Below are 143,260 nucleotides of genomic sequence, written 5' to 3'. Positions count from 1 at the left end.
CAAATGCGCAGGTACTAGTGCACGGAACGCCTTTGTTACGTGATTATCAGCACCAACAGAATGTGCCGCACAGAGAGGTAGGGAATCTGTTATTATGACAGCTGATGTAATTGCTGTATCTAACTTGCGTAAGGCGAGCACTACTGCCAGAAACTTGGCCACAAAAACGGGTATATAAAATCGGGTAGTCGGAGGGAATAAATCCAATTTAAAATCGGGCTGAAAATACCAACCCCTGACTTTTCGTCGTATTGCGATGCGTCTGTAGCAATAATAACGTTCGTTGTAATACGGCGCAGGTGATCTTGTAGTTAACCATCCAAAATATTATGGGAAAGTAATTTGGCATTATTAGGAAAAATGTCGTCGAATTGAATTTCCACCGGGGCTGAATTATCACGACTCCGCATGATGTCGCATATACGTACGTTTAGAGGCTCCAGTAAATTTTGCACAAATATAATTTGTGGCGTGGGAAATCGCGGCCATCTAGCAGCAAAAAATGATTCCGGGGTGGAAATAAAGGTTGTTTCTGAATGTCGTAATGGTGATTCATAAATTCTTAAGAATGTATCAACCGTCAGAAGGCGAATTCTACAAGAAAGCGGAGGGACCCTCGATTCGAAATACAACACATTGTTGGCAACTGTTTTGGGAAGGCCAAGGCATAAGCGCAAAGCTTCTCTTTCTAGAAGAATTAGAGGCCGCAACATGTAAGCTAGAACCCCAGAGAAAAGTACACAACCAAAGTCCAAAATGGGACGAACGTACATGCGATATATCATTAATAATGTATCTCTTCTCGTACCTATGCGGTAGTTGCTTAGCTTACGTAATATGCCAATGGCCCGCACACCTTTTCCGGCGATATAATCGATATGATGTCACCCGTTAAGCGATGTGTGATAAATTACTCCAAGGTATTTAACAGATTCCACCTGTGGTATATCCTCATGATGGTAAGACAGAGAGATGTTCACAGGGTATTGCAGCGGGAAAACAAGGAGGGCACATTTACTTGGATTAAGTAAAAAGCGGTTGCCATCGAGCCAGCACTCCAATATATTAAGGTAAGTCTGCAGCCGTTCATATAAGGTCTGAATGTTATCTGCCATTGCAAAAAATGCGATATCGTCTGCATAAACATGAACTGTTATATCCTGTTTACGTGGAATGGTGCTCATTAGTAAATTAAATAGCACCGGGGAAAGCACCGAGCCTTGCGGTACTCCCCTCGTTTGGGTATGAGTAGGTGATGAAAACCCATCTTTAAAACAATAAAATTTCCTGTCTGCAAGAAAATTGTGAACCCACGCTACTATGTATGATGGAAAAATCAAGGTATTCTAATCGATCTATCAAAATACAGTGCTCCACAGTATCATATGCTTTAGCGATGTCTAAGGTAACTAAAGCTGCATATTTTTATGTAGCCGAGCTGATTGAAGTCGACTCTCTAAATCAACATGGGCATCCCAAATTGAACAACCAGCCCTGAATACAATTTGACAGAGATTTAGAATTGACCTCATGGTAATAAGTTCATTAATTTGTATATTGATGATTCTCTCAACCAATTTCACTAAGTTTGATGTCGGTGCGATCGGCCTTATGTTATCCAACGTGTATGCATCATTTTCATTTTTTAGCAACAATACAATTTTGGCAAGTTTCCATTCTGGAGGTATCCATGCGTTCCTATAACGAATAATTCACTAGTTCTAGCAAAAGATTAGGCGATTTCTGGAGTAAACATTTCAACATAGAGTTCGTAATCCCATCTTGTCCAGGAGCCGTCCTCGGTAAGCATAATACTGTCTGACTCAATTCAGCTAAAGAAACTTCTGGAAATTCATGCAAGTTTACCAGAACGGACTGGATAGCCAAACAATTAGCAGCGAAGCGGCGTTCTAAACCTTGTGCTATGTCTTCTAGGGAGGTGTTCATTTCTTGTGGTGTCAAGACACATGACTGCAACGTTAAAGGTGCTGGCAGTACTTTTCTTGTCCGAAGATAAGCGAACAAAGCACGCTTATTTTTTTTATTTAGAAAGATAATCAAAATGTCTACTGTCGTATTCTTCTTTCGCACGGTTCACTGTACGCTTAAATACGCCAGCAAGGAATTGATAGTCCTTCCAGTTTGTCGGGCTCTGATTAAGAAGTTTTTCCAAGCGGCTTTTCGTCTTCTATAATCGCACGTACACTCATCGTTCCACCAACGAGAGGAGGACCGTTTATTGGATGGAATAGAAAATTCGGAATTTTTTCTAGATTTTTCCAGCATTGAACCAATCGTAGATGCAATCTCCTTAGTACTGGCATTTCCAAGCTTGGAAATGGCAGAACGGAGGCAGGCTTGAAATTTGCTATGGTTGATGTATGTGCGTTTCGGCTGATCTAAAGTTATTGTTGGACAAGTATTGTCAAAAACTACAGGAAGATGGTCGCTGTTAGTTGCCGAATCCAGAACAGCCCATGACAAAACCTTAATTGCATTGGAGCAAAACGTTAAATCCAATACTGAGCTAGTAGTTTGACCTCGGACAAATGTTACATGACCTTTATTCAGACAGGGGAGGTTGTGATCAATAGTCCATTCCCACAGTCGCCTACCACAAGAATCTGTCCTTATACCCCAAGACAAATGATGTGAATTAAAGTCTCCTGTGAGTACAATTTTCTTTCTACATGCTACCAAAACGCTGTCAAGATAACGCGTGCTTTGTACACCGGAGGGGAAGTAACAATTTACAATTGAAGAAGGGTGGTATCCGGGGAGACACAAGTCTAATGCTAATATTTCACAATCCAAGTCTAACATTCTGAAAGAAATGTTCGCCCTATGGCATAATTTACTTGATACAAGGGTCGTTAAACCACCACCACGTGATGAGCGATCTAATCGAAAAGAACGAAAACCTGCAAGATGGAAATTTTTATCTGGTGTGAGCCAAGTTTCTTGGAGAATTATATTATCAAGATTAAAATTATATCAAAGGTTATGCAAGTTGGTTGAGGCTGAGAATATAGAACGGCAGTTCCACTGTAGTACCCTCAACTGACCTATGGTGTTGAGCGTACCACAGAGGCGCATGTCGCGCCCTTGTTAGCATCTTCACGCGAAATAGCTGATTCATTCCGTTTAGATTTGGACTTGAGATCGGTGAAGATTGGAGATCTGGTACGTTTATTAGTTCGTATATCGAGTTCCGTATCTGTAGCAGTACTTGTGCTCGGCTGAGGCGAATGTCGGTCCAAGTGCACCTGTGTTCCTGACTGCTTAGCCTTGCCTGCAGATGCAGAAAGTTCGTCCAACACTACATTGCGTAGCTGTGTGGCATTGCTGGTAATGTCTTATACTCCATGTTCTGTACCAGTCTGTACTGTTTGTCCAATCTGACTTGAAAGAATTTGCACCAAACAGTCGGAAACGTTAGATATGAGTTTATCCATTGCCTTACTCACTGCCTTTTCCACAGCAGTTTCAATAGCCTGCGATAGGTTTGAGTCCATACTGGAAGTGCAGCGCGCTGTAATACCAAAGTATCCAAAAGCCCTGTCTCTAACTATGTCAATGGCTTCCCTTCGAGAACAGCGGCGGCGGTCAATAACTTCTAGGATTTGAACCTCCCGGGAACGAGCGGAACAGTCAGAGTTGTCGGCGCAGTCACTGCCCCCACAGAGACAACACTTTTCCACTGTTGCAGTACACTTGCTTGAAGGATGGCTCTCTCCGCAGGTGCTACAACGAACGTTAGATTTACGTCCTCCCGCACTGTGGCCGAATCTCCAGCCGTTCTTGCACTGAATAGGACGAGAAGCGAGGGGTTCTACTCGGACGATCAGTGGCCATAATTTTATTTCTGACGGGCATTTTGTGCCCAGAAATGTCGTGATGACAGATTCGGTTGGTACCCTCTCTTTGTCGACTAGGCGATTACACCGGTAAATTGAAATTACGCCTGCTCCAGAGAGCCTGTCTAGGGTCTCAGCTGGACTCGGCTTGGAGTCGACTCCCCGTACAAGGCCTTTGGTACATGCAAGGTGAGGCGGAATAAAAGCACTCACCGGGGTAGCAGCAAAGGAGGTGCATTTGAGAAGATCCTGCATGCAGGTCTGATCCTGCGACCTACAAACGATACCTCCTCGCCCAAATGGGCGCACATCTGTGATGGTCTGGAAGTGGTTTGAAGTAGTCTTAAGTTCCTTTTGAACCGCCTGAAGGTTTGTAAGTCTGATGAAGCCTCCATTTGTAGGTGCCAGTGCCACGGGAATGCTGTCGATACCACTGCGGGAAAAGGAGTCTAGCGGTAATTCATTAGACGGCAGGGACGCTGACCAGGCGGATCGCGCCTGGCCAGGAGAAGTAGTCGACATGAGCACTAGAGATATGGTTAGACTCAGAAACAGATAAACTATAGAATCGGACTCTAAGACAGAAAGTTAAAACCACTCAATCCTCAGCCCAAGAACACCCCAGCAGGTTGGGCACGGGCAAACTGAAGGCGAGACTAGAACGGTCTTCAAGCTCCGGGTTCAATGTTCAGACAGCCAGCGTGGAAGCAGTGGTTCGGCGTAGAGAACAGCGTTGGTCTAGAACGTCTTCTTGGATCGCCCCGCCGCGGTGGTCTAGTGGCTAAGGTACTCGGCTGCTGACCCGCAGGGCGCCGGTTCGAATCCCGGCTGCGGCGGCTGCATTTCCGATGGAGGCGGAAATGTTGTAGGCCCGTGTGCTCAGATTTGGGTGCACGTTAAAGAACCCCAGGTGGTCAAAATTTCCGGAGCCCTCCACTACGGCGTCTCTCATAATTATATCGTGGTTTTGGGACGTTAAACCCCACAAATCAATCTTCTTGGATCGCGCTCAGAGCATGCCCAGATGTTGTTGTTGTTGTTGTTGTTGTTGTTGTTGTTGTTGTTGTTGTTGTTGTTGTTGTTGTTGTTGGCGCATTGGTGCATGCTTTTATCTAATGCACGCGCACTTCCTCTTCGTCGGCTTCTCCTAGAAGCCGACGAATAAAAAATTGAGACAGTCAGACAGTCAGTCCGTCAGTCAAAGAACTTTATTTGGTCCTGAGAAGACGAGAATGCCTCCGTCAGGGGGTACTGTCTGGGGGCTCCGCCCACGGTGGCACCGGGAGGTTAAAGCTCTCGGCGACTTCGCGGGCTCTCTGGACAGCCCTTAGCTGCTGGTCCTTTGCGGAGCTGGTGATAAGCTGGAGCCAGTCTTCCTCAATGGAGGGAGACCCTGAGCCCCTGTGCAAGTCAGAACTGTTATTTCAGACGAGGTAGGAGCGTAGGCCTAGCCAGCAAAATCAGCAACAATGTCCGGGTCGATTGTCTCGTGCTTAGCACTGACGATGCGTTTTCCGAGCTATGCATGACCCACTACTTCTTCATTACATGTGCAAGAATATCGGTGAATGGTATTCTGAAGGCGCTGCGTTATAGTGCCTCGAGCGTGTCTCGGAGGCGAACGAGCGCATCTAGGCACGTTAGACACAAGCGCCATCTGGCAGTTATCTTCGAAAACGAAGGCGTGCGCCACCGCGGACAAAGATGCGCGTCAATCACGGAGGTGATAAGGTGTAGAATGCAAAGCGGCGGGCAGGTGCCCCCACCCTACCGTCGTAGCAAAGCGTTGGAAACACCTTCTTGAGCATCGCGTTGCAACTGTCAGCGCAGCGTGATAAACGCTACGGTCCTTAGAATTACTTGTGTGTGCCTTCTCTAGTATAAAGGTACACATACAAAACATCGACGTGTTATGTTGTCTCAGATGTGCGCAATAATTGCTTTTTTTTAATTGACAATCGCACAAATATGAACGCTAAACCTTGAGCATTATTGGTGGACGCTGCGGATGGGGTTGGCCGTTTGGTGCCGTTTGAGGTATCGTAAGGGCGGACAAGCAGACAAATGTGCGCACAGACAGACCAAAATTTTTCGGTCGAAGGTTCCCAAGAAAAACTATCCTCTTTAAAAACGCGTTAGGGAACAATTTTATGCCAATTGCGGCACATTCAGAATGACTACAATCGAAAGCTGAGTGTCAGAACTACATACGGTGCGCTGAACATTAGTAGAATCTGTTTAGTTTTATCGCAGTGAACGTTTTTATGTCAAGAAACCGGCCTCTCTTTGTTCTTTGCCGTTTTCATACACTCTTATTGTACGATATTTAACTGCTCTGAAAATAAAATTGAAGCTGACCCCAACATGATCGCTGCAGCGTTCTCGTCAGTTTAGGTTCCCATACGCGCTCTGTTGTCTGCGTTTCTCAACATTCACCCTCGACAAATAATTATTTGAGAAAACTTCACTGGTTCCATTGAAAACGCGCTAGCTTTGAGTCGGGACAGCTAGGGGCGCTGGCTGTTATGTGTCCAAAAAAGCTGGGTATGTCCGTCATTTCGTTTTGTAGAAGGCATCTTGAAGATCCCATAACTTCACTCTTTTTTTTTTTACATTGATCACTGAACTGTTTTTGAAATGGGACAAATACATCGACTCAATAACGCATCATTCAGAAAGCGAGTGGCATAATCAATAGATAATATGGGATAATTTATATCCGGGATAATTTATATAATTTAGTATGGGATAATTTATGGGATAATTTATATATTTTTATCGAATATAAATTGGAAGCAGCAAGCACAGGACCGGGTTAACTGGCGGAACATGGGAGAGGCCTTTGTCCTGCAGTGGACGTAGTCAGGCTGATGATGATGATGATGATGATGATGATGATGATGATGATGATGATGATGATGATGAATATGGGATGATAAACTGCATGCACTTTAGAACTTTTCGTGATGTGTTCAACCTTATAAAGGAGCCTCCTTCACAACTGGCATTTTGTTGTGAAGAAGGCATCTTGTAGACCCCATAACTTCACTCCTTTTTTGTTTTTGTTTTTACATTGATCACTGACGCTTTTTTGAAATGAGACTCAACATCGAGTCATTAACGCACTGTTCAGAAAACGAGGGGCAAGTCTATAGATCATCTGGGATAATAAATTACGTGTACTTCCTGACCTTCCATTATCTGTTTAACCTTACCAAAGAGCCTCCCCTCCTGCACATCCGTCATACCTTTCTGAAGAAGACATCCTTGTGGATCCCGTAACTTCACTCTTCTTCTTTTGTTTTGACACTGATCAGGGGCCTGTTTTTGAAATGAAACTCAACCTCGAGTCACTAACGCATCATTCAGAACACGAGTGGCAAAACCAATATATCATCTCGGATAATAAATTGCGTTTACTTTCTGACTCTCCGTGATGTGTTCAACCTTACATGAGAGCCTTCTGGACATCTGTCATTCTTTTGTGAAGAAGGCATATGGCAGACCCCGTATAAGTGCACTCTTTTTTCTTTTGACATTCATCAGTGACCTGTTTTTTTTTTTTTTTTAAAGGCTTGGATATGCCTGGATATGCCTTACAGCGGTTCCGTTTTGCATTCCATGAGGGCCAGTGCTCCTTGCTGTCTTTTCCGACATCCCGGGGGACATTTAGGCCCACTTTCTTGAATGGTGTGACATTCTGAATTGAAGGGCGCCCTGGTGGTCGTTTGTTGAGCAAAATCAGACTCGTTGCGAGCTCAAAGAGGAATTCTCTCAAGGGTTTGGGCGGCAATTTGTGCTGCTGAAGAATTGTCTTGTGCATGAACCATCCATTAACAGCAGCTATATTCAGCGTGTGCCAAAACAAATACATATCCCAGCGTTTAGACCTGATAGAAGCGCGATACGAGACGCACATTTTATCAAGAAGATCCACGCCACCCATTGATCTGTTGTAGGCAGGAATGATCTCTTGAAAATCGACAAAAATGTGCTTTTTCTCCTTGCTGTCCCACCTTTTGACTGATGTAAGCGGGTCAGCACCAATGCAGTTCGAAAGGAGAGTAACAGTGCAGTTGTCATGCCACTTCACTGCCACCATTGTCTTTTGGTCACACGAAGTGACTGAAGTATCACAGATGCCCCGACATCGCTTTTTTCATCGATTTTTCATCCATTAACTTTCTGCAGCCGAGTCTGTATTCACGAACCGTGCCAATATTGGAAATTCCAATTCTTGAAAGCTCCTCTGCAAGCTGAGGGCCTGTAAAGAAGTTATCAGCGACGACTAGATTTTCGTCGCGCTTCGGGAGGCTGGTAGCCACCCTGGCTGCCATAAAAACCTTTGTTGCAGCGCTGGTAGACATCGAAATCATAACACAGACCCGATTCCAGAGAATGTGCTCAAAGTTATAGACACCATTTACTCTTTGGTTTATTAGGCATGTGCTGACGAATGTAACACCGCCCACGGAAGGGGATCAAGATTTTGTCCACTGCAGATTTGTTTTTCTTGGGGCAAAACAACCGTGTTGCTGCGCAAGGATCTGAGCCATAGGCACAATTTCCAGCATTTGTCTTCTTTTAATTTGTCATTGGCTGCTTCATTATTGAAAAAAATGCAGGTGGCTTGTTATCTTTTCAAATCTGTTACGGGACATTACCTGGGCTACTAATGCATATCTACTTCAATTTCCCCAGTAAGCACGAACCCTGTGCATGTTTACGAGTCCCGTTCTAAAAAAACATGCCCAGCACAGATGTCAGTTCTTCCACAGTGAGGTTTGGTTGCATGTTTTTGGAAGTAGTACTTATTGCTTTCATCGACGACAGCCTTTAGCATGGATCGAGAAACAAACATGTCTAAGTATTCCAGGGCACCCAGCGGCTCTGCAGGTGGCAGCGGAAAGTTGTTTTAGAAACTCCCCGCTTCGATATCAAAATCTTTCTTCACCCATGTGCACCGCCTTTTCACGTTCCGTGGTTTCCTATCTCCCGGAGGCGCATCTGTCGAGGTAGCAACCTGTTCCTCAGCTGCTTCTACCTCAGTTTGAATAGCATCTTCTTCATCACTGCTGTCTCCATACACTTCCTCGTCACTTTTTTCATCAGCGAAAAAATTGCTCTCATTTGTGTTGATAACATCCAGAAGGTTTGCATGAACAAAACGTTTCGGCATATCTCTTTTGGAACAGAATACAATGGTGAGGTTGAAATTGCAGTATGTCCCTGAAAATTTGTTAAAACAGCAAAATTAGCAAACAAATATCAGCTCAGAAACTCCACATAAATCAACTCCACATAAATGCACGTCACGATATATAAGACGCGTTTCAAGCAGAAAAGCAATGTTGCATGTCTGCAACAACGAAAATTGTGGCATTTAGTGCCCACTGTTGCATATGTGCAAAACACGTGCAAAACATATTTTTTCAGACAGAGCAAGCGCAAAGCTAACCTTTGGATTCTAGATTACTGTCAATAGTGTTTGCAACACACATTCAGTGAAAAAGCAGCGCGGGTTAGCTTGAGGGCTCATAAAAAAATATTTAAAGTACCTTGTTAGCTGAGCTCGATGACGGTGTGCATGCTGCCACACTAAAAAAGGTTCTCTGGTTAGTAACGGCTAAAGTTACTAGCTGTACTAGCTGGTGGCTAATAAAAATATGCCGCGAAGGTAGTAAAATAATCCGTAATCTAGTAAACACACGCGTTTACTAACTGATTACTAACTTTTTTTATCTAAGAGTGTAGCTGCGCAGATTCCCGCTGGTGTCACTAGGTGACCTCCGGCTGTACGGATTTCAGGGCCTTCCCAAGCAGCCCTAACTTTTTTCAACTTCGCGGAGAAAGTCCCACTGATGACGGAATAGTCGGCTCCGGTGTCGACGAGAGCTGCGACGCTGTGGCCGTCGATGACAACACCGAGGTCGCTAGTTCGTCGCTTGCGTTGCGGTTGGGTCGCGGCGTCGGATCACGGCTACGACGATTTGCATCACTGTTTCAACGTCGCGTAATCAAGACTTCTTCTGGTCGCGAAGTTTGTATACGTCGGGGCTGCGTTGAGTTGACGGCGGGTTCTTGAAGTGGCGGTGTCGTCGGCGGCGGAGGATCTTCGCCAGTTCGTCGTGCAGCAACCGCACCTCGATCCGTTGCTGCTCTTAGTTTTCCTGATACGGGCTATGCGACGAGCCCCTACTTGGGCCAGTGCACTGACGACGGTGCGGTGACATGTAGCGGCCGGGTGAAGGCGAACGAGAAGATCCTCGGGGTGTCATCTGCGTTCCGGCGACATAGTCGGCGATGTCACGTGGTCTTTCACCCCACTGTGGACGCGGCGCGTAAGCTGGCGAAACCATGTAGTCCCGTCTGGTGGTAGGTATCCTCGCAGTGATAGCACAGAGGCTGGTGGTCAAGGGGGCGGGGGGGGGGGGGGGGGGGAGCACACGTCGGTTTTTCTCGGAGCATTGCGCTGACCGGTGGGTGGACGATATGGCGTCGGCGCTGTCTGGCGACGAAAATGCGGTGGTGCGGCCGGCCTCTTAACGTGGAGTATAGCGTCGGGCAGCAGCAGCATAGCTCATGGATTGAGGTTGCGGTTGCTATGTCTCAGGAATACCCATTGATTGCTGAATTTCTTCTATGACGACGCCTAAGATTGACGAAACTTGAGGCTGCAGGCACGACGGGACCTTTCGACGAAGTTGTTCGCGCACTGCGGCTCTGATGGTTTCACGAAGATCGTCGGAGTAGAGTGGCTGGATCTCTGCACTGCCTGGCATCAGGCGGCGGTTAAATTGACGTGTGCGCATTTCAAAGATTTTCTCGATAGTCGTTGCTTCTGAGGCAAATTCGTGGACGCTGATCGGAGGGTTCCGCATTAGTCCCGCAAAAAGCTCCTGCTTAACTCCTCGCGCATGAGGAGGCGGACTTTCTTGTCCTCGGGCATTTGGGGGTTGGGGGAAGTGATTTTTGAAAAGAAAAGAAGAGAAAAGTGAGCCCCGTAACTGTCTCTCAGTGGGAGGACACCTCAACAGTAGCTCACGAGGGATGATGGTAGAGAAGGGAATAAAAGGATAAGATTAAAAGGTAGAGAGATAGAAAGAGAGGAAGGAGAGAGCGAGGTGGTGGGACAGGGAGCGACGAAAGTGAGGAGAAGACAGGAAAGAAGGACATGGCCGCAGAAGTCCGAGGACGGGGCACCACTGGCGAGAGCTCTTGCTGGCGACAGGAGATGGCGTATGGCTCATCCAGTCGGCCAGAGCTACGCTGTCGTCGTCGTAGGGGACCGGCGGCAGGAGGTGGCGTAGGACCATCCCAGTCGGCCAGAGCTATAGGCTGTCGTCGGAGATCGCGAGGGCACAACAGGTTGGCACGAAATCCAGCGAGCGAGTACTCCCGAGAAAGCCTCCGAAACGCGCCGAGAAAGCGAATGCTCATTTGGGAGTTGGCGTGACGGAAGAGTTTGGTCATCTCTTTCATGAAGGACGCCACGTTCTCGTTTGTCAGCTGCATGCGGGTATCCAGGAAGGCTTCAGCCTTCTTTTTGCGAGCTACACTTGCAAAAGTGACAAGGGACCTGGCCCGAAAAATGTCCCATGTTGCCAGGTTTCGCTCTTGATTCTCGAACCAGGTCGGAGCAGCGTCTTCTAAAGTGAAAAAAAAATACATGACGAAGCTTGTCGTCCTCGGTCCAGGTGAAGACGGCGACTCGGTCTAACCTCTCAAGTCAGCTTTCAGTGTCCTCGAGCAGCGAGCCGCGTAAAGTTGGCGGCTCCTTAGGTTACCGGAGCAGGAGTGGTGCAGGTTGCAATGCACAGGTGCTGTCATTGTCACCGTGAACGTCTTGGTCTTCGGAGTCTTGTCAGGTAGAAGCCCGTACTCTGGTGCCAGGCCTTGTTGCCTGTGGCTAACTCGCTGCTCGTGGCTGGCGTCAGGGTCTCCTCGGCGACTTGGGCTGGATTCACGGCTTGAAGGGGGCGTCCGGTACATGAAATCAGCACCTCCACCAGGTGTCACAGACACGTGACGTGGACGAATGAAGCAGACTGCGGGTCAAAAAATAAACTGTTTATTTGGGCGAACCTGTGTCCGGTAAACTGAAAGTATTGCACTGATAGCGGCGAACGGAGCGTCGGCCGTCGATCAACTGACAAGCGGCGAATCGCGTCGGCATTTATACACTTGTCATGAAATGTTCAGGCGTTATCGCCAGCGGCGCCATGGGTTCCAGAATAATCTGTAATGTTCATTAAGTGGGAGTAATCTTAACAAAACGATCTACTACAGCCTCGAAGCTTTTCTAACAACACAGGCGCGGTTTGCGCTGAACGTAGTGTAACAGGGTGATAACAAAACTTGAGGAAAGGAACGTGGCAATATGGCGTCGTCGTGTGACATCGCGTGCAGACGCAACAAGTTCGAAATGGTTGAAGCTTGGGCGAGCTGGTGGAGATTCATTTCAAAAAGTGTTAACAGCGCATAGAACGATGAGGAAGGGACGAGATAACGGAGGCAAAGAGCACTTAGAAGTTCGTTTTAGCGCTCTTTGCATCTGTTGTCTCGTCCGGTCCTAATCGTCCTATGCGCTGTTGACACTTTTTGAAATGACGTAGCAAATTATTGCTATCGGCAACGTCATGACGACGTCGTGTGGGAATTTCTTCGCGTGATGACGATTTTTTTCATCACTCAAGTTGACATCGACGGTTAATTGTCGTGTTTAATTGATTGATTGATTGATATGTGGGGTTTAACGTCCCAAAACCACCATATGATTATGAAAGACGCCGTAGTGGAGGGCTCTGGAAATTTCGACCACCTGGGGTCCTTTACGTGCACCCAAATCTGAGCACACGGGCCTACAACATTTCCGCCTCCATCGGAAATGCAGCCGCGGCAGCCGGGATTCGAACCCGCGACCTGCGGGTCAGCAGCCGAGTACCTTAGCCACTAGACCACCGCGGCGGGGCAATCGTCGTGTTTGAGAAGGCCTTGATAACTAAGGTGATGATGATTAAGGTGATAACTTTGATGAGGCCTTGGTAAGGCTAATGATGATGATGATAACCCAGGTGATCTGCTCATCTTTTTACCGGACCAGTGCGTGCACGTATCACCGTTTGCTTGCATGCTTCGGCAAAATTGATCTTTGAACTCCCTGTTTTTTGCGAGTGCTTTGTCCCCCGAGCGGCGTGGTTCCGGCGGACGGCGGTCGCCTAATCGACTCGATCTGCTCCGCCAAGCTTGTCCCCGCCTATTGCGTGCAAGCTCTCTCGGAAGAGAGCTCTGGATCGACCGAGCTTCGCTTCCTTCCCTGCTGGTGGTCCCCGTCGAGTTTTTCCTCAATGGCCCGCGTCTTCCCCCGTTCGTTCATTCCGCTGGGCCCGTCGACGTCCCCTGCGGTGTAAAAGCAAAAGATGGGCACAGTTGAAAAGGCTGGCAAGCAAACGCGAGTGGAGGAGGGAGGTTTAGTTTATCGGGCGATGCGACAGCGCTTCGATCCCTCGCACGCGTGGGCACAGCAGGCATATTTTTTTGCTTCGGCGACAGGATCCCGGTTGGCGTGCGCTAGAAGGCCGATGGTCGAGCGACGCGGTCCCATTTCGAACAGGATCGATGCTGACCACGGCGATCGGGTGCCGTACGCACGGGCTCGATCTCCTAACGCCGGGGATGCGAAGGGAACCGAATGAGCGCTTTCGGGGAAAAACCGCGATTGCCCCGCTCCCTTTCCTCGCTGAACACCCCTTTCACGCACACGGACGCTAATAGCCGTACCTGCGGTTGAGCTCGCAGTTTGTCCCGTGTTCCCGTGACTCGTGTTCCCGTGACTCGCAGTTTGTCCAAGCGGGAACGCGATCGGCCGCATTCCGGAGTTTCTCTCGTGTCGATGGCGCGTGCCACAGCGCACGGCATCAGCCACGGTTCAGCCGGCAGCACGACATTCAGCCTATTGGCGCGATTGTAGTATACGATGCGCTGTGGAGAGAAGCGAATTCGGCGATTCAGATTTTTGTGCGGTTTCGCTACCCTGCCCGTGTGAATAGGGAGTGTATACCAGAGAAGAGGGGGGGGGGGGGGGGTAAGCATTATTTAGTGAAAATTGGTCTTTTTATTTATTTATTTTCAAATACTGTCGCCCTATACAGGGCTATTGCAGGAGTGGGGTACATTTACATGAACAAAATACACTGATACAAGGTTGACATAAAAAAATGATTTATTATAAAAGTGCGCCTACAAATTCCGACAACGATAATTCACGAATACTACCGGGAAAGCCATTCCACATTTCAATAACTCTAGAAAAAAAACTTTCTGCGCAATCAGGGCATCGACGAACCATACATAAACATACTGAAAAAAATCTGCTTTACAGCCGCCATAGTCCTCAATAAGGAAAGCGACAACAAAATTCCAGTAAAAACGAGTGTGGGGAGAGCAGAAGGTATTCAGGATCCTATAGATTGGGATTGGGCGGATGAGATAAGAAGCACGCGATTGTAACGTGACTACAGCAGGCTTAAGGCTGTTTCACTTGCTGCGATTGCACCGAGAAAAAAAATCATTCCGTTCGCTCCATTCGCTCTGTTCGCAACCGCCGCTTACGAGAATTTCATTTCACATGGACTGCAAATGCTCTATTATTTTCGCTCTGCGACAGGAGCAGCGAGCAACGCTTCTTGTCGCCGTTATTTGTGGCAGACACAGCAGAATTTTTCAAATCTAACGTAACGATATGTGCGTTGTCATATTACCCAGTTTTCATGAACGTCAACGAATAACACGCGTGTTTCTTCATTCAAGAACACTTTCCAATCTAAAATCATTTTTAAAATGCAAAGACAGCCGTCGTGACCGAAACACGCACACCAACGCAATTTCGATGGCATGGCCGGCCCAACCTAATTTCGGCCAGTCCCGACCGAAAATCGCTCCACCGCTGCGATCAGAGCGAAAATTTTCCGACATGATGGGCCGCTCACTGCTGAGACGGGAGCGAACTGCCCCCCCCCCCCTTTTTTTTCCGCTGCGAGTGAATTCGCATTCTGGAAATCGCTACTTCTTGTGTCATGTAAAACGGCATTCATACAGCTGTCCGCCATTGTGCAGGTTGCGACAGTGCCTGGGCCATTTCATACGAACACTTAGCTTTATGCAATCGGCATATGCCACATTGGATTCCTTCGCCTAGGTGGCGCAGCACGGTGACTCCTGGAGTCACGTCAAATGGTCTTGTCATAGAAGAAACTGCGCCACGTCGTGCCTAATCACTAGAAACTCATTGTGATGTTTGAGTCGCCGCCCTCCCACTACATGCATTCTGCTGTTGGCTGACTAAGGACTGCAGTAATAACACCTTCAAAAAATAAAAGTAACGAAAACAGCCTGTACAAGGTGTAGCTAGATTTTTCCAGTCATATGTCATTTCACACCCGTTTAGCACAAAAAAGCTGTCGCTTGTTGAGCAGGACAGGCTTTCTGCGCAGATTTTGTAAGTTTACAAGCTTAATATAAGGTCTCTGAGTATTTCCTATTTCTCAGGCTGGCTTTCCCTCCCAAGACTCGGTATACAGTATTCTCATGCAGTTGTTTGCTTCCGCATTCCACAGATTGACAGCTTGAAACCGAAAGAGGTATAGTTCTGCTCCACGCTAAGAATCTGTTGTAATGTCACATTTTGACTTTTACAAGCATTACTTGTTCAGCGGCTACATACAATGTCAGTGTACTTGCAACAACACGCAGGGCATGCCACGGTATATTGAGCTTTAGATGCGCCGTTACGATCAAGTATTGTGCTGCCACGTTTCTAATGTAACCCTTAGTTCTTGACATGCACCCTCAAGACAATGAAGGAAAAAAACGTTTACATCTAAGGACTTGTTTTCTTTGTTAGACACATTATTAATCAGATCTAACTGACAATCATGCCACGAGAAGTACAGTGGATGCGATTAGAAGTAATTTTAATGTAAACGTGATTGAATATAAGTGGATGAAAAGATAACTTGCCGTGGACAGGGACGGAACCTGGAACATTGGTCTAACGCGTCCGATGTTCTACCAACTTAGCCACCACGGTGTTTATCCTCCCGTCCTCTTTATGGGGTATATATGTACCTTAAAGGGTGTCAGTCAGCGCCACCAGTAGCCATTGCGGCGAGCGTGGAACACACTACCTGCCTGTTTGGTGTCACGTGACACGTAAATTATTGCAAAATTTCTTTCAATCAATTTTTTTTGCACTACAGAAGATCTCATTCGCCTTCCCGCGGTAATATTGGAAGTAAACGCGATGTGTCCGAGTGTATATCTCCATAACGCCCGCCCCATGGAAGCGGCAGCTCTATGACGGTACACTGACATAGGACAGAAAGAAAAAACGCAAGCAGGATTAACACGAGGCACATCGTCGCTTTCCCCAGCGAACGAGTTTGCTCGAATTAATGGAGTCTTAATAGAGAGGCACTTGTATGACAACCCTCGCCCTTTCACCATGCCGTCCGTCGGCCATTGTCGTGTGAGTAACAGCTCTGACAGTCTTTGTGAAGGGCGCTTTCATTGCCTCGTCAACCGGAGCAGCCGAGACAAGCGGGCACAGTGGAACTATAAGTGACCCTACTCCCACCCTCTACCTTTTTTATTATTATTATTAAGGAGATGATGAGTCGACGCGCCTTGCTCCTGCCCACCAATCCGACGCCGCGGGCTCCAAACATGAGCGTCGACAATATTTTGTCTTCGGGTGTGCTAACTCTCGCAGCATCGTGGTGGGAGGGGTCACGGTGATGTGGCTAAAGGGAGAGCGGTGCCCCTTTAGCGCCCCGCTTCCAGCGGCCACGGTTCCAGGGCGGTGTGGGAAACGTTCTTTGTGGGCGGGATCATCCTGATCACCGTTCGGAGACAGCTCAGGCCGTTGGCCGCAACACCAATTACTTGATCCCCGAAAGAGCCCCGCGGAAGCTGCCTGCCACTAGTATACGTGCTCTGCGGAAATAAAGAACGCGGTAGCAGATATTCGAGATGTCAGGGGAGAGAGGGGAGAGCTCAAACTCGCAGAGAACGCTATGAGCTCACCTACGAGGCCTAAAACACCACAATAACGAAGAAGCACAGAAAAAGAGTGTCTTTTCCGGTGCTTCTTCGATCTTCTTATGGGGTTATGGGCGTCTACAATATCCCCTCATAATTATGTATACACCATGCTAGGCAAGCAACAAGTACTTCTCAGCTAATAACCCTTCCCTTCACGCTCCCCTCTCCGAAAACATTTTGTGCATAATGTGGTTTCGCGCTTTCTCCGGGATATTGTAGACATTGCAAGCTCATCGGCCCGGTCGTAGGCATTGTACGCCTGCGGGTTTTGTACTGCCTGCAGGATCGGCCCGCGTTCGACCGAGAGACGATGTCGTGTGATATGGCGTCATCGTGTCACACCTCATTATGTGACGTCAAAGTTACGTCATGATGACGTCACAAGTGTTTGCGATCTATGGCGTTGTGATAACGACACGTGGGGACGTTATAGCGTAATTATCTCTCGCATCACTCGCGTTTGATGAGGCAACGTTTAAGTATTTTGCTTTAAACCTTAATTTGCATTTTGCTAAGTGCTCAATGCAAGTTTTTTTTAATGTGTTTTTTGTCAGAATATGTGCGCGATTTATAGCTCATCGTATTGGTGCATGAAGTTTTTGTTCACGCAGATTCATTAAAAAGATACGAGCAATAATGTTAGACCAGTGGGGGTGTGCGCTTAGTAAATTTTAGAATCGAATCCAATAGCGTTGGCAATAAATCGAGTACGAATACAAACTGAATATTCCAGTCTCCACAAATAGTTTTGCAACAGTAAGGCGACCATTTTCAAAACATTTCTAGAGCGATCCTATGAAGCACGATCTTGTACAATACCTTATTCGAGACAATCACAAACAATAACAAAGACGCGCTATAATAACTCTGACTGAGAAAAGACGCCACAGTTGTGTAAATTGAAGTAAGTTCAATCAATCAGTCAATAAATCAGTTTATTCCAGTTTTTTTTTTACAGGCAAAAAAAAACTGAGGATGGCAAGAAAAAAGCAGTCATTAACGACTGCTTGACGAGCCTCGCCACCCCTAAATGTCAGCATACGCAACAACACTGTGCAAGTTTAAGAAAAACAATTGTCACTAATTAGAGGAAACAAAAACAGCACGAATAATTGCAGGCATTCGAAACATTCGTTCACAACCAATATGTACACATCAGACACAGTTGTTCGTACAAGCATATCACGAAATACAAGGCGATTGATTGATTGATTGATTGATATGTGGGGTTTAACGTCCCAAAACCACCATATGGTTATGAGAGACGCCGTAGTGGAGGGCTCCGGAAATTTAGACCACCTAGGGCTCTTTAACGTGCACCCAAATCTGAGCACACGGGCCTACAACATTTCCGCCTCCATCGGAAATGCAGCCGCCGCAGCCAGGATTCGAACCCGCGACCTGTGGGTCAGCAGCCGAGTGCCTTAGCCACTAGACCACCGCGGCGGGGCGAAATACAAGGCGAAGTGAAAACGGATACACTGGCTAAAGTCGCAGTTAAAAAGTTTAAAAACATTAAAAGCAAGAAACAAGACGCTTCGGCTTCGCTACCGAAACTTTGTTTACAGACGGGCTTCCGGCTTCATACAATGTAAGGCACTTTCCTTAGTATATAAGTAGTAGTTCCTATATAGGTAGTAGTTCATATAGGTAGTGACAGTCTACGAGATGTTTTGTTTTTTTAGATATATTTTAGGGGCGAAGCTCCTTAGGGCGTGGGCTGTGCGTCCCCTGTATGTAGCCACCCATAGTTTAGTTCTTGCAGTGTTCACTAGATGGCGGTACCGTCTCCTGTATGTAGCCACCTCTCGTTTAGTTCTTGTAGTGTTTACTAGATGGTGGTACTTGTAGCTGATGATGAAAAGATGCAGGATGTTATAAACTAGAAAGCGGTACTTGTAGTTTATGAAAGACGCGAGATCTTATAAAATAGGAATGATGTCACATATGGCGCGTGTCATTGGTTGAAGGCAATCGTTCGATTTAGTGCGGCGACGTACGCTAGGGGGAGCGATGTAATAAAATCGAGTGGGCAAAATGTACAGAGGATTCATGGTTTACCAGGTTTACCTCCGGAGCTTCGCCCACTCATCATCATTCACTTCGTGAATATGGCGGAATTTTTCTTTAGATAGAATTCGAAAAGGTATCTTCAGAATTCAAAGTGGTACTTTGTCACAGTATTCAAAATAAAACTGAAGCATAGATATCAAACATTGTTTGGTGAATAAAGATCATGAATCTCTTGATGAGCATTACAAATTGAAGACCATTTGGCTTCGCGGGCACCAGCACGTTTTGTCGAAGCACCCAGGTAGTAAGTAGACGATTAGTACTGGACGGATAGTCCCGTAAAAGTCTGCGCCTCATGTATGCCTTGGTAATCAAATAATTAAAAAAAAAGAAAAGTGCTCCCTCGATACTCCAGTGTGTTGTTCGTTTGTGGTTTTCCGTCAGTGCGGATTATTCGAGAAGCCTTAAAATCATATTCCGTAATTTCGAATAAGTGCTCCAATACGAGTAGCCAAACTAATTAAACATTATTTGGTTCGTTTCCTGTGCATCATACGATTAGCTTGATACGTAGTATTTTGTTAATTCTTAAACAATCATATAAAGTCCAAACGTGCAATAATGCTCTAATAGCATTGTCAACATCTCATTTTTTTTTTAAATCTCAAAGTCATACACTTTTCATCGTGGGCGCACAATGTTGTACATCTGTTGTTTACGCTCTAAAACACGCATGTTCGACTGCCTATCATCAAGTTTGCTTTGTATGACGCTGTGTGTCATTTCAATAGCGGCAATAGAGGCACAACCGATATCTTGAAGTAGCTTGGCGTCGAACCTGGCCTCCACGCTGAAAAAAAGCTTACCTCACAAATGATTGGCACCGCATCGCGAAAGCATCCCATCACGGCAGTTATGCTGCAAATCAAGCTAAATGATGAGTTTCCCGTCGAGCCGCAAAGGCAGACCAGCGTAAGGTCCTGTATGGAAATAGCTACAAATCTGGAGGATTTTAATTAGCTAACTTTGTCACCTCCTGTAAGCGCTGCGTGCGTTTCAAATATTCTGGTGATTTTTCTGAACATGTATTTTTGCTATTTTTTCTCATGCGAATCGGAAAACGCCGCGAAACGTTAGTAATCAGAATTTTTTTCGCTGCAAACAGTGAGCATCAGAGCGGTTCGTGTTAGAGCGCGGGGGTTTATTGCGCATGCGTGCACTCCGCACGCATGCGCCGTGGCTCGATTTGGCCCACAGGCGGCCACGATGGTAGCGCCGCTTTTCACCGTGCAACTCATTTTACGTCGTAAGCAATTGAGCGGGATTGGATAATAATATACATTTACTGGCCTTTGTATAACTCGCTCGAAACGCTCCTCGTGGAGTAAAGGAATTAAGCTTTCCTTCCTTCCTTCGCGGCGTTTTTTATAGGGGTCCTGCGACACTTTTTTGAGCATGGTCAGAAAACGCTGCCGAGGCGCGTTCCTCGGTCGTTACCGGGGCCGCCGCGGGAGGCCGCGACTAGTCCACGCGTGCGCACGTGATAGCACTACTGAAAAACCGAGCATTCTAGGGAAGAAAAAATAATGATAAAAAGAGTCTTCAAGACCACGAGTACAGTGGCTGGTACCACGAGGCGCGTACGACGTATTTTCTTCCCCCGTGCCATCCCTCCCTGTTTAGCGTCCAGTGATTTTGTCGGGATGAGAGGAGAGAGAATGCAGTTACAGCGTGCGACAAATATTTATAACACCATTCGTACTGGATTGACTCTAAAAGAATGTTTGCGACCGTTAATTCGTGACGCAATAAGCTGCTTTAATGAATACATTCCCCGGCTACTAAAAAAAATGTTGCAGAGCCACCTTCAGAAGTTATATTCGCCGCAGTACACAAATGTTTTGCGAAGAAGCGTACGAAGATTACTTAGGGGCTACGAGCTGCCATGGGTCACAATACATCTTGTTCATTACACACACGCACGCGCCGTATTGCTACGGCCCCGAGAAACAATAAATGAATATATACGACAGCTTTCTTTTGTCGCCTAGTTATTAGCACGTTTCCTGGTGATACAAATTTGGGATGATGCGAATATTTTGGGTGACTGTGCGAGATTCGTATCACCAAGGTTTTATCGTATACTGTGTAGTGCACGAAATCGACGAGACACAAGAAACGCACACAGAAAGCGCTTAATAATACCTTCGGGAACTACGCGAAGGGCGCTTGTGACCTGTTTATTGTACATCGCTCGGTTTCGCAACAGGCAGGCCACATATGGCATGGATTTTCCGGGCGCCTTCCCAAAGTCTGCCACTGGAAACAAACAGGTGGATAATCGTCGCCACGGATTACCTGACCCGATACGCGGAGACAGGCGCTCTGCCACTTTCAACGACAGCTGAAGCGGCGCAATTTTTCATCGAAGCCATCGTCTTAAAACACGGTGCTCCCGCAATAGTCATCACCGACAGAGGTACTGCGTTCATGGCCGAGCTTTTGGACACCATTTTCCGACCAAGTGGTACAGCTCACAGGAAGACAACGGCGTATCATCCCCAGACCAACGGGGTCACCGAACGCCTCAACAAGGCCCTGGCTGACATGATAAGCATGTACGTAGATGTAGAGCACAAGAACTGGGACATCATTTTGCTACGTCACGTTCGCGTACAACACGGCTCGTCAGGAGACCACTCGCAAGACACCTTTAGTCTCCTTTGCGGACGCGAGGTTACGACAACGTTAGACGCAATGCTCCCTCATGAAAATGATGACAATGAGACGGACGCCGAAGAGTTTACCCAGCTAGCAGAAGAAGCCAGACAACTTGCCAGGTTGCGAATCACCAAATAGCAAGACGACGATGCCAAGTATTACAACCTCCGGTACAGACCCGTCATATACAACGTGGACGACAAAGTATGGGTCTGGACACCTATTCGTCTGCGTGGGCTCTCCGAAAAGCTGTTGCGAAGATACTGCGGACCCTACAAGGTTCTGCGACGCATCAGTGACGTCAACTACGAGGTTGTTTTGGACGGCGTGCAGTGTTCAAAGCGGTGCAGACATTCACCAGAAATTGTCCACGTGCTTCGGATTAAGCCTTACTTTCAGTGACTAACTGTGCAGTTTTGGTTTCGCCTTGCTTCTCAAACGTTTAACATCGGGACGATGTTTTTTTTTTTTTTAAAGGGGGAATAATGCCACGCGTATGTGCCAGTGGTGAGGACAACGAAGCAGCGCGAGTGTCCTTGGCCGAGGGCAAAAGACGAAGAAGTCGTTGCAGCCTGTTTCCTTAAATAGCCGACTGCAGGATTATCTTGCAGACGCAGAAACGCATAATATTATAGCCACAAATGCTTCAGTAATGGATGAAAAGACAGGTGTAGGTATATACTCCCATTCGCTTGACTGGTCTTTTTCATTAAGACTACCGGATTTCACCCCAGTTTTTGAAGCTGAACTGTTGGCAATAGTTCTAGCGCTGCGAAAGCTACCTTTGAATGCCGCTAACGCGATCATAATCACTGATTCCCTGTCAGTATGTACGTCGATTACGGCGTCAACAAAATCGATGGCCTTAAAGACGCTCCTTATGCTAGTTCCTCCTCAGCTGCAGCTACTGAAATTAGTATGGGTACCCGGTCATTGCGGCTTAGAAGTAAATGAAATCGCCTACTCTCTAGCACGAGCAGCATTGGAAGGGCCAGTACTATCAGTCTTTCCCGAAGTGGTCACTATAACTGCGACAAGATACAGAAAACTTGCGCTTAGTGCAGACGCTATGGAAGCAATATTGTCAACACCTGAATTTACTCACTTAAGATTTCCATGGAAAATTCATTGGTGTCCTACAAGACAGTTGGAAACCATAATAACCAGATTTCGATGTCGTATCCCCCCGTTAAATTTCTATTCACATAGGGCTGGTCTGGCGATATCACCACTACGTAACTTTTGTTCAGAACTGGAAACAATAGAGCACTATTTTTTATCATGTCGCCGATACAAATTGCTCAGGAAAACACTCTTAGTCCTCCCATTCGCTAGCCTGCGGCTGAATTTCACTATAGAAAACATACTTTCCTTCGGTGCTTACGATCTGGGCTTCAGCCACGAGAACGTTTTCTATACAGTGAGCAAGTACATTAATGAAAGTAAAAGAATTAAGCTTTTAATTGCGTTATTATTATTTGTGCAAAAAAAAAAGAATTCCAACATACACAAGAGCATTGTTTAACCATGCTGATTTCTATTCGAGGTAATCAATAATTGTCTTATCTGAATGAGTGACAAACAACTATTGCACTCCTTTCGTTCTGCCAGGGGTGTCTTTTCTTTTTTTCTTTCTTTTTTCCGGTGGGTGGTTTTGATATTGAGAAAAAAAAAATCTTACCGAATTAAGTCATCGATTCTTGGCCGATCCCCCTGAGTGGTTACGAGCCATGGCTGTGGAATCATCATCATCATCATCATCATCATCATCATCATCATTTTTCCTGCGATCGATAAATCGTATTTGTTTGAGGCGTTTTGTGTGCTCGTCAATCTCGCGTCGTCACAACATGCATAGCCTTCGAGATTTGACTACTCGGAGGCAACCATCGCTGCACCGCAGATTCGTCCAGGTAATACAAGCGAATAAAGACAGCTCTTTATTGAACAATCGATACAAAGATGTCGAATATGGTATCGCTGCCTCGCAGGCACTCAGCTGTCAGATCGCTTCCTTAATTTTAAAACATAGCTTTTGAGATTAAAAATTGATGTTTTAGTAGGCTGTTCTTTAAAAGTACAATATATTTCCTTTCCCAACGCAGCATATGTTACGGTGCATGAAGGAATTTAAATAGTTTGGGTATTTATTTTTTGTAAGGGGTTGTTGTTAATTAGTACGGCGCACGCTTATTCACCGTGTTAGCAGATTCAGCATTTTATTGGAGGCAACATTGGCGAGCTTAGTTTGAGCGTGTTGTTGTCGTCGGCGTTGGTCCTTGCAAGTTTCGAGTTTAGCGCTTGCAGCACTTGCATGCTGTTCATTTCTTATAACACGCCGCTCAAAGTGCCAGTATGTATTGGCGCACCTTCCAACTATCGGTGTCACTTCGATTAGCGCAAAATATTCTGCCGAGAGCCGTTCGTATTGTGCCAACGCCGCGCGTGTTGTGCGCTGCCCACATCCACACGTCCCGTAGCAGACGCGACGCGGATCCTCAAGGCAAGGGCCGATCGTTTGTCCTCCAAAACCCGTTTCGTTGGCTCAGTCTCTTCTTCGATTTCATGTATCTCAAGAACCAGTGGGACCCGGACTTCAACAGGTCCGAGTTTCTCGAAGGAACGAAGCAGGTTTGTAGAATGGTGCATAAACATTTGCATCAAACATGCATTGTGAACGCGTATTCAAACGCGTATTGAAGGGCTAGGTGCGCGGATTAGATTTGTTCGTTAGACTAGTGACCCGAGATCTCGGCCATAATACTGATGACCTCAATGCCAATGTCTGCGAATGCTGTTTACAGATGCTCTGTAAAACGCAATGCCCGCTTCGTGTTCCCGTCATGGTATGCTCTCGCTGATGTCTCCCTTCATTTGCTGCAGGCGATCTCTACTGTCCTTTCGCTTATCGCAACCCAGAGGCTAGACGACTTGGCTGGGCTCGTAAAGAGAGAGGTGAGTTGACGGTGATAGATTAAGTCACTTTTTTTTTTTTTTTTGCAAGGCATGCACATGCATCTCTGCAGCAGCCAAGACGACTTTCCGGGTGATCTTTCGATTTCTGTCACGTCTTGTTAGTAAATCCTGTAAACGCGCTTCAGACTCCAGCTCGCGAAGAATTTCCACTCTTTGCCTTCATCGTCCCTGACAAGTGTCGCACTTTCTTCTGCAATAAATATGTACGCTCGAAGGATGGCGAAAAATTGTGAGCCGTGAAGTTCCAGTACGATTGCTGCGGAGCCAACTTAACTTTGTTAAAACAACTTGTTCCGGGTTCAGCGAGAACTTGTTAGGTGAAAAGAATACACAGTCCAAAAGTGAAACAGGAACTCACCTCGTTTAAAATGAAATAAATGTTTGTTGGCATTTCTGGACTGCTATATGTGCCCCTTGTTAACACAAAAGACCTGTAGTTGCCCTGAGACGCCAGTATAATATTCTTCAATTTTTAACGAGACATGTGCCTGTTTTATAACGACAAGTTGTTCAGCTTTGCTTATGGGCATGAAAGGCTCATCTGAACACAAAAAATATAATAGACACTACTTGAGATAAAACTTAGTGTAATAGTCACCATCATTTTGCTAGACAATCAATGATTAAAAGAACTTGTACTCTTCCGCACTCATACATTGATGGTCAAGCTCACACATATTCTAACACATTCATGACCGCTTCCAATCTAGCTCAGCAGCATTCAGTCATGCTCACACTGCTTGCCGATCGGCTGTCACTGCCATACTTTAGTAGTGATAGTTTAAATTTGCTGTTGTTAACTTTGTAATGTTAGCACGGTGCTTCGAAGTGCTTACAAGCGCCATCTGTGATGCTCGACAGAAACAGCGGAAGGCATTCTCATGTTATGTAGTGATGTGCTGCAGTGTTTCATAGTCACCATCATTTTTCTAGACGATCCACAATTGAAAGTATTCTTACTCATCCTTACTCGTGCTGTGAAGCTGCTTTATTCTAACTACAAAGCTTTAACGCTACATGACCATGACTGGGCAACCCCCTATATGCATTATACCACAATCCTAGTCAAACAACTAATGGTCCCGAGCAGACCTCACGCCTCCCGAATACTTGAAGCCCGAGATTAGTGAGACCTGAGCCTGAAAGCATCACTATCTTGATATCATCAAGGGCATAGCGATTGTAGGACATTATCGAGGCTGTGCACTGTTTCTGTCGGCCATCAGAGATGGCTCATGTTAGCATACAATAACACTGTGATCACTCTCGACGGTACGGACTTTTGCTGTTGCTTGGATTAACCGTCTCTCACTCCATTTAATACTCACATCCACTCACAGCTTCGTCCACTCACAATGCTCTACTTAAGTCATGTACCTCACACCTGTACGAGTGTTGTATCACACACTAGGGTGGAAGAAGGCCGAGGCAATTGCGTTTTACCGGTATTTGAACATACAATTTTCAGTACCTCCAGTATTTTGAGCTTCAAGTATTTGGAATAAAAAAAAACACATTCACAAGACAGGTTACGTAAGTCTATTTGTGCTTGTCCTATGCATCCTCTTTTATAAATGACCCTTCTTATTTGTCTTACATGAAGTACAAAGTTTGTCTAACACACTGGGCTCTGGACAAATTCAACTTTTATATTACACGGGTATGCTTGCAGTCTTGTTTTATCTCTTTTCCACTGCTTACTGTATTGGTTTATCTGGCTGCACACCAAACCACAGAGCCCCGCCGCGGTGGTCTAGTAGCTAAGGTACTCGGCTGCTGACCCGCAGGTCGCGGGTTCAAATCCCGGCTGCGGCGGCTGCATTTCCGATGGAGGCGGAAATGTCGAGGCCCGTGTGCTCAGGTTTGGGTCCACGTTAAAGAACCCCAGGTGGTCAAAATTTTCGGAGCCCTCCACTACGGCGTCTCTCATAATCATATGGTGGTTTTGGGACGTTAAACCCCACAAATCAATCAATCAATCAAACCACCGAGTAATTCTACTTCATTATTACCCAAGTGTGCAAGCAACCTTAGTCTGCAATTAGGGGCTGCATAGCCGATATCGTGTGCGCTTTCCTCTTACTTTTTTCTAATAATCAATCTTTTCAGTATTTTTCATGTGTCCAACATCTCTCCTTATCAGGCTGTGAACCAGTTCATCCAGGAAGTTTCACAGGAGTTGGGTTATGGAAGCACGCAGCACCTCAAAGACCCTGATGATATTGTTGCCATGCCACAGAAAGTGGCACTGCAGTCTATTGTAGGTAAGGTGCAAATTAAATCACCTACATAATTATGCCATGATTGAAATCGCATTCTGCTAATGTGGTCACTGCAGGAATTCATGTGTCCCATCTAGGCAAAAAATTTCTGGGCAAAATATTTTTCTTTGGACCACCTGGCTTCTATCACATTAGCATAGCACACCGAGCACTTAAAGCTATGCCACCGTGCTATGCAAGACATCACCTGCTTTGTTCCACCCACCATTGCGTCATACTTCATACTGTTGAAAGCTCTACATAGTAGCCATGTGTGAATATTTTAAAATATTGAATATCAAATTGATTTTGTTTTGCTCTTGGAATAATCGCTACTAAGAAGAATATTCCTCTAATTATCTTTGAATACTTGTCATCATAACTCTATGTAAAGAAAGATGTAGTTGAAGCAAAAGTGTGACGTTTCATCCCGTTCGACACTCCACAGCGTGCGGTGTCACTTGGGCAGCCATGCTTTTTTCTTTTACTGATTATTATTGCATTCAATAAAAGGTTAGGCATGCTATATTTAGAAGTGAAAATTGTTAGGTTCCACTATATATTGACACAGAATCTGTGTTTTTTTGTCGGATTAAATATAAAAACATGTCTTTACAGCACACATTGTGCAATAGTGGCGCCATCAATCTCTGCTCATTCAATAAATTTTCTTTTTCTTGTCCTCCCTTCCTCACTACAGATGGCACACATTTCTCGTTTAGTTTCAAAGGTATACACAGATATTAATCTGCCCACAAGGCTGCTTTTCAAAGCCTTGTAAAGTAAAGCATGTACACATAGTTTGAAGTGCTGGGTTTATGAGTGAATGCCTTGTGTGCTCTGAAGGATGCCCCAGCTATTCTTAATATTCTTCGGAGATTTGAATTTAGCAGCTGTCTAATTAAACATCACTTATTAGGTGATTAAGCAGAAAACAAAATAATATGGCTTACTCCATGCAGTATTCAGCAACATGCATTTGGTCATGTTGTCACAAAGTGCATCAGGATATTTTTAAATTTTGGTGAAAGATAACTGGGGCACCTTGTATAAGACCCACTTCATATTTCTAACAAACTATGTTTGACATTAGAGAAATGTAATACTAATAGAAACATTGCTATGTGTTGAGTACCTGAATGTGAATATTGATATGTATACTTGGAAGGCTGAACATTACATCAAACTTTTGGGAATATGCTGTTTATATTCACTATAACGTAACAGCGCAGAAACACAACCAAGCACAAGACACGGACATTTTCATTGAAAAATGGCTTTTATTTCCTACTGAATAGGGTAGCAAAGTTCTTGAAGGTCGTACTATTGGCACAACAGGCACCATTCTCAGTAACCACCCTGTGTGATATCGACACGAAAATTACAAAAATTTGATATTGAACTGTGATACCGACACGTGGTCGTGACCGAAATGAACGCGCACTCAAGCTGGTGAAGATGAAATACTTTATTGGGGGAACTTGTACCCAGAAAAAAAAAACATAAAAGCACATGGTAATATTTTTGCACCTCAGCTATTTCTCGATGAATGGTTAGTGTAGAACTCTCTCCTACACCACCTTAAAAAATTCGAAATTTCGAAATTGCTAGAAAGTTATGTACTTACTCGACTCATGCAGTCTGCCGCTTTACTATGACTGGCATGCTCACTTCAGCTAATGAAGTATAATGACAACTTCAGCTGACTTTGGCTAGTAGAGTGACCTTGGCTTAGAGTAAGAGCAAGGGGTAATGTTTGGCAGGTCAAGTGGTGCAAAAGTACATGTAACTGAACATTTTTGGACTTATTAAGTGGATGCAAGGGAAAGGGGGAACCAGAGGGTAATGTAGAATCATTAATTTTGCCGACATGTGGTAGAGTGTGAAGGGTCGCAAATACGGGGGCAACTTGGTACTGCATGTTCTACATTGTAATAGTGCAGAAGCACATTAAAGAACAAGACCATGTTCTCTCTTTTCCTTTATCGTGTTTCTGCACTACTATTACTCTATAGATTCTAGTGTGTGACACATGGCTTGGATAGCTAAAGATCACCTCTAGGAGCCTTCATTCTGCATTAGACTTCTCTGTTGTGATCATTATAATTGTAGCTATTATACGTACCTATGTGATATTACATCTCATGTGTCCTGTTTACTCATTGCCAAGATGTAATGATGGAGAAATATGTAATCATTTGTGGACATGCTTCAGCAGTACACTTGGGGTACTTTAATATTGCGAGATCAGATATTTATCTTTTGCAGTTTAATAATAGAAACCTATTAGTACAACATGATGCACCATTGAAATTCTTGTTAGTGTTGTTTACTAGCAGCTGGATGTTGCACGAACTATTTGATTAGCTATGCTTATCACACCTGAAAATTAAATCAAGCTGCAATGATAGTACTTGACGGTAAATGTGTGTTCAATATGATAGTATACATCATTGCACATAGCTGATTTTGGATTGTGAATATCGTTCAAAGTAATCAATGCTCTAATGTGAATTACTCTGTCTTAAATTGCAGACCATAAATACTGTGACATTCACATGCAATTTATTGTGATGAAAAACCTGGAGAGGGAGCAAGCCTCGGCAGACGTGCCTCGTATCTTGGTGTGCTTCATTTTTGCCAAATTTCATCGCAACTACACTGCAGGAGTCTTACCTGAATGGACCATTACGAAATTGTCTCTCTTGCGAACATCTTCGATTTCGTGATGGTGCTGATGTTGCCTTTAATGTGTGTTTGTATTAAGTTATGTCATATGCTTGGTAGCTAGCACCAGGTGTATATTGTGTACCAGCATAGCACTGACATGCCTCACGTGGAGAGTGAAATATGAAGCAGTACCAAGACAACTGACGTGCATTTGTACAGATTTCTCTCAACAAGCACCTTCCCAAACCCAATTCCTTATAAGTAATTGCTATCCAGACCTCACTCGGACAAATGTAAATGCTGCCTTCAGTGGGTGGACCTCAAACACATTATCTGGGCTTGTCCCAACCTTGTAAAGAAGCTAAACACCAAATATCTGAACACACAGCAGTGGGAGATCGCGCTGCTTAGCTCAAACATACAGGACCCGGCTATAAATGATCAGGCAAGCTGGAAGTGTGGCTAGGGCCCAAGGACTCCTAGCTGCCATCTCCCCTTATACTTGCTGTTTCGAGTAAAGCTGTTTCTCTCTCTCTCTCTCTCTCTCTCTCTATTATTAAAAGGAGTTATGCCACATGTCAACTACACTATATTTATGTTTGCATGTGTGTTTTTATGTGGGTGTGTTTAGATCCACATGCGAAAATCGAAAGTTTCTCGATGTGCTTGAACCTCCTCTCCAGCTACGTCAATGTTACCAAGCATCTCGAAGCGACAGCTTCCAAATAAAAAAGTTGTGCACTGAGGTGATTGCACCGGATTCACCTGTTCAAACGTCACAATATTAATTTTATGTGTTGCAGCAACCCTATGGCCAAGTGGAAATTAATAATGATTCACATTAAAATGAATTTGTCACATTTCATTCGGCAAGCAATTCTCAAATCGTGAATGGTAATCTACCACTAACCCTCAGGAGGAAGGTATACAACAGCTGCATCTTGCCGGAACTTACCTACGTAGCAGAAACTCTGAGACTTACAGAGAGGGCTCAGCTAAAATTGAGGATGATGCAGCGAGTGCTAGAAAGTAAATTGATAGGTGTAACCTTAAGAGACAAGAAGAGATCACAGTGGGTCAGGTAACAAACCAGGGTTAAGGATATCATAGTTGAAATCAAGAAGAAGAAATGGACATGGGCCGGGCACGTAGCACTTAGGCAGGATAACTGCTGGTCATTGAAGGGTAATTGACTGGATTCCCAGAGAAGACGAATGCATAAAGGGGCGACAGAAAGTTAGGTGTGTGTTGGAGGGTATTGTCTCTGCGCCAGGTAATGCCAATTCATTGTTCAGATCGTTAATTGGATTACTCATCAAACATCATCGTTACGCCACGTGTTGATAAAGTTTGTGACGTCTCATAACGTGACATCTCGCGATGACGTCATCGCACGACAATAGTCGCTTGGTCAAAGCTGACCGATCTCGGGGGCAGTGTTGCAAAACGATAGATATAGCGCGAGAACAAAACGACGACACAGAGACAAGAAGGACACGAGAGACACGAGCGCTCGTGTCCTTCTTGTCTCTGTGTCGTCGTTTTGTTCTCGCGCTATAACTATCTTCATGCCATACCAACTAGCCCAATCTGCCACAGTGCTGCAAAACCGCGTGACGTTCATGAAAGTTGCGATGCCTCCAGGCTTGAGGCGCAGAAGGTTTTCAAAGGAGGGAGGAAAGAGGATGAATATAATCTGCTGAGAAAAAGAATTTCCCGTAGTGGGTACGAGCCACAACATAGGTAGAAGCAAGCAAGCAAGTCGCTTTAGGCGAATGCATAAAGAACAGTGTGTTTTTTGTAAAGGCGTTCTGAGGCATCACTTCTGACTGTGCGTATGGCTGGAGTTAGGCTAAATGCCGACTCTGCCCAAGAGTCCGGTCCGTGCCGGCACCTTTGCCGAAGAGGAAGAAGTGGCAAGAAGCAGGCGCTTGCGATCGAGCGTAGCACGCGCCAGGCATTCGAGAACGTCTGTTAACAATCGCCCGACGGAGCCTTCCGCTGCCATCTTTAGAGGACTGCCCGCCCGTAGGAACCTTTAAAAGGTGAGTGTGCGCAAGCCAGAAACGATTCCCGCAGAACTCTGTCGCACACACGTTGTATCAGATTGCAGCTTATCAGTGTGACTGTACGTCACACTTATTCTGTCCTTCCTTTGTTCCCTTTCTCTCTTTCATATCGTTTGCTTTAGAAGGGCTCGAAATAAACCGCCAGGGGCTTTTTTGGGTGGCGCAGCTCTAGCCAACATGACAGCCTGTTTCTTTTAGAGACACAATACATGGTGTCAGAATTGGGATACGAACCCACGCCCACATACGTGGACCAGTAGCGTTTCTTTTAGAGACACAATGCACACGTTAAGCGGTGTAATGCAGCCCCGCTAGCGCCCAACCTCAAAACTTGCAGCAGTGTCCCTTGTTTATTCGCCGGACAGTCGCCGATTCGAAGCCGTAAGCAATCTTGTCTTGCTGTTGATTCTCTGAACCTTACGTGGTTTCGCACTGCCTCCGAGATTACTGCACGGGAGTTCTGCGGTGCTTCCTGGTGCACCGCATTCAACGTCACTATGACGTCACACGTTCTGTGATGTCCGACTTCACATGGTGACGTAATTATATGATTATTACTTGTGCCACTGATTGTGACGCCGATGGCCACTATTCGCGTTTGATGAGGCACCTAAGGCTTTTTTTTTTTTCACCTAATATGATTTTTAATCAATGTAGAGGCGGAAAGTTTGATTTTCGAGCTTCAGAATTTCTGCGAGGACTCGGCTGTGTAGGTTCCAGCGACGGCTCGTAATCGAACCAAAAAGTTAGCGCTGACAGTTTTATGAACTGCATTCTCGGCAAAATCGGAATTATTGATACTCCTCCGAATGTAACTGGGAGAAATTCGCTGACGGGCGCTGCAGAGCCTGTCGTTCCGTTTGTGTGCACATGTGTGTGTGCGATTTTGCTTCTAAAGTCGCAGAGTTACCGGACTATTTTCTGTGTGCTATAGATATTGAAGCGGGGTGCCTACGCTCGTGACACGGTAAGGCCCGTGAGGACAAGGGCTGTACTCACCTTCAAGAAATTTGAAATCCATCCATTTTCCCCCCAAGGGCGAGCTGATAAGGCTAACCCATACGAAATCAACCGTTGTGATAAAGATGTGCGGTTCATTTAAGCAGTGTACTGTCTAGAAAAATTCTACCAGCAACTGCTAATAGAAAGATTCTGGGCAGGTCGGACATAACTGTAATCTTTCCGCATAAGCGTGAGCCTCTTTTAACCATGGTCACGCGTGCAGTAAAAAGGTTTTCCTTTCCTTTTTTTTAATTTTTGCTAGCCGTTCGATATAATGTAATCTGTGTTACTGTGACCAAGTTTGTACGTGTAGGAGACCACTGCACTGGGAGTCGTGCATTTTTCGTAGTCGCTGAGATTTCGCAATGATTCAGCAATACTCTTTCGCTCGTGTGCTCGCTTAGTTCGTGGGCGTTCCCGCTTTCTTGATAGACGGCTTCAATTCGCTGACGGAGCTTCTGGTGCAAGCGCTGCGTTGACCCAGTCATCGACCACCATGATCGTGGAGGGCGTACCCAAGGAACTGCAGCGCGGCATGCCGCCCATCGCGATCGTGACGCTGGGCTACGCGGAGCCACGTTGGAACTTGTACCTGGCAGTGGCCGTGGTCGGGGCAATGCTCGCCATCTCGGGAACATTCCTGGCGCCCGCCGGACTCCGGTACGCACGCTGCGTATAACTGAACGAGCTGCCGCTTTACGAACATGATAATATTTGCAGAAACATTTTGTGTAAGCGCTGAAAGACGACACAATTTTGAGGAGTCGTCCCGATTAGCGCCTACACGTTGCAGTCCGGAAACGCTCAGCGGTGTATACACTTCAGGGAATGTATACATTATGGCGCAACGCAGTACGACACAACCACGATGAAATAAATAAGAATGCAGTCATTTCCACACCGTGACGACGGTCGTACAGTGAATCCCCTTTCTTCAGGCGCATTACTGCGCCGTGCAGTGAGTGGCGAGGCGCAGGCTTTTCTCCGGGCCTCACTCTCGCCTTTCGTGTCACGTGACCTTCGCCTCGCCAATCTCGGCGAGGCGCTACCCTTTCCACCGAGCTTTTGTCTCGCACCGCGGGTCACGTGACGTGCGTGACGCCTGCTACTGCGACGAATTCGCAAGCTAAACTGAGACAGCTTCCCTGTAGAATAGGTCACATGAGTTTGTGGCGTGCACATGCACACGCAGTAGCTTCATTTTACGGCACTGCTGTCGTTGTGTTGCATTGCCCTAGCAGACAAGTTCTGCTCACAATGTGGGAGTAAAAGAGTGAACCTTCCTTGCTCTTCGTGGAGTGGCTGTAATACATTGAGGTTGACCATATATAACTGCTGCACTCCCCCCACCCACCCACGCCCGTAGGAGAACCCCGTACGCATAAGCCCGTAGAGGGTTCTCCTTTTTACGGCGGGGGGGGGGGGGGGGGGGGCTGTTTAATAAGTCAATGTACCGGGCAGTTGAACTGGCATAGCGCATTACGGTAAAAAAGAAATGGCTGAGCAGGCCGACACAAGAAGACTGTCCTTTTGTGTCACCAGTTCAAGATAGGACGAACCAACTCGCTTAATATTCAACACTTGTGGATGGGGCAGACTGCACTTCCCCCTCATAGGTGACTAGGGGTGCTTGCACCCCTGCCCCCCTCCCCCCGCGCGCGCGCCTATGGATGTAAGTGAAGCAACCCGCAGGTATGTCGCGTGCTTAACTATTTAGCGGAACTTGTTTAAGTTATATTATGTCGTGCGAACCGCACCAGCCTTAGCTTCGCACTCACCATGGTTGGTTGCGGCCGATGTGTAATATTGTCTAATTTCTATCCGTTTCTTTTGTGAAGAGTCAAGGCTACCCTGTGTACCAGTCCTTCTATAGTACAGTATAGTTAGGTGGTGATAAAGGAAGATGAGGGTAAGCAGTAGTTAGAAAGAAAGCGAATGAGAGAAATAGGTAAAAGACAAAAAGTCAAGGAGAGTAGGAGAACTCAAGAAAGATGGATAGAAAGAAAAAGCTAAAAATAGGCAGGGAAGAGAAATAATCAAAGAAGGAGGAAGGAATATAAAGAGGGGTATAGTAAGAAAGGGAAAGCTAGAAATGAGTAGAGAGGAAGAGGCAAGAAAGGGAATGATTAAAAGGTTGAGGAAAAGAAAGATAAATAAATATAAATAAATGTAGACAAAGACATAGAACAGAGATAATAGAAAAAGAAAGAAACGTAGAAGGCTGCCCAGCTCCGCACTTCCATGGCACCGTTACAGGGCGAAGCTGTCTTAACTTCTTTAGGAATAATTGTTTCACTGAAAGAACGATTTATTTTGCCCTGACGACATGACGCCTTGATGCGCTTATTGTAGATATTGTCGACCTCATCAGTGTAACGTCCGGTATACAGTTGCCGTCGTACTTAACGAGGGCATGCCTCTGGCACTGTCGTGCTGCTTCTGCGAAGTGCGTTCGAGACTTTATGGTCAGGGTGCATATGCCATGAATATGCCGCATTTTTTAATACGTCCAGCCTGTCTTCGGTAAAGATATCAATGAACGGGTTTGCGATTTCTCGGGTGTATTGTGTTACAGATAGCTTCACCTGTGTGGGTCCTTGTGTGTTTGGTGCAGGTATGTGATTGGCTGCCAGTCCCCCCAGTGCGGCGACTGGTTCGAGGACCTCACTATGTCCATCAGCCCGCGACGCAAGCCTTGCGACGACTTTTACGAGTTCGTGTGCGCAAACAGGAACACCACGCAGGTATAGACCACAGCGTGCGCTATATACAAACGCCTTTTTACAAGCACGCTGCGGCCGAAAAAAAAATGTAGATGTGTATTTGCATGAGCAAGATGAGCACGATTGTTTCAAGAGGCCTTGCTGATCGAATTGTTCAGTCAGTTATGCTAACGTTCGTATATGGAACTCGTATATGGAACTCAAGCACCTGTAACTTAATATATCTGCAGAGTGTTGCTTCTATATGACATACTTGACTCTTATGAAAACGAAAGTGACTCTCTGCAGAAATAAGGGTTCCGGTAGGCGGCTGGTTGGGTCATAAAAATGATGGAAGAACAGCGAAATATGTGGCAGTGAAACGCACATGCAGGGCTCAAAAATGAATGCTTATTGATAGACAGCGTTTTGTCATGTGCGTTTCCTTGTCCCGTATTTTGTGCTGCTTTTCCTTAAACGTCCCTACAGGGAGTTAAGATAGCACTTAATCATTATCTGCAATTTCATTATTTGACCAAACTGTGGCAGCAGTGGCCAACGTTATCCCTGCAGCAGCACTGACTGACAGGAGCGTAGCCAGAAGATTTTCCGGGGTTGGGGGGGGGGGGGCATTTTCTTGAAATCGTCATTTTTAGCAGTCTTTATGCCTCAAGACACCGTCTATTCCTGTGGGCTGCAACACGTTACGGACGGACGGACGTTTTTCCGAGGAAATTCGCCGCAGGATGCTAACGTATTAAGAGACTTTGAAATGTCATGCACAGCTCACTCCACAGGCTTCCAAGGCATATGTGGTGCGGTAGACTGGTATACAATAAGCTTTGAATCGTATTCACCGTGGCTATACACAGTCCCGCGATACGATAACCGCGACCACAGTTAGGCCTAACTCGCCTCACGCAGGGTGCCACCGTGAACGCGTTCCTGAAGCTTCAGATCCGCGTGGCGCTGTCGTTCTTCAAGCGGCTTCTGCTTGTCGACACCGACCTGCCGGACGCCAGCCTGGTCAGCGCGCACGTGAAGACGGCGCGTTTCATGCAGCGCTGCATGCAAGAGGCCATCAATGCCGCTGACGATATAGGTGAGCACGCGTCCGTTGTTTGAAGCAGCAACGGTGAAGCTGCGTTCTTTGAGCAGACGCCATGAGAATTACGAGTAGTACGCATATTTGTCTTTTAAGTGTGAATACACTTTATAAGCGACCCCAAACCATCCACCGCCGTCGGCGGCGTCCGCAGTCTTCTCTCTATCTTTAAAAGAAAGAGGACTTGGCGGGCCGCAGCGCGACGCTCTACCGAATAAGCCACGGACGCGACGCTGATGTCGGTGTCAGTAACGCGCCTTATACCCCCTCCCCCTTCGCTTGCTCCTCCGCTCTCCTTGCTCGCTGCAGCTGCGCGCGCACCCCTCTCTCTCGCGTGCCCGCCTTCTCTCTCAGTATCCCGCCGAGAGCTGGTCGTGAGGGGGAGTAAAGTTAAAATCCGTTGGCATTCGCCAGTGAGTTAACGTAAACTCCCCCGTGTGATCAAATTGCGATTTCCAGGAACCATTACACCATAAAGGCACCATAGTGTGATTAATAAATATAGTAGTGCGAATTAATAAATACCCCTCATAGCATCACCCCGTGTATTCGCACTTAACCATGTTCACCGTCGGGGAAATGCTTGGAAGTTTTTGTGCTTGCGGCTTCTAACGCACTTAATTTGTGGCCTGGTCTACGGCTACGTTTTGGATTTTGTTTTGGATAACAGAACGGCTCTTTGTGAACCTCGCTAAACAAATTGAATTAGTCAGCTAAATCTTACAAAGTGGTTACAGGCCACACGAAGCCGAAAGAAAGAAGCCTAAGCAAATCCCCGCACTATCCATCGTTCTCACGCTAGCCGAAACGTCATGCGCTGCATCTCCCATAGAAACTAACGCCAGATTTCCCTCTATAGTGTATTGGGTTGAAACTCTATGGTACATAGCCGATGATGCGCGATTCGCATTGCGTCTATATAATACGACCCACAACGTAATCTTTTGGGGCAAGATGAGAGACGTGAAGATTCGTTGAACGAGGAACGTCTTCGGGTTTGCCTCTAGCTTGGTTTTTTCAAGGCTGCAATTCAGTTGCAGCTTTGAAAACAAAAATCAAGCTCACTTGTTGAAAACGCCTGCTCGAGCAAAATACCTCCGTTTACGAATTTCTCATCGGAAGCTTCCGTATTCTTCTTCCTGCCTTTATTTTGATCTCCTTACTGTGTGGGGTCTTCAAATGATCATTGATTTTAAAAAAATATGAGTGGAGTGCAAAAGTTAAGTACAGACTGTTTCACACTTACGGGAAAACTCGCAGCCCGTTGCAACGCGCGCTGAGAATTTCGCAAAGTGCGAGACAGCCTGTAGATCGTCCTCTGGGGAAGACGGACGTAACGTGAGAATTTTTCTGGAAATTGCGTCGCGGTCGAAGTACGAAAGAAGAAAAAAAAACCACTCTGAGATCCGTGACAAGACAGTCTGAGATTTCTGCTGAAAATTTATGGTTGATACTTTTCACAATGATTTTTTTTCATCAATTAATAAACATATACTTGTGGAACTGGCACTGTAGTTTTATAGTACAATTTATTGGTCTAAACTAATTTATTATTCCTAATTAGTGAAAATTGGGGTTTGTCGTCTCGAAACCACGATATGATCATGATAGGCGCCGTAGTGGAGCACTCCGGTATTTTCGACAACCAGATGTTTTTTTAACGTGCGTCTAAATCTCAGGCACGCGGGCCTCGAGAATTTTCGACTTTATTGAAAATATGGCCGCCGGGCTTCGATCATTTACGGGTCCATCGCTGGTCGAGCGCCATAACGACTAACCGTGGCTGGTTCATTCACTATTCTTACCCACGGGGGCAATCAGCGGCGGCGTGTCTATACGACGCAGCCTACGTGTCCAACTTCCTGGCGCAGTACAACCTGTCCTGGCCCCCGCCCCAGGATCCCGTCGCGCGCTCGGCTCAGGTGGAGCGCTCCGTGGTCGACCTGCTGGTCGAGCTAAGCCTGGTGCGCGGCGTGCACCCGCTTCTGCGCATCGTGCCCGACGTGTACTTCAAGCGACGCGGCTACTACTCGCTCCACGTCGAGTTCAACCTGGCCTTCATGTACGAGTGGGCCGCCGTGCGCAAGCTGCTGCTGGCCACCGGTCGGCTCGGCGCCTTCTTCGACGTCACCGCCCTGCTCCTCTCCGGAAGGTGCGCGCATGAACGCCTTTTCACCCAGAGGAGGCTCCGGTCATAGTTTCCTATAATAGAATGAACTCTGGCGCTATATAGTGTCTATGTCATGGCAAAAATAAACGCTGAGGAAGGGGGGGGGGGTGCCACCTTCTGGCTATGGCAATGACCGTCATCTAGCCCAGACCCGTGCCCTTCTAAGGGAAGTAAGTGTAGCCGACGGACATCTTTCTTTAGTCTGTATTGGCCGTAGCGTCGATAAAGTTTCGCCGATAGATGCAGACTTTAAAATCGTATGAAATCGACCTTGTCGGGACGCGATCGTAGTGAGGAAAGACGAGCGTGATTGAAACAGGGCAAGAGGGACCAAAAAGGGACCAGCGCTGACTAACAACGCGTGCGCTTATTTTAGAGGCGAAGCTCCTTACGCCGTGGGCTAGCTCGTCCCGTGTAAGTAGTAGTAGTCACCTCTCGTTTAGTCCTTAGACTTGCATATGATGAATATATGTAGAAAATATGCGAGATGGCGGTACTTGGAGTGTTCATTAGATGGACGGACGGACGGACGGATGGACAGACAGACAGACAGACAGACAGACAGACAGACAGACAGACAGACGGACAGACAGACAGACAGACAGACAGACGGACGCACGGACGGATGGACGGACGGACGGACGGACAGACATACAGACAACAGGCATGCAGGCTGGCAGGCAGACAGACAGACAGACAGGCAGGCAGGCAGGCTGGCAGACAGACAGACAGACAGACAGACGCACGGACGGACGGACGGAAGGACGGACAGACAGACGGACGGATGGGCGGACGCATGGACGGACGCACGGATGCTTCGCTCCACATATCATTCACTCCGTGGATATGCTGTGATTTTTTTTCTTCACAAATATGTACGCATTTTAGAAAGAGAAAGACAGGGTGAGAGGGAAAAGGTTTTTCTAACTCATGTGTGAGTGCCCTAAGTTATAGAGCAAACATACAGCGTCACTTTACAGTGTCGTTGTTGCATGTAAAGGATACAGCCAAGAACGTCGCCATTACACTGCTGACATCAGCGGTGCTTACTTGCTTAACAAATGCCAAGAAGTCATCATTTGAAAATTTGCAGTTACATGTTAAGCTTAAAATCAAAGCCCTGAATGTTTGTATTTCTACATTAGACGATAGCGGCCCGGTCGTTATGCCTATCACTTGGTATTGGAAGCTATAAACACCACTTGATGGTGCTGTTTGCCTGTAAAGCATGCTTCACTGTTTCAAGTCCCATGATGCGGGAATGCTATACGCCAGGTCTCGGAACCACTTTTCAAATAGACGCTAATCTTCGTGAAACGTCGATAGTAATTGTAGCGCTGCCTAACCAATTTTATAAACATTACATATGTACTCCTATGATATAGCCGTCTCGTCGGGTTCACGTCAATTGTGGTTAGGTGTCATGCGCTGAAGTTCAGTTATGAGCAGTGCCCAGGGCCAGCATCTTCGCGAGTATCAGCGCTTCATATCACCTTCTGGTGTTGCTAATACGCATGTTCCAGTTGACATCGTTCCGCAAGTGCAAGCAGGTTATGTAAACATCTGAAACTCTTCATATATGTCTGTGCGTACAAGATTTGTACATATATTTAGCGTAATTTCATGACGTGTCGCTCATTAAAAAAATTGCAACACAGTCACCTTCCCTCCGCATGCTTCGCATAACGTCGATTCCCGGGTACGTGAAATCTGTCGAATTTTTCCTTTTTTGTGCATAGGCCGAATGATAACGTGCGGGTAGAGCGATCATGTGCATCATCATCACTGTTGTTTTGCATCATCATCATCATCATCATCATCATCATTTTGCTCCATTTGTTTTTTAATTCACTCCTCCTTATGACCACGTAGCCTGCGTGACGCCTACTAATACTAGTAGTAGTACTACTGCTGATATAACCAAGAAACGTAACAATTTCAGTAGAGGTTCCTGGATATAGCCCGTACTTAACCAGGACTTGATCAAGAGTGTTATACACTACAACAACAACTACTACTACTACTACTACTACTGCTATCACACCGCCACTTCTGCTACTACTACTACTACTACCACCATCACCAAACCACTTCTGTTGCTACAACTGTGCCGGCGTTCGCTTGAGTGCGTGTCAAATCGTTTCCGACAGCGCCGCGATCTCATGATACAACTGCAGGCGTCCTCACCCTCAGCTGGTGGAACGCCTGATGGCGCTGGACAACATGCTGCTGACGGCGGCGCTGCCACCGATGGGCGACCGGCCCAACATGACTACGTCCTACGTGCGCTTCGGCGACCTGAGCAACTTGACGAGCCCGTCGTTTCCCGGACACATGCTGCTGGACGCCGTCAACAACGTGCTGCCGCCGAGTAGACGCCTGACGGAGGACGACGAGTTGGTCGTCACCAACGGCCCTTACCTGCGCGTCATCGGACAGTTGCTGGGGCCCAGTCCTGCTTCCGAGACGCTGCGCTCATACGTCAGCCTTATGCTGGTAAGGGGCCCCAGATCATGCCTGGAACGTGAGCAGCGAACGCGCTGCTCTACACTGTGATTTTACTCTCCTCCTTCGGTACGAAGGCAAGCGTCTCCCCTCCTTACTGTCCTCCTCCGGTACGAAGGCATTACGGCTGCTCGGCATGACGATAGTTATAGCGCAAGAACAAAACGACGACACAGAGACAAGAAGGTCACGAGCGCTCGTGTCTTTCGTGTCCTTCTTTTCTCTGTGTCGTCGTTTTGTTCTCGCGCTATAACTATCGTCATGCCATACCAACTAGCCCAAGCTGCCACACTGCTCGGCAAGGCCGAGCAGCCATAATGTCACGTGACAGGGCGGTACGGTTATGTCACGTGACAGAGCGGTACGGAGGCGAGCGGTCTCATGCGGCGGCCGGTCGCAACACAAGGCAGGAGGCATGGCCTCCGAGATTAAGTGCTGGCAGAAGGCTCTCAATTGAAAAGAGAGCGACGTTCCAGGCATAGTTTTTTCTAGGAGGCGTTGCCCAGACATTCGTAGCTGAACGCGTTTCTGAGGGAAAGATAGCGTCTCTTTTACGCTACCTGTAAGCGAATAAACGAATGCATGCGCAGCTATTTCTGCACCGCTTTCTTGGGAGGTACGCCTTTATTGAAAGTGAAACGAATAAAAAAACTGATTTTTCTCCCATTAGTAAATTGCTCTCTCGTAAAACAAGCTTGGTAAGCGAGAAAACGTGCTAAATAAAAATGAGAGTGGCGATGCCTCGTTGAAGTTCCCGCATCGATCGCCACGACGTCAAGGATTTTGGCGGCGTCTGCAAGGGCTTACGTAGTTAATCATCGGGAAAAATGAAATGCATTGTACTCTACGAGAAATACGTCACGCGCGAAGATTTCAGCGCGAAGCTTGAAAACGATTTTTCGATGTTGATTTTCTCCTCTATTATTAAAGCTATCGGTGTGGCGGTGCAATTTGTAGACTTCAGAGTAATATTTATTAATCTCTACACATTCGTTGTTTCGCTTTAGAGTCCCTTTAAGCATTCCTGGGGGCAACATGGCAGCGCGCAGGAAGCTGCTTGAACTGTCGTACTATGTGAAAAAATTAATGGGGCAAGTCGATGCGCAGGTCCGCTACCTGGCACCGTCGACGTCGTCTCGCCTGGTGAGCAGCCAGCTGCCGGCCGAAGGGAACGCGCTGAACGCGGTGCTGTTCCGGCTGGCCCACTGCGTGGCCGACGCCATCCAGCTGGTGCCGTACGTGATGGGCGACCTGTTCGTGCGCTGGCACCTGGACGAGCAGGAGCTGGACGGCGCCCGCGACATCGTCGGTCGGGTGCGCAACGCCACGCGCTCGGGCTTCCTGGCGCTGCGCTGGATCGACGAAGAGACGCGACGCGGGGCGCTGCGCCGCATCGACAACCTGGCCTCGCTCGTCGGGCACCCCGACAACGTGTCCAGGTGAGTGGCTGATGATGAACGACCGTTTTCAAAAGCTGCCCCGCCGCGGTGGTTTAGTGGCTAAGGTACTCGGCTGCTGACCCGCATGTCGCGGGATGGAATCCCGGCTGCGGTGGCTGCATTTTCGATGGAGGCGGAAATGTTGTAGGCCCGTGTTCTCAGATTTGGGGGCACATTAAAGAACCCCAGGTGGTCGAAATTTCCGGAGTCCTCCACTATGGCGTCTCTCATAATTATATGTGGTTTTGGCACGTTAAACCACACATATCAATCAAATCAATCGTTTTCAAAAGCTCTATTATTGCGATATTGCTTATATGGATACGATGATTTGCGGATTTAGAGAAAGGGAGAATGGACAACCGCCCGTTTGTGTAGCACGAAGCCACAAGGGTAAAGTCGTACGGATTTTTCAGAGGGAGAAACTTAGTTGCCGCAAAATTCGTCCTCGCCTGGGGTTCGGCCTGCTTCAAACCAGGGCGAATTTTTTAGGCAACTAAGAAGATTTTCTGAGGAATTCGTGCGAATTTTCTTGTGGCTTTGGGCTACAAACGGATGGTTGTCCAAACCCTCCCGCCGTCTTGCATGTTTCTGCAGAACTTGTTTGCACTTCTTTACAGAATTTTGCCTTTATACATTTCAGTGGCAAACCAAGAAGTTTCAACCTTAATTTTCGCCGTCGTTATGTTGTTCTCTGCGCGCGACGGGAGATTCGAAACTTCCGACTCCTCATGTCACGGCCCGACGCGCTGAACTGTAATTTATATAGCGCGTCGATACGCAGATACCTATCCTCCTGCATTCAATAGGGGCGAGATGTTTAGCTATTTCTACGCACCATTTGCCGTGAGTGGTGTCCATGTTTTTGAGGTGACTCAGTGTGGCAGAGCACTATTACTATCACTATGCTGTTTGATTGATTGATTTATTGATTGATTGATATGTGGGGTTTAACGTCCCAAAACCACCACATGACTACATGACTATGAGAGACTCTCATCAAACTCGCGCGCTCATCTCTTGATGGGGTTCAACAGATGGCTCATAGCTTTGTACTTGCTGTGCTCTAATCGGTACGATTGCGTTGAAGCCATGGATTGCAGAAAGGTCACTATGCTCACCACTGCTGCCTCGTTTGCGAAAGCAGTGAGCTGCTATATAGGCTTTCATCGTATGACATTCCAACTTGTTTATATCTCATTCATTGCTTCGTACCTGAGGCGAGACTGCTTTATTTATTGTTAATATTGTAGTGATATGTTTTTAATAAGAATAGAAAAGTTAAAATATAAAGAGCAAAAAAAAAAAAACTTACGGCCACCATTGGGAGCACCGGCTCGTCAGGATGATGTTGCTAATCCCACTCTACTTTTCCAAGAAGCTTGCCGCAAACTAACGATCCCTCTAAGCGTAATACCCGTTTCTGTCGAAGTGGCGCCTTTTTCTTACTTCGTCCTTCTTCCTGTCCCTTAATTAGGATGGACGAGCTGAACCGGCACTACGCGTTCCTGCCAGCCATGCGGGGCAGCTACGTGCAGATGCTGACCGCAAGCCGGGACGCGGACGCCCGCCGCCTGCTGCGCCGGCTGCGCGCCAGCGACCCCTACTTCCCGGCCGTGGACGTGGAGCTGCCCATGATCCTGGTGAACGCGTTCTACCTGCCCATCTACCACGTGATGGTCATCCCGCCGGCCATCATGTTCGCGCCCTTCTACCGGCGCGCGCTGCCCGCCGCGCTCAACTACGGCTCGCTGGGCCACGTCGTGGGTCACGAGATCACGCACGGCTTCGACCCGGAGCTGAGCCTGTACAACGAGTCCGGCCTGCGCGAGGACTGGTGGTCGGCGCGCTCGCGCGCCAACTTCGAACAGCGCGTCAAGTGCCTGCGCCGCCTCTACAACGAGGCGCCCTGGTCGCGCGGCGTCAACTACGGGGACACGGCGCTGTCCGAGAACTTCGCCGACTGCGGGGGCCTCGACAAGGTATACAGGTGAGAAGTCTGTTTATAGACCCTTTCACAGAAGACTGCCCCCTGGGCACCGCCGCCACAATCCTCTTTGGGCTGCGCTAAATGGGCTTGATCTCCGCCTCCCGAAAAATGCACTGCCGAGGCTGTGACGTCAGCCCACAACCCAGCGTGGTTTCGTGTTTTTTTTTTATCCCGTGAAAAAATCTATACTTTATATCGTTTCTGGCCAGCAAGAGTCGCACCTCCTCACCGCCAACGGAAGAAGTTAATCTGCGTCTTCGCCCCCTGGCTAAGAGCATGAAGAAGACCTGGTGTTAACTGCACTGCCTTATAGACTCTGTAGGACATCTGGCCGCCGTCATCTTCGGCTGTTAAAGCCGATGTTTTCTTTCGTGTGACTCGACGTAAATTAGAAAGGCCATGAAACGTCGTAAACACAAACCCAACCGTTTTCATGCGTCTACCGTAGCACTGTTCCTTTAGTAGTTAAGGCTACAAAACACAAAAGGTTAACAGCCCAATCGTGGCCGCACTGACACCAACCCGTGGACTAGTCTACACACGGCGCTTTCGGCGGGGCGTGCAGGTCGTTCAAGTCTCTCGGTCCGCAGCCCTCTCAGCGGCTGGGCGACCGGAACTACACGGCCGACCAGCTGTTCTTCATCAGCAGCTGCTTCAAGTGGTGCACCGTGGAGGGCGCCATGCGCGGCCGCTCGCCGAGCGCCGACGAGTCCGAGGCGATCAAGTTCTACTCGCCCATGCACATGCGCTGCAACGTGCCGCTCATGAACATGCCCGAGTTCGCGCAGCACTTCGGCTGCAAGCCGGGCACCGTCATGAATCCGCGCGTGCGCTGCGAGACATTCTAGCGACGCGATTCGTTTGGAGAACGTCGCATAAATGACGCGAAATTGATGCCTTTTTTTTATTTTTCCTTGTTGTAATATTCGCGAGCTTCGACAAGTTGGGCGACGCGATTCGTATCGACAAACATCCCGGACCGCTCGAAGCCACGTCGTCGTAGATGTGGGGGTCGACATAACGGCCGTTGCAGATTGTGATTCTCGTAGCTGCCTCTTAATCGACCATTGCCCGAGTGATCATATTTTTTTTCATTTGTCACTAAGTTGCGAGTGCGTGAAGTTCGCACAGAGCGTCCTTGCGAAATTGGCGCGCTCGAAGTTATGTATCGTATCACTCGCGTGCATCTTTTGTACTTCGTGTTAGATGATGCCATATACCGACACCGAGTGTCTGAAGCGCCTGCATGATTCAATGTATGTAGTGTATACTTTTATTGCGTATGTGTTTCGTATGTAATATAAACTATGCTGTTTTTTCTGGAACTTGTGTGCGTTAAAGTTTACACTGATCACGACATCTTTGAAAAAGAGCGCGAAGCGCAGACGAATACTGCGCAGAGACTGAGCAGAGATGACGTTTCAAGCTGTATTCTTCTTCTTCAAAAAAAAAAAAAGACTGCACCAACTTGCCAACTTCCTTTGACGACGCTGAGATATACAAAACTTCATTTTGCTCCTTGCTGGGACGGCCGGTTGATGCGAATGCCAGAGTTCCCCCAGTGCATTCTCGAAGCTGGCTTCATTGCAGTATGACTTATAGTGTGGAGAAGTGAGTCTGCTTAAGAGGCGATAAACTGCGATCGCCATGTCAAGTAAGCCTCGGGTAAGCGTCGTATAATGGATGGATGAGTATTCAGACGCGTACAAATGATTAGGTTTTTTTTTTTTTAATGAGCTACAATGGAGTACAACAGCCACACTATTGGGTTGCATCCTACACTGTCTCAATGCACGAAGGGGAATTTCCAGGGCTCGATTTTTTTCGTAAAGCGCAACATTAATGTGAACTTCACATTGACGTTGGAAAGCATCGGACAGTAGTGTTCCGATACTTCAGACGAGGGGAGTATCGAAAACGTGCACTGAGCCGGTGGCGCCGCGCTGCGGTAGTGAACGAAAGGAACTGGCATGCTCCACACAGCAGTTACATCCAAGAGCGGGGCCGTTTCGGGTTTCTAGCGGTGCTTCGCAATGTCGCGTATGATTGCTGCGCCATAAAATGTGCCAATAATTATGATAACTTTTCACTTGGAACAAAACTTTCAGTTTTCCTTTGCGATTATACTTGAGAAACCGGCGGGAACACTGGATTGTTGTATGCCGGGTGAAGCAAATGATCCTGCGGGTGCATTTATGGAGTGCGGGTGCATTTATGCGGGTGCATTTATGCTAAAACATAGCTAGTTCACAGTTAATTTTCTCTCCACGCTAGTTAAAGGATCGGACAGTCGGCGAAGTCATCTCCAGTCTGCAGTCTACAAGCCTCTGCTGGCTGCCCGATACGTTTACCACAGATTATGTCGGAAGCAATGATAATGCAAATGGGAAGAATACTACTAAAGTGGACAAAAAAATTAAGTTGCCGTGGCCAGGGACTGAACTTGCGACTTCCGAATAACGCGTCCGATGCTCTATCAACTAAGCCACAGTGGCATTAATCATCCCGTCCACTTTACGGGGTACATGCCAGGATTTAGGCGTGGGAGTGAACGGTCAGCGCCGCTAGTTGTCATGCCTTTTCTGTTCTGTGCTGGCGTCACGAAGCACGTGATCATCTTTTTATAAGCTGGAAGCCGAGTGATCCCTTGTACAATACCTGGAGGCATCCAGTGCTATTTAAGGAAACGGGAAAATTAAGGATGTTAGACAACAGCGAAATTTCACTCTTACCAGGACTGTAGTTTCCATAACAAAAATTGCAGCCTCTGGCAACTGGTGTACCAAGAATAAAAAGGAGTGAGGCTGCTTCGCACTAAAGGCGCTTGGAATAGTTTTTGAACTTGCCCTAGGCATGTTTGACGTAATCTCGTTAATATGAGTAATATAGAGTTTTATAACATCAAAGGAACAACCAGGCGTCGCACAATGCGAATCGTGTAACAAGTGGGTCGTCCAATGCTCCATCCCATTACAAAAGCTTGTTCTTGATCACCTATTGACTGTGGCGCATACCCACTTCAGGCATAATTCATCCTCAGCCTCTGCATAGGAAAATTGCATGAAATTCCTGGCAAGTGTGTAGCGGATATCACGCTTCACTGAAGAATGACAAAGGATATCATAGGGAATGCTGGCTTACTGCACATAATTGATTTTATGGCGCAGTGGGTACCCAGCAAGCGTGCTTGTAGCAGTTGACCAAAGATCTAGAGTTCCAATACTCACCGTGGACGGCTAAATAAACAGCTAAATGGACGGTGACCATCTTAAGTCCCATTCCAATTATCACGTAGCCGCCAAAATAGACAGCTCCGAGAAGACCGCATCGTAGACAAATACTAGAGAGGCTGGAACTTTTAAGCGTTCTAGCCTCTGTACAAATACGATGCAGGCTAGTTTGCTGTCTAAACAAGATGGCGGCTCAGCGAATCGCTCAGATAACTCAAATCTCACCGGAATGGTAGTCTGCACACAAGCAGACGCTTTCCCAGGCGCTCAATGTAAGCATTATTCGATTTTGATTTCAACACAAAATAAGCCAAAAAATATAACTGTTGCGTTTGTTTATTTTAGCTTTCTCTTTTTGATGCAAGGTGAGGCATGGTTAAAGCCGTCCAGAAGCGTTCAGATTCTCGGACAGCATGGGCTCGGCACTGTCTTCTAAGCAGTCTGCATAGATGGCTACGTGCTGTCTAAGATTTGGAACACGGCCCATGATGGCCTGCTCTTCTAGCTTTTGCTGTGACTGTTCTGTGCATTCCACACAAGCCAGGAATTTTTTTCCTCACTATTTCTCTTTCTTTTTATTTCTGTCTGTCCATGCATGTGCGTGTGTGCGCACACGTGTGTGTGCATTTCCATCTATTTTTCTGTCGTGCCGTTTTTCTCTTTTGTCTGTGCAATAAGTTAGCACGCTAGTGTCTCGTTTTGATTCCCCTACCATTCTCTCCTTTATGCGGGATCCTCAACAAAGTTGTTTTACTCACTCACTCTTTCTTCCCTTCTGTTCTACTTTTTTGTTTCTGTTTTTCTACACATCCAGTTATTTCAACCCACACTGGACAAATCGGCACAGCGGGTGAGCTTGCACTGGGCTAACATGTTCTGGCAGCGAAGCAGATAATGGAAAAGGGAACAAAAAAATTGCATTTGTATTATATTTACACGAAATAATAAGTTTTCACTTTTCCTTTTTTCTACCTTTTACTCATTGTTTGCATTTAAATTAATGACTGGCTTCTTGGCCGGCGACTAAGGGGAAGTCGATCCCCCGTAGAGGGTACAAGCCAGAAATAATGAAAAGCAGGCAGGCGAGCATACACTTATAAGGTAGAGGTCATTCATGATGGCAATTTTTGCAAACGCTTAACGGAATAGCAAATAGCATAAAAGCTTCACCGGAACAAGTGAGATGAACATCTGAGATCATATGGTTACACTGCATAAATTGGCCATTCACCAATGAGCAGGCAAGCTGAGTGCAAACAAGAATTTAAGTTCTACATACTCTAAAATATATTGCAGGTTTAGAAATGTCTAGCTCCACCGTGGTGGTCTAGTGGCTATTGTATTCGGCTGCAGGCCCGTAAGTTGCGAGATCGAATCCCGGTTGCGTCGGCTGCATTTTCAATGGAGATGTAGATTCTGCAGGCCTGTGTGCTCAGATTTCGGTGCACGTTAAAGAAACCCAGCTGGTCGAAATATTCAGAGCCCTCCACTACGGCATCTCTCAATCGTATGGTGACTTTGGGACATTAAACCCCACATATCAATCAATGAAATAGACATGTCTATATGAAGTCAACAGGCTCTTAGCCATACTCTAAAAATATGTATTAGAGCAGTACATTGAAGTAGCTCTTCAAATCACACTGTAGATTGACACGTTTATACTGCTTTCGCTGATTTATTGGATGCAGCGACAGTGCAAAATCACTCTTAGCACTTTTGAGCAGAAGGCACAGCAAATCATAAATTCCAGTTACTCGTAAATATTCTCATTTACATAATGTGAAAATGTTACTCTAAATTGGTGCTCAGGAATATCTTTATTTTTTTGTCTGCAAAAATACAGTTTATATACACGTTATAGCCCTTGAAAGAATTTCCTAGATAAACCAGCCCCCACACGGAATCTCATATGTAAACCCAACGTGTGGGACACTCTAGAGCAATGTGAAATAAACAAATCAACAGTAAACACAGCAAATTTGCATATGAACAATAAATGTGCTCCAAGAGTCTCCATTCACTTTCAACAGCACGACTAGGAAGAAGGGCAAGTGCCAGCCAATTCTCTCTGTACAACACTAGCGCATGCAATAAAAAATAATTTCCCAAATGTCAGTAGAAACTTTGCACTTTGCTTATTAAATATACTGCAATTCCTAAAATGGTGTGTAAATAAATCTTGAAGGGCCTCAAGCCGCCTTGAATAATTTTTTTTTAATATTTCAAGTAAATGTGCACATAAGAGTCCAGAATCCTGTCGCGATCAACAATGCAAAACGTAGCGTTGCTACGTGCCATGGGTACCCCACAAATTCCAAAAATTGTGCCCTCATTTCGGCTCTTCTCCGCAGTCCAAGGCACTCGAAGTGACATCAACATTCACGTCTGCTCATCGTCATCAAAAATAACCTGTTTGCACGCAGGTACGTGAGCTTGCCACTCTTCCTTTTTGCATGGTGGAGACGAGCGCTTGGCTAGGAGGAATCACGAGCCAATGAACGGAGCATGGCGAAGGAAAGAGCGAAACAAACGAGGGCCTCATCAATTGCGTGCAACTCTGCTATTATAGCACCATTCCGTAAAATTTTGACGACTATGTGTTCGTCATAGACTCATTTACGTCTGCAACACCACAACTAATCTCAGACCTCGGGGTGGTTTGGGGCCCTTTAACGTCATGGCAAGTTCTAAGGCTTCAAGAAATTACAAAGCAAAGATTCTGTATGGTACCCACAAGAGCACAGCCTCATGGAATATTACACATGTGTCGTCTCCAAACAATGTCAACATTGCATTCTCATCATATAGTGGGATGTCATATTGAAGACGCAACAGGCTTAAGGCACAAGTAGGTAACACCGGCATCACACGGGCACTTTCTATTGCGATCAGCTCCATCCAGATCGGATTTTTTGATCTCGATAAAAGATGGTCCCTGCTACACAGTACAACCCAATTCAAATTGAGTTTAGTGCAGACATCAGCCAACTCGCGATCACAGAGTCAGATTGCAATCATCTTAATTTCGATCGGGCCCGATCGCGATCAAATGCAACCGTGTAGCAGCACCTCATCCGGATTTAGCCTGATCCCGATAGGCACTGATTGAGATCTAAAGATCCTGCATGATGCCGGGATAAAATTCAACATGCAGACATATCTTGCAGAGCCTCGCATGCTCTTATAAAATAAAAAATTTCATGCAGACTGTACATCAATAATAGATAATAATACTAATAGTGAAGTGCACCTCTGATTAAAAACAGGAACGAGTATTTAGCATCCTATACCACACAAAAGGTAACATGAGTAAAACTACTTAATTACTAAAATGATTAAAACTATGTAATTATTAGACATAAAACTATTTAATGTAGCAATAAAACGCCTAAAGTGATGTACATGACAGCTGCCTCAGTATAGTGGTACAGGATTTACAGGAGTATTGATCCTTATTAACAAATTGCATATAATTATACAGGCAGAAATACTGCGAGATGGCAGCAATGTGGATAACCAGTACGCAGTGACTAAATCCATGCTCAGCGAAATCAACAAGATGGCTGCTTGTGTGGCCTTTTGTTCGGTTGTTATACTATCATTATTACACTAAGCACCGACAGGCTTAAAAGGTCGTGCCCGATTGATACTGCGCAGTATTTTTTTTCCTTTAAAAAAACATAAAAAACAAGGCATAAGTGAATGAGCGTGAAGTTTTCAGCAATCCAGCTATATATGACTTTTTTTTTACTTACTCAATCTTAAGAATATATAAAACTACGGAAAAAAATTTAAAAACATCACATACACATTTACATTACTTCTTGATGATGAGTACATATTCTTCAAGGCATTTAGCCTACAACAGTTTAAAAGACTTTGGTGGTGTTAGAAGAAACCTAATAACACTTAATAAGCAAAAACGCTATAACTTTTATAATGCCACAGGGATGATTCAAATGAAAAGAGACAACAATATGTGACCAACATTGAATAAATTTTTGCATGCATATTGTTTACCCACAGCCAATGTGTAAAATAACCTAGGAGTCATTCGTAGAGTTAATTTTCAAAGTTAGGTATAGTAATAGTACTTTTTGTGGGCCTGCAATTTGTGTACTTTGAAATGGCCAGAAAGGTCGCAATAAGTAAATATGTATCAAATGCAAAAAGGTGAGAAATGTTTTTTTTTTCCTTTCTTAGGCATACAACTGTAACCACTAGGAACCTGTTTGTGGGTTTTTGTAAAAGCAGTGTGGGTTTTGTAAAAGCAGTTTTGTAAATGTTTACCTACGGTCTAAATAGCCAAAATTCCTGCATAATATTTCTACGTACCAGTGACTTAGCGCAACAATATTGTGATGATGGCTTCACAGTCGCTCTGTTGTCCAACTGCGTCGCACAAGGCAGTGCACTGGTACATGTCTACATCTAGCAGGCTTGTACAAAACCAGAGCGTTGGTTTTTCGTAACAACCCATCATGCTCAATTCTATACTAGCCTTACGACCCACCACTCGCAGCTGGCTGACGTCATTAGTAACGTAGGCAGACCATCGCTCCGACCACTGTTATAACGTGAAAAGACGTTATAAATCACACGATGCATTGCTACAAAAATACCAATCCAGCATAACTGAAAGGGTAGTGCAAACAGGCACGAAACTGAAGAAAGTGATAGCAACAGGTCTGATAGCATGCCCATGGCCTATAAATATGCATTCATTTTTCACATTGCCTGAGACTATACAACGGTAAATGTGTCCTATGGCTTTCTGTTTGAGAGCTTACACGTCCTGCTTACTTTCAGTGAGCACTTGCTGCTTCGGCCAGCATGGCCCGACCTTCTCTGCAGGTGAGCTAAAATCATAATGAGCCAACGCCTATCCCTCTATATTGTTTCATAAGTTAGTTATGCACAAACAAACAGGCTTGGCAATGTACTCATCTGAGACAAATCACCAAACATGCATTACAACACATGGCGAAAGTGTTACCTGTACAATACCCTGTGCCTATTCGAAGTACTGCAGCAAGAACTGCGAGATAAAATTTGCTACACCCATTAAAATAATGAACCCATGTACCAGGACCGTGCCAGGGGTCAGCTTGTAACACCACCGCAGTGCAACCATGTAAATAATGCAGGGCAGAGAAAATATGTACACCAGACCAGACAGGGCGCCACAGTACCTGAAACATAAACAGCGTCCTGCTTAGACTATTTCGAGAAAGGCAGCACAATAACAATTTTAATGAGGTCTTGAAATGAGGAGATTGTAGTAGTCAGTATAGCAAGATTATTGTTTTTTACTATCATTTTTTTACTGTTAAATAAAAATCCTATTCCTAAATACTGTTCAAGACACTGCTGGGCCTCAGAGCTGCCTGAATAATTATGACCGCTTTTTGACAGCCAGTCTCGGTTCCACTTCAAATAGTTATACTGCACTATCTGACCATTACACCCTTGTCACTCTTTAGCATTATGGATCAATAACACAAACTTAACTTGTTAGCCAACTACCAATGCAAATGCTAGTTTGACAGTGTTTCGTAATCAGTAAATGTCACTTTTTAAATGTGATCAGAAAATTTCACAACTCATGCACCCGTTATTATAAGATATCTATGCAGGATATCATTGAATAACTATGTAGAAGGTCAGATGACTTACCTTAAAATGGTGCCGATTTGAGGCAAAAATATGGCAAAAAGAACACACATTGTCACCACCACTGCATTGACGGTAACCACCTGCTTAAACCTGAAATGAAAGTGTTCAGCATGTTAGCTCCTTTCACATAGGCACTATGGCCAACTGTGCTGTGGTTGGAACATATGCACAAAAGGCATTTCTAAGACATTGCAGAACAACGTTGATGCAGCCCGCTGCTACAGTCAGCAGAGGCATAGCTAGTAGTAAAGCAGCAGCTTTTGAATGACAATTATAAAAAAAATTGTCTATAAAGCTTATTGTATGGCCAGATGGTTTTTTTTTGTCATAATGCAATGCTGTGGATGCACTGTTAGGATGTAATTCTTTCATGTATGTGCTTAAAAATGAATTTACAGCATAAATTGAAATAAGGTATTTAAATTATCTCTAATTGACTTCTTTGTCAAATATGACTTGTTCTGTATTATGATGATCTCTGTGCAAGTTCAAGTTGAAGTTCTTTGATGCTTTATCAAGGACCTCAAAGCAAGTTACTACTTCCAAGTTGTGCAAATAGGTGACCAACCAAACATTGACCTTCTAGTGTCATTTAACCGGTATTTCTGTTTTAGTGAATTTTGTTCACCCATAATCCATTTGTAACTTCATTTAATTTTGATTTACCTTAAGTCACCAGCAGAGTGACTATGCAAGCGAAAGAAAAAAGATAAGCCAGCCATGGGGTGAACAACATAACTTCAGTATTACAGCATTGGCAAGATAGTAATACCTTTAATATAAATGAGGCAGACGTTCAAGCAAAAGCTGTATGCACTAAGGCAGAGGGCTTCAGAAATGCCTCATGTTCAAAAATTTTTCATCTCTTGCACGCAAAGAGAAATGCGTGCAAGAACACGCATACTAATCATACTTACCCTGGATACACAGTACGGTAGACCCAGTGCATAAACTGCACTCTCAGGAGATACGTAATCATGGGGAACAACGTTATGTATTGCACCAGGAGAAAAATACGTGTCACGAATGCCATCACGTCATGGTTGGCAAAGTTATTGAGCAAGTTCTGTGCGAAGAAACAGAAACAGGGTCAGTGAACAGCAAGACTCTTCACATTGTTCCAAGAAACGCATATGCAACACACTTACATCTTCGATGCAGCTTTTTGCCATTGGAAAGGTGATGTAAAAGGGAATGCCCACAAGCAGGTACGTAGTTATGACAAGGCCAAAGGCAATCGAGAGGTCCCTTTTCTATACAATGTACATAGACAAAAGACTTCTTTAGGAGTAGGCTCTAATTACAGCTTGTTTAAGATGTCTTCATGTATGCATGCATGGTGCACCAAAGAGAGCTGACATAGTTAAAGCATTTGAAACAATGCTGCTGTGATGATCTACACATAAGATCAACATGAAAATCAGATGTTCGATCATGATATCTATGTAGCTTCATCGTCATGAAATGATGGTTTAAATAAAACTTTCCTTCCCATCCTAGGCCAAAAAAAACGTGGACACCCAAAATAACAGCTGAACTGATTTCAGATAAGTTTTGATAACAACAATGATTTATTTTGCCTCCATTCCTCAATTCACTACTACATTAGATTGCACGGCATTTCACCCCCCTCCCCTCTACTCACATGAAAATGAGAAAGCCATGCCTCTGTCAGCAATGTCTTGTTTGAAACATTGTTTGGTTCTGACAGCTAGCTGAAGCAGTGCAAAATGGAAATATGGCCTTACAGAAAAATAGTGATATGCTTAGAACACACAGATATCGTATACAGATGGCACATCTATGACAAGCCATGGAACAAATAGCAGAACTATTCTCACATTGTTTTCTGGCCTCTTCTGGTTGCGCATCATGGAGATGATGCAGTTGTGTATAAAAAAGGAAAGGCACAGGACTCCAGTCAGTGCTGGAAATGTGGTTTTGAACACTAGAAGAAAAAAACAGACAATTCGCTCGATGATTCTTGTCGTAGTCTTATACTATTATATAAACTATATGAGACTAAAATGTTTTTAAGAGCTTACATGGAGTGTAGAAGAGGTTTGTCTTGTCCACAAAGTTTATGTTGACTCCCCAGTTGGCAGACTTGATAAAAATGTAGATCAGTAAGTAGAACACAGATATAGTTCCTGTAGAAAGGATCTCATCAAGAGCCATATACAACAAGTTGCGAGCTGCAGCCAAGCACAAATGAAGGTAATATTCTTAACTTGAGTCTCTTTGCGAGTGAATCAAATAGTCGCGGCACTGGCCACAAAATAAATATACCACAACTTCTTTCACACAGAGTAAAACAGGCAGAAGATTAGAAAAAGATGAAAGCTTGAAGTTTAAGGAGCGAAAAACTCTAACACAGGGTGTCGCTGAAGCCAACATTCAACCAGCGAATTCGTTTTCTTCAAACTGCAACACCGAGTTGCAGCTTTGATGAAGAGAAGTCTGCTAACTGAACGTTGGCTCCAGCAATGCTTTGTGTTGATGAATTCGGAAGCGTAGCATAGCTATTCTAACTTTCTTACCTATGACTGTCAGTTGGAAACTTCTGTATAGATCCTTACTTTTTCATGTCTTTTACTACTAGGTTACTGTACAACCTATCATGACTACTCTGCTGGTCTATCTGTGGCTTGGAATGGCCTTCTAGAATGCCTGTCCATTGATTTCTGGAATCGCTAATAGTCCGTTATGTGAAGTCTACAGGTGCAGCTAGACAATCGTGCACCTTCTCGGTGAGTGCACCCACTTCTAACTCTGAAAGAGCAGCTCTCTCAGCTGTGCTAGGTCACCTAGACAACCAGCCTCTCACAGCGAACAAAATTCCAGGGCAGTAGCCGCTCAGAGGGCATTATTGCTGTCTCTTCGAGAAACGGGACTGTACGACAAATTGTAAGTGTTTGCAGACAATGATGCTAATAGTGCTTGGACAGTGTTGTAGTCATGACTTGGTTGTGTATTCACAGACTCTCTTTCTTCTTTTTCATTCTTTTACAACCCCTTTCCCCTTCTCAAGTACAAGCTAGTAAACTGGAAACTTCCTCGGTTAAACACTGTCTTTTCAATCTCTCTCTAGTAATATCCTGCTCTGAGCTACTGCTGAGAAGGAGATTGCCTTGTTAGCCTATGGGCACTTACCTAAGGAGGTAAACTTGAAGAAGAAAGATGGAGATTTCAAATTGATGACTGGAAACATCAGGAAGACCAGAACAATGGGCATTGTGTACTTGCTCTCCAGAACGTCAAGAATCTTGTCATTTGTGGTGTTTGTTGCATTCGAGAACAGTGAGACGTCAAATTCATAAGGGTCACTAAAGCTTTTGGCACACAGTAGGGATGCTTCACGGAACCCCGAAAAGAAACAAGAAAAATATGCTGTAATTAAAATCCAGTGTATTTCTTTACTCTAATCAACATGTATTTAGCTTGCTAAGGTTTTTAAGGGCACTGCACAACAGGCAAAGTGAGCAAGCGAGTTTGATTCAATGTTTGTAGCTACTTTAAAAAAAGAAAAGTTGGATCAGAAAACAGAGTACCACAAAATGGCAGATCATCAACAAATAGAGCTAGAAAAAATTATTTATGAAGTTATTCAGCAAATAAATTCAACCAAAGATGCAGATACTGCAGTACCACAAGTACAAATTAATAAAAAGTAGTACCTTGCAGACAACAGGAAGAAACAAATTAGACAAGCATGGTACGAAGAAATTACTGCCCTGATTTATACAGATAACTGCTGTGAAAATAACTGTTTGCTGCATGCTACACAACCTGAGGACATAATAAACATTACCAGCGGCTTAGGACATGGTGCTGGTGAATGCTACAGGGTACATATATAAAATGATAAAAGATGGGTATATGTAGTATTCAGCGTGTAAGTATACAGTAAAAGAATACAGCCGTACAAAAATAAATTCAAATTAAATACTTGCTGGGTGGTAATTGCAATGCACTTGTCAACACATCAAAATGTCATAAAAGCTAGGATGACCTCTGTTCACCTCTTTATCAATTGAATCTGCTACAATGAATTTATAATAGAATATACAAGGAACATAGCCTGACCTAATGTTTTAACCATTGATCTGTCACCGATATGTGCAAGAGGGGAATTTCATATCAGAATACTGCTGTGGACTCTCAGTAAACAGAACACTCTGAAAAATAACTGCTTTTTAAATGGAACAGCTGCCTCTGATATGTTTCGTTCAATCCTTGTATCCTAGCTGGACCCCTGTTCATTTCTCAGTAATGGAACTCCTGTTAAACGAAACATATTTTCCTCGTCCTTTGAGATGTTGTTTAATGAGAGACTGTTGTATTAGCGTGCTCTCTGAAGATTCTCCTCAAACACCCAAAAATAAATAAAAGAAAGCAAACAGCTGAGACCTACCGCTTTGGTCATCAGGTCCAATAATCCCAGCAATGTGGTCTGGGAAAAAAAAAAGTAGCACTGTCACAACTACCACTTCAGCAAGTTTTCATTGTGCAAGCCTCAATTCACCATATTGTCATTTATTACTCGGATATAAAATGAAAGACCACAGGCTATTACGAAATGTGCAAATGAACAACTAATTTGATTATATCAGCCACTTTTTTCCAACCGCATATACAGGTTAATTACCGTATGTTGGCCTTAGTACTATTAGCCAAGAGTTCACTTTAATGGTGGACTGTCCTGCACATCAGTCAGGTAAGCGTCAGAGAAGTGAATGCAGTGTGATAGTAAAGAGAATTCATGAAGGAAAGAAGGGCAAATTCAAGGACTGGTTTTCTTTGTTAAGCACATTGTTGATGAGAACTGGCAGAAATTTATGCCAAGGAAAGCGCAGGGGAGTTTATTAGAAGTAATTGTAATTTAATTGTTAAAAATGAAAAGTGAATGAAAAGATGACTTGCCGTGGGCAGGGACCGAACCTGCGACCTTTGAGTAACGCGTCGGTCACATGTTCGGTTTCTGCCCACGGCAAGTTATCCTTTCGTGCACTTTTCTTTCTTCACAATTACATTACAGTTAGTACTTCTAATAAACTCCCCTATGCTTTCCTTGGCATAATTGCCAGTCAGTTCTCACTAATATTCTTTCTGAAGTGACTGAACGCTCAGATAACAGGAGGCAAGATGAGAAAGAAGAATATGCTTTTCAACATGAGGAAGCAATATTGTTACTAGTTCACAAATTCACACATCTCTTAAAACAGGGGCAGGCACTGATGATGAGTTCCTATAAACACTCTACATACCATGTAAGGTTAGCGACGAATACGGTATGGTGACTGTTCGATGGTCGGGGTATTATTCATTCCATTCAAGAAACTCATTTTCTGCAATGGCCACAGAAGCATACGGTGATAATTTTTTGCACGAAGGTTACGTGGAAATGTAGTGCGCTGTTTACAGTACACTGCATGGACATAATTTTATTAATGCATAATGAAAATTATGGTGTGCTAATGCCCCTTTTCCCAATTTGAGTTTCCAGGAAGCAAGCAATAGGACCATGCTACCTTTCAATTTCAACATAGCTAGGCCTGAAGTTTAGCCTGGTTTTTTTGCCTTTAACTGCCTTTAACTAGCCTGTCGAACCTGCATATATTGATCTTGCTAAAACAAGGGAATCAGTGTGGTATATTGCTCGATTTGATATAAAGCTTTTAAAAGAAATTTCTGTATTTTCAATGTTAATTTTAGTGGGCAAGTTGGCTTCACAAAGCTGCTTCGAAATAATGCAAGGAAGGCGACCAAAAGCCGCACATGCAGTTTTTTTTTTATTTTGTTTTTGCAGAGATTGTAGTTGGTGGAAGGTGTTATAGGCAGATGTGGGTAGTAGGTGAGAAAAATCAGGATCAATACGGCCTTTCTAACCCCCCCCTCCCCGCCCACTTTCCTTAATTCATGCAAGAAAGTTGTCTTCCATGAAAAAGAGCCATTTCTACAGAGGGTCAGTTAAGTTCTTGGGATGTAAACTTGGCTTGTATTAGCGCGATACATCTTCATGGATGACCAACTCGCCCAAGCTACGACACTTCTTCAGCCATTTAGTGCTGTCTGATGTTCGGTATATCACTGCACATTTTTTTTCGACGTAGCTGTAAACTTTCCTGTGCGTCCACATAGAAGCATTGTCGTGTTTGAAAATCACTCGATGAAAAGGATATTTCGTTTTAGCAAAGTTCTATGTAGTTGGGTTTGATTGTACACACAAGTCACTCTAGAAAGCAATCATATTGTCCACATTCATGCCTCAAGTGGTCCCTTCAGTGTTCGCATGAGAGCACTGACCATAAACGAACACGCTGGTGTTGGACAGGAAAGTAGACATGAGCACCCAGAAGACAACAGTGGCCCCGACGAGAGGCAGCATGGAGAACACAATGGCAAGCCGCTCGCCCCACTCGCCCAAAAAGTGGCGGCACACGTCCGAGAACTCCAGCGGTTCGCCTTTGAGGCCTTGAAAAGAAAATGACGCAGCACATTAGATGCAGTCCTATTTAATAGCTGTCCTCATCATTAATGAGAACAGGCAATTATTGTCTGTTCATTCTCATTAATATTGTGTCTAACAAAGAACAACAAGTCCTTAAATGTTGACTACCGACCTAATAGTGGTCATTTCAAATAGTGTAAACAATACATAGGCGAGCCGTAGGCTTGGAAAGTCGCGACTTAACTTAGCCCTTCGGCGAAGATAAGAACTACATTTACATGTAGGTGACAGCCAATTTTCACTGGGGACCACTAGGCAACTCGTGGAACAAATGGTGGAGACGGCACAGAGCTTGTTTCTCTTTCTTGATTATTACTGTTGTTCATTTGTTGCGTCATCATAACTGAAGTGTTAACATGGGCAATACTGAGCAACTTTAAACACAGGTGCAGAAATTAAAAAGCTTTGGTCTATAGCAATTCAACAACATCATCAATGTCTAACAAAATCTTATAGTGCACTCATATTTGGCTGTAAAGACCATAGATGCAATAAAGCAATCATTAAAGGACCCCTAAACTACCACTGTTAAAAGTTTTAACATTACAAGTAAACGTGCACATCGGATTCAGAATTCTGTCACAATCAACAATGCCAAACGGAGCAGGGCCATGTGCCACAGACAACTTGCAAATTACAAGAAACACACCATTCTCCTTTTTGAAACTTCCTTAATCCCCAGTGTTGGCCATGATGTAAATATTAGTGTCTGATCATCTACAAAAAGAGCGTGTTTGTCTTCCAGCAGGTACATGTGTTTGCTGCTTTAACTCGAACCTCATTATAACAAAGTTTCATTTTATACGAAAACAAGTTCGTTATATCCAAAAATTCGTTATGAAAATTTATTCCTAACACTTTATTTATTGAGACTACTTTTCATTTACTTTGTTCTAACCGGTTATATCGAGGTTTGAGTGTAGTTCCTTGCATGGCGAGGAAGAGCACTCGCCCGGGAAGAGAGATGAGCCAACGAATGGAGGACAGCATACGAAAAAGTGAAACGAGTGCGAGCCTCTTTTTCATCATCGAGCACGTGTAGCTCTACTTTTACAGCCCCATTTTGAAAAATTCTCACAGCTATGCATTTGTCGAAGATTCGTGCACAACTGCAACACCATAACTAATAAACGGGAAAGAAGGATGCAGCGCCATGGTCTGTGTCCATTCTTGTCCTGTCTTTCTAACGCTGTTTTTCCACTCATAACCACTACTAAATTTCAACCACTGGGCGGTTTAAGAGCGCTTCAAGCTTATCTTGCTATTGTCTGGGTGTAATGAGTAATCTTAAGGAACACAGTCAAAAATTTCTCCTGCAAAAGGCATTACTTATAACGAGGTGCAACTCTAATAGCTTTATATTTTGAAATAGCAAACAATGTGAGAAAACATATGAGTTGATACTGTGGTTGATATCTTTAGCACTGTGCTTTACAACCTAGGCAGGGCAAATAGTGTGAAGTGATGAACAAATAGTGTGAAGCAAGTGCGTGTTACAGACACAAAGCGAACATGAGGAGGAGGATAAACAGTCGGCAACAGTGGAGTACCAGGGCAGAGTGATAAGATATGCAAAGTGACACAAATAGGGCAGGTGTGACTGGCAAGCAACAATGCAACAGGTCAAGTGGATAGTCTTACGCGGTATCATTATTGTGAAGATTACCCAGTAATAGTGGTAATAATGCTCAACGCAGTAGTCAGATGCACCCAAAATGGAGTCTCACCTGTGAGGCTAGGACTACTGAGTATCCTGTATGCAGTGTACAAACAGAGGAGTCCTATGGCTAGAATGAGCATGATGCCTCCGGCAAAGCCAGCCTGCACAAAAGAACACTTTGTGTTGTTATAACGATTACTGATGTACAAGCAATACTGCAACACTGCGGCGTTATTAGGTTTTAGAGCCCCGCAACGGTGGTCTAGTGGCTAAGGTACTCGGCTGCTGACCCGCAAGTCGTGGGATCGAATCCCGGCTGGGGCGGCTGCATTTCCGATTTAAGCGGAAATGTTGTAGTCCCGTGTACTCAGATTTGGGTGCACGTTAAAGAACCCCAGGTGGTCTAAATTTTTGGAGCCCTCCACTACGGCGCCTCTCATAATCATATGGTGGTTTTGGGACGTTAAACCCCACATATCAATCAATTATTAGGTTTTAGAGTTCACATGATCGTTCACATTATAGCAGTAATTGATTTTTATAAGACTTTTAATAATAATAATATAATTTCTGGGCTTTTATGTGTCAACACTGCTATATAACAATGATGCATGCCAAGCAATTTTGCCCACCTGGTATGGGGTTTTTTAACATGCACCGACATCGCATTGTACAATAGCCTCAAGCATTTCACCTTCATCGAAGTGAAACTACCGTGGCTGGGATCAGACCCGAGTCTTTCAGGTCAGCAGCCAGTCATGACCGTTGGGCTACCGTAACTATGAATGAGCATAGGGCTAGACTACAAGATGATTTAATTGTCGACTGTACAAAAATTTCACCTTACCTCATAAACGTATGGCACATACCATGTATTCTATTCAAGCAATTTCGGCAAAGCTTTAGGACTGCTATCGCAACTTCTAGCTGCCATGGCAGGTGAGTCGCAGGCCTAGAACAGCTAAGTGCAAGAAGGAAGGTGTACCTGCGACATAGCCCATGGCATGCTGAGCAGCGAAGTACCCATCATGGTGTTCCATATGGCAAAGCTGCAATGAAAGCACCGCGTCAGCACGCTGCTCTTTCACACAGATTGATAGCACCAACATTGTCACAAAGCTGCTCTGTTCACCCTCTGCAGATGGCTTGAAGAAAGGTAACGACAAGTACGCTGGAACCACGTGGTCGGGTATGCACTGCACGAAAGAAAGGGGCAAGATCATCAAACGTCAGCAGCAGTAAATGAGCAGAATAAAAAAAGAAACAATCTGTTAAGTTTATGGTATGGCCTAAACATGCACAAGCACTACCTACTGCGTCACAGCCTCCAAAAAATTGATGGAGCATGGGGAAGAAATGCACAATTATGCATAATCTACCATCAAGTACCAGAATGTCTAGAATTACATCCTGTAAAAGTGCTACTGGGTGTACTTTTTGTCGAATATACGCAATTACATTACGATTACTTCTAATGACATCTCCTATACTTCCCTTGGCATGTTTGCCCATCAGTTCTCATTAATATTGTGTCTAACAAAGAAAACAAGTCCTTAAATTTACCCTCTGTTTCTACACTATTAAAACAAGCGGTTGAACAATAGAAGCCAATGCTATGGTTGTTGCAATATACTATGTGTTAGTGCATCCATACGCGTAATGTAAAGAGTAACATGGCATGAGACAAAAGGAGCTTCAAGGTGCTACGGAGGATCAAGGACTGACTGGTAACCGTGGTTCAATACTTGACACTCTGGAGTTATGACAGATGCTGTAGCAGAAAAACTCAGTTTGGCCCCTTCGAGTTTACAGGCTTGCAATTCACACTGGTGTTTAACAATCTGTCCGTCAGCATGTAGCGACTGTGACATGGAATCGATATCGCAGCATCATATGTCAAGAAATAGAAAGCTATAGCGACAACAACTTAAGTAGATATGGTGGTTCATGATTGAAGAGCAATACAAGACACAAAGCACAGAAAAAAAAATACACAGAACAAATGATACTGCAGACGAAAGTTAAGTTGATGAAGACAATGGGCAAATTAGAGGCACGTGTTCTGAAATATATCTATACACACATTTGTTATGTTTGCTACATGTAGTACAATGTCTGGTTTTAACTATACTAACATATTTTCTTTCAATGTTCAGACACTGAAATGTCTGCTTTTGTGTCATATCAGAGCAGTGTATAATATGAAAATGTGATGATATCTGCACTACCTAACAAACACTTATCTGCCTGACGAAAGAATTCATTATTGTGAAACACATGATAAAGATAGTTACGTAGGGCTTAGTGTTGCAAGAGCAACTAAAGCTATCGCCAGCAGCATTGTGATAAGCTGATAAAGAACAACCTTTACGCCATCTACCTGTGTTGTTTCTGTCGTGTTGCAGTGAGATGTCATTTTGGGTGCTTTCACCTAATCTGATTGTTTAAACCAATAAGCGACAGGTGGGACTTGGCAGCTGGCTCTGCTTGTTCCAATGTTTTCTGCTTATATATATATGCTGCTTTCGCTACAATTCTCAGCATACTAATCCACTAACTACTAACTAGCAGTAGGTATTACCAGCATCTGTAGTGATGGATCCACCAGCTTGTTGTAGTAGCGGTACCGGCTGTAAGTTGCTGCCATGTTTGCATCAGAGTCGTGTACTATGCGACCATGTTCGCCGACGGGGTAGTGGAATGGCTTCCTTAAAGAGAAACAGTAGCAGCAGAGATGTTCTCATCAAAACAACATGCTTCTCGCTCTTGACTGAACAACTGTGCAGTACGCTGTCATGCCACATTTTCTAAGCAGCAGCAAAGCCAGAAACTGCATGTGCTGTATTAGGATGACCATAAAAGATGTAGTTATGTTTTTTCATTACTCTCAAGGCCCTTAATTTCCTGCATTTCACACGCCCAGGATCATGGGATTATATTAACTGAAAGTAGCACTAAAATAGATAGCCACAAAAATATGTCACCCATTTCACACAGATAAGTTTTCTCTCAATTTTTCTTGATCATCTTTTTTTTTTTCATTTTGAAGAAAAATAAAGACCTTATTTCTTCAGTAACATTCCAGAAACAGTGGCAGGAGCTAAAGGCACCAAGGCGACACTGATTCCAAATATGAGATGCATCTACATGGACTAAACGTATATCTTGTAAGAGAAATAGCTCAATTATTGTTATTTCGTATTAAGAAAAGCTCCTATAAGTTTACAAGGCGGACGTACATCTGCAGAGCCAGACTATAATACTTAGATTAACTTTCAACATGCGCATACGAGAACATTGTGAAGGACACACCGTGTTAGAGATCTGGCACACACTGACGAAGATAAGGCCTGTTTCGCCACATGGACGCTCGCTCAGTTATTTTCCGACCTCGAACAAAGGAGTTTATCTTACGCAAATCATCTGGAATGCGACGCGCACAGCGATATATAGATCACACGGTCAGCGCTTTCATGCAAACTTAACTGTATTCGTGCTGGCCTATCAACTGTGACGCGCACCTATTGGGAAGAAATGATCGAGAATCCCGCGCATAAACGTCTCTTTCTTTCGTTTGCCTCGTGAACGATGCGATGACAGAGATGTTCTGGCACTCGATCGGCGATCGCTGCCAGCAACCACGTCGTAGCCGAAACTTGCGTACGCCAGCGCATCAACAAACAAATCACTAACATTGGCAAATGCGAAAAACAGCACAAACGAAAGAACACGCACGACGAGCGCTGGTTCTGTGTGAGCACTCGTCGTGCGTGTTCTTTCGCTTGTGCTGCGTCTCCTTCTGTGCAGTTTTTTTTTTTTTTTTCGCATTTACAAATGCGTGATCCCAACGAATCACACGTCCGAAAATCACAAACACATGGCGAGGCTGACCTAGAGGATTGACTGGAGAAGCTCTCGCTCACAGCGGCCGAACTGCAACCCAATTCACTTTCATTCCTGTTGATCGCACTCGACAGCAGCGGGGACTTCTCACTCGGCTCCATAGTTCACCGTAGTCGCTCGTCACAAGTTCACGTAGTCGACGCACAAGCACCGACGGTGTGACATGGCGTGCCAGTACACGGCCGAGGTTGATTCATACGCCTCCCGCGCGGCGAGCGCCTCGTTTCAGCAGAAGCGAAACCCGAGATGAGCGTCGCGAGGCGATAGCGCGGGATTTCGAGACAACGGCGTCCGATGGAGCCGATACGAACACAAAAGTTTTTCAGCGAATGACGTCACTTTGATGACGATAAAGGAACGACCGTAGAGTTCCACTTTCGCTTTCTGATAAGAGGCCAGCTACAGGGGCGCTCCCCGTGTTTAGCAATGATTCAATTACCTCGAAATGAGAACTTCAACATACCTTGTCTAATGTTTCGAATAAACTACTGTAAAATAATTTACCAAGCATTTATTAAAGAATTTGCTCGAACAGTTAAGTCAGTGCAAGTATTTAGATATGTAGAGAGATAAAGGCAAAATAAACAACTGGATAAATAGGCTAGTCGCCTTGTTTCATAAGTTGGTTGCTTCGTTATCAACTGTTGTCGCTCTTGTTCAAACCTGTGTGCTTTCACGGACGCTTTAAGTAACTTTGACGCATTTATATTTGCACATGTGTCTAGCTAAAGGCCTCAGGCTGCTCAGGCATTGTACTCTCGGCCTCCTGAGTGCGGTATTTTTCCCCTGTCCACTTGAGCGCTGAACATTTGCATTTGCATCTAGGTTTTCTGTAATTAGACCTGCCTTTCGCTCACCATATTTGTGGGCAGCCATAGAGCTTCATATTAAGAACTCTATGTGGGCAGCTGTTCAAAAGTAGCCGGTAATTAGCTGCTGATAAAAACACACACACACTACAGTTCTCGTTTCGGTGGTAAGGAAGGACACCTGGCGGTTTCCGGTTCTCCCCGCGCGCCTCGCGCGATTGGAAGAGCTCGTGTCCGTGTGGTTTGCCGTGGTATCTCGTCGTTGCCACGAGCAGACCCAGCGATCGCCATGTCTGGCTCGTCGTAATCTCGGTAATCTGTCGTTTTGCGTGTACAGCGCCTTCCAGAGGCCTTGTATCCCCGCCAAGCTTGAAGTGCCCTTAGGCGGCCCCATCCGCCGGCCGGTGTGCACACAAACGCCCACGCCCCCCTTCTCGTTACGTTTGTCAACCATGACATCGTACATGGACGTTGACGTTCCACGCATTGAGGACCTACTGGGACACGATCCTTACCTCAAGAATCACGAAAACGAGATCAGGCGAAGGTAAGTGAACGACCTTGCAATTGACATTGACGTCGCCGACGGACGAGTGCCGTGTGGTTCGCGGTTGTTTGACATCGTATACTGGTTTCGTTAGGCTCCTGAATTCATAATTTCTCTTGAGATTAACCGGTAGTTGTCATCGAACAGTGTCCCTATCTCAGTGCGTGACAGTCGTTGCTGAAGCAATTAGTGCAAGGCGTTTTCCGAAACGTTCGAAAATATCGGATGTCTTGTTCGTGCGCACCATGATCTGTAATTTATCCAGAACTGATTAATCAAAGTTAGCCGCATCACCTTAAAGATCGAATGCGTTGGAATTTCTCACCCACGCATGATATGTAATATACCAATCGTGGAGTGTTTTGTGCTTCATTTTATTTGTACCGCACAGATTGATTCACGAGTACCGTTTTTGATTCAGCTAAGCAATGAAGTTGATGTAACGCTTGAGAAGCGTGCCAATTGCAGGCATGGTGTTTCTCATTGCCTGAAGGTAATGTCATTATTTTTTATTTATTTGTTCAGTTATTTATTATTGCTACATAACGCTAATTATATAGAATGAATTCATGGGGAACGTACATATTCATATATGAAGTTTATCTCTGTAATGAAGATTTCTTTTTCAAAAGCGTATTTGTGTAATGATTAGAAAACATAACAAATGTCACTACGTATGTGCATCCTCTAGTTTGAACATTGGTTCATGTGTTTTCTTACATAATAATAAACATTGTTTCTACATTGGTTCTAGGTATAAGTGCTTTCAAGAGCAGCTGCTGAAGATAGAGAACACTGAAGGGCTGCTGCAGTTTTGTAAAAGTTATGAAAAGTATGGAGTGCATCGCCTGCCAGACAACTCAATACATTTTCTAGAATGGGCACCAGGTGCCGAATCCGTGTTCCTGCGTGGAGACTTCAGTAAGTGGCGTGACATGCTCCATCTAGCACGCGAACTATGTACAAAGAAAATAAAATATGATTTAGGCAATCTATTGTTACTGCAGGTGGCAAAGATAAGGAGTGAAGTACCATGAATAGCTGTTAGCAAACTTTGTCGTTCAGATATTTTGTATATGTGGATCTTTAAAGCTGCATCAATACAAAGTATTCTTCCTTGTGCTAAGATGTAGGCCCGTGTACTCAGATTTGGGTGCACGTTAAAGAACCCCAGGTGGTCAAAATTTCTGGAGCCCTCCACTACGGCGCCTCTCATAATCAAATGGTGGTTTTGGGACGATAAACCCCACAAATCAATCAATCAATCATTCCTTGTGCTAAGAGCTCTTCTTGCTGGGTCATAAAATATGGCGATTTCTGTAGTTTTCTTGTTGCATAAATGACTTATAAAAGTAAATGGCTCTATATTTCTTGTTGTGCAGAATAAACACCACAGTGCTCTATATTACACTGTAAAAGCTCTGTGAATGTTGTACAGACCACACGTAATTTGTGTGCTTGCTACATATCGGATATTTTATGATTGCTTCATACACACAACTATAAATTATAGTCATTGATTTCTTACATGGGCTCACCTGGTGAAAATTTAACTTGTATGGACGGTTATCTGTGGTAAGGCTTTTGGTATTGTCTAAAATAAGTACGCACTTGAACATCAATAAAACAACCACGTTCAACCCAAGGAAGTACTTTATGAGATCTTGTATGTTTGCGTAGCCACATATTCACCACGTATCGGTGAGAAGCATCTTAAATTTGCTGTTACGGAAAAAGCTTGTTAATTCCATCCCAAAGGGGATTATAAAACTGTTACAATTAAGCAGAGTTTGAATTAGAGAGTGGACACTAGAATAAATGAACACTACGACACAGCGTGTGGGCAGAACCCGAAGGAGCCATCTCTGGACTTGACGGGAATGAGGGGCTTCTACAGTTTCATGGTGGGATTTTATAAATTAGGTTCGTGGAGCTCTAACAGCAAAGAGAAATTAATTGATCAGTCAGTCATAAGGCATAAAAAAGCACCAAAGCACACTCATGGGAGTAATGGGCCATAATCTCAAAATATGATGCTATTTATGCTCCAAAACAGGTTTATTAACATGGCAGGGATAACAGAAACCAAAATGAAAAGTAATCAGTAATTTTCATTAGCTTGCTTTTCTTCTGTCACGACTCTAGGAGCATTGCTTGCAGCTTTCCTAAGAGCTCTAGCGCGGCGTCCTAATTCTAATATGCTGAGAAATGGTGCTGTTTTTGGTTCTGTTTTTTTTTTTCGCAGAACACAGTGTGGTCCCTTGGGGCAGACTTCTGCGAAAAGCGATGAAAACCAGTGGCTCACAGTTAGAACCATTGTGGATACTGACGCATTTAAATTATCGGGGAGTTCCCCCACTGTAGAACCACACGGGACTGTGCTGGGACCAGGGCATCAGTTCGAAATAACCAAGTTTGAATTAACAAAGTTTTCCTGGATTATAATGCTATCATTTTGAAGCATTGATTGCATCAATAAAGATAATGTAGTGGAATTTGCTTTTTATAATGTTTATGCAAATCGGTCTGTCTCAGGAGGAGTGTGAGACTCCGTGTAATGCAAAACTCACGCATTAGTATGATTGTAATAGCACCAAAAGCTGTGTAGCAGGATACCTGATGCCACGGGTAAGTTGTAAACTAATCTTTGCCACAGTGCTTTGCATAATGTCAGCTGCTCTTGCATTTTTTTTTGTGTGTATGAATGTAGCAACCAGGACTGAGGTTCGATCCTGATATGTCATGGTTCCGGAGCAATTTTATGCTTAGCGTCCTGGTATTTTGTGTGTTGTCTAGATGCATGGGAGAGGCTGACACATCCCTTCAAGAAGCTTCCCTATGGCAAATGGGAACTGACCTTGCCCCCAAATCCCGATGGCTCCTGCCAAGTCGCCCACCTTGACAGAATCAAGGCAGGCAACCATTCCTTCATATGCTCTGCATGTTCTTGTTTTCTTCATTTATTCCCGAGCGTACTGTGTTATTGATAATTGGTTGCTTAGTTACACTAAAGTAAGCTTAGTCTTTTTCTATCCCTTATTGCACCCATTAAAAACTAAAAGTTTCTGAACACAAAAGGACATGTTCTCTACTTGTGAAACATATCTGCCCTGTATGTTGATCTTAATGCAACATAAAGTATCCAACATGTGGTACTAACATGGAGTGCTTAATTTGTACATGCAGTGATACTTTCAGGAATATTTTAACGTTTTTAAACATCTTCTTGGACAATCTGGGTTCATAACTTTTACAGTGTAAGATTGTTGTTACAAAATCACATCTTACTCTAAAGTAGTTTTGCTATATCTGAATATTCTTTATAAGTGAGTGCCTGTTACACCATATTTATGTCATGACATTTTTATTTGTGTACTAGTTATAACCCACAATCTGTGAGTATATTGAGGTTTCATTGTAGACCGCTCCAGTTACGACAGTTAAAAACATATAAACACTTTATAAACATTGCAGTTTATTCAAAAGCAAGTGTCACCAATATTGTCACCAAAAACAGTTCATTTTTTAATTCATATTTATATTGATAATATGGTGAAAGCTCTGACTGCATGCACCTTGCTGATTGAATAATAATAGAAAAAAATTATTCCCGGGTTTTTTTGGGAATTTCCTCTTTGGGATATCCCACAGAAACACCATTTGACACCTTGTTTAAAACTTTCAAATATTCACACACACCCCTACTCTGGGCTAAGGCAAACTGGCTTACTTAGCATAACAACCACTGTTATTTGAGGACCATTATGTGGCAAAATTTTACAGTGGAATTACCATTCGGTTGCACTTGTGTAGTAGAACTTGTTCCCATGTCAAACAGGATTTTGTTTAGAGTGAACATGCTTTGTCGGAAGAGAGAAATGTGTCTGTTAGCAGATCTGAAATTCAGCCATTAAAGCATATTGTAATAGCTTAGACTGGATTATAGACAGGAACACTTCCCTTAATAATGTGTTTACATCATTTTGTTAATATGTTGTAACATACCCTTGGTTTGACATTTTAAAAAAGGGGCATAATTTGCCTCAGAGTTTCCACTGTTCAAACAAATACAAATTCTGAACTAGCTGCAAACGTACATGTTCAGGAATGTGTGGGAAAATGAAAATGGCTCTGTGAAAGACATTGAAACAATGCAATGACATACGAGTACACATCACTGCACAAGCAAACAGCTACAAAAAAACACTGAGCACTTCTAGTAACTGTCCTGTTTTGTACTACAAATATTTGTATACAGTGATAAGATTACGTGTGAACCAGGATAGAGAAGCAGGGTTGGAAATGCCATGCCATTTGCGCCACACTGCTCCCGTCCACTTCTGCTGTGTCAACCTGCTTCAAAAGACATAATTGTGTCAAAATTGCTCACAAGCAGTCTTTGGTGTTTTCTTGTGCTGCTGTCATCTGCTACAAGATATGCCCATGCGAGTTCCTATCATCATCGCCACCTGGGGCACTCTTCGTAACATTAATGGCTACGCAAACAAAATCAGTTTTGTCGAAAGGGTGAAGCAATGAATGATTCATCAAGAAATAGTAATGTTATGCGAAGTAAGGCTAGCATCTAACTCTTTAGTGCCTGATTTTCTGTAACTCTACAAAACACTGGCTTAAGGAAATATGGCTGCTACATAAAACACAGTGGTTTTTGTGCTGCCTGCTTTCTCAGTGCAAAATAAGCAGGCCACTTGCTCATGTCTGCTGTGAAAGCATGTACATCAGTGCTAGCAACCGCGCTATTATGATCAAAGTTGCCATCGCTGCTTGGGCAATGCAGCCCTCTCTTCCCCAGCTCTCTTCATGCTCCCTTGCTCGGCCATCAACGGTAGATCTCATATGTGGAGCGATGTTATCGCATGCATCTTTCATACAAGAGAGATAGCCGGCTCGTTTCGTCTCTGCTTCTGCCGCATTCGTCCCCAGTGCATGCGTCCTTTTATTTGCACATAAAACATACAAACAACATGCGGAGCAACGCTTTTGATTTAGACTTATAAGGAAAATGGTGGCTATGGCTAAGATCCACCGAGAGCGAATTGCCATTGCAATAAAAGTAGATATTTCACTCCTCTAGTCTTCTCGTTGGCTATATGTCGGCAGTTGTGTTTTGTCAGCATGAGAAGCATTATTTCTGATGTGTGGTCAGGTTTAGCTACCCTCTCTGTTCTCATTGGCTGTGGTGCTTTAACGAGAGCATAAGCTTTCTTTAAATCCTTTTAATAGAATCTCAGTGGGTTTCAAATAAAGTTAGAATTTACTAACTTATCTCTAGTGTTCAGTGGTTATTCGTTCATGTCAGCTTCGTTGTTTTATTAACATGAACATTTTTCATTCACCTGAAGTCTGGTCAGGTGTAGCTATCCAAAATATAGCTTATCTCGTTTTCTCCTAGTTTTTACTCAATCAGCTATGATGTTTGAAAGAAGGTGACACAGACACACTTATATGTTGATATTTATTTATTTATTTGTTAGTGCAACTTTTAGCCATTTCATCAGTTTTGAATGTTTAATAACAACTGCTGAAGTTTTTCGTTCACCAGAAATAAACTGTTTCAGTTAACAGTGATGTTTGACTTATGGAGTATGCTCCAAAGCTTACTTTCATTGCTCCAAAGTGCGTCGTTTCATGTTCCTTAAGCTGCTCCAAAAGACTGAAGCCCGACTGCACCCCTGAAGTATCACCATTTAACCAAGAGCTCATCTAGTCAGGTAGCATGTTACAAATGATGGTAATTACATTCACTGAATTAGTAGAAAAACAGAAACAGTTTCTGGAATTTCAGAACCTGTACATAATCCCTCTTCACGATTCAGTGAACATAGTCTTACTGTACAGTTTTATCAAAGACTGTTTCACTTGGTCGGTTACCATATTTTATATTATGCGCAAGAAGTACTACCATGTTGTGCACAAGAATGGTTGAAAATAGGAATGGTAACAAATGGTTTGGTATGAACAACTAAAATGGTAAAAAATGTCTGCTGACTGGCTTGATGAAATATTTGTAGAAGTTACAGCACTGCACAGCCCTCATGCTCAACTACAGTTCTCACGAAGACCGAGTAAAACCGAAGGGACACGGACAAGTGCTGTACTTAACTAAACATGCCACCATTACAAACTAGCCTATCTTTCACTACTGTGCACTTATGCTTTATAGCTAGCAAAAAAAAAAAGAAGCTGCCAGACCTGTGTGCAATCTGCAACACAGTCACAAAAAAACCTGGAAGAGCAGCCTTACAGTGCCTTTTTTATACACCTTTTGGGTAACTGCTGCAAGCGTGTTTGAAGGGTACCCACTAAGCTATAAATCATCCTAACTTTTGTGTAGTAGGTCCTTATGCCATCCTTCATCATTCTTCGAAGAAGTGTGCTACCGCTACACACTCGCAAGGAATTTTGTGAAATTTTTCGATGCTGTGGTTAAGAATTATGAAGAATTACGCCTGAACCTTTGGTAATGGGTCGGGGCATTCGACGACCCACTCAGTACACAATTTGCATTATTCGACGCCGGAGTATTCCTTGGCTTTTTTAGAATGCTTTATTACTCACATTAACGCAATTCCTTTCCCGACATCGTCTGCCTAGGGTCAGTTTGCAACGAAGTTTCAAGCACTGGCATGGCTTAGTGGCAGAACACTGAGCTGTCACACAGGGGACCTGGGCTCAAATCTCATCGTGACATAGCTGTTTTTTATTCGCTTAGTTTCTCATTTCCCGCAATAGTGGTTACGGACACCGGCGATTGCGGACAACTACGGCACATGCGACCCTTTTTGTGATCTTCATAACAGTTCTCGCTGTAAAACAAAAATGTGTGAAGGTAGACATAACATTTCAAGACAGGGTATTTTTTTGCTCAAGATTTGGTTTATTTGCAGATTGTCATTCTCAACAAAGCTACAGGGGAGCTTGCAGATAGGAACAGCCCGTGGGCCACTTACGTTGCTCGTGATCAAAATGCCCCCTTATATGGGCAGCGCTTCTGGGACCCCCCGGAGGAAGAGGTAAGCATTGCAGTTGGAAGAATTAATAATAATTTATGAATTGATGCTACTGAATAAATACATAAGTGAACAGCACGTAGAAAGCTATGCGGCATCTTTAAAAAAAGGCGTTAGTTTGGCAGCAACCTTAAATTTTCCGCTGACTATCTAAAATGAACACTTAAATTATACTAGCTTTCGGAAACAATTTCGACATGGTTGTTCATGCCTAAAATAGTCAGAGAAATTGGTGAATAAAGGTAAAGAATCATTAATAACAACATAACATAAGTATACATGAATTTTATTTGTTGGATTGTGTTCTTTTAAAATAGTAATAGACGCTCTTGATACAAAAAATATTTTGTTTGAATGAGTTTTGAAGAAGCTATGTTAAATAATTAGTGGTATAATATAGAGCAGCACATATCTCTGCATGTATATGTTAGTTATAGATTAGCAATATCACATAATTTGCTGAGGTATAAGCCTAACCTATGAAAGATAACTTACAAAGAATAAGTTGTCATTTTGTGGGCAGAGCAGTAACAAAACACATATTTGACATTGCTGTACATTTTTATCCAAGATATTGCGAGGGCACATTATTAATTACGTTACTTTCTTGGTTTTCTGCTTGTTTTTCTGATGCAACTGTTTTACCCTGACCCTTGCTTTACAGCGCTACAAGTTCAAGCATCCCAAGGTTCCACTGCCCAAGAGCCTCCGCATTTATGAATGCCACATTGGCATTGCATCTGAGGACTACTGGGTTGCTAATTATGCAAATTTCAAGGACAATGTTCTTCCTCGAATCAAGCACCAAGGTATGTCTCTAGCCGATTGAAGAGATCCCTGCAACAGCCCTTGTGAAACACACGCAACACACATTGTCAGTTCAAAGTATCACTTGGCAATTTTATCCGGTGATTTTTTTCCAGGTTTCGAACTTGGCAGGTGCAAAGATCTGAATGTTCGCTCTACGTTCTCCCCTTCAGTTGCTGTTGCTTTCCATTCTAGTTTCAATTATGCATGCATTTCAACAAAGTCGGCTTTTTGTGAGCACTTAAACTTGGCTGAGCTTGATGTCACTAGCAGACCACCATGATGATATCACTCCACTTGGTTTAGCTACTGTTTTGGCAAAACAACCTGTTTATTTGCTTTCCACTATTTGCCCCATTTTCTTTGTATTTTTTCTTGTGCAACTGCTGTGTGCATCGGCAGCGTCAGTTTTGTCTTCACAGAGAACCATTAGCTCTTAAACATAGTTGAGGGTTCATTCCTGGAGAATTTGCAGCTCTTCTTCACTATGTTCCAAAAGTGTACACACAAAGCTGGCATGCACGGCAAATCTAATGTCTTGTTGTATGCCGATTCGATTCTCTTGTAGGTTACAATGCGATTCAAATCATGGCCATCATGGAACATGCATATTATGCAAGTTTTGGCTATCAAGTGACGTCATTTTTTGCAGCATCCAGGTAAAATTGACCTTGGCTGTTCTTTTTAATAAGTGTAGTAGACTCTAGTTTCTATGTGTTGTATCTATGCATGTGATTACTTGGATAAGAGCATTTGTGGTGGCATTGTTTCATAATATGCCTCTATTCATGTAACCAAAAAAAAACTATGTTGATGCTGTAAACGAAGTGTTTTATAATAAGTTTAAAAAATGAAGTTCATTAAAAGAAAAATGTATTTTTTTTTAAATCAGGCAAACATCTATTGGCAAAAGAGCATACATATTTTGTAAGAGCTTTTTAATCTTGACATATTACTTAGAAAGTACAAGTGCCTCCTCCAGCCGATATTGATAGTATTTCGATAGCTTTTCTCGCAAACTGTTCATTACGCTCGACGTCCTACGTGTACACGAGTGAGGTTAACTTGTGATTAACCACCTTCATTTTGCCATTTTAAACTGCTTTTTAATACATAAAGCTGGTAGAATATGTTTGCTGAACACTCGTGGTCACGTGAAACCCTTTTACCACTTATTGGTCATGTGCTTGTGGTACTTTTTCATGCTGCAAGTCTCTCGGCTAACTTTTATGCTGCCCATGGCCTCCGCAATTACCTCTGGCAACGGCGCACTGCTGGAGCTACTCTGAGAGGCCCTGTGCTGCCAGTAATGAGCATCTGATCATACATCAACCAAAGAAATCGCCACTTTTCTGCTCAGTACAAACTAGAGTGTATAGGCACATTTCAGTTTAGAAAAGACTATTATAAAAAAATACTATCGTATTTCAGCACTGATATAGATACCGTTGATTAGGTGCACCTGTTAGAGGTCATGGCGACGCCATCATTTGGCAATCACTTGACCACTCATGGTATACAATCTTTCCATTAATGGATCATCTAGATTAAAGTTCTGAGCGTGTGTCTGACCCTGTAACAGAATTATAGCAGGAAGGACTGTTGCAGTCGGTACGGCACTCCAGAAGAGCTGAAAGCGCTTGTGGACCGTGCGCACGAGATGGGAATTTACGTGCTGCTGGACGTGGTGCACAGCCACGCGTCCAAGAATGTCTTGGATGGCCTGAACCAATTCGATGGCACCAACAGCTGCTTCTTCCACGATGGAGGTCGTGGAACGCACCCACTCTGGGACAGCCGGCTCTTCGACTACACACAGTGAGTGCATGTGTTGTTTGAACTTGCTTTGCGGCTAGTCGGCAGTATGTCATCTTGACAATTATTGCACTATTCTTTCAGTAGCGGTCTTTGCTTTTGTGCACTGTTGTTCATATATACTATATGCGGGATCCTTTATGCACAATAAACGGTTGGTAGTGAGCGCTGTTTAGGGGGTTGGGTTGTGAACATGTGTGCAAATAACTTGAAGCAGCGCGAAAAAGCAATGAAAAGGAACAAACACATACAACAGCACATACATATGTACATCACCTACTGGCTAACATTATTTTCTGAACTGTCATTTTTGTGGTTGATTTGGTTCTTCAATGGTGTATGCCTTGCTATTGGTGCATTGCATTACTACAGGGAAAAACAAAGATAGGCACACCTGCCTATAGGGGAGACCCACGCCGAGGGAGGCGCTGCGGAGCGTGGCGCTGTCAGTCAATGCGGGGAGAAAACTCGTTACTCGAGTCTTCGCCCCTCCGCTGTCCCATTCAACCTGCCTTGAAAACGCATTTCTTCGCTCGCGCGCTGCACGTGTTCTGCACGTGTTTTTGGGAGTTTAGCGTCGCGTGCGGTGCGCTCTGTCCGCATTTATTAGGATGCTGCAATTGACGATTTTTTTTCGTAGCAGCAATTTAGTAAAAGGGCAGCGAAGCAAGTTGTAGCAGACGACGCCGTCCTCGTCAGAGCGAAGTGCGTTTCGCAAGTGAAAGACAACGCTGTTTACGACGTTAGAGGTGAATAAAACTTTCTGTACGTTCATTATTATATACTTATTTTATTTGGTTTACTCTGTCTACTATGCACTATGTTTGTTCCTGGATGGATGGGTAAGGCCGCTTCTCGTGCTTTAGGTTAAGCAGTTCTTGCGCTGTGACTGCTATTAGTTGGGATACCTTAATTTACTAGCACCTACCCAAGTTATCGTGCGGTGTATACACAACACTTCAAAAATAAATGGTCTATATGGGGCTTCTTTCTGACCCACAACAATAATTGACAACTATCTCACGTGTCTTTCCTTGCATTATCACCGTTCTCATCGCGGGTACTTTGAGTTCACGAACAGCTTGCGTACCATCATGATGAGCGCCCAGCTTTCAGAGAAACTTTTTTGTGTGTGTCTAATCTGCAGGGGAAGAGCGCATTGCTATAAAGGCATTTTATCTTGGTCACGAATCAAAATTCCACCGTGTTGTTCGGGCTGCCCCTGCACACTCAGTAACCACTAGTTCACTGTATCTGCCAACGGACGTGCAACAACGGCTAATGCATTTTTTTTCTTTTTTTCATAGTTGCCCAAGCTTTTGGCAACCACACACTTCTGTCGGTGCTACGTAGATTTAAAAATATATAACAACACATTACCAATACCACATGTGCACACAGCTTCAACTACTACGTCCCCAACAATATCGAATAATAGTAGCAGCATAAAATATTTATTCACTATTTTTTAACAGTGCTCTAAAGACGGGAGTTGAAAAATCTATACTTTTAAGATGGGGACGTGCATCTCCCAGTAACTCGATAGATTAGAGAAACGGTGACGCTAGAATTAACACACGTAATTTTGAATGTATTGTGCGCGTGCTAATGTTTATGAAAAAAAATTGTTTACATACTTTTTTCGGCGCACTGCTTTAATCCATTTCTGTCGTCTGCTTGTTTCGTACCATCGGTTTGGGAATCGGTAGAATTTCACTGGTGGAGTCGACCTCTTCGTGTTTGCGTGGTTATTGTGACAGTTGACGAGGCAGCGATGTCACCCCCTTTTCTGTTGGGGTGACATCGCGGAACGAGGGACGTTTCACGTGCAGCGCGTGCTTCGCAAATGCGTGGAAGCCAAAGGGAGCGGTAGGGTCGAAAGACTCAATTGTTGTGCGCTTTTTCTGGCAGGGGAAAGGCAAGTGTTGGCGTCGCCAGGCAAACTTGAGCGGGTCTCCCCTATTAGACCCGGGCGCTTCTCTGCCTTTTTCAGGAGGGTGATAGACATTACTGACATGAGCTGTTTTGACTCTACTGTCATAAGCATGTTCCTCTGAAGTAGTTCAATGTTCTCTACCCATGTTTGTTAAAAACAAGTGACTGTAAGTGCACCTTCACAGTAGGGGTAAAGTTTGACAGTAGCAACAGTCAAACTTGACTGTACCGAACTCGACTAAATTGAATTATCCTTTATACTGAACTATTTTTGAACATGACAGTGCTTTAATGTCAATGCACAGGAATATTTACAGATTCATAGAACAAGAACAGCTGGAACATTTTAATATAAGTTATCAGGCTGTACGAGACTCTACGAGAAGTCTGCTGTTTCTCACGGAATGCGGTTTTCTCTCATGCATTGGGAAAGGGAGCAGTGTGGTTACAAAAACCATATCGATACGACATCTTCTTAACTACAACCCAGTCATGGATATAACAGCCACTGTCAACTACAAACAGCGCAAAACTAAGAATTAAAAAAGAAGAAACCTTATGTGTCGCCCTAAACTGCTCTCGATTCGTTGCATTATTTTGAAGCAGTTCCGTGAGGACTATTTGAGCTCCAAAATTTGCATAGAAATACAGAAAATATCTTTGAAGTTTTATATCACAGTATATATGATATATCAAACTAATTCTTGTTTTTAGAGAGTTTGATGTAAGCATGTTTGACTGTATTCTGCTGAACATTAACTATTATGCATACCACATAGTGAAATTTATTACAATGAATTCTCGCACTCAACACCTGGGAAGCCACTCATTCACTTTTTGTTCCACATGCACTATTTTTTGTATGACAACATATTCTTTCTTATCATTGTGCCTCTGCTCATCGTGCCAACATTTCCCCCAATTAGTATCGCCCTGTAAATGTTCCCCACCCACCATTGTTTGATCTTGCAGAATGGAAACGCTGCGCTTCCTGCTCTCCAATTGCTATTGGTACCTACAGGAGTACCAGTTCGATGGCTTCCGCTTTGACGGTGTTACTTCAATGCTGTACCATTCGCACGGCATGGGACATGGCTTTAGTGGGGACTACAACGAGTACTTTGGTTTCAACACGGACACAGAATCGCTTGTCTACCTCATGCTGGCTAACTACATGATTCACAAGTTCTTCCCCAATGCCATCACCATTGCAGAGGTAAAGCATATCTGCAAGGCTTTACTTTCAAGGCGGTTGTAGCTGTGTACCCATTGAGAACTTCACAAAATGTCCTGAAACAGAAAGTAGTTTTACAAAATATGCTTTTAAAAGGACAGTCTGGTTTGCTTCATAGTATCTTTATCGACCCTCAACTACTGCACAATACTGCTTTCTTATATATCTCTATGTCCTAGGTGGTCGAAATTTCTGGAGCCCTTTTCTACAACGTCCCTCATAATCACATAATGGCTTTGAGACATTAAACCCCAGTAATTATTATTATTAGGTATCCATATACCATGTCGAGCTGAATACAGTAGTCTGCAATACTTGCCACTGGGAAGATAGCGACTGTAGATCTGAACCATAAATATGAAGTAACTTGGAAGAATAAGAATCAAGTTTAGTACACTTGGCAAGTATTCTAAGCTCATAATGTCAGTTCATCGTTATTTCTCAAGAGAAAAGTGTGTACAGTTGAACCCCTTTATAAGAGACACTGATGTAGGAGAGAAATGAGTATAAGAGACGCTAGTGTGCCTAAATTGAAATGGGTGTTGATTAGAAAACCCATACATGGTGCCCTGCTTATAAGAGGTATCGCATATAATAGACAAGAATTGCTGTCTGGAGCATGCCTCTTATAAAGGGGTCTAACTGTACATAACAGCTGCAGTGGGTGCTTACCTATGGGCGGGAGCCTGGAGGCTTACAAGAAGGGTTTAGTTTAAATTGAGGATGATGCAGGTGGCCATGGGAAGGAAAAAGTATAGGTGTAACATGAAGAGACAAGAGAGCAGTGTGGGTTTGAGTGTTAATGAGCTCTTAGTCGCACTTTAGAAGAAATGGGAATAGGCTCAGCATGTAGCTAGAAGAGAGGATAACTGCTTGTCATTAAATTAATTAGAATGGCTGCTTAGGAAAGACAAGGATACCAAGGGGAGGTAGAAAGTTAAATGGGCAGGTGAGATTAAAAAGTTCAAAGGTGGGTGACTGGGGGGTAATGTGACTGCAGCAAGCACTGGACCGAGTTCTTTGGGGTCTAGGCACAGTAAGGCTGCTGCTGATGATGATGCTAAGGCTGATGTGTCGCACTGCTGAACGGAGTTGCAGGTTTGGTTCCTAGAGGTAGTGGTCAAATTCCACCAGGGCCAGGACGAAATAACACTTTTTGCACGCATCTTGAGTTATTCAATAAAGAAAGTGGTTAAACGTATTGCTGGTCTTTTCTCTGTGATGTCTTCACAAATTCTTTTTTTTTTCTGGTTATTTCATCTCCAGTAATGTTCATTCTTCTAACTTGCATAATGAATGGCTGCTTACAGGATGTATCTGGCATGCCAGGTTTGTGCCGACCCGTGGACGAAGGAGGCAATGGCTTCGACTTCCGCCTAGGAATGGCGATTCCTGACATGTGGATCAAGGTAGGCCCCTTCGACGACAAATTTTTCTCGTTTGGTGGGTTAATGCGCTCCGAAGCTTTGGAATTGGGTATAGCACAGCTTTGCGCTTGCAGTCATACTGGGTTATCAAGGCGAAAGTCTTAGATGCCTAATCAAACACGAAAATTGACCGCCAGTGTTGGTGCGACGTGCCAACAGCATCAACGGGAGTGATGAAACAAAATAAATGTATGCAATAACCTCACCATTACGTCTCAAATCTCAAAATTTGCGACATCAATGTGATATTTCATAATGTAATGTCACATGTGGATGTCCTCACATAATGTCAACATTTCACATTGCGGCAGTTGCACAGACATAGAAAAACGAGGTTAAGGTGCAGAAAACATTCAGGTGCAGGAGGATTGATGCAATCGACTGAGAAGAAAAAGATGACAACTTTCGTTTTCGAGATTATTGGGCGAATGCATAAGAGACCCTGCAAGTTTATCTGCTGCTTATATGCCGAATGCAAGCGACTGGAATGAATTACCCTGTTGGTGTCACAAATTGTAGCCAAAAAATTAGAAATAAAAGGGGAGAGCGATACTTCTTTGAATTTTAATCTGAATGATGTCTATTCTTTCATATTCTACTGACTTCAGCAGAACAACAAAAATGTTTTGGGGGGTCTGTTGAATTTTTTTTAACTACTTGGAATTCAGTAAGTGTTGATAGATTGATGAATGTTTATTGAACGGTTGTATGAAAATAAAGGCCTCTGTAATTCTGTAGCCTTGCATCAAAATGAGTATCACAAAGATTTGCAATGATTTGGCCAACTTTTTTATACAACTCAAAACAGCTTATGGATATGCAAGAAGTTTTATATCATAAGGAGTGTTACAAAGTTAAATACAAAGCAATCTATGTCTGCCCTTCAATTTTTATTTGAAATTAATGGAGATAGGTCCCATAGATGTAATTATTATTAGGCTTACATTACGAACCTGCTTTCAATGCAGTTGTACATTTTTGCTTTATTTTAGTGCAAGAAGCTTATGAAACTAGTGCATGAATTGAGTTTATCATTATCTCTTTTTCAATTTCTTTAGAGAAAATTTTTCCAGATGGTCAAATTTACCTAGTTATGGTTTTCGATTACACGAAAAGAGTAAAGCCAAGAAAAAAAAGGGGGGGGCGGGGAGGTCTGGAACAATTTTTTGTTGTCAGTAGTATCACCAGGATTGTTTAATGTACAATGAGTGTGGTATTTTTTTAAAACCCTATCCACACACAGCACGTTATCTCAGTTTGCACAGATAAAATGTGGGTCTGTTATCCTTAGAAGAGTGAAACTTTGGGCTAGTTGGTATTGCATGATGAAGAACGTACAGCGCGAACACAAGACGGGAATACTAAAGATGGGACACAGACAAGCGCTGCAGCAGTAGGAGTCAAGAAGCCCGAGGAACTAGAAATATAACTTAGAAGAGTGAAACTTTGGGCTAGTTGGTATTGCATGATGAAGAACGTACAGCGCGAACACAAGACGGGAATACTAAAGATGGGACACAGACAAGCGCTTGTCTGTGTCCCATCTTTAGTATTCCCGTCTTGTGTTCGCGCTGTACGTTCTTCATCTGTTATCCTCTTGCATTACTTCAGAGTGTGGTATTTCTTGAAAACCTTTATCTAAACACAGCTCCTTATCTCATTTTGCACATATAAAATGCCTGTGTTATCCTCTTCCATTACTTCAGAGTGTGGTAGTATTTCTTGAAAACCTTATCTACACACAGTGCCTTATCTCAATTTTCACATGAGAGTCTGTTATTCTCTTGCATTGATGAGTTATGTTGGCACACACACACAGTCTTATCTGTGTGCCACTGCCTTTGGTAGAGTAAACTCAGTAATCAAAAAGAACAAGAATACCTCATGAGTGTCAGTGATGAACAAGCTAGAAGCAGCGCCAGTAAAAATAGAAATCATTTTCCACAGAACTTGCAAGAAAGTGCCCATAAAAATAAAACTTTGCTTCCTGCAGCTTCATTACAATAATGTGGCATAACTGAAACCACGAAAGGGCGTTGCCCATTGGTGTCATCACAAACGGCACAACGCACTGCTGTTGAAAATCAGTTCTGTTTACCTCTTAGAGAATGTAGAACAATCATTTCCAATGCTTTCTGCAGGAAACATGCATTGTCATTACAGCAGGAAATTCAAGCGGAAGGTCGAAAACATACCCGTATGCCAAAGACACTGCGAGGCAAAAAAACGCCACTGTACTGTAATCAAAAACATGTATGCAAAAACACTCTGAGGTTTAATGTAATTTACTGTATCACATCATTTTTTCACAATCTAATTTATCTTTGTTTCATAGCATACTTCACTGGATGCTCTAAGCCTATTATAAGCCTATGTCGTATTTTACTTGCAATTCACTTCATCGTCAACTAATCAACATTTACTCAACACTTTTCGGCCTTACTTGACACCTGTGCTATTAAAAGCACGAAGGTCACCATCATCGGGAGTGTCAAACATCAAAATTGGTGAGGCAGGCTGTGAACAATGTTATTGTTTTTATGTGTTTAAGTAACATCCCTTGAGATTTAGTTTCTTTAGCATGCTTTGCCAAGCAGCTTCTCTAGCACTTACACCACATTCCCCTTTACCTTTGCTTTGTAGACTTGTGTTGCAGGACTGCACATTAAAAATGTTTTTTTTTAATTAGTGGTCTATTTCGATAAAACTTGACGATTTTATGTTACGTGTAAGCGGACTTGAAGTGTGTAGTTTTTAATAAAATATAAAATATCTTATAAGCCTTCTGGGGAGCAAGATTCTTTTACTTGACTGAGAGAAATAAAAGTAAGTCAGAGCATAACAATAATTTGAAATGAAAGCTGTAGGCAGCAGAACAAGAATAGGTGTTTTATACCAATTCGAACAAAATTTGTGGTATTTTGAAAATTCACAGGTGAGCCTGTATTAAGCCGTGATTTGAATCACAAATTTTAGTTTAAACAGGATTAGAACATACTGTATATTCTTGTTCTACTGCGTGCAGTTCTGATCCAAAATATTGCAGTGAGCTTATTTTTAATTCCCTCAGTTTAGGTAAACTCTTGCTTTACGAAATGTTTTATATTTTAAAAACTGCACAATGTACTGAAAAAATGATTGCTTATTGGAATAAGCTCACAAGTGTACTAAAGTTCATTTTCATAAAAATGGTTCAGGAATTGAAAAAAGTTTTATATCGCTTTGTACCCCCTGAAGTTTATAAAATGGTATATGCTACATACTGGCTCGGCAACAAGTACGACCGAGTTTTGCTGACGCCGCCTTCTGATGCTTTCTGGACAGCTCCTGAAGGAGCAGAAGGATGAGGACTGGAACATGGGGAACATTGTGCACACGCTGAGCAATCGCCGGTGGAAGGAGAAGACGGTTGCCTATGCGGAGTCTCACGACCAGGTGCGTGGCCCACTGCGGAGCTTACTTTTCCCCCCCTCCCCCTCTGCCAGGTTTCATTACTCAACTTCAAGTGTTGCACTAGTCTGAATGATAGTAAATGCATGTTCTGCGAACTTTTGTTGAAAGGTACCTGATGGGACCAGAAAAACATGTTTCATTTGACAGTTCTGTTCACCGAGAAATGCATGGAGGGGGGGGGGGGGGGTACGAAATTCAAGCATGAAGTTTTCGTTTACTGCGAGTCTGCTGGTGCTTCTGTTACCACCGTCTCCAGTTTGTGTTATATCGGTGTAATTTAGACTTTATGTCACAGTTAACATTAGGTACCTTTTTGTAAGCAGGCCAGTCATGTAACAGCGAAAAGTATTCATTGCTGAAGCATCGGTGATCTTGTGTTAGCAGAGACATGACTCGGGTCACCTGCACATCATGCTTGATACTTGGCCTGGTGACGTTATGCCGGCACTGCTTTTCTATACTGTTGTGGCCAGGTTTGTCACGTCCTAACACAGGTATCTCAGGAAGTTGTCCATTCTAATCTGTGAAACCAACAATAATTGTCTGTGACACCAATAGACAATTGAGCCAAGGAAAGCATGGGAACATTATTTATTGTCCTAACTGTAGTGTAATGATTTAGGACCTATATTGAGAGGAATTAAAAGTGGCGAAAAAGCCTTCTTTCTGTCGGTGGGATTCAAACACACGGCCTTTAAGTTACACACCGGATGCTCTACCATTTTGTATTGGACGCGCAATTAAAAGGTTGTGCATTCGGACCTTTCACTGCGGTGGTGTAGTGGCCGTACTCTGCTGCTGACCTGAAGGAAGGTCGCAGGTTCGATGCCAGCCGCGGCAGTCACATTTCAATCGAGGCGATATGTTAGATGCCCATGTACTGTGTGATGTCAGTGCACGTTAAAGAACCTCACCTGCTCGAAATTCCTGGAGACTTAGAAGTGTGGTCAGTTTGGGCTAGTTGGTATGACATGACAGTAGATAAAGCGTCAGAGCAGAACGATGACAAAGGCACAAGGAGGAGACGAGCAAAGACACCGGAGACCTTCACTACGGCATGTCCCATAATCATATAGTGGTTTTGGCACGTAAGATCCCAGATATTATTAATAATATGTATTCTGATTTTACTGATGTAAATGGTGCTTTTTCATCTAATTTATTTCAATTTAGGTCACAATAATTGCACTACAGTTAATTAGACACAATCAGTGAGTGCTCAATGCTTTCCCATTGGCTTAATCAGTTGTGTCTAAAAGTGAAATGAGCTTTGCAAGTGATTCCACTTGTTTCATACTATGCATAATGATTGTTATAAGAAAAATATCTTGCATTCCTGTCGATGTAAACGAGCTGATGCATTATACGTAGATCTATCACATCCCAGCACAATAAATTGTCAAGAGGCCTCCTGTGTTTGGAGCATACATAGTTTTCGAGCAGCAAGAAATAATAGTGCAAACAAAAATTATGAACAAGTGCAATATGAAGGATTGTTCAGTGTGGGACGGTACCACGTGGCCAGGGATTTTTAATGAAATGTTTTTCGTTTCAGTTTCATTGGTGGAAGAAAGTTGTTTCATTTTGGAAGAGAAAAAAAATTTTCCATTACGTTTTTTATTTGTATGTGAAAATTTGAAATGAAAGTAACAATAAAAACTTATTTAATTTTCCCATAATTTAATTATGAACTCTCTGAGCAGGCTGCATGCTTTGCATAATCAGAGTGATCATGATCTCAGAAGCAGCACTTCATCGACCATAAAATCTAATATGCAAGACTGCTATTCTGATAAAACAAACTTCAGCGCTTACAATGCCATCTGCTGGTCCGCCTGACTGGCACACCAAAGTCCACTCGAGTTAATATGAAGAGCTCCAGTTGCAAATTTTCGTTTTTCGCGAAATTTCAACACATCTTAATTTCGAATCCCTGCCTGAGACAAGGGCTAATACTGTCTCCTGAGGTGCGCATCAATGGTCACATTGGTAGTTTTAAATTTCGAGATTGTCCCTTGAACTGAAAGTCGATGAAAAATGCTTTAGTTTCGCTCCGGAACGAAATAAAATATAACATTTCAGTTACACTCTCATTACAGTATGGATACAGCCTTTTTGATTGTTTGTTTTCATTCTATTCTGACGCACTGCCTGCGGCATTAATTTCAGGCTCTTGTCGGGGACAAGACATTGGCCTTCTGGTTGATGGACAAGGAGATGTACACCAATATGTCTGTGCTGACGGAGCTCACTCCCATCATTGACCGCGGCCTCGCCCTGCACAAGATTATCCGCATGATAACTCACGGCCTCGGCGGGGAAGCGTGGCTCAACTTCATTGGTAAAACACTGGTCCTCACTGTTATTATGCCACTTGTCCTGTACTTTTTGTTTAATCATCAAAGGGCTCCTCTTCGAGCCCTTTGGACAATTTTGGTGACACGCAGCAATCTGTGAGGTGCTGTCTAGAGAAGATACACGAATACTAGTGTATCAAGATATCATTGTCTGTCGGTGAAATCTATATGCAATAGCATATAAACTATTACAGCAGGTTTTTGTTCAATGGAAGCTGAAGGGACATGCAGAATATGTTGTAATTAACAGAGGCTCCATTTACTGAGGGGTGAAGTGGGGTTCAATATGCAAGTACGAAATCAATCCTATCAGAGGCAGCTGTTTGTTAGCAGCAGTTCAGAAGAAATCCCTATGTCTGAGAGTGCAATGTAATGGCAAACCAAAAATTGAAAACACATGTTGTGTCCCGAAACCTGCAGCTACATTTTGTATATCTATGAACAAACCCTGAATGTCACATCAAATACAGAATATGTACATAATAAACTAAATTACGGTGCAGAGATCAGAATACATACATACTTTCTTAAGTTAATTTTAAAGTACTTGCATTTGTATTTATAAAAAGGGGCTCCAGATAAAGGCTCCAACTGAAATTTGTTTATGTTGTGACAACACCAGCTCTTTTGCAGAATGTGTACTTGTTTGTTTTTGGTTTTTACTTTGCTCTATACTGTCTTCATTTCTTCCTGCAGTAAATTGTCCCAACTGGACCAGATTTTGTTGAACTCTCAACAGCCAACAATGCCCGCAGCAAAAAAAAAAAAAAAAATTATCAGGAATGCATTTAGCCGCAACCCCACCTTCCTGTTTTCGACTGTTAGGAAAGAGTCTTTATCTTACAGTTAACAGCCATACAAACTAAACATTTTCAGGGAATGAGTTTGGTCATCCCGAGTGGCTGGACTTCCCACGTGTTGGCAACAACGAGAGCTACCACCATGCCCGGAGACAGTGGCACCTCGTAGATGACGACCTGTTGCGCTACAGGTTCCTCAACAACTTCGACCGTGCCCTCAACGAGACCGAGGAGAAGTACCACTGGCTTCCTGCACCACCAGTGAGTGGGTGCTTCAGCTTCAACACCGCGCAGACTTCACATTTGCGAACATCTACACTAAAATACCATATTGATTTGCTTAAAAGCCGCACTTTTCTTTCAAGAGTCTGAGTGGGTGCAGCAGTTGCGTGGGGTCTAAAGTGCTGCCTCTTTTTTTTTTTGATAGAGTGTGTAATCTCCTGTCGTCCTTTATTCCTGCACACACCACAATAAATAGTCCCTTAGCAAAAACATTATCCATTAATTTCAGCTCATTGCTCTCTTCTCCATTCACAACTGCCACTACTGTTTACACTTGGTTTTGCAAACACATTTATGGACCATGCCCCTTGGGTGCCATTATGTTTCTGTTGGTACTTCAGGGCTGTTGGTAATATTCCTGTTGGTCCAGAAGTGTTTGGGATGACACAGCACGCCATGTTAGGCTGAACATTTGCACGCCCATACTTCAGAGCCATGGTAATGCCCCCTGTTCAGCAGGCTTCTTTTATGTCCATATTTTGGGCTGCCATGTTGGGGAAGCACTCTTTGCACTGGTGTATACAGTAGTAGTATGTACGTAGCCATTAGTTTCTGCAACTCTGCCCCCCACAGGCCACCACGACTGTTAGCACTTTGTCTATGCTAAAGAGCCCATATGTGATAAAACATATCACATACAGTGTGAATTGAGTCATATGTGATGTCCTGTTTATTGCAGTAAAGTGCATTTTTGGTTATATCACTACCGCCCACACTCACCAGTGAGTCAAGGGTATGCATAGGAACTGCCTAATTGCTTGTATTGTTCTATGTCATTCTATTTGTAGGCTCCACTTGTAATGTGTGCAGTCAAAAAAAAACTACGTATTCAATATCCCGTTTGTCTCTTGAACTGTTCAGTCGGTACACAATTCGACAATAAACGTTGTTGCTTTGACACGTCTGCTGATCTCCCTACTCGTATAGTGCACATAAAACAAATGCTTCCAATAGGCCTCCTCACTAATTTAAGCAAAGCTTGTTGTGCTCAAGAAGAGAGAGAAGTAGATTCGTATATTATTTTTAATACGTTGTACTTCAAATTAAAACCATATCATAACTCATAGTGCTTTTTTTAGTCCCAGCTGTAAAAATGTTACACTTCTAAGAATATGCATGTTTGAAATAGGACGCTGTTCGTATTTACTTTTATATGAAGGTGTGTCACTTTTACAAGGCATTGTTCATAGCAGCCATCTATACTTCCTGTTTTGTCAGCATTCGAGAGTTGCCGATTTGCTGTTTTGTTATAGGGCTATGTAAGCTGGAAACACGAAGATGACAAGGTGATTGCTTTCGAGAGGGCTGGCGTTCTCTTCGTGCTCAACTTTCATCCTTTCAAGAGTTTCTCGGACTATGAAGTTGGCATTGAGACACCTGGAAAGTATCCTTTTGCTTTGCTGACGACTGACTGCTGAGATAAAAGAGCACGTATATTTGGTCAAGTGCTCTCAGAAACGATGAACGTTAAATGTCTTGGACTTTTTGGTAAATATTTGAAATCAATGAACCTTTGTTTAAAGGAACCAACCACCAATATTTATGGCGTCTGTTTTCTCGAGCGCAACATGAAGCTTACGGTTGGTGTCTAATCATGGAACACTTATGCGGAAAACCAATAAAGCATTTATCTTCGAAATTTTTAGATCTGCAGCAGCTATGAAGTCGTTTACATATGATGCATTCAACAAACAGTGGGCGATGAGCATGAGAGCGGTTCATATTTGTGTGCGGTGGTTTGCTACGCATGTGTGCAAACCACCATATGAACACGTATGCTACGCATACGTGTTCCTCGGCTCAGCATGTCCGAGACCTGGCAAGGTCTCGGACATGCGGAACTGCCTTTCGAGACCGCCAGGTCTCGGAAGGCAGTTCCGAGACCTGGCGTGGCTCTGTGGTGGAATACTTCATCGGCACGCAGAATGCTAGGGTTCGATTCATGCTGGGACAACGTCATTCATTTTTTGCATTCGTCCAGCCAACGCTCCTGATGTCCGCTTTTTCTTTACGATCAAGCATTGAAATTGCCGTGTGTGTTCTCGTCGTTCCTCGGTAGACATAAACTGTCGAACACCTGTTGCACATACCCGCCCCCTGGTGTGTGCCACTGTTTTTTGGAAAGTGTTTGACGACATACGCGACAAGATTGTGACATTATTCATGTCACGACCAGTGAGTCATATTTGTCAAATCATTTTACCCTCCCATAATATTTTGGTTTGCCCCAAGTCAAGGGAGTGATCATGGAAGCACCGGGACGTAAGTGGCTAGACAGACAGACGCACCCTCAAATTGCTTACAGTATGCAAATAAATGCTTCGCATTTAAAAAATCTGCACTGCGGAAAAGCTCCGCTTCAAGGTTAAATGCACTTATTACCCTCATATCGATTCATTATTTTTTGAGTTTGAAAGCTTATATTAGCGTAGTAAATTTTAAAATGTTATCACTTGCATTTTAAAGGTTATCTTTTGCATTCTACTGAAAGTAAAATCCTCTTACTTTTCAATGTTGTTTCCACTTCCTTTAAACCTAAAAAAAATGTCGTTTCCACAGGCCTTATTTTAATAAAAAAAAATATTGTGCAAGTTATTTGGAACGTGATATCGTGCCAATTTTCTTTATAATATGTGATGTGTACTCTTTGAATTCAATATAAAATTATTTGACCAAAATCGCCATTCCCTTTGAACCTAAAATTTGCTATTCGCGCTAGCCTACTCAGCATGCAACTCTGTTTACTTCATAAGCAGCACATAATAGCGGGAATACATTATAATATACAGCTCTAGTATTGTGCTGTAGTTATGGTGCACAAGAAATCAGCAGACTATGTGCAACAAACTGAACGATTTCCTAATCAATCTTGAAGGCTTTTCTACTAGGCTGTGCTATGTAGTTTTTTTTTTTTGTTTTTTTTGCGGCAGTAAACGCGATTTAAAAATATGAATCCCACTCAGATCGCAAAACGCATGCTTGGATCTGTCACGACCTTTTCATTTTCATCAGGATGTAAGCGCACGTTACGGTCAGTTATCAGTCCCCTGAGCACTGTGAAACAACATTATTTGTGCCACGCCATTCCTCGAATGATGTGTAAGAGCGTTCCATGATGGGCAAGAGAATGGGCACTTGCATGTTTATGCCGACAATAAATCGTCACAGCTTGCGAGGGGACGTCACCGAAAAGGCAGAGTCAACTATCATACAGGCAAGGGAAGACGCCTTCCAGCTTCTCTCTGGTGCTCTTCCTTAATGATGTGACCTCAGGTACAAGGTTGTTTTGGACTCTGATGCCGAGGAGTTCGGAGGTCACAAGCGCATTGATCGAGGAGTGGACGTCTTCACATTTGACAAGCCATATGCCGGACGAAGGAACTCCATCAAAGTATGTCATTGGTAGTTTGTGTGGAAGCTTGCATGTACACAGCGACCCGTGGGGTAATTAGGCAAGTAACATTGGCCAAAATACGGAAAAAACAAAAACACACACATTTGGGTAGGCCAGCCATTATAAAAATAACTACGCTCAAATCTCGATATAACAAAGCCGCATATAATGAATACTAACTGATTATAACGAAGTAACTGAAAAATAGCTCTGTCATACAGTGCTGCAAATATGTTTATAGCAAATTTTTGGATATAACAAATTTGCTTTTATGGCAAGTGTGACTTCAATGTAATGAGGTTTGAATGTATACCACAAGGCCACGATTTCAGCAGCAAGGATCACCAAATATTTCAAGACGCTTGAATGACTGAACGGGTGTTGTCCCATTCAGTATTTACCAAGACCCTACCATGCGCACTATGTAGCACGTGCAGGTGACCCCAAGTTTGCTGGGGTTTGAAGTTTACACTTTTAAGAAATGGCACATGTAGTAGCTGTTTTATACGTTGCATAGCTACTCTACAAATTTTAAATGGGTGGCTATGTGCACAAGCTTCATAAAATGTTTGCGCGAATTCCGTGTCCTGTAAACTTTTATTCTGTACTGCACACTTCCAAGTGCCATGTCAAAAGAAAGTGAGTGTGGCGTCCCATATGCCTCCACCAGTGGACCAGACATAACCTTGTACCACTACTCAAACCTCATTATAAAAAAGTTGCATCTTACTGACAAGAATTTGTTATATCCGAAAATTCGAAACACAGCAGCTATTGCAAGACTATTCCTTATTTACTTCGTTATAACCAATGTTTTGGTATATCAAGCTTTGAGTGTATTACTTCTTTTTTATCCTAAAAAATTGTTCACATCAATCGTGTGCTGTAGACATCCTGTACTTTAGTTTTCACTCACAGAAGAAAACAGTGCTATGGAAAGAAACTGAAATCAAATGTAAGAAGCAAAATAAGGTGCTAGAGTTATGACAGCATTCAATGAAAGTGTAATATTTAAGGTGTTCTCTCTTATCATATCAACCGAGGGTTTACTGTCCAAAAGAGTTCGAGCCTTGCGAACATACTACCGAAGAAACGTTTGGATGCACTGACCAACACCATGTTGCATGAGGTTTCTGTCAACCCCTTTAACATGCGGATAATCTGAAGAACATCTAACGTAATGAGTAGCATCTCCCATTGTAGGTAGTTGAGTGCATTGAAGGCTGACCTTATATATAGATTGTATAGCAGCTATTGATACAGTGGTATGAATTCTAATTGTTACTGAATGATAAATGTCATGTGCTACTCTAAACTACCACCCAATTTGTTGCTGTTTATGTGACCTGAACCATGCAACTTCTCTTTGCAGACATACATTCCCAGCAGAGTGGGAATCATCTTTGCACGGGTAGACTGATTGATGCTCACTGGATGCGTGTGGCAAATAGTGCGACATATTGCAACTAGGCTTGCGGACTCATCTGCGCTGCGATCACAATAAATAGTACCTGTGAATAGTGACTTTGTTAATTACTGCTTGTGGCCAAACAGAGAACTGAATCAGTTTAGGCTCAAAAGCCTGGCAATGCTTTTAGTTCATGTTGACAAGCACTTGTAAGTTGGTCGCGAGTTATTCTGAATAAAATAGTCTTTCTATCTAATGCGATGTTTTAGCACAAACTTGAAAGGGGTCGTGAAACGATAATGAAGCTGCCCAATTACAATTTTTCCTATTTCAATAAGGACTAGACATGCCGATTTCGAAATATTTCAGCGCAACATTCTATCTATAACGATTCCCATTTGAAATCTGTTTTCTCAAGCTCCTCAACTACCATGCAGCCCTACCGGCTACAATAAGCTCTAACATGCAATGTCAGTTTTATCGACAGACTTTTTATGAAGTAATGTGGGCTGTTCTACAGTTGAGGGGAACATGAGCGGCAAATCGAGATTGTACTTTCATTGCTATTAAAAGAACCCAAATGATAAAACAAATTGAGGAAAAGTATCAATTCGATGGCCAAGATTCCAAATACATGAAGTTGAATATTTTCAGAAAACGTTTCAAGATTACTCTAAGAGAATATTTATTGAGATGAGACACACCGAGTTTGTGTACATTTGTGTCAATATTTGAAATATGCGATCATTTTTTGGAGGGGAGCCATAGTTTGCCTAAAGTGAGAGAATTGCAAAGTAATTGAGCACATGAGAATGACCAATGGATAGTCCAAGCCCATTTGAACATTTGCCAGTCCACGTCAAGCTGGGATTTCAGTCCAGTTGTTCAACATACTATCCTTGCTGCTTTTCTCTCCCTCAGCATACAACTTTTGTTCAAATAGGGTTAACACACTCAATTTAGGCTAACCATAGCTCCCCAAACGTCACCCGAAATTTGGAAACTACATATTGTAGTAAAAAGAAATTACATTGTTGAAACAGGCACATCCGCTTGTATATGTTACTTCTTGCCCTGCATGTCTGATAGGTTTGGGTGTACTGCAATGTATGAAAATGAAAACCAGGACATTGTGCAGCAGCTGGCAGTATGAAATAAACTTTTATGAATGAAAAGTAAATACAGTTACATTAAAACGACACACTCTCACGCCTGAAAGCCACACAGTCCATGGCAGGCACAGTGATGATGTTGGGTAAACTCATTCGGCACAGCAGAGACACAATCATACAACTTCCATGCTTTGGTTACTGTCGTTGAGCACAGGGGCCTTGAGAAGAGGGCCTATGCTATCTTCAGACGCTGTGGTTGGCATCTGGTTGAAGTCCACATTGGAAGAGCAGGGAGGGATGTTCTCAACGCCAGGGTTGTCGTCCCAGTCGATCTTGAACCGGGTCACACGTGGGTTGGTCGCCAAAATGTTCCGCTGCAGCTGCAGCACAAAAACAGCAGTGCAACACTGTACCACGCTCGCAGCGCATGTGCTTCTGAATACTAACAAAAGAATGAGTTTCTTTTTCGAGGAAGTGTTAGACATGAACTGAATAAACAAGTAGGCCAGGGAAAGCACACAAGATGTTGCATTCAACTGTAGTAAACTAGCTGAGAATTATGTTGAAATGAACTGAAGAGGATGAAAAGTTACCCATTCTGTCGCTAGGATCTGCACCCACAAACTTTGAATTGCCATGTCGAATACTCTACCAACTGAGGTACGCGAGAAGCCACGTCTCTGTCCACTTCGTTGAGCATTTCTGTGCATGTAATCTCTGCGAGTTTTCCCTAGCCCGATTGTTCCATTGATATGGTCCTGAATATTGATGGTGCGTCAAAAGGAATCGCTGGAATCTTGCCAAAAATAACACCACATACTTTTAACGAAGAACTGCCACAGCAGTTCTTTGAAGAAACGAAGATTTGTGATGAATACCGAGTAGACAAAAGTTAACAGTGAGCGTGGCATCTACGTGTTTGTTCTGCCCACAGGAGAACTTTTGCTCTCACCCATGTAAGACTGTATGCTATTGCTTTTTTAACATTTTTTTTTATTTGTACCAATCAAGTGGAAAGGGGTAGCCGTCGCCAAGTAACGGTGACAAAAACTCCTTCGTTTTTCTATTTCAATAAAAAAAAATGAAGGAAAAAAGAGTAAACTTAAAGGCCCGTTTTTCTTTGTTAGAAAACAATATTGATGAGAACTGACTTAATTGTGCCAAGTATAGGGGATATTACTAGAAGTAATGGCTGCCATCGTAGTCTTCTTCAGTTCCACTAAAGCGATAGCAAGCACTGCAACAAGTCCCAAATGTGTAGCATCGTGCACATAGAGCATTTTCAGAAAGACGAGCTTCTCTGTGGACATAACACAAAAGCACGAGCGACACAAGCACACCGGCTAGCTGTGCAGCTTACCTTGTCGAACTGAGGGGTTGACGGTGGGTTCTCCTTGAGCTCGGGATCTGTGTACTCATTGTTGACGTAGTAGCCAACGCGGATGAACTCCCTGTTTCGATAAGAGCATGTGAGCAGCACGACCGTGACGCCAACAGCATCTTGCACCGGGATCTTGTTCGGATCTGGTGGATCGGCCTGCAAGGTATGGTGCCATCAATTATGCCATGAAATAACCTAATGTGACAGTGCCTAGCTAAAAGTTTCAGGGACGGCTCTATGGGCGTAATCCCCCCAGGGCTGTGTTTATTAGGCGTGGCCCCTCAAAAATGCACGGCTGAGGCTGTAACATTAGTGACAGCATTTCTCTGTGGCTAGGCAAGAAAAAAAGGGGGGGGGGGGAGGGGGCAACCAGTGTTAGTGCCATAGCATTTACTTGTCAACAGCTACAAGTGTATTTTTCAGAAGAGTTAACTGCCTTTCAAGGTAACTTTGTGTTATATAGATCGCCATAGAGAAACGGTAGGTTAACGGTAGACTAACTCTAGCGCATTCTCTTGGGAGGCGTAAAACACTTCAGAGCCAATCGAACGCGGCTACTAACATACCAACAGCAAGAAGAAAGAAAACTGCTCGGACGAGCACAAACTTGCCTGAAACACGAACATATGCCTGCCCTCTGGTACGGGCCCCACATAGACAGTGTCGAGTATCTGGTCGTAATCCTCGCTCTCAGCTGAGCCCACGTAGATGATTCTCCACTCCAGATCTGAAAGTAGGCGTTGCGACAAATATGTGAGACCACGCGCAAAAATAGGTACGCCATCAAAAGCTCGCGAAAGTTGTTCAACACACGAGACAGTACGCGCAGCCTGGATGAAACCTAAAGCGTCGGAAGCAAGTCTACAGACAGTGAATATTGCAAGCGAAACCAATCTCGGTGATGGTGCAGAATGTAGCTGGCATCCTCATGCTCACCTTCTTTGAGGTCTTCTATGCACTCGAATGTTATTTCAAACTGGAAAGGGTTGAAGAACAGGGACGGGTTGTCTAGCACCACAACGTTGCAAACGTGGACTTTTGCCATGGTGAAAGTACCTGCTCGGGCGAAACGGAAGAGCACACTTGAAGGAACGCAGCGAGAATATCGGTTTCAGACAGTTTACAAACTGCTGAGCAACCGTTCGTGCTGTTCAACGAGCAGGGGCTCTAGATTTCACTGCCAACAGCGCATTCGAACGCACTATCTCGGGTCTTGAGTCTCCTGGGGTATCTACGCAACTCCCCCTCTTGTGCGTTGGTACATGCCTACTACAAGGGTTGTACAGTGCGAAATGATGCTACTAATTCTTACGCGTCCGTAAATCAAGGCCTTTTTCGCAAGCTGTGTACGCCGCGTAGCACAACAACCCCTTGAAGACGATGCCCGAACATTTGGCGGGAACTAGACAGCACCACAGCACAAGGAAATTGCCAGTGCAGTTTCTTCAAGCATAAATATTTACACTTTGATAATAAACATTGTTTCATTTTATTATTTTTATTTACAGTTATATTTTATTGTTTATTATTTTTAAGTTTCTTTTATTAGGCGGACGTGTGCGGGGCAGTTGTGAGCGGCTGGTGACTGTTCGCAAAAGCTGCAGGGGGGTGGGTGTGAAGTTATGCGAAGTGCGAAAAAACGGTCTGTTATGAGCTAACCGAACCGTCGCAGTCGACAAGTCACAGCTGGTAATGGGCGAAACGTCATCCGAATGACATTGCTACTACCAAAAATCGACTGACACGCCTGGGAACCCTCCTCGCTAGCTGATTTGCCTCGTAACATGGACGGCAAGCAAGTGTGGCAGGTAAAGTACGCTTCTCTGTTTGTCAGTAACTTTGAGTGTCCTAGTAGACATTCAAGCGTTTATCTGCTGCGAACATCTTATACACGTATCATCCGCTGAACAGCGGCTACGGGCGTTACAACTGGCCGGTCCTACTTCCCGAGGCCGAAAGGGAGTGTCTATAAACAGTGACGTCCGAACGTCAATGCCCAAGGCGTCCTGTAATTGAGCGCACAAGCGCGGTGACGTAATGCATTGAGAGCCGCGTTTGTTGCGGGTTCAGCGACTTTGAATACATCTTGTAGTCATCGGGATGTTTAAGCTCAGTGGAATACTGTACTCGATGCTACAGTTGTCGTAGCCCCGAGTAAAAAGAAACCGTCGAGGCACCTTCTGCAAAAGTTTCGCGTCAAAGTTTCATTTGCTGACGCTGCCGACACGCGTATCACGTGTTTGATTACACGAGCGAGCAGTACATGCTGCCGCTGATTGGAAAGCAGTCACAGTGAAATCAGTGCTTACTGAAACCAATGCTACTGACAATAATTGTCCACCTGTTGCTTTAGTTTCTCCGTGATTTAGTTTATCCGCTCTTCTAGTTTCTCCGATTAATGAAGCTGAGCTTGCCGCCATAGCACAGTTCACGCATGTACTTGCTATACCCGACATCTTAATCCTATATTTTTCTTCACAGGCCAAAGCGCTGTATGACTTTGAAGCGCAGGCACCTGGTGAAATTAGTATTTGGGCAGATGAAACAGTCACCGTCATTAACAAGGTGAGTCGGGCTTTGCTGTCAGTATGTTGATGCTAGCATTTGTTTGGGACTGGTACTGTTCTTCTCTTTGTGTTGTGAAGACGGTATGGTTTAGCATCACATTTGCACAAAAGCCGTGCCGACTATGTCAGTGTAATGTGGGCGATAGCATGGTTACTAAGCAGTGTGAATGCATTGCTGTAATATAGTAAGCTTTCAGAAATAGTATGATGGAGCAGTGATTCTCTATAGTTGTATTATTGGATGGTAATCGTAACATTTCAATTTTGTTGGTGGCTTTCACATGACGTTACTAAGGTAGCTTCTAAACATACTGGAACTACGATCTGGTAGCTATCATAGTCAACACAGCTTATTTACTGCTGTGGGAAGTTTGTTTCAGTGATAGGATAAAGACGGAACATATGCACAATGCACTTACAACATTCACGTAACAGGGAAGAAAACACCGCATAATTCTAACAGGACACAAGATGAAGAAGGGACGATGAGAGCCCTGTGCCTTTTTTTGTTTGTTTTGTGTCCTGTCACCCTTTTGCCTTGTTTTTTAGTTGTTAAAAGCATGAACCAACTAGACCAAGCCTCAGCCCTAATAAACATTCACGTGTCGTTGCAAACACGGCTTCCTGCGATTCTGGTACTACAACATGGCAGCGTCAATGTGATCAAGGCTAGCCATCTGTGCTTTATCTTACGGTAGTACACCTACACACTTCTAAATGCTTTAGAGAGTACTTCATTATTGAGCAAGAAATGTGCCCTCTCGCTCAACAGGAACTCGCAACTGTAGTTCTTCAGTGTCTTACATAGTGCGAACACCAACGCTTTCAAATCCCCAGATCAGAAATTCACAAAAAGTGTAATGTACAGTTCCCATAATGTGACAGTCAAAAGTGAAGATGCTGAAGTAGAAGTAGAAACAAGTTATAAACATGACATAAATCGAGAGTTTAAAAAGCTCGCCTTTGTAAGAAATCAACAATTACCCAGAAGATGCCTGAAATAATTAAAAGTGGCTGCCAGTGTGTGCCTTGTGAAGTTGTTGGCATGCCTTGCCATGCAAAAAGCTGGTTTCTGCACTGACCCATCCTGATCTTTGCCTTTCCATTCAGGCTAGTTCGGATGCTCTCCCCTTGTGTACAGTGTCTAATCTTCACTTGTTTGCCCTGTTTTTACCGCTCACTTCTGCAAACAGACAAGTACTGTTGACTGGGCGAGTTGTTGCATGATAAAATGATATTGCTTTAGCGCACAGCTCAGTTTGAGCGGGAAGAAAAGATGCTATGCATTAAAGAAAGGTAAAAAAAACAGATGCGCTCACTCTGTCGTCTGTTTTTTTTCCCCTTTTCTACTGCATAGCATCTTTTCGTCACACTCAAACTGAGCTGCGCTAAGGCAATATTATTCTGTAAACCTCTCTTGGCTTTTTGCCCTATGTTGGCAAGCCAAGTGGACTGCTTTTTACTATTTGTTCTCAAAGATTAAGAGCAGCAGTTAGGCCGCAAACTCTTTTCTTTGTTTTTCAGAATGTTGGTGAAGGCTGGTGCGAGGGTGTTAACAGCAGAGGCGAAACTGGGTTGTTTCCCGAGGACTACGTGGAGGCAAGTGTAACCTTGAAATAAATGTGACAAGGTAGTTCGTCACCTTGGTAGTGGAAGTTTCCGCTATATTTCGGGTTACCCTAAGCAAATAGCTTCCCCCCAATTGCAGTGTCCCTTAATACTGAACATATTTCAATTCTTAATTGAATGATCTTTCCTTTGAGACACTTGACCTTGCCGTACTTTGTCTTGATCGCTAGTTTAGTTGGGTTGTGTGTGTGCACTGATATTTGCATTGTTATTCTTTTTCTTATTTTATGCTGTTTACATGCAGTATCAATACCGATTTAAGCATTTTTATGCCTGTTCTAGACATGTTGACCAATCGGATGTACCTTAGTAGAGGAAATGTTCTCTCACAGTGACTGCAGTGCACAGCCATGCAATTGCTGTGCTGATTTAGCTGGGGCAAGTGGGCAGTGGCATCCTGCCAGTAGGCCGGAACGTGAGCGCTACTTACATGGCACATTTAAGGTCATGCATCTGAGTGTACACTAGTATCAACATGATAGTTTAACAGAATCGTGTAATCAGATATGCTGATTTCACCGACAAGAATGCCAAACTGCACCATGTTGCCCTGAATTACCTGGATCATCATCCTCATCCATGAAGGCTCATTCATACCAGCCCAGCAACTAGTACTGGTTGCATGACTCTTTATGACTGGAGACTGAAAGGCATGTAAACGCGACTGATGTTCGTACCTGCAAGTGCTCTATACTTGCTGCGACGCTGAAGACACATTCGTTGCTATGTGAAATAAGCTAGTGTCCTGTTCGTGTGCATCTGGTTGGCCTAGGCATTTCGTACTGCAGTTGCACAACTGAAAAATTAAGCTGCAAACAACTGAGCCAAAGCAGTGGCTTTGCGACCGAAGCGGTAATTTGTGACTAACTTGGTCGCTCGACCAGTTCTAGTTGCAGATGGGAACGAGGCTTGACACTTGTTTGCACTACCTGAGGCACTTGAGTACACTGCTGCAGTTCAGACGGTTCTGAAACCTGCCACGAACCAAGCGATGCCGTGTCTTGTTTGGAAACAAGATAGTGACATATCTAGCCAATATTTCATTGTTCTCCTGTGCTGGTTCCTAATAATTTTACTGCAGGAACAAATGGCTGAGTGCAAATACAGTCACAAATTACCGAAGCGGTAATTTGTGACTAACTTGGTCGCTCGACCAGTTCTAGTTGCAGATGGGAACGAGGCTTGACACTTATTTGCACTACCTGAGGCACTTGAGTACACTGCTGCAGTTCAGACGGTTCTGAAACCTGCCACAAACCAAGCGATGCCGTGTCTTGTTTGGAAACAGGATAGTGACATATCTGGCCAATATTTCATTGTTCTCCTGTGCTGGTTCCTAATAATTTTACTGCAGGAACAAATGGCTGAGTGCAAATACAATCAAAAGGCATGTAGACGTAGAATCTGTAGTTCTGTATGTCTCATGGCTGTGTACCATTTCTTCAGTTGCTACTACCAAAGTAATCTTGGTTGATTATTGCATCTCGGTGGACCTCAGATCCTCCCAGCCGGCCCTCCTCCTCCATCAGTGCCACCACCACCTCTGCCGCCCAAGTACGAGACAGGCCAGTCAGCTGTGTCCACCACTGCGACCACGACGCCATCGTCTGTGCAGTATGATAATGGCGATGACTGGGATGATGACTGGGACGACGATGACTCAAATCAGGGAGCACAGGTATTGTATTCTTATCGATCATCAAGCAGGGACCTTTGTTTATGACTATAGTAACTTAGCGGAATAGTAGTTTCCACGGGCGCTTTGTTCTTTGCCCCGTTGGTAATCCACATGCAGTGACTTCGAGTGTTTTTACTGATGTAAAATTTTTAATTGTTTTGAAGGCTGACAACATCACAACTAGCCGCTCTGACATTTGAAGTCACCAGAAATGACACTGTAGCATGACATGTCAGTGTTGTCAGTTGGTGAGCCATGGGAGTATAGATATTACTGTAAAAATACCGTAATTACTCGCGTATTGAGCGCACTTTTTTTCTAGAAAAATTGGAGCAAAGTTGGGGGGTGCGTTTTTTACACGGGGAAAATTCTATAAAAACTTTTTTTGGGATGAGCGAGAAATGCGGTAATGCAAAAAAAGTTCTGTTCCTTAGCCTTTCAGAGTTGACATACGCGTACACTGCTTTGAAACAGCTTCTTTGTTGCACTTACCTCATCTTCGATGGTTGATGACGCTATCTTCTGCAAGGTGCCGCATGCCATATTCTTTCTGTGCTCGACGCATCTCCAGTCAGTTTTATTATCTATGCGCCCACAGCACGGTTTATGAAAGGTGCGAGAGACCAAGCCGATGTGGCCAATGGGGTTTGGCGTATCAAATAATGGAAAAGATCCAATGGACAGGTAGATGCCACGTGTCAGTACTGTAGCAGATGTATGTAGGCGGTTCGTTTAATATTTAATACATGGGAGGGGAAAAAAAACAAATTTTCACCACTGAAGTTGGGGTGCGTTTATTATCAGAGCGCATTCATCATGCGATTAAATATGGTAAAATATTTTATGAACTGAGCTTTTGTATACTGAGCTTCAACTTTGAGCAGGGCCGTCTCCGTATACAGGAGATTTGTATGGAAGAGTAAACTGTCCTTCGAAAATTCGTGTCGTACCCCTTCGAGCTCGAGGACATAGCTTGAATTCGTGAAGGAGGAACAAAATGTGAAATGACCCATGGCATATAAAGTCCCTGAGTGTTAGTATTTATGCATTGGGTGCTATTTTACTGCTGTGTTTCAGGACATGCATCAGCCTCCGCAGCTGTCTGGGCCGTGCAATTATGGCTTGTTCCCACCCAACCGCTCGTCTATACAAGAGGCTGGCAGCAAAGGAGACGCCACATCCAAGGGTGGAACAGTAAAACGTTTTAATCGGTCAGTGTGCCTTTTTAGATCCTGGATTGAAAATTTTTTAGAGGAATTGTGTTATAGTTTTCTCCTGTTGCTTCTGCATTTTCAGTTTGATTCCAGTGGCATAACCAGGGGGAGGGGTTAGGGCAGGCCAACTTTCTTCCCACCTCTCGAATTTTTTTCAATTTTGCATGTGTGTGTAAAAGAACTCCCATACAAACGCATGCACAAGCATACATAATGAATGGCTGAACCCCTCCTCCAAAAAAAATTCCTGGCTGCGATACTTTGACAATTATTAGTGGTACGGCCTCAATGAACACGTTTTTACATTAAATTTTTTGTCGTGGCAGTATCCAGCTGCGAATTATGTGCCCTAACATAGTGTTCCACACTCATCGCCATGGCTACTAGCGGCACTGGCTAACACTCACAGGTTTAAATACATTCAGACCCACTTATCACAGTACTAAAGTGTCGCGAAAATTTCGTTGTCAAGACCGGTAATTGCAATAAATGAGGTGCACAAAAAAATCGTCAGAATAGGGGAATGGCAGATGGTTGCCGGAAAACTAATATCGGATGAGGTGTGCCAACAGACATCACTGGTAAGGATGACAAACCTGCTGATATTCCGGACATGTTTGGAAATTTGGATGCTTTGACTAGAGCGCCACAAAGAGCCAGTGTATGACGTCTGAAGTTTTGGACACAGAAACTTTTTGCAAGTCTACATTTTGCTCAAATTGCATGCCTCGAAATATATTAACTGAAGTTACTGCAGCGCTTGGGGCATAACGTACTTCAAGTCAACTTTCCACAGTACCACAACACCATGTGGTGAAGCATACCGAGAATCCAAAGGGGTGCAGGGGGATGTTTGGGTTGTGAACGGGGGTAAAGTAGTTCCAATTTCTCGTTATTCTATCTTCACAGATTTTGCATTCCAGTACATTTCGGCAGACTCCGGGCAGCCAGAATTCATCGTTATAGCCAATAGTGCAGCATGCGGGCATTGCTGTAGGTGAATTATTTCACTACAGAAAACATGCAAGAGTTGATAGTGAGGCAGCTTTTTATTGTTACAACAGTGTTACCCCCAGTGATACAGTGTTAAAACTGGTATTGTACATGGGTTTGATTGTAGATGTCGCATAAAGTGGATGGGGTGTGACCACCACTGTAGCTCAGTTGGTAGAGCATTGGACGCATTATTCGAAGGTCACAGGTTTGGTACTCGCTAACAACTAGTTATCTTTACGCCCACTTTGCTTTCTTCACAGTTGCATCATAATTGCATCTCCTATACTTTCCTTGGCCTTCTTGTCTATTAGTTCCACTCGATAAGCATCCACAACAAACATCAATACCAGCTGTACTCCTAAGCCGTGGAGCTAAGGTCGGATATGTAGTTTTTTTCTCAATTACTACCCTACTCTGGGAATGGTCGTTTGGCCAACAGGCTGTCAATTATGCTCACTGCCTGGCTTCTGCTCTCTATTCTGAATATTTATGCCTTGCTGTTTTGTTGTGTGGCAGATGAACCAAGGAGGTCTAGTTATCTGTCATCCTGAGTTGATATTTACGCTTATTGCAGGTTTTCAAATTTTGTTAAATCCGGTGGGGAATCGTGGCTTCTAGGACTGATCAAGCCTGTTGTGCCAAGTGACGAGCAAATCCACATTGTGGCAAGTACTTGTTGTTCTCTGAGACGGAAGTGAAAGATGGAACAGAATTTATTTTTTCATTATTTTAGGTGCCAATGCTTTTATATTGTTATGATATTTTGCTTTTGTGCAGGTCTAGTAATTTAGTTTGGTTACTTGTTTAGTACATGATGCAACATCTCTGATTGTGACGATGTCTTATGTAAACACTGGCATTGCAAACTGTGCTTTTCTATTCCTCCTTTGGTTGCCCGTTACGATAGCTCAGTGCACGTCGGTTGAATGCAAAACCATTTTGTGCATCAAGTGGAGTGTGCTAATGGAAGTAATGTATGAGGTCAAAATTAATCTTCCTCCCCACCCCACTGTGGCCTTTCCCATAACAGACATGCAAAAGGCTACAAACACCTAACCCACAATAATTTAGTCTGGCATGACATGTTAGTCTCTGGTTTCGTCTACAAATGTGATCTAACATGACAGCGTGTTTTGCGAATGAAATGTAACTTGTCAGCTGCTGTCGCACTCGTTGCACCACAACAGGCACATCATATCTTTTTTCTTGAGGGAGAGGGCTTGTGGGTAATTAAAGTTATTAAATGTTTGTATTTGTTTTCCTGCTGGATTAAAGTTATTAAATGTTTGTATTTGTTTTCCTGCTGGTACACTGGCTTGTCAGATTGTGTTATTTGTGTGTTCACTGTGATGTGTGATAAAAGGGAGAAAACTTGAGATCACAGGTGCTCTCTTCCAAAAGTTTCAATTTATGGTGATTATGCGAAGTTAAACTCCACATATCAATCATCAAGCACAAGTTTCGATTTCGGTGATATTGTTCTGACAAAAATACCTTTGTCTGCATAGATAGTGCTGACAATCAACTGTAGAAGAACATCATTAAATGAGCATGGGCGTAGCAAATACTTAGATTTAGCAAATTAAATAGGAAGTATGGTTGGGTACAGCTCATTTCAGTAACTGTAAGAAACGAAACTTTCGAACGAAGAAACCAAAAATGCTAGAATCGCCGTGATATTGGCTGTGATAAAGAAATACATGAATTGCTTGAGTTTCAACAATCAAAAGGGTATAAAAAGCAAAAGAAACGTTGAATGACCTAAATAGTCTTTTCTACCACACTTCTCTCTTCATTGTTTGAAGAATTTGTGGGAATTTCAGTAATTCACCTAGTTATGAGACTTGCAGTACATAATTCAGGCAGGAATGCCTGAGGCCCGTGTGCCTAGATTTAGGTGCACATTAAAGAACACCAGCTGGTCGAAATCTTCGGAGCCTCTCATAATCGTATGGTGGTTTTAGAATGTTCAACCCCAACAATTGTTATATTTGTTAGAGCCGATTCTCTACTGTTCCAACCAACATCAGATACAACAAACTAATTTATGGTCCCAGTGCTCTTTTATAACCAGGTTCACCTGCACTACGCCCCGCCGCGGTGGTCTAGTGTCTAAGGTACTCGGCTGCTAACCCGGAGGTCACGGTATCGAATCCCGGCTGTGGCGGCTGCATTTCTGATGGAGGCGGAAATGTTGTAGGCCCGTGTGCTCGGATTCGGGTGCACGTTAAAGAACCCCAAGTGGTCGAAATTTTCAAAGCCCTCCACTACGGTGTCACTCATAATCAAATAGTGGTTTTGGGACGTTAAACCCCAAATATCATCATCACCTGCACCACATTCAATGCCCCATCCAGCTATCATGAAAAAGCTGTGCAAGTCAGTGTATGCTATATGTGACAGACCCCGTGGCTTTCCTCCTTCAATAGGAGTGTGACGGAACGATCAGCTGGGCCTGCACCATGGACCCGTATTACTGCGAAGTGTCCTCTCCGAAGAAAGAGAGCAAGTTCAAGGGGTTCAAGAATTACATCGCCTACCAGCTGAAGCCAACGGTGAGCCTGTTCACCCCTCGCTGCATGGGCAAACGCATCTCAGAGCAAGATATGCTGCGGAAAAGTTACGCCGAGCTTGGGGCACGGGCTGTTGTGCTTTTGACATCAAGCATTAATAAGGCAGAACTTTTTATCTTGGAAATTAGATATACAGTAGTCTCTCATTAAACGGAAGCCGAAAGGACCTGGAAAACGTTTTATTTAACAGAAGTTCCATTTACTGAGAAATGAACAGGTCTGCAGTATACAGGGATAAAACTAATCATATCAGAAGCAGTTGTTCCATTTCAGCACAAGTTGTGTTTAGCAGATATCACCTTACTGAGAGTCTACTTCAAAAACAAATGAACGTACACCTTTCTTCCGAAAGGTTTGGCAGAAAAGGCTCTATCACGTTGCACAGTCGTGTTTGGAAGAAGTCCAGTGGTTTTTTTTTTTTTTTTTTTTCACTATTGAGCAGGAAAAAGAACAGATCTTATGGTTGGTTTTGCTGCCACTGAAAATGTATGAACTTTTCAGGCTCCAGGAAAACTTTCTTTACGACCGACTCTCCCAGGGTGTCCTGCTTGGCTTAAGTGCTGCGGTTTTGAACAGTGTGGCAAATTGCATGGGAACTTGTTCTAAGATTTCCACTGCCAGAAAATGAAGGGGTGAACTGTTGACTCTCACTGGCACGTTTTTAAAGCAGCGGCTACTCTGTTCATATGGAGATAGTAGCAACGAATTTCTTTGTGGAAATCGTTCATGAGCCCTTCTAGCGATCGTTGATTCAGTTGTTCTCAGACATAAAGCAAGTGTTACTTGATAAAGAAAAAAAAATTGCGTGGCTTATCATCAAAGGGACTGTAATTGAATTAACTTAACCCACTTGCAGCAAACACAATGAATAATCCTGTGGAAGTGGAAAGTTCATGTTGAATCTGGGTGATGCTTACCTGTGATGTTGCTGCAGCTGTGTTTTAATGGGCGGCCCATTTTGTCATGTGAGCAGTTCAACGACGTGCCGGTCAGCCGCCGCTACAAGCACTTTGACTGGCTTCATGAGCGGTTGCAGGAGAAGTTCTCCCTTATTCCAGTGCCCCCACTGCCGGATAAGCAGATTTCAGGTTAGCCACTCATGAGACCTGATGTATTTATTTATTTTTATAAACAATGCTGTCAACTTTCTTGCTAAGTCTGTTGCAAAGAGAAAAATGAATATGTATTAATCTGTATTATTCATGAATGCTAAATACACCAACATCAAAATAATGTAATAAGTACTAAAGGTTTGTGAATATTTGAGCCTTCGAATGTAATAGTGTTTGCTATTCTGTTTGATTCAAACTGTAATTTTGCCATTCGAGGTATTTGAACCTCCAGAGAATAGATATAATAACTGAAAACAAATATAGTGACGATCAATCAGCGTGCTTGGTCTTGCAATTTGAATTTTAGGTGTGCGAAACTGGTGTGCCAGTTTCACTAGAGCTCCGTGCTCCAATGTGCTCAATGCTCCGATGAGCCAGCGAGAGATGCTTTTCATTGCTTGCGACGAAGCACATTGTAGCTTCTTCGCTTTTTCATGTCCACTGGCACGATGTTTTTGCCGGTGAAGTTGAATTTTTCTCGTACATTGTGGCCAAGGTGCCTCACATTTCAAGATACGTCATGCTTGACTGCAAGTACAAGAAGTCGTCCCACGATAGTCTTGGTCAAAACATACGAAGTGATGATAAGGGGAACCTCTAACTGCAAGTCGGAGAGGTGCATCTGTGATGTTCGAGACTGGCGCAGCACACTAGCGTTATCTGAGGATTGAGCTTCTGCTTGCAGCTGCCAAGCTGAAGCGTAATTATTTCCTAAATGATCGTCGACCCATGAACATAGAACAAGTGTGAACGCATCGCTAAGTAGAGTGAATTACGACAGCAACGCGCGAGCAGTACACCACGCTTTCTAGAAGCAAAGATTGGACCAATGGCAAGCTGTGCTTTAGCAGCTTGATGGATGCAGCCAATTGAAAGCCTCGAAATTAACGGCAAACATTTGTTTTTTGCTCGCTTGTTTTTGAGCGAAGGGCCTGGTTAAAGCTGGAAATTTGAATACAGGGAAATGTTCTTTCTGACTAGCACACAATTGCAGTGCCTGGTTCGAGCTGTAATTGAAAAAATAGCTGTTCTTTTGCGATTTCCACGATAATTTTTGCAGCGCCCGCAAGTGCAAGAACTTTTTTACTGCACTTTTAGGTAGCTTTCTGTGAACATATTTTGGAATCTGACAGAACAGCTTCATAAACTGAAAATGTGATTTTGACGAAATATTTATTCTTTGTGCACTCACCTGGCGTCCACAAAAGCAGTGTGCAGAAAACAGGTGTTCTCTCCCACCGGCACTGACGCCAGCAGCAATGTGTAAGGTGTTGTCGACACCACTTTTGTTGTTATGCCAAATCATGTGTAAATAAACGCAATTGGGTCTTCGCATTTCGTCAATTCTCAGTGTCAGAATGATTCTCTGTTAGATTACATAATTATGATTGATTCTAGAATTTCTTTTGTTGGCCCCTGGTATTTGTTTTTTGAATATTTATGTGTGCTTATAGTCTTTCAAATAAGTTTTCATTGACTTTTTTTCTCTACATGTTTCTAGCAGATCCAGCTCAGTGAAACAGACTGTATCTGACTGAATCGCTCCTCTATCTACATGGAGAACTTATGAAGCGCATTGCATCCTTATGGATTCTTTCCACATTTTTAAGATATCCACATTTAAATCATTTAAGAGCAGTTTTCTTTTTTTTTTTTTAGTATGGTACTTTTGTACAGTAATTGCTTGATTACTTTCGAAGGATCGCACCAACTTACTTGGCAGCCCAAAACTTTTTGGAGGAAAAAATATTTGAGGACAAAAATCAATGCAAGTTTCTAACCAACATATTCAAAGGAACAATTTATATTTAAACTCATCAATTCCAGCTAGTAAAACTTTAGGTCATGGGTTCTATACCTGGCCACGGCAGCACCATTTTGATGTGGGTGTCATGAAAAAACACCCACATTTCTGGGTGCATATTAGAGGACCACAGATCGCCGAATTAATACAGAACCTTCCACTAAGGCATGCCGTGTAATCAAATTGTGGTTTTGGACGTAAAGTACCTCAGCTTAAATAAAATTTCTCAGAAATTTCTTGCAGTTGTTGAGTTTTAAAGGGACGGAAATTTCCAGTGATGTAGGTATCATGAAAGACAACTTTATTTAGTTATTTATATTATTTATTTAAATACCTTAAGAGCCCAGAGGGCATTACATAAGGGGGGATACATACAAGAGGTTACTATAGCATCAGTAAAACAACATGTCAGGGAGTAATACTAGTAATCAAACTGACCGATAGCCCAAGCAACATTACTAATAACACAATAAGCAAAAAACACAGTAAGCAGCTCACCATAACAGGAAACATATTTCAAGAAATAGCAATAAACATTCTCTAAGCATGCGTTACACATTAAATGTCAATGGTGGTTACAAATTATTGTCAACTTCTAAGTAAGTTAGTGCTGCAGACTGGAAAAGGGAGGGTTCTGTAATAGCGACGATGTTTGAGGGCAGCGCGTTCCACTCGTTAATGGATAACAGCAGAGGTGAAAATTGGTATTTCTTAGTGCGTGAATATATTGGATTGACCTTATGTGCATGACCAACGCGATCAGAAACGTAGGGAGCCGGGTGAATGAATGATCGGGAAAATGACGAGTCACTATGATATAAGCTATGGAAAAAAACATAGGCGGGACAACTTTCTGCGCGTGGCAAGCAATGGAAGGTTCAGAGAACGCTTAAGACATGTTACGCTTTGGTGGCGAGAATGACAGGAGGTGATAAACCGAGCTGCTTTATTTTGTACCGATTCTAGCATATCAGATAACATTGCCGTGTGTGGATGCCAGATGGTTGACGCATACTCTAGTGAAGGCCTGATCAGAGCTTGAAATGCGTGAAGTTTAGTTTTCAAGTTTGCGCATCTGAGGCGGCGTTTCAAAAGACCGAGTTTTTTTGATGATTTGCTGGTGATGTATTCAATGCGACTGTTCCAGGTTAGGTCGGAACTAAAGAAAATGCCGAGGTATTTTGTGGATGAAACGGTCTCAATTATGGTGCTATTGACTATGTATCTGACGGATGATGAGGGGTTAGCTACGGAAGTAAATCTAATATGTTTGGTTTTTTCAGCGTTGATGTGCATCTGCCACAAGTTGCACCACTCTGAGTTTTAACAAATCTGACTGTAGGATGCTACTGTCATTCGGTTCGGTAATCTCCTTATATATAACGCAATCATCTGCGAATAGGCGTAGAGAAGAAACAATATTAGATCCAATGTCATTGATGTAGACCAAAAATAATAATGGTCCGAGCACGGAGCCCTGGGGGACACCGGATTTTACCATGCACTTTCTGGAAATTATGTGGTTAAGTTTGACCGATTGCGACCGGTTACAGAGGAACTCTTGAATCCATTGGATTGTTTTCTGATCAAGCTGGGGGTTACGGACTTTAGTTATTAATCGGTTATGTTGGACGCGATCAAAAGCCTTTGAAAGGTCTATAAAAATAGCATCTGTAGGAGCAGAGCTGTGCATGGATTTGTGCAAGTCTGTCAACAATTTGAATAGTTGGGTGTTGCAAGAGCGTTTTTGCCGAAAGCCGTGTTGGTTTGGGATGAGGATGTTGTTTCTGTTCAAGTGAGATATAATTTTCGAGTAAATGATATGTTCTAATAGCTTGCAAGATATACAGGTTAGAGAGATTGGACAGTAGTTGTTCGGACTTGACTTTTGGCCGGATTTGTATATGGGTTTAACAAAGGCATATTTCCAGTCTTCCGGTACACAGTCCGTGTCAAGCGACTGCTGAAAGATCAGCGACAATAAATACGCTGATCTGTGGCAGGTTAATTTTAGGAGTTTGGCACTAATTCCGTCGGGCCCCGGGCTAGTCTTGCGGGGAAGGCGTTGTACAGCTTGTGCAACACTATTTTCAGTTATTGTAATTGAAGAAAAAGGGTCGTGAATGGTAGGTTTTAACAGTGCCAGTGAGTCTAGTGGAAGTTCTTCCGTGAACACAGATGCAAAAAATTCGTTGAAGCATTCAGCACTTTCCTCTGGCGACAACACCTTGCCTTGATCACTCAGTAGAGTTGGCTCAGAAGGGTAGGCTGTAGGGTTCACCACGCGCCAGAATTTCTGGGGGTCAGTTTTCAAAAGGTTAGGTAAGGTGCAGTTAAAATATTTTTCCTTGGCCTCTTTTATTGAGGCCTCAGCTTGTTTTGAAAGATTTTTATAATTAAGCCAATCTTCCGAAGTATTAGTTCGTGTAGCCCTTTTAAAAGCTCGTTTCTTCCTATTTAGGCATCTTTTTACATCGTGTGTGAACCACGGGTCATTTGTTTTGGAGCTGATTGTTAGTTTCGGGACGCAGCATTCTTCTATTTTTTTTAGTGTGTCACGGAATTGAAGCCAATTTTCGTTTGCAGCGCGATGTTCAAAACTTGACTCAAATATTGGTATAAAATCATCTAACACACGGTTCATCTTATCGATGTCAGCACGTGCGTAATTCAATAACTGCTTAGTTACCTTTGATTTGTCGGCGCGTGGTAGATATAGTGAACAATGGACAACTCTGTGGTCGCTAATTTCTTCAAGCATGTGGGTAAGAGCTTCCTGGGAATTATTAGTGAAAAGTAAATTTAAAATGTTATCGCCACGTGTAGGTTCTGTTACTAACTGGGTCATGAGGTGGACGTGTGTCAAATGTAGAAAACGCAAGCATTCGTGACGGTGGGAGCTGTTACTGCTGACAGAAGATGCCCAATCTATGCCTGGGTAGTTAGTCTAAAGTTAAAACTTAATCCATTAATGTACGAACGAACCAAGTGTCAGGAGCGTTTGCAGTGAAAGCATTAGATTTTAATCACTTGCATGGCATGCGTGAAGGAAGGAATGAATTCTTTGTGAAAAAGACACCTTTTGCTTTTGTGGCTCTTCATGCACTAATAACTCTAGTTTTGATACTCTGCAGTTAAATGGGATGGACATGTATGCAATAATGGTCATACCGCTGACATTCAGTACATTGATGCAGTTTGATGTACTTCTATCTGGTCATGCTTGCCCACAATTAGTGATTGGCATGTTACTACAGCTGAACTCCTTTATAAGAGACATGCTCTGGGGAGCAATTCTTGTCTTCTGTGTGAGATGTCTTTCATAAGCAGGGTACCACGTGTGCATCTTCTCATCAGTCACCACATTCGAACCCCTTTGTAAGAGACACTGATGCAACAGACAAATGGGTATAAGGGACACCAGTGTACCTACAGTAAAATGTAGGTTGATGAGAAAATACATACCAGGTACCCTGCTTATAAGAGGGATCTCATATAAAAGACAAGAATTGCTGCCCAGAGCATGCTTCTTATAGAGGGGTTCAACTGTATGTTTCAATGTAGGCACACTGAGGTCTCTTATACCCATTTGTGTATTTCATCAGTGTCTCTTATAAAGTTGTTGGACTGTAACCATTTGCGATGTGGGGAAAGTGTGTGATCAACCCCCTCCTCGAAAATTTACAATTTTGCATGTGTATACGTACATACGTGTGTTCTTAATGGCTGTGCAGGCCGCTACCAGGATGACTTCATTGAGCACCGGATGGCGAAGCTGCAGTTGTGGGTCAATAGAATATGTCAGCACCCTGTCATGTCACAGAGCTCGGTCTGGATGCACTTCCTCACGTGCAACGACGAAAAGGTGGGTGCTCACTTCGCGCACTGCTTGTTATTTCTGTTTTTAAAGAATATATATACATATATTCGAAATTATTCAACCGAAATCGCCATTTGCTTCGAACCTAAATTTCACTTTTCGCACAAGCACATTATAGGCATCTAGTAAACACTGTGCAATTGGCTGCTAATCTTATCCAGTTCTGCAACTGCAACTGCTGCTTACTGATAGTGTAGTACTGCATTCAGTGATTGAGTAACTTTCGGTGCCATCTATTGGAGAAGTTGGTAAAACATTTAAGAAAATTATAACTGCACTAAAAACGAGACACGAGAACGAAGTGGACAGGACGATCAGTTACAATTTTCCTAGGTGCCATCTATGGCATATGGCATTCGAGGCTCTTGCTGTTTCAAAGCTTATAACAATTGCTCAGAATTTGGTGATTGGGATAGATTATTACATGGAAAATGTCTGTTGAAATTACTTTTTTTTTATTGTTTTTGGATTTATCAATCTTCTTTTCAATATCTTGTGTTCCAAGTTGGGAATGCAACCCTTCCAAAGATCTCTGCAGTGGTTGGCAGGCCATTGTGCTGTATAACACAACATTAAAAGGTCAAATATGAAAGCTAATTTTGTGCTTGACATGTTTGTTGGTCATGGTGTCATCTTAAGTTTTTAATAGAAGCAATGTATGCACGGAGTGGGAAGCTGTTTGCTTTGAAAAAATGAACCCCATATCTGCATGTTACACTGCAAATGTCGTCAAAAGACGATATTACATCTGGAGAGAGCGAACAAAACGTTTATTTGATGTTCTCTGCAAGAAAATCGGTGAATGGTATTCTGGAGGTGTTGCGTTAGAGTGCCTTGAGTGTGCAGCAGAGGCGAACGAGCTCAAGTCACGTCACACGTGAGACATGAGCGCTATCTGGCAGTTACCTTGGAAAATGAAGCACGCGCGCCCTGTGCGCCCTTCTCGGAGGTGATAAGGTGTAGAATGCAAGGCAACTGGTAGGTGTCACCACCATGTCGTCTTAGCAAAGTGTTGGAAACACTTGCCTTTTCGTGCAAGCGTTGCATGTTCAGTGCAGGGTGATGAACGCTACGGTCCTTAGAATTACTTATTTATGCCTTTTCTAGTAAAAATACACATACATAATATTGACGTGTTGTTATGGTGCCTCAGATATGCACAATAATTGCTTTTTAATTGACAATCACACAAGTATGAACGTTGAACCTTGAGCAATATTGGTAGGCGCTGCGAATGAGGTAGGCCGTTTAGGGTATTGTTTGGCCACCTTAGTGCTATTCAGGGTACCGTTAAGGGCAGACAAACAGACAAATGTACAGACAGACTGAAATTTTTTCGTTGAAGGTCCCCAAGAAAGACTATTGTCTTTAATATCTTTAAAACAGAGATGGAAGATGGGCAAGCGGAAAGCCGAAAAGGACGAACTCATGGGAACGAACCTGTTCGCAGCCTTCCAGGTGCCGCAAAGCAGCCTCGACCCACTTGCTGTGTGAGTGCTGCTTGGTGTTTCACTTTGACAAAGGCCGATGTCTGTTGTTACTAGTGGTTTGTGAGTACTCTAAATCTTAAGATATTGAATCAAATAGCATTCTAGTGTATAGTGTTAAGTGTATACTAATTGTCGAATAGTGTTCTAATGTAACTGTATACTAATGGTCGCTGTCTTGAGTGTTTGTATTTATTTAAAATTACATTGTGAACTCTGAGAGATGATTTAGACTCCAACCAAAAGTTTTGAAGAAACCAGACGTTTCGGAACCAAGTCGGTTCCGAAACGTCCGGTTTCTTCAAAACTTTTGGTTGGAGTCTGAATCATCTCCCAGTTTCATACCAAATCAGACAGACTTCTGTCGAATGTTTACTTTCATTGTGAACTCTATATTCTGTCTTTCTTTTCCTCTTAACAAGTGAAACAAAGGCGGACACCTTTGGCAAACTCACACAGAAGATGGATGACGGCGTGAACCACTTGTACAAAACCTCTCAGGACCAGATCAAAAAGTGCTCAAAACGTGAGTACCTTGCAACTCAGCTATTGTGAGTACACAACTGTTAGCTTGGTCAATTTTCACCTCTGCTCACTCTTCAATCCACGCTGCATGTTTTTCGTATATTAACCGTTCACCTATTGTTTGAAATTTAACTGTTACTGTATCTGCCAATGTCGTTTAAGAAGTAAGGTGCCGTGCTGCATATTGATCGGGTAGAAACGCGAGAACACATCACTAATTTTGAGGTGCACGTCGATAAACATCAGGTGGTCAGAACTAAACAGAATCCCGCCCCCGGGGCACTTTGGTGTGCCTCACAATCATACCAGGTCTTTTTGCACGTAAAATCCCAGTAATTGTTGTTAACCATCATTTCCCTTGTTCTTGTATTTTAGACTACAAGTACGAATGTGAGAAAATTGCCAGTTCCCTCAAGGAATTAGCAAGCGCATTCGACCTGGAGAAATCACTGCGTAAGTTCACTTGGCTTTCCTGCTGTCAAATCTGATACACTCAATCCTCGATATAACGAAATCCTGATATAATGGATTATTGGTTATAACAAAGTTTTGGTTATAACGAAAGTAAATGAAGAAAAGTCTTGAAATTGATGTAGTGTTAGGTGTTACGTTTTGCAACAGATGTGCCGAAAGGACCAGACAAGTTCCGGGTGAACGATGTTTTATTGACCCTTGCTTGTGGGTTCGTGGCTCGGGCAAGTAGAGGTGCGCTAGCAAGCGGCACTCTGCTTTTAACACCTAGTGACGCATGCGCACTTCGCAGAGTGCTCTTATCAATGGAGCGCAAGCCTACACAACATTGGGAATATGCCTTTATAAAGAATTTTAGCATATAACAAACTTATTTTCATCTAAGATGCAACACTTTGTTATAATGAGGTATGAGTGTATTACAAAGTGTGCAGCACCGAGATCCTGACCAGTTCATGTTTACTCGCACAGCTGCAGCTCAGCTGACGGAGGCCCTAAAGCACACAGAGGAAACATACAAGCATATTGGGATCATGTACGAGACCAAGGTACTGGGTTTCACATATTATGCGACAATTTTCTCTTTCTCTCTCCTTTTTTTTTTTCGTTCTTCGCTGATGGGAATGAAAGACTTGTACATGCTTTTTAGTGTCCCACGCGTATGGTATGCTGCTACACATGTTGAGCATTCTCCTTTTCTTGACATGCTCATTGACTAGTGACAGTTGCCAGGTCATGCTTTCAATTTGAGGCCTTGCAGATTTACATCTTTCAAAAGAGTGGCTACTTAGGCTGGTTGGTACTGCATTATTGAAAGACATATACTTTCTTAGTGCGCAGGGAACATTTCAGAAGGAAGACAAATAGGATAGAGCACTCTATCCTGTCTTCCTTCTGAAACGTTCTTTGCGCACAGAAAGTATATTTCTTTCAAAAGGATTTACATCTGTGGAGTTAGTAAGTACTATTACTATGGAAAACAAAACATGAACAGTGGGACATATATCCATTTTAGGCCATTTTGCTTTTTATTTTTCGTGGTTATAGCCTTAATAGTAAGGAAAAGCTACCACAGTCATCCATGATACGATCAAGAACTACTTAGCATCTCTTTTATGTCTGCCAAGGTCACAGCACAATGAAAACAGCGTGCCGCACTCACTGTTTGCAATTCTTTCGGTGCCTCATGTCCAAAAGCTGTGTTGTATCTGTGTTTCTATGTGCCTTAAAGAGTGCTGTGTTATCAAATTAAACCCTGAACTCTTCATCACAGCACATTTTGGAGATTGTGTTAGTACTTTGATGTGTAAATTGGTTGGTGCAATCATAATGACAAACATTGCTTGTATGTTTCCTGTTAGTTCGGCACAGTAACAAGTACCAGCTCCCTCTCAATTTTTACTGTTTTCCAACACTTTGGCTGCATAGCGTCATCCTAGCATTGATTATGTTGTCTGTCTTTGTAGCAGACCAGTAATGTGCAGTTGTGTTTCGTTGTGCAGCTCCAGCGCTACTGGGAGTCCCTTGGTGATGTCCTGTTTATGTACAAGGGTGTCCTCGCTGTATGGCCAGACATTGTCAGCTTCCACAAGGTTTGTATCCTGGCAGTGTACAATAAGCTTGCTGTACCAATAGACACATCTCTTGAACACCCAAGTGTAGAACAAATACAGTGGAACATTGTTGATAGGTTTTTGTCTTGTAGAATTTCGCAGAGCCACTATTCGATGTTGAAAACAGGAAATGACAGAATATACTTATAAACTTTTAATGACTGCTATGTTCCCTGAAAGTGATTTTTTTTGGAAGTACAGTGCAGTCCACTTATAACGATATCGAGAAAACCTAAAAATATGATCGCTATAACCGGTGATCGTTATATCTGGACTGCCGCCAAAAAATCGTCGCCGGACGTACCTTTTGTAGCTCCAGGCTTCATTTCGCTATTTTCACCAATTAATAAATATTGTAGATAGTAGGATGTCAAAAACAAGACTTTATTTCTTACTCCGAAGAACGCATCACGGGTTCGCTGAGGAAGAGAGACTGACCGACGGCGGGGTGGGAGCAGTGGGAGGAAGAAAGCACAGCCAGAGGTACACAGCCGGAATGCCAACGAGGCCCCGCCCCGATGCCGCCGCGCCGCTTTGCTTTTCGCTTTTTTTATTTTCTCTCTCTTTCCCGCGTTCGTTCGGCTATCTACGAGTAGCTTGCCGTTGCAGAAGGCGGGGAGCCGCGGAGCGCGGCACTTTGCTTTTCGCATTTTTTTTTTGTTTTAATTCTCTCAGCCTCTCCGCGGTCGACGCGCGGTGAGGCGCAAAACATGACACAGCTGGCGCCATCTGTAGCGCGTTGCGCCAACTCGCGATGCTCTCCTCGGCTTTTTGAACGGCCGGGACGCGCTGCCGGCGCTGTGCTGCAGTGGCGGCAGGTACTCGCCTACGCTAACTTTTCGTATTGTCTCGGCATAGTTCGCTTCAGAGGAACTCATCAATCTAAATGTTACGATTATTCTGAATGAAACATGCCGTCCACGGCAAACTTTTCATCGTTGTATCCGATATGCGGTGGATAACATATCGTTATATATGGTTTTTTTCCCCATAGCCCCAATGCATAAAATGAGACTGTTAAGTCGACCCATCGTTATAACCGATATATCGTTATATGTGGTATCGTTATAAGTGGACTGCACTGTAAGACTCTGTTTGCCTAAACTGAAATTACATATTTAGGTGCACTACACCTCGTTTTGGTTAGTGTCTGTATCCGAGGATGTTTATTACCACTTGAACTGCTGCTAACACAGCCTTATCTTGCATGATAGGGTAAAAGCTCGCTAATTCGAACTCCCAATAATTCGAACGCATCAGTATTCACAACGGTTAATTCGAACTGGGAGCCCCTGGTTTTCATCACTCCTCGCAGAAATGTGCTCAGAGTGATCACAATGTGTTGCAAAACCAAACCATACCAAATTTACTGAATTCAACAAAACAGCAACAATTTTACCAAAGGCAGCAGACAGCAACAATTACAAACTAAAAGCATCCTCTGGGGCTAAAAGCTGCAGTCAGCTTTTAGCCCCAGAAGACATTACACCACGTTAAATCATGTCATTATATCACGTAATAAATATGGAATAAAAGTCAAAACATAGTTTAACAACCATGCCAAACAGTTGTGAGCAGCATGAATGTGGACGCCATCGATCAAAATTTAAAATTCGCGCCTTATGTGGCAGAGCGCCATCTGTCGAGCGCAAAAGAAACAGTCAGCTTATAGCGCCACACAACCACAACAGTGCGAAAACATAGTGAAATACAAAGCACAACCGCGCTGATGGAACGATGTACACCCGCAATGTGCGTACACCGGCATCCGATGCTGCGTTTTTGTTGACGATGAGCCGGTATGCTAGCGACATATGCGATTTTAAATTTAAAGTTATTCTAGCATGAGCTGGTGCATGGGAACGCAGTGGATGGACGGCGTTTTCAGCTTCGATTTGTGCGCGTTGGCCTGTACAAGTGCTATCCGCACAGCCACGCCACATGTGCTGGGGCACCTGTGTATCGGCGACGATCTTTCTCTTTCCGCTTGCGTGCGACAGGTGTCTCGGAACGTGCGGCACGGCTGTGCGGATAGCGCATGTACATCTTCAGGCTACAAAAGAAGGTACGTTGCGCATTTTGCGTGCCGGAACAAGGACAGTTTTCCTTTGTGGAGAGGGGAGTTCTCGAATATAAGCTTTGTAGTCCTGCCACTAAATTGAAATCCAGCAGCGGTTGGACAGCGAGTTTTTTAATGCCGTCTTGCAAAATTTTTGCTGTTATAACTTCCTTTAATTTTTTTTCTTCCATGTAATGAACTCCCCCCTAATTGGTGTTAATTTTTCTAAAAAAAGTGGGTTCGTTATACAAGTAAATAAGGTAGTTATGAAGCTGACTGGGGTGTGTGCTCAGATTTGGGTGCACGTTAAAGAACCCCAGGTGGTCTAAATTTCCGGAGCCCTCCACTACGGCGTCTCTCATAATCATATAGTGGTTTTGGGACGTTAAACCCCACATATCAATCAATCAAGCTGACTGGGGTGCCCAGCGATGGACTGACCAATGGCTGACGCTTGCACGTGCAGTCGTTCCTGAGCAAGCACAAGGAGTATCAAAAGATGCGCGATGAGGTGAAGCTGTCGCAGGAGGACCTCGAAGGGATCCGGCAGCGCATGGATGTCGTCTCGTATGCCATGCTAGCTGAAGTGAGCCACTTCCAGAAGCAGAAAGTGCACGACTTCAATGCTGCCATGCACGACTTCCTGGGTGGTCAGATCAGCTTCTATGAAGAGGTATGTACTGCCAGCCCAAAACCGGCTTTGCTGTGGTTTTTTCCCACCTATTTTTGTTACTGGCCATACTGCATGCATTCACCAGACCACAAGTGAGGTTCTTCCACTGTCAACGAAGTGAAAAAAAAAAAAACTGCGAAACACTGTTTTTTGCTTAGTTGATCATGTACCAACCTGCCCAATTAGGCATTTTAGTGCACTTCATTCCTTCACTGTGTCGAGTACCAGAGTTGAGTTGTGAACTTGACAAGTTCTTGGTGAGGCAAGGTATTTTCTGTTCGGTGCGCTTTCTGCAATTAAGCTAGTTTGCAGCATTGCAAACCAGTAGAGCCTCAACGCTAGAGTGACAGTTACTATATGGAAATCAGCCGGCTATGGAGTATCGAGCGCCATGAATTTTTACAATGTGACGTTGTGATGCAGTGCTGCTAGGGAAAAAAAGAGTAATACTAGCTATTTTTTCTACAATGGTACTGCTGTAGCACATCAGCTCTTTACATATGTTGTGCTGTGTTATCTAAGCTCTGTCAGTTCGTGTGAACTTTTGCTCTCACGAAAAATCGATACTAGTAAAACATGCTAAAACAGTTGCTAGCCATTGTGAGGTATTATTTTGTTAGTCAAGCAGTCAAGCATTTTGATTGGGCAAGTTCAGTAATAATGTGTAAGTGCCAATTTTTTGTACTATCTTAGTCTTTATATATTAATATTGCAGGCAGCTGTTCAAAATAAAATCCTTCACAGAAAGAAGAATGTAGATAAAATTATTGTGGTAAATAAATTACTGGAAGTGCACCCAGAGAACTTTCTGTCATCTTATCTTAAAGAACAGCACGGGCCATTTTGTTTACCTTGATGTTACTTTTGTTGTTGTCTTGTGCTATTGGCCTTAAGCATAGTCTAATACAATAGTACCTAAAGAGGAATCTGGCGCTTCGATCGTGTATCCCCATAAAAATTATGGAAAGTATAGACTTCGAATTGGATAGTGTTAGCTAGCGAACTGCCTACAGATCTTTTTCTACAGTTTCAGTTTCGTTCTTCACGCAGCGCGAGTAGTGGGGTTTCCGTGAAAAACGCTGCGGCAGTACCTTTGTTCGAAGAGGCTAAAGACTTGATTTGCTGCGACGAAGCTTTACGAATTAGATTCGACAGTTTAAACGAAGCGTCGTCCACTCTTCGCAGCGCATAGATGTAGCATCTCATGCCAGTGCAGGATATTCTATCGAGTTACTGTTTTTTCCCGAGCATGTCTTGCCTAAACTCATTCGAAATGACTGCAAACTGAAGGTGAAACAAAGTAGATGCACCGTCACGGTCCTTTGACTTGACTTCACAACAAAACGAGAAGTACATTTGGAGCAGAGACCCGCATGACCACTTGGACAGACGTACCTGGCATTGCAGCAGACGAAACGTTGAGTGTTTGTCACTTAATACTATACTGTTACTTTCATAAATAGATATTGCATACTTTCTAGGACAAAACAAGCATGTTTGTTTTTAAGTGTTGTAAAAAATAATTCAGTATATCTTGATGCTGAATCTGGAACGCAATGGCTTAGCAATGCATACCCTGGTGGCTAAATTTGTCCAGGTTTCACTCTGCCTCAAGGTCACGGAAACATTTAGCAAAAAAATTTACATGCAAAATAATGAAGCAGTTTTCAATTGAATATAACTTCATATCACATTGTTTTACATTTGGCAAACAAACGTCGCGCATTTCAAGAACGTAATCCATTCAAAGCAGATTCGAAGCCTGTACTTCCCATCATTCTCGTGGGGGTTCATGCGCTGCTGAAAGAGCCCACGTAGACACTAGGTCCAGATTCCGCTCTAGGTATTATTGTATGAAACTCTATGGCTTTGAGGAAATAGTATGGCGCCACCTAAGTCATGACATCACTTCTAGAGTACCGGGATGTGTCATCTGCTGGAACTTTACATTTCTTGCATTTTTATCACCTTGCATTTTTGTTGTGTGCGTATTTCCCCATTGTTATGATGTTAATTTCTTAAAGGAGTATAACCTGATAATCCGGGCAAACAAGTCAGGAGTCTGTGCCCCGGAGGCACTCGCATGTAAGCTGCCGAACTGAATGTCGCACACCGCGATTTCACCTGAATGTTGTGTTCAACTATTTTATCGAATCTTTGCATGGATTTTGGTCTGGTCTTTCTTGTTCAACACAGTTCATAGGATTCAGTCATTATCGTTTTTACTTTTACTCCTTTGACTTTGGGGTGTAGACGGACTGCATATTCCTGGACTTTCAAAAAGCATTCGACTCTGTGCCCCATGTTCTGCTGCTACATAAACTTTCATCTCTCGGTATTACTCCTGCATTGCTTCATTGGATCAGGTGTTATTTACAAGACCGGATGCAATGTGTGGTAATTAATGGTTCCCGATCTGAATATGTTGCTGTTACTTCTGGAGTTTCATAGGGATCTGGGCTGGGACCTTTGCTGTTTCTAGTCTACATCAACGCTATTGCTCAGGATGTTTCATGCAAAGTATGTGTGTGTGCAGATGATTGTGTGGTTTACCATTGTACTAGATCCACACTCTGACCATCAGTACTTGCAACGCAGTTTAGACAGTATTATGCGCTGGTGTGATAAGTGGCATATGTCTTTAAGCCCTAGGAAGTGCCAGTGCGTCTCCTCCACTCGTAAACGCGACCCATACCTGTTTCATTATACATTTGATACCATCCAGCTAACGTGAATGAGTGAGTCTAAATACCTCGGTGTTTACTTTTCATCAAATCTTGACTGTACTAAGTACGTTAAATGTCACAGTGAGAGCCTGCAGCATGTCAAACTTTGTTAAACGGATCTTCCGGTTAGCTCCTCTCTAAATCTGAGAACTACTCTACTTTTCGAAAGTCTGACCTATCTTGAAGCATGCCTGTGTAGCTTGGGACCCACAAACAAAAAGTTTGTCTAATATGCCCGAGATCATACAAAACCGTGCAGCTCGTTTTGTGACTAGTAACTACGACTTCAGTGTCACTGTGCTTAGGGATAAGTTCAGGTGGAATTTGTTAGTTTCACGTAGAAAGAACTTGAGCTTGGAAATGCTATTCAAAATATTTCATGTGTTGATCAAAATAGATAAAGAATCTTGCGTAACACCTCTTCATTTTTTATCTGAGTGAACTGACCACTCTCTAAAATTAAGAGACAGATTTTGGTGAGCAAACACGTACCGGTACTTCTTTTTTTCCGCTCACAATCTACCAGTGGAATCGGCTTCCACAGGAGATTGCAGACATCTGCACTGAATCATCTTTCAAGGACATACTGGTACTCATAGCTAAATTTTTGTTATGATCTGTTTTTGTGTTCATGTTGCTTTTTAATAGTTCTTTTTATGTAAGCAATTGTTACGCTGTGTATTTCCCCCCTGCATTAATGCCCTTGGGTGCTTTAGGTATGTTTTTATAAATAAAATAAACAACTATGCAGCAAGGCGAGCAGGAGCATTCTATCTGTGAACTGTTAACGATTGCAGCACCCGTCTCTCCTGTGGAGGACCTTGCAACCAATAGCGCCGTTGCCTGCGCTCTTGGACTTATCGTTTGAAAACAAATGCATAAAGAATAAAAAATAGGCTGCCACCATTTCGTAGTATTTTTCAGAATTCATTTGCATATGTGCGTTTACAAAAATGGCTAAGATTGAGTGCCTGTTGAAACTTTGTGCATGCTACAGTAATGATAAGGCTGTGTGATTTTCGTATAATTTTATGAAGTATATGCAGATTCCATCCAACTTCCATTACATTTTCGTATAAATCTTAGACAACATAGGGAATTATTAAAATGCATGATGAATGTTTTAATAGTGAACTAACTGATCCCATATAATGTATTGCTCATGTTAATTAAATGAAGGGGAATGGATCGAGGGCCCTGTTCTTTTTGAACACAACCATATGAAACCAAGAAAAGAATAGGGGCATCATTTCTCATGTATAACTGAAAGTTAATGAGGAAAAATTGCGAAAAAAAAAATAATTCATCACATAAATTTGTGTGATATACTGTTATAATGTGATCATCTTTTAGTTAAAGAAAAAAAGGGGAATTTTCTTATGTGGCACATTTTTTTTTTCTTTGACACAAATGAATCTAACAGACAATGAGGCCAAGAAAAGCATAGGGGATATTGTCCCTAATCGTAGCATAGTAAATGTGATAAAAGTTGAAGTTGAATGAAAAATCACCCTTTCTCTTGGTGTGATCTGAACTTGCTACTTTTGGCTGCCTTTGTGGTACGCCGCATTTTTGCTTTCCTATTGTCTTGATGTCATTTATGTACATGTTGCCTTTTATACATGGTATTCAAGTCTTTTTCAATCATTCATCTCATATGTGTTGAAAATCTGTTCAGTTGCATGAGAACTTTTCTGTCGGGCTTGTAAGGGAAAATGACTTTGTACTATCGGTGTCAAATAGAATCCAAACAGCGGCAAGCCTTTGTGGTGGCATAGTGCGTGCTGTTGAGTTATCACTATTGACAGGCGCGTGCATCCTGTTCAGCAGCTCTGCATATATATGCATGCCAGTTCATAGTGATAAGTGGATGGTACGTACTATACCATCGCAAAGACTTGCCGCTGTTTGGACTTCATTTGATTTACTATGCTGTAATTTACTATGCTATGAAAATTTACTATGCTTAGAGCATATGAGCAGATATATGAAGCTTTTAAACTGAAAAAAAAATTATGAATCTATATGAGAGTAGTATGTTTATTTAAGCTAGATGTGATGATAATTTTTTTAGGTTTACTATCCCAAAACCACCAATGTTAAGCTTGGCGGCAATGTAGATTTTTTCTGGATACTTTTCACGGCATAGCACTTCTCTACAGCAGTGAAGCTACTTTTACAGGGTGTTTCATGCAGATTAATATACACATATTTGGTAATTTCAAGAACTTTAACAAAGTTTCCAATAATTGTATTCAAATTGAATTTGAATATTCTAATATTCCTTCAAATATTCAAAGCGCTTTTATATTTGCACAAGCCTAGTGCTAAGCAATCAGTGTATCCACACATCCCTGGTTAATCTGTGCCTGCTTGTTCTCTTTCCAGATTGTGAAGAACCTGAAAGAAGCTCAAAGCAGGTACATGACAGCACCGCAGTAGCAGCTCATGATGAAGCCTACAATGCAGCAGTCTTCCCTCGCCAGCCTGCATCGAATGCACCTTGCGAAAGCAACGTACGAAGGCCTGGCGTCCTAATCGAGGTACCGCGACCGGTGCACACCCAAATTCATAACTCTTACTCCTCTGCCTCGTACATGTCGGTCTAGCTGTTAAGCGCGACGAGGTATCGAGAGACCATACTATCACGGTGGAGGTGCGAGTGCCTTTGCTGTCAATGTCTCGAGACTATTCTTTGCATGTGTGCCACACCCACTGTGGCCGTTCTCGAAATCAAATCTTTTCCCATTTTCACAAATGTGAGCACACTTGACCGTCTGTCCGGGCAGCTTTTTCCTTTTTACTCGCACCAATAGGATATGCATGATAAAAAAAAATCGTGTATCAAACGCTGTCAGTTGTGCACCAGTAAGAAGAATGTTAAACATGTCGTCATCAATTGAGGGGCTGTGACGGTTGTTTTTAAGTGTTTTTTCACTGAGATGTTTATGCCTAGCCACACTTTTATACGAGCGTTTTTTGAGATATGCGTTGTCAGTTAGGTTTGTCCTAACAAAAGCCGTTTTATTAAGCCGATGTGGCTGCAAGTAACAGGTTAGTTGCATAATGTAAGTGCAACCTCTCTGTCCGAGAGTAGTTTTATACAGCTTGTAGTCTCTTGCGTGACATGGTACGTAGTTGGATGCTTGATACAGAGTGTTAGAGCATGCCTGTTGCACGTTTGAAATGATAGCAAGCAGATGTATTTTTTTCTGTTGAGTATCATAAGACTGTATCCTAAACGTTCCGTATTGCTTAAGCTAGTGATGAACATTGTTTTGAAATAAAAGAAGTGTTCGCACACAGTGTTCAACGAGTGCATTGAAGCGTTTATTCGCAAAACAATACTGAGAGCTTAATCTCTAAACAACTTTTCGTTATTGTCAACTTCAAGTAAAGCTGTAATCAACACCTTTTAAAGAATGGATGTTGCATAACAACCACATAAATACATAAATATCATTCTAATAGTATATACAATTGTTCATGCTGAAAGGCACAGCCGTCTGCACCTATTTCAGCACTGTGGATAAATTATCAACTCGTCATAAATCGGTACAATGGGTCACTTGTAGCTGCACCTTCATGGTTTCCACACAGCAGGCAAACTTACACTAGGCCTGGAAGGGCACTCGTATTGTTGACCACGATTCTGTCAGTCGGCACTCATTGGCTTGCTTCCTAGCAATATGTGCTGGTTAGCTGACAAACGCTACTTCACCCTCATTGCTGTCTTGGCTTGTTAACGCTCTCTGGTGCTTGGCGTACTCAGTTGCATAGAGGTAAACATCTAATGTCCGCTCAGTGCACTCCGCAATAAACCGCACGAATGGTCTGACGTCGCCTTCATTGCCTAACTGGAGGTACTCGTAGTATAGAGCACGGTCCTGCTTGCGCACAATCACTGGAGGGTAGCCAACGCGCATCAAGAGCAAATTCATGAGCAACCGTGCTGTCCTCCCATTTCCATCAACAAAAGGGTGAATGAAGACCAACTTGTAGTGAGCGAGCGCCGCATACTTCACTGGGTGCAGCCGGAGTGCTTCCTCGGAGTTGAGCCAGTCCACAAAGTCCTCCATCATGTCTCGGACCAACGAAGCTTTCGGCGGCGTGTGTTCACCCACAAACACTTGTGTCCTTCTAAAGGTTCCAGCGTCCACGGGGTCGACATGGCCCAAGATGCGGCGGTGCATGGCCAAGATGTCGGAGACCGTCAGCAGTGCCTTGTTGACCAAAGTGTTGTTGACGAACTTGAGTGCGGCGTCCAAGCCCAGGATCTCGTTGTGCTCCATGATGCTCTTGCCTGGCACAGCTGTGCGTGTCTCGACAACCATACGGGTCTGCGCAAGCGTCATGGTGTTGCCCTCGATGGCCACTGTGTGGTGTATGTGCTGGAAGTACGCCTCTTTCTTCATGCGCTTCAGGGACGGGTCACCCTCTGGGATTTGGATAAGGAACAGCCGTTTTTTGTCTATCCGTGTCAGCTGTTTCTCGTCCAGCTTCTCAACCACGGGTAGCGTGCGTTGACGGTTCACCAGTGCCTGCACAGCGAATATAACCATTTATTGTTTGAGAATGATACTCATGTGCAATAGTGAAGAGCCTCATATCAGTAAACTTTAAAGTTCACAAATTCTACTTTACAAATAAATTGCACTTTTGATGCCATAAACCAACAGCAAAAGCATGGTAGTCTACCAAAAACATTGCAGACTTGCGACAACACCAGACCGGGGAGTTTCAAGGTCACATTTTGTAATTCAACGAAAACACCTAAGGCAGCAAGAAACACAGATACGTGGTATAAAATCAATGACAAGACATTGACACATCAGTCTTGGCTATCATTTCCCTCTACTATGAGCAAGTATTCTTTGTGTCATCAAATATACATGCAATATTTCAGTGAGCAGTTCTTGTACAGCTGGCATTTTCCTTTTGTGTGCCATTAAAAAGGTGCTGACATTGTGTTCCATCTTTTTGTCGCATCCTGCAGGACAGTGCAATATGCAACAGGTTCTTGTAGGCTGTATAGACCTTTTCACGAGAGAGGAAAATGCCCCTGGGCAGCACGTGAGAGCACGAAATCTAATGCACAGCCTTGGCGCTGCATTTATGAGGGGTCACTCCTATTTAGCGCAGCCCAGAGAGGATTGTGGTAGCGTCCAGAAGGCCATTTGCGAAAAGGCCTATAGGCAAGCAATTGTAGTGATTGGACATAACGTATCGAGCACATATCTGTACGATGGCACCAAGTGTGACAAACTACTTGAGGATGGTTACCACCACAGAAAGCCCACAGTAAATCGAGCTTTGGTTTAATTGAAACGTCAAAATAAGAAAGATGGTTGGAGTGGACAAAATGACAACTTGCTGTAGGAAGTACGTAACTTTACATCATGGAAATGGTGCTTAACCAATAGGCTACCTATTCGCTGTCTTATGAACTGGCATATTCTTCTATGTGCACAACAATGGTACTGTGTAAGAGTCGCTAGTACAGTGGCCGAAGGCTAATGTATATACTGTGCACATTGAATGTTAAACATAACATTCTTTGTTACTGCCTAAAACATTGTGTTTAGCCATGCAGTGATGTCAATACCCCTGGTGAAATTCACCAGGAAATTCGTTTCCAACCTATTACCAGCTGGTCCATTGCTTGTTCGATTTTATCTACTTTGTCAGTTCATTTTAGGATTCATACTTGTAATCATATTTTTTCACTTTTGCTTCGTACATCATGAGCATGCTTGAGGTTTCAAGAGTTTTCACTGTGCTGTCATCATTTACGGATTGTCCTTTTCAAAAAAAGAAAGCAACCTACTGTCGCAAGGCATTTTCATCATCATATTTCATATAACCATGTTTCCGCTGCTTGATGCCTGCCATAAAATGGTGTTGTGATCAAAGTATTGAAACAGTTGCTAGTTCAGCTCTGTGCGCGTTTTCATAGGTGATGAACAAACTTGCCTAACATTTTGTTTCACCTAAAACCAGCAACACAAAACGGCGTCTGGGAAAGTAAACTATCTGGAACACACCGAGAGTGCTTAAATCTCTCGAAAATAAAATGAGTAAGTGCTACTAGATAAATCATTTATGCTGATTCTCCGTGGAAAAGACAGTGATGACAGTGGGCAGAGCAGACTTTTTTTAGAGCGTAGCTCTTAGGCACGTGTAACTGCGTTGAGCGGCGTTGCTGTCGACGTAACCGATCGACATAAAAAAGTGAAATGAGGAAAAGATACCCAGGATTGAACGGGATTTGAACCCAGGCCCTCAGCATGGCAGTCGAGTATCCTAGCCCACCAACTTGCTGGTGCTCGAAGCTCATTTGCAAAAAGACCCCATGCAAGCGTCATGTCTGGCAGGGAATTGTGTTAAACTGTGTATTATAGCGTGGCAGAAGAGTAAAATGGTCAGTCATCACACAATTCTAATTCAAAACAAGTTTGTGGTTTGATGCTTCTCACACACTGCAAAGCGCTCAGCCGTAATTAGTCATTGGCCACATGAAGCATCAACAAGGTGCACATATTACCTTAGGGATGTGTCGCGGGTACCTCTCTCATCCACAGAAAGCCGAGAAATGGCATATCAAGTGCTGTCCTACTTCACAAAAACCAATTTATGGCATAGTCGATACCTTGTGAAAAGCAAAAACTTTAAACACAGTTGGCTTTGCCCTAACACAGAGCTGTGTTCAAAATTTGCATTAGGCACTATAGTAATCGTCGGTTAATTCTTTTTTTTTTCTTTGGTTATAAGAAGGTGTAGCAGTGTTACCTCAAGGCATAAACACTGCAACAGCATCGGCTCTAGTTGAGCAATGATGAGGAGTTTTGGCGGAGGCGAAATGGCAGAGGCCTGCGTACTGTGGGATGTCGGTGCATTTCAAAGAACACCAGACAGTCCAAATTTCTGAAGCCTTCCACTACAGCATCCTTCAAAATCGTGTCGTGGTTTTGGGACAAAAAAATCCCAGATATTGTGGTTATTACTAACAATGCGAAGAAACTGGATACCTGAGAGTGGTCTGGTTTGGCAACAAGAGCACGGCTGTACATGTGGTCCGCCTTGATGAAGTCCTGCTGGTGGTTCTCCAGAAATTGCCCGTACTCGGTGAGTATGTCCGGATGGCTGGGACTTAAGATGAGCGCGTGCTGAAACAGCTTGAGTGCCTTCTCGTACTTTCCCAGTGCAACCATGTGCATTGCTGCCCTGAGTGATGTCAGAGCTTCCACATCTGCAAAAAAAAAAAAGGTGAAACAATGGAAGAAAATCCTCTTGACCTTGGCCGTTAAAGCTGAAGAGTTGCTATACATTCTTTAGACGTAAGCAAGCAACTTCTGAAGCAGTAGGTTCCATGGCTCGGTTATGTCTGAAGACTGCTGGATAGAATCTTCGGGCATTTTTATTTTTATTGTCACGTTGCAGTGCAACTTGAATGGCTAACTTTCCAACTTTTCCGGTGACGACAAGCGTACTTTTCCAGTAAATCATCGCGTACTAGTTAACTGCTGCTGGCGGCAAAGTAAACAGTGCCAACGAAGCACATGGATAAGTCCACTACGGATCCTCGTAGCAAACGAGTTCGACAGCTTTTTATACAGCGTTAGTTTTGAACGGAACTGGAGTTAAACTACTAAAGTACGGTCGAAACTGGTACAACAATTTTAACGTGTCAATAGGGTTTAAAATGAACGGGCGATGTAAGTGACGCTGAAGCCTACATATCGCACAAACGTGCCCGACTTTCAGCAATGTGGTGCGTTTTTTTATTTTTTTCCCGATTGCACATGCACAATTTCAGGCTCTCCGCGTACGCTTAACTAAATCGGATGCGGTATATTGTTGCGTCCTACCACCACCACACATCCGTCATTGCGAGCGCGTTAGCAAAGAGCGTTTTCACTCGTCTAGTCGTTCCGCGACACCTGGGAATCATGCCAGCTCCTCGAATAGTAGCGCCTCAAAAGAATAAACAAGAAAAAGTGCGCCGATTTCTGAATGCCGCACGCATCAGAGGGCTACTTCCCACATGCGATGTGGTGGAAAATGAATGGGAGAGGGGGCGAGTGCAAACAGCTGTGGCGAATACTTTTTAACGACGCGTACGATGACGGCAGCAGTGACAAATGTACTGTTAACAAGGGCGAGCTACCGTTCCTGTCGTTCTCGTCTTTCCTCTTCCGGGTGGGAAGGTGGTTGTAGACGTCAACTATCTCTTCTTCGGTCACTTCGAGATCGTTGCTGTCCGGCAGGAAATTCGGCAGAGAGCGCGTATTCTGCTGGTCGGCTATCTCCGTTCTCTTGTAGGGCGTCAGCTCCAACTTAGATGTCGTTTGCTGCGGTCGCTTCAAGTTCCACACGGACGGAGTCCTCACTAAGGCAAGGCTCACGAGAAGCACTAGGATGCCGACGATCATGAACGATGCGCTGAAACTTGCCACGTACTTGTGGGACCGCAAATCCTGGAACAACATCGACATAATCCAGTGGTGCGTTGACATCATCATGCTCTCGAGCTTCATGTACAACCACAGGAGAGCGTTGTGATTCATTCTATAGGCGACAATCGGCACTCCTTACGGTGCATCGCATACGCTGGAGCGACGGGCATTGCATCAAATACACATCAGCCTTGCGGGCGCGTTGCTAAGTGGCTAAGCGGCTAAGCTGCTGAGGGGAGGCCAAGAACGTAGCCAAGCCAGGCCAAACCCTATTATGTCACGTGAGGAAAATGCTGCGCAACACCAGCGCCTCCTCTTTTTAAAAGGCTAAGGTGCCGTTGGCCCTCACCTGCATTCGCACGTTTATTATCTTGGCGCGAACTCAAAGGCAAGCCCCGACAACAGTAAATGTAAGTACTACGTAGCTTCTGTGACAGTTTGACCGAGGCAAACAGGAGTGAAATAGTAGCATAGAAGAGAATATGAACGTTGCAAGCTAGAGAATGGCACCATTAACAAATCATTCTGTGCAGGGGTGTAGATTCGCTCAGGAATATTGTGTAGGTCACATGCTGTCAAGGAAAATGAGCATATTTGCCATGACCCTTCTAACCAGCTCAATATGTGTATTTTTTTTTTTCAATTGGAACAAGCCATGTGCGAATGCCACCTATTAGGTTCAAACTCGGAATGGACCCTTTTCATAATTGGTACGTGCTCTTCTCTGCACTGCGTATTTGCCAAAGAAATGGCGGCACCTGTAGTGCTTCACGCGGGAAGCGGTCCTAGTTGAACGTGCTGGAATATGACTGTTATGAGCGTTTGTATCAAGAGAGCAGACTACATTTTGCATGTCATTGCTTGAGCGAACCGCGCTTGAATAGGGCATTTTCAGTGACTAACAAACGTTTAAACTTTAAAAAAAAAAAATCAATGTGAGGGCGGTATGTTCATTTAACGTTGAAGTTAGACTTCGGGGCAGATGTGGACATCCTTTGGATTGGTGTTTTTCACAGCGTAATATATTCCTGCACTGCATTGATATTGCTTTTACAGAAGAGGTACGTGTGGTTTAATTACGCTTGCGAGTATATTCGAACTCTTCAAATATACTGACGTATTCAATTCGAATCTAAATTACGGGAAATTTTGAAGTATTCGAAATGAACGAATATGCATACATAAAACCGCGTGTAACATTTTTGGAACGGTAGTTTGACTGCAACGCAGTTTTACTGTACCGTGAGCACGCCTTTCCAGAAAAAATCCGCACTGTCGCGAAGTTTTTAAGGTTAAGTCAACATGTTACCCCATATTGATTCTTCCTTTAAGTTTAAAGGGGCCCTGCAACACGTTTTGAGCATGGCCGCGGGAGGCCGCCACTTGCCCACGCGTGCGCAAGCGATCATACTGAAAAAAGCCGCACATTCGAAGAAAATAAATGAAAAAGTGCGAAAGATCACGAAGCGCTGTGATGTATTTTTTTTTTTTTTTTGTCCCTGCCATCTCTCTCTGCTTAGCTTCCAGCGCTTTCATCTGGACGAGAGAAAAGAGAATGCAGTTGCAACATGCGACAAATCTCCACTCGCACAGAACAGATTCTTAAAATTTTTGCAGCATTGATTTCGTGAGGCAATAAGCTTTTCCAGTGAATACATTTCATGGTTTATGCCAGCTTATATGAGCTAATTATTGTAAGTTTCAAAATGTAACATATTTTACAGGTTATCATTTGCATTTTACCAAAAGTAAACTCCTGCTACTAATCAAAGCTGCTTCCACTTTCTTTGAACCTAAAGGAATAACATTTGTGCGTGCCTTCCAATTATATATATATATATATATATATATATATATATTGTGCGGGTTAGCTGGGTCATGGCGAATAGGCTCAGCCTTCTTCCTAATATGTGATTTATAGCATCTGAATTTGATTCGATTTAGAATCAAATCACTATTAACTTCAAACCCAAAATTTACTATTCACACAAGCTTAACTCTGTTACATCTTTATGTGAATTTTCACCCAGGAAGAAAACCTCCATGGATATTACATCTCAATGGATCCTACGATCAATGTCCAGACGGGCTGCAGCAGGCAAGTCGAAATCAAGCGAGCCTGCAATTTCGCCCAAGAAGGCAGCGAGGAAGGGTCGCTGTGAACAAGCCAAGCCTTTAGTTAAACAACAGCCTTGCAAACAAGATTGCAGGACAGGCTTGACAAGCCAAGATACAGAGCCCAAAGCAAGTGGATCTACAGAGACACTTCCAGTTATTACAGCCCGAAAGGGCACCCAAAAGTATAACGCCCAACTCAAGAAGCTGGTAGATGCACTGGCGGCAAAGGAAGCTTGCGATGACATGTATCAGTCGCAGGTGTTGAAACAAAACATCCCTGATGACTTTTTTGGGGAAGCGGGGCGAGATGAGGTGTTCAATATCGACGTAACAAACATGAAAACGCCTCCACTCTTTTCGCCAGCCATTACATCGCCGAACGCCCGATTCTCTTTTCGAAGTTCTCCTAGTGAGCCATCAGGATCGCAAGAAGCAGCAGTTGCCATCACGCAGGGCCTCCGTAAGCAAGATCATGCTACCACGTTGGAGTCGGATACACCAAAGCGTAAATTTATAAAAAAAAAACTTGTGGCTCGAAATTGGCATAAACTGGAAATAGTCTGAGAAAAAAGAGCTAAAAGAAAACTGCGAAGATTCTAATAAGGAAGTGGAGGACACAAATGCTGAGATTTGTGAAGATGAACAAAATTTTTTTTAATATATTAAAGTTTTGCATCAGTGTAAATTTAACTTTTACCTTTTATCTTTTAACTTGACTTTCTTTCTTAGCAGCATTAGCAGATAAAGTTGAGTGATCTTAACATCAAGAGTTTTTGCCCACAAATTTTGAGGCTATGAAAAGCCTGCTGTAAGCTTCCTGTGAATGCAATAATGCTCATTGAACATTCGGACACAGGAAACATTTCGAAGACATTTTAGTTTGCTCCTAAAGAGCACCTAAATGCACATTCTCATGATCGAGACCAATTGCTAGTGCATCCAACCTTGACGAAGTGTCATGCTTCTTGATCTGGGTCTCGGGAACGGTTTGGCTTCGCACATCAGCTTCAACCAACGGCGGCGTCATGACAGTCCCCCAGGCTTCAAATGCGGTCGAAAAACCGTAAAGTCCGCTTGGTCTCGCGTCTAAAGGTCCTGTCTCCCGGGTTTCGGCACCAAAATGTAGAGAAAAGGATGAGCCGCCGTGCCCATGGCGAATCCCACCCATCGACCTTCTTTTTATTCCAAACACAGGTATCATCCCCTAGTGATGATACGCGACTATTTTCGTCGTTCACACAGTATTCAACAATAGCTATGTAAGAAGCTCAACGAAGGCTTGCGACTGCATACCAGATTAGTGAAGTAGGTGAGCTTTGCACTAGAATAGTGGCCAAGCCAGCAAAGCATCGGTTGCTACATCACTCACCAGATTTTAGTCAACTACAGGCAATGTGATTTGCATCTTAGCACGATCCTGTAAATACGCTCGGCATGCCCAATTGCTGAAGGCATCCCAACCATTCACAGGTATGGTCGATCACTTATGGCAACCATCCCTATTTACTATTGTTGGCTAGACTTCTGCCAGCGCAAAGTTGAAGACCGAGTGAGCTTTCATGAGTTGCCTCAAGACGAGGAACAAAGCAGTTGCTGTAGAGCCTTTGTTTGGGCTATCAGGTGGTGCCACTGAACACAGGGGAGTCTAGCTTTTGTGCTCTTTGCACTTCTGCGTCGACACTTATCCGAGCATTCGGCCAGGTTCGGCATTCCCAAGAGGTGTGTGTAGATGTTGGTGCTATGCCAAGAATGCATCCTGCTACTGCACAGAGCCTGCTGAGGTTCGAAAGCAGAGCAACTGCACCAAAGTATCAGGTTGGTATTGCGACAAAGTGTATGACCTGCACGCAGATTTGTTGGTGAGGCGGTAATGCTGGCGTATTTTGTGCGCACAGTGCCTGGCTGACTTTGGCAGAGATGTCGTTCATCTCTGCGAGGAAACAATCATGGAAGATACATATTTGGGCACAGGTACTTGATTTTCATTTTTCTATTTTGTTGTAAGCTTCAGTCTCGTCATATGCCTAGTGATGAAAAGTAAAATTAACACTTTCTGACCCTGCCTTTGAAGAGCTGTCTGTAAATATGTCGAATCTCTACAACGTTCTATTGTATTCACAGTATTCTCTTTCAACAAAAATTGAGATAATTGTTAAATTTATGTGTTAAAGTAACTCATTCTAATTATGTTTTAATTAAATGATACTTTATCCTGAAGTCATTGATGCTTATTTTTGGAATAAACAGAATTAAATATCAGGCCAAGAATATTGGGAAATCAATTTTTCGTTGTGTCAATCTCAAGCGAAAAAAAATTCAGCTTTTCACTTCACTTGCAGAAAGTGGCATGTTGCACGACTCGTCAAATGTTATAGTGCCTTCAGAAAAGCGATCATATGTATCAATACACTGCAAAATGAAGGGAAATAAAAGCAAATTTATTATGCAGGAGGTTCAATTTACCATAAGTATGGTATATCCTGCTCTTCCTTAGTCTCTACTTATGTAAATAACAAAAACGAGTGGTGTACACAATTGTGTACATTGTCTTAAAGGGTTAAACATGGCCGTTGGTTAGATTAACCCACTAGAATAGGCCACTTGGCGCTTAAAATTTTTTGCCTTAATAATCTGGATTATCGGTTTATACTCTATCATGCCATTGATGTACAAATCAATGGCATGATAGCGACAGCCACGCCACATATGACCTTGTTCTCTGAATGCACAAAAGATTAGCTACACGTGCCCTTTAGCAATTACTAATGGCTCTTTGAAAATTGAGAATGACTGGTATTTCAGCAACATATCTCGACGAAAAATATGCATGCCTGATCATTGCTTTACTCTTCATTATTTGTTGTGGTAACTCTTTGTAATGCTTCTACATTCATTTATGGTGTATTTCTTACACCACAAGTTGTGTGACGTAGTGAAGAAAATAATTGCCTCCTTATAAACATCAAGCAGGTGTCACAGTTGTGACAAATGTCAAGTTAGAATCCTTCTATTCAGTGCTGAACTGTTTTTTTCCAAAGACCTCATTTCTTTCCATGGAATGCTGGGAAGGTGTGGATGTAGATAAATTTCTCCACGTGCTCTGTTGTAATTATATGCTAAATATCATAAAGGGCAAGAGTAATGTGTTCAGTGTACCTGCAATGCTTTGTTGTCTAGACATAAATCGATCACGAAATGTCGACCAAAATTATAGCAGGCACTGTGCATGAAATTTCGGACTGCAGTGCAAGCACATAAATGCTGAAGTGAAGCTTGCCCACATCGCTGGTCTTCAATATACAAGAGTTTTTTCCTGGTGAAGTTTTCAACCACGATATTAGTGCAACTCCATGTGACATGGTCGTTAACATGACTAGGTATTTGTTATTGTAGTTTTTCTTGGATTTACTACCATGCTGATAACTTTGCTACACTGCACCATTTTACATTTCGCTTTAGCAATAAATGCTTTGAATTTGAATATACTCTTCAATAAGGCTTTCATATGAATACATGCTGTAGCAGTCATGCCTGTTGTAAAGGAGCTATAGAGATGGGGCTTTATAGCAGTAATAGTGCAAAAATACAAGCAGCTTTTCTTTACAGCAGTAACACTTGTTACCCTTGCTTTACAGCAATTACAACTGTTACACAATAAAGCAGATAGTGAGTGATCATGTGTTAGTCCAGAAGCTTGTCTTGCTGAAAGTGAACCGATGCCAAGAGCCATAATAATCTGATGTCGTACACTGCAGTCTATGACATCAGACAAAAGGAAAAACCAGTATGTAATTCAGGTGACGAATGCACTGGGCTGTAGTACAAAGCTGCAAGCGCTGCATTGAAGGAGGCATTTAATCTATATTGTGTTGTACGGCGTTAAAAGGCGTCATGCTTATCCTGAAACTGGCAGCGAAGTATGTTCTCTGTAGCAGTTGGTTAGGCAATGGTGTGCACATGTGGTATTCTGATTTGTTTGCACTGGTCATAACTCGCTGCATTGCACTGCAGTGAAAACGCAGACAGGCTACAAGTCTGAACTGCCGACGGAAAGCAGCAGTGAGCTATGAAGCACTCGAAACCAAGGAAAGGAAGCCCTGTGGCTTGTCCAGTCAAAGAGTCCGCAACGTATGGTATGTACATTACTGCACAGGGAGAGAAGAACTTGCATGTCGGCAATGAAGATTGCATGCTTATCACACTGTTTTCTGTGGGTGCACACATACGAGATTAAGAGAAAAAATCAAGACGGACAGCATTGAAGTAGTTGGGGCGTCACCAAATCCTGCTTCCAGCACTTCTGTATGCCTAGAGGAACAAAAAAATGACTGTGCACGTCAACACTAGCAGGGGCTCTCGTATAATGTGTCTTCTGTTGTTATACCTGTGTATATGTATCATGCACATGCTATAGCATAAGATACACCTGTTTGCTCAGTATGCACTTTAAGATGTACTCGAAGGACATCTTGTAAGAATGAATGTGCAATATAAATATGATTGCGATCAAAACGTTTCTCTCGCGAGAGATTTTTATCAATGCTCTATTTGTACTGCATTACATAATCATCAATGGTCAGCAAAGTGTCAACCCTAGTCAAGTAACACTTAGATCTACACTGAAAATTGTCCATAGCGAGGTCTGAGGAAGGCACAAATTGCATCAGTAGCATCCAACACGACCTGTTGGTTTGCGCCTTGTTTCACAGTGTGGCCAGCTTGTGGCAGGCTGTCTGGCAGCCCATGTCATGCGATACACTGTGCGGTACTAACTGCAATACACAACACTCGCAGAAGTTGCTGAGTACCTTTTGAATTCCACATAATCTACAAAGCAAAATTGCATAGTCATGTGTAGCTCTAACACCAGCAGCAAACCCAGCAAAACAGTGCCTGCGTCTAGTGCCATAAAATGTCGGCCTTGAAAGAGGTGTGTTCATGCATGGTGTGTTCAATCCGATGTTCGATGGGGTGTTCAATCCTGTCTGATCATGCATGGTGAGTTTGATCCGCAATGTCTTGCTGTGTGACATGATTGTCACATGGCGAGACACCATGGATCGAACACAGAACTGTGGACGACACTTAGAAGACAATGATACATGCCAGTGTAATCAGGGTGCCTACACCAACTTCATTGCTCTGTGATTGCCACAAAATTCTGTTAAAATGAGTCTGAAACGATTTCCTGACTGGAAAGCTAAAGTGGATGTGTGCGCGCAGCAGAAACAACTTGCACATGGCTGCCCTAGAATGCAAAACAGCAAGCCGCTATTCCGCTAGCATAAACAGTGATGCCGTGTGTGTTAAAAAAAAAAAAAAAAGCTGTTGTCCAAACAGTTGTCCAAACAAGCCGAGTAGTAAAGACCCGCGCCATTGGATCATGGGTACTTATGTCAGAATCAAGTCTCACCAAAAATTGCTTTCTCTAGCTTTCTTTACTTTTCTCTTTTATTTCTATGTACTCATTCTCTCAACCATCAGGGCTGTTGCATCCCACACCGGCGCTTGTTGTGGAGGAGAAACAGAAGAGGGTGAAAAGAGCGTGTGGCGATAATTTTTTGTCTATGACATATGGCAAACCTCTGCTGTAAAACAGATGTGCTGTAAAAATAAAATTCACAGTTTCACTGCGAGGGTAAAGCGATTAGAAAGTTTTAAATAACCGTATGCAAACCTTGCAAGTTTTGCGGGGGTGCCACTTAATGGAAGCCTGCAAAAGTTAGCGTGTGACGCATGTGCAACGCCAAAGCAAAGCTGTCCATTCGCTATTGAAAAACTCTCCAATGAATGCGACAGCAACAGATTGGAATGTTATACGCAGCAAGGCCTGCAGCTATTTCTCTTGGAGCTAAATCTCCTGGAGCTAACTAAACAGAACACTAGTGGTAGCAGTTCCTCTGTCACCACCTTGCAACTGGTAGTGCTTTTCAAGACGAAATAGAAGAACAATGTTTCGCAAGTGAAACTACCTAACTTGTGCTTGTGCACCACACTGGATGATGAGAAGGCCCCATGCTTCCCGTCATAGTTTGGCGAATGAAGCACAGTTGAAGTTTTTTATATCGTTATTTATGTCCGTTCTTTGTTTGTAGTTGCGTTTGATCTAGTCCAGCAGGTAGGAAAAAAATGTTCTTTGTTTGTAGTTGCGGTAAATCTAGTCCAGCAGGTAGAGAAGAAATAAAACCATTGCTGCCTCTTCGCTGCTGTTTGTCTCTCCAGCAGGTATAAAAAAAAAACGTTGCTGCCCCTTAGCTGCTGTCTGTCTTCAACTTTCATGCTGCCGGGTCTGTGTCCGTTGGGCACCTTTAAAAAGAGGTATCATTTGAAAGAAAATATTCACAAACTGTCGCCAAAGACCATGACAGTTAGTTTTGATTGACTCATTATACCACAATTACGCGAACTAAGGTAAGCTTGTATACAGCACGGACTAAAGCCTTCGTACTATTTTGTAACTATGTTCAAATGGTGCTTAGGACGTCACAGTTGAAATCAAGAAAGAGAATGGACATGGAAAGGGCACGTAGTTTGTAGGCAGGATAACTGCTGCTCATTAAGGATAATCAACTTGATTCAAAGGCAGGTGCACGGAAAAGGGAGACAAATGGACGGGAAGATAAAGCTGACAAAGCCAACCCCCCATTCTCCCCCTTCCTGAGATAGAATCACTATTTTAATAAAAAAGAAGAATTTCCAGATGTTCCAGCACAAGCCCATTCACCAAGCTTTAGATAAGTAAACCAAATGGAGCCTACCTTGTGACATCACTGTTCAGGTAATTTGTGAAATTGGGTGTGACTCACCTAATCAGTGGCCAAGACAGCCAAAGGTGGAGAAAAGGGTGGCGGGGACTTGTCTCTTTTTTTTTTTTTGCTATCTTCACACGTAGTTGGCAGAAGCACGGGGTGCATCGACAGCATCAAATTGCTGAGATAGGTAACTATGCACTTCGCAGCTTGCTCATTTTCAAGTCCATAAATTACATGAAGTACCTTCAGGCCTTCAAATTCTTCGAGACTGACCATTATCTTGCCTGGAAAAAAGTACACAATGTATTCAGTATGTTTATAAACAGCACCAAAAAGCAGCATCATAAACGTTTATTTCTAATTGGTGCTAAACAAAACTGTACATCAAGTAGGAAGTAAATTGTTCAAGTATAAGTTGAAGTACGAAGTATATTGACACATACAAAGCACAAGCATCTAACTGTAAGAAAGTAAATTAAAAAGACGAGTAACATTGCTCAGCATGAAATGCACAAGGTTATGTCACCATGCTTCTAATCTATTTTGTTGTGCTTATCTTTTGTTGATGCCAGCGATGGCATGCTGACACATTTTCTTCCACATGAGCTGATATCAACTGACTCTATTATTGTGATGGTGCAGCGATCTCCGTGCTTAGAAACAATGCCACTTTAACCTGGGGCATACAGGGGCTACTAGTCTAGGTTTAGTCTCAGTAGCACGAAGAAAACATCTAGGTTTAATCTCAGTAGCATGAAGAAAAGAACGAAAAGCCAAGGCTTCACCTGGAATCTTTTCTTATGCATCAGTGGAACACTCGCTCAATTTCAAACTCTGGCAATCTACCTCCAATATACACCCAATGCTTGCATTATACACACATATGCACGGATGCTGGCAAGTGGCAACAATAGCAGCTATTCTTGCACCTTATTAAAGAGTTGCTAGTTAAGGTGATATCTAATTGGGCATCGGTCATTTGTCTAATACAAGCTTGCTTTAGCGAAATTACTCGTGCTGACAACAGACACAAAGCTAGTAAATTACTTGCTCAGAAGCAAACTGATGCATTGCGTGTGTGAAACTTATCTGAGTGCCTCAGTGTTCTTTAATCAGCCATTACCAGTTATCAATGATATTTTGCAATGCCACATATCTCAGCTGGTCAAGAGTTTTAAAAGACTCCAGACAAAAAAAGAGTTTACCTTCTTCTGGTGGCAGGTATTTCAGTTTACTCGGTCTGCCTCGCTTTGTTTTATGGACCAGCTGAAAAGAAGGGAAAGTGCATCTTTGGGGGTGAGAGTGTTGAGGAGCTTGTAGTTGCTGAGGTTGCACGTTTGATGGACTGGGGGCGAACGGTTGATTTGATTGATTGATTGATTCATTGATTGATTGATATGTGGGGTTTAACGTCCCAATACCACCGTAAGATTATGAGAGACGTCGAAGTTGTGGGCTCCGGAAATTTTGATCACCTGGGGTTCTTTAACGTGCACCCAAATCTGAGCACTAGGTGGGGGCGACCGGTACTATCACTAGTGGATGCATATTTGCCTAGGTTTTTTTGTTGCGGTTAGTCTGTGCCATTGGCAGGTTTCCTTTTCAACAGTTTTTTTTTTTTTTCTTCTTTTCTTTTTTTTTTTTTTTTTTTTCAAAAGATATGAACTGTACAGTCAGCATCTTCAGAGCGTTCTGCAAGTATAGTCGACATGACTGGCAAGCCCGCGCACTCAGCCTCGTCATGCTCAAGCAAAAAATCAAAATAGACTGACTGCTTTGCGAACCGTTAGGGGACCTAAAAAGGTCGAGAGACGCGAGTTGCTTCAGTTGCCTCAATTATCTTTCGTATCATATAGATCTGAAAAGAATCGCTGAAAAAGTACATCCGGTACTTTGTTGGCCAATAGAACTGGTTGAGTTGAAGTCCGCTACAGCTTGAAAATGACAAAACGATGGAGGTGAAATCTAAACCTGTAAATTAAAGCGGATGGCTGGCACACGTTTCGCACTATATACATACATTTTAATATAGGTACCGTATGGCAGTTGGGCATCTGTTCACAGGACACTTTATACAGGAAAAACGTAGGTTATCACTGTCGATTGTAAGAATGCACAGGAATTTCATGCAGTGTGCGATCGAATTTCAATGGCAGAATAAAACCTGAGTGCGCAGGAAGTAGCTCAAACCGTAACTATCCGTGACGAAGTGACTGACAAGCAGAATAAGACGCGGCTTTCGACACCCGGGTAATGGTTGAGCAGACCATACCATAAGTGCCCCGGGAAGACAACGGTCGAAGCGCACGAACTATGAATGCGGATCTATCTAGAACTATACTAAAAGCTGTGAAGCGGGCCTCAACTGCACATTCGAGCAGCGAGCATCGAGGAAATCGTCACCGTTATACATCGCACACAGTGAGCTAGGGGATAACTCTGGCAGTAAACTTCAAGAAAGAAAAAACAAGGTATCCCGAGCTGACCTTCTGAATGCCAGCGCGTGCAGGAAAACGCTCGCTCATGAATGCCGTGAATGCTCGTGCAGTACCGCGTGCATTACCCGAATGGGAATGTCGCCTTCGAAAATAGTCGGCCGCTATCCTTGTGTCGATCGATCCGCCGTCGTTTGCTCGTAAGCGGCCCAGTCAGCCTTTGACATACGCCGAGCGTTTCTGAGATCTCGAGAGATCATTGCGTTCGGCAGCATGTGGGACGAAAGCCAAAATAGTGGCGAACGCAATGACTGTGGAATTCCCGGTAGGGACGCTCACCTCTCGTTGCGATGGTGGCTGGCCGACCGTGGCTGCGCAGAGGACGGACACTGAGCAGCAGCGACGTGGAACAGTGACAAGCCTGCGACGAGCGTATGAGGAAAATGGCTTCTTGAATTTACTTCTTGAAAAGAAGGGCTGACTTTCAAAAAATTAACTTCTTGAATTCACTTCAATTTCACTTCTTGAAAGGAAGGGTTGAATTCATTTGGTAACATAAGTCATAATTTAAAGCTGCGCGTGAGAACGAGTCGGGCTGCTCGCTTCCTCGTCTTGCACAGTGCACACGTGCAGGCATGCAGCTATTGTTTGTCGACTTTGCTGCGCGTGGCAGGGTGAGCCAGCACCTGAGGCTGCGCAGATGAAAGCCCGGCCACGACTCGAAAGTTGGGCAAGAGTGATAAATTACTGTCACTTTGCACCGCCTTCGGCAGCAGTTATACTATATTAAAAAAATTCACCAAGCAAGACACTGCTTAATGTAAATTCTGAGCGAAGCTGTTGGTGTGTTAATATTTTACGATTAGTTTAGCGAATATCATGCGCTAATCATGCCCGGTCTTTGCATCCAGGTAACACAGTAACCATTAATTTAAATATCAGCTATTTCCAGTACGGTGATCACCCTAGGTAACCGCCTTTTCTTCATTTTTTTCCTCTTGAAACACGTGAGCCCCGCGTGTCGGTTTTGAAATGGGGCATATTTTAAAGCATTTGGCAATCTGACGGAGATGATGCTACTTCGTTAGGGCTTTAATGTGTCAAGTTAAGTTTGTTCCGGCTGCCATCGTTTTCAA

The 143,260-nt window shown here is 43.5% G+C and overlaps 8 protein-coding genes across 13 annotated transcripts in view; 5 read left to right on the top strand and 3 right to left on the bottom strand.

Annotated features, from left to right (window-relative positions):
- The first annotated feature begins 24,257 nt into the window (after positions 1-24,257).
- Positions 24,258-29,658, top strand: LOC119180925 (uncharacterized). The gene is made up of 4 exons (XM_037432063.2): positions 24,258-24,323; positions 24,576-24,647; positions 26,812-26,932; positions 29,465-29,658. Exons 1-4 carry the CDS (start codon positions 24,258-24,260, stop codon positions 29,656-29,658), a joined length of 453 nt encoding a protein of 150 aa, XP_037287960.2.
- On the top strand, positions 26,812-45,011 carry LOC119181879 (membrane metallo-endopeptidase-like 1). 2 transcript variants are annotated; one of them, XM_075875029.1, is made up of 7 exons: positions 26,812-26,932; positions 35,285-35,414; positions 36,297-36,474; positions 38,323-38,629; positions 40,825-41,143; positions 42,260-42,591; positions 44,069-45,011. In XM_075875029.1, the coding sequence occupies exons 2-7, from the start codon at positions 35,340-35,342 to the stop codon at positions 44,583-44,585; spliced, it is 1,728 nt and encodes a 575-aa protein (XP_075731144.1). In that variant the 5' UTR covers positions 26,812-26,932; positions 35,285-35,339; the 3' UTR covers positions 44,586-45,011. The 2 variants fall into 2 exon arrangements, with proteins under 2 accessions (XP_075731144.1, XP_075731143.1); XM_075875028.1 differs by lacking the exon at positions 26,812-26,932 and adding an exon at positions 31,189-33,330.
- A 4,458-nt stretch (positions 45,012-49,469) lies between these two features.
- Positions 49,470-65,946, bottom strand: LOC119181408 (neutral amino acid transporter 9). 2 transcript variants are annotated; one of them, XM_037432637.2, is made up of 14 exons: positions 65,553-65,946; positions 64,243-64,369; positions 62,769-62,857; positions 62,647-62,710; positions 61,729-61,822; positions 59,797-59,964; positions 57,905-57,943; positions 56,644-56,844; positions 55,536-55,640; positions 55,332-55,438; positions 54,639-54,743; positions 54,408-54,556; positions 53,491-53,580; positions 49,470-53,006 (listed from the first exon to the last, which is right to left on the bottom strand). In XM_037432637.2, the coding sequence occupies exons 1-14, from the start codon at positions 65,663-65,665 to the stop codon at positions 52,829-52,831; spliced, it is 1,629 nt and encodes a 542-aa protein (XP_037288534.2). In that variant the 5' UTR covers positions 65,666-65,946; the 3' UTR covers positions 49,470-52,828. The 2 variants fall into 2 exon arrangements, with proteins under 2 accessions (XP_037288534.2, XP_075731145.1); XM_075875030.1 differs by having other exon boundaries at positions 64,243-64,365.
- A 611-nt stretch (positions 65,947-66,557) lies between these two features.
- On the top strand, positions 66,558-92,973 carry AGBE (1,4-alpha-glucan-branching enzyme). The gene is made up of 15 exons (XM_037432536.2): positions 66,558-66,920; positions 67,675-67,841; positions 69,717-69,832; positions 73,829-73,954; positions 74,616-74,760; positions 75,327-75,417; positions 76,367-76,576; positions 79,481-79,724; positions 81,053-81,151; positions 84,494-84,604; positions 86,792-86,963; positions 87,856-88,040; positions 89,315-89,445; positions 91,335-91,452; positions 92,828-92,973. Exons 1-15 carry the CDS (start codon positions 66,826-66,828, stop codon positions 92,873-92,875), a joined length of 2,058 nt encoding a protein of 685 aa, XP_037288433.2. The 5' UTR covers positions 66,558-66,825; the 3' UTR covers positions 92,876-92,973.
- A 1,032-nt stretch (positions 92,974-94,005) lies between these two features.
- Positions 94,006-96,795, bottom strand: asf1 (histone chaperone asf1). Its single transcript, XM_037432538.2, has 5 exons — positions 96,669-96,795; positions 96,293-96,412; positions 95,968-96,083; positions 95,336-95,512; positions 94,006-94,355 (listed from the first exon to the last, which is right to left on the bottom strand). The coding sequence occupies exons 2-5, from the start codon at positions 96,399-96,401 to the stop codon at positions 94,149-94,151; spliced, it is 609 nt and encodes a 202-aa protein (XP_037288435.1). The 5' UTR covers positions 96,402-96,412; positions 96,669-96,795; the 3' UTR covers positions 94,006-94,148.
- A 154-nt stretch (positions 96,796-96,949) lies between these two features.
- On the top strand, positions 96,950-125,352 carry SH3PX1 (sorting nexin 33-like protein SH3PX1). The gene is made up of 16 exons (XM_037432050.2): positions 96,950-97,164; positions 97,838-97,921; positions 99,448-99,522; positions 101,051-101,230; positions 102,308-102,441; positions 104,015-104,105; positions 105,870-105,995; positions 106,987-107,101; positions 112,664-112,794; positions 114,196-114,299; positions 114,719-114,822; positions 115,197-115,274; positions 115,764-115,840; positions 116,795-116,884; positions 119,431-119,637; positions 124,752-125,352. Exons 1-16 carry the CDS (start codon positions 97,141-97,143, stop codon positions 124,803-124,805), a joined length of 1,674 nt encoding a protein of 557 aa, XP_037287947.2. The 5' UTR covers positions 96,950-97,140; the 3' UTR covers positions 124,806-125,352.
- A 319-nt stretch (positions 125,353-125,671) lies between these two features.
- Positions 125,672-131,053, bottom strand: Fic (FIC domain protein adenylyltransferase). Its single transcript, XM_037432051.2, has 3 exons — positions 130,531-131,053; positions 129,392-129,612; positions 125,672-126,904 (listed from the first exon to the last, which is right to left on the bottom strand). Exons 1-3 carry the CDS (start codon positions 130,928-130,930, stop codon positions 126,062-126,064), a joined length of 1,464 nt encoding a protein of 487 aa, XP_037287948.1. The 5' UTR covers positions 130,931-131,053; the 3' UTR covers positions 125,672-126,061.
- A 3,490-nt stretch (positions 131,054-134,543) lies between these two features.
- Positions 134,544-143,260, top strand: part of LOC119180915 (uncharacterized) — a 12,343-nt gene continuing 3,626 nt past the window's right edge. For 2 of the 4 annotated variants that reach the window (XM_075875026.1, XM_075875025.1), the window contains exons 1-3: positions 134,612-134,752; positions 134,833-134,908; positions 136,949-137,070. In XM_075875026.1, the coding sequence (XP_075731141.1) occupies positions 137,068-137,070 (3 nt within the window). In that variant the 5' untranslated portion in view covers positions 134,612-134,752; positions 134,833-134,908; positions 136,949-137,067. Of the gene's footprint in view, positions 134,753-134,832; positions 134,909-136,948; positions 137,071-143,260 lie in introns of all 4 variants that reach the window. The other 2 variants (XR_005111122.2, XM_075875027.1) reach the window with 2 other exon arrangements.

The sequence above is a fragment of the Rhipicephalus microplus genome, chromosome 10 (assembly GCF_043290135.1).
Source record: "Rhipicephalus microplus isolate Deutch F79 chromosome 10, USDA_Rmic, whole genome shotgun sequence".
Classification (NCBI taxonomy): Eukaryota; Metazoa; Arthropoda; class Arachnida; order Ixodida; family Ixodidae; genus Rhipicephalus; species Rhipicephalus microplus.
The sequence above is the reverse complement of the archived record's forward strand: the minus strand, read 5'-3'. Positions and strand labels throughout refer to the sequence as shown.

Coding starts and splice junctions, on each gene's coding strand:
- Fic (XM_037432051.2), bottom strand. CDS start 130,930: ATGAATCACAACGCTCTCCTGTGGTTGTACATGAAGCTCGAGAGCATG. Junction 129,613..130,530: donor AGACGAGAACGACAGGAACG/GTAGCTCGCCCT, acceptor TTTTTTTTGCAG/ATGTGGAAGCTCTGACATCA. Junction 126,905..129,391: donor CCAAACCAGACCACTCTCAG/GTATCCAGTTTC, acceptor TTCGCTGTGCAG/GCACTGGTGAACCGTCAACG.
- LOC119181879 (XM_075875028.1), top strand. CDS start 33,167: ATGATCGTGGAGGGCGTACCCAAGGAACTGCAGCGCGGCATGCCGCCC. Junction 36,475..38,322: donor CAATGCCGCTGACGATATAG/GTGAGCACGCGT, acceptor TATACGACGCAG/CCTACGTGTCCAACTTCCTG. Junction 38,630..40,824: donor GCCCTGCTCCTCTCCGGAAG/GTGCGCGCATGA, acceptor ATACAACTGCAG/GCGTCCTCACCCTCAGCTGG.
- SH3PX1 (XM_037432050.2), top strand. CDS start 97,141: ATGGACGGCAAGCAAGTGTGGCAG. Junction 97,922..99,447: donor CAGTCACCGTCATTAACAAG/GTGAGTCGGGCT, acceptor TTTGTTTTTCAG/AATGTTGGTGAAGGCTGGTG. Junction 119,638..124,751: donor AGATCAGCTTCTATGAAGAG/GTATGTACTGCC, acceptor TTCTCTTTCCAG/ATTGTGAAGAACCTGAAAGA.
- LOC119180925 (XM_037432063.2), top strand. CDS start 24,258: ATGTATCTCAAGAACCAGTGGGACCCGGACTTCAACAGGTCCGAGTTT. Junction 24,324..24,575: donor TTCTCGAAGGAACGAAGCAG/GTTTGTAGAATG, acceptor CATTTGCTGCAG/GCGATCTCTACTGTCCTTTC. Junction 24,648..26,811: donor CTGGGCTCGTAAAGAGAGAG/GTGAGTTGACGG, acceptor TCTCCTTATCAG/GCTGTGAACCAGTTCATCCA.
- LOC119181408 (XM_037432637.2), bottom strand. CDS start 65,665: ATGGAGCCGAGTGAGAAGTCCCCGCTGCTGTCGAGTGCGATCAACAGG. Junction 62,711..62,768: donor CAGAGCAGCTTTGTGACAAT/GTTGGTGCTATC, acceptor CTTTCATTGCAG/CTTTGCCATATGGAACACCA. Junction 59,965..61,728: donor CAGTAGTCCTAGCCTCACAG/GTGAGACTCCAT, acceptor TTTCTTTTCAAG/GCCTCAAAGGCGAACCGCTG.
- AGBE (XM_037432536.2), top strand. CDS start 66,826: ATGACATCGTACATGGACGTTGACGTTCCACGCATTGAGGACCTACTG. Junction 67,842..69,716: donor GTTCCTGCGTGGAGACTTCA/GTAAGTGGCGTG, acceptor TGTGTTGTCTAG/ATGCATGGGAGAGGCTGACA. Junction 84,605..86,791: donor ATGCGGAGTCTCACGACCAG/GTGCGTGGCCCA, acceptor CATTAATTTCAG/GCTCTTGTCGGGGACAAGAC.
- asf1 (XM_037432538.2), bottom strand. CDS start 96,401: ATGGCAAAAGTCCACGTTTGCAACGTTGTGGTGCTAGACAACCCGTCC. Junction 96,084..96,292: donor CATAGAAGACCTCAAAGAAG/GTGAGCATGAGG, acceptor GCCTACTTTCAG/ATCTGGAGTGGAGAATCATC. Junction 94,356..95,335: donor CAACCCCTCAGTTCGACAAG/GTAAGCTGCACA, acceptor TTTGTGCTGCAG/CTGCAGCGGAACATTTTGGC.